General features: G+C 35.7%; 1 protein-coding gene across 1 annotated transcript; it reads left to right on the top strand.

Annotated features, from left to right (window-relative positions):
• The first annotated feature begins 30,340 nt into the window (after positions 1–30,340).
• LOC121725939 (nephrin-like) lies at positions 30,341–130,541 on the top strand. Its single transcript, XM_042113138.1, has 18 exons — positions 30,341–30,541; positions 43,746–43,915; positions 49,852–49,993; positions 62,276–62,484; positions 75,627–75,737; positions 91,170–91,376; positions 94,337–94,482; positions 95,672–95,822; positions 107,562–107,692; positions 113,759–113,918; positions 120,016–120,177; positions 122,275–122,409; positions 126,088–126,267; positions 127,233–127,391; positions 127,656–127,919; positions 128,851–128,919; positions 129,910–129,986; positions 130,062–130,541. The coding sequence occupies exons 2-18, from the start codon at positions 43,828–43,830 to the stop codon at positions 130,365–130,367; spliced, it is 2,697 nt and encodes an 898-aa protein (XP_041969072.1). The 5' UTR covers positions 30,341–30,541; positions 43,746–43,827; the 3' UTR covers positions 130,368–130,541.
• Positions 130,542–144,179: the final 13,638 nt, after the last annotated feature.

The raw sequence follows: 144,179 nt of genomic DNA, 5'->3' as shown, positions 1-144,179 counted from the left end.
GTGTCGAAAGCCTTTTGTGTGGAGGGTTAGGGACCGCCGGACGCAATAAATTTTCATCACATAATTAAAGTAAAGAAGAATGGATGTCCCTTGTGACAACATATTCTACTGTGTCTGGGCTACTTTTAATTGCTTTATGATTTAAATTAAACATAGAACTAGTATTTCAGCTTTTCTACGAAACATGTCGAATAAATAATGGTAAGTATATATTATTTAATTTTACGCATCATTTTTTGTTATCAAATATATATCACCAATGTTTATTTTGCTGTCCAATTTTTGTCAATACCTCAATAAACCTGTATTCGGAGTCCACAAACTAAATTTCACGTATCTGTGACCATTGTGTGTCTTGGTTATTGTTGATACGGTTACTTGTAGAGCTCGGCGGCAATCTGTAGGCGCTTCTGTGGAGACTCAATTTCGTCCTTTGTATTCATTGCAACTGGTGGACGGGGGATTGAAATAAGCTTCCTATACATGCGTCGCATATAATTGCCAGAATCGAATACCTATGTTAGCTTACTATTCCACGACATATTCTGCCTTTGTGAACCGATTTTCAAAATTTTTATTTTGTTGTAGTAGGTTTTACTCCAATTTGGTTCAAATGTTCACAAAAGTGATGACCTGATGATGGGATCCATGAGTAATTGAGGAAACTCCTCAAAATTTATATGGAAACATAATATGGTAATTTTGGTTTAATGAGAAGTATTCCAAGCATATGCTATCAAAAAGTAAGATTTTACACCAAGATTGCTATGCTATGGTTCCGAAGATACTAATAAGAGAACTCCGGATTCCTTACATATATAAGTTTGGGGGTTGGGGCGCTGTTTTAAGAACTGAGAGCATAATATGCTACGTAGTATGCTACTATGCAAATTACATTCATCATCATCATCATCATCACTACCACGTCAGGGTCAATAATGTCACATGTTGTGATACAAATATGTGTATACAAATATGGATACAATTATTATGTTCCCACAACACCATGTACCATCACGCTATTATTGGTACTTTTCATAGCGATTTTGAAAATATAATGTTTCAAAATAAATAATTCAATCTTGGGTCAATGTATACTAGCGTAGTCGAAGCGCATCTAAGCGACTTACCAAAATTGAACACAACAAATTCAACCTTAACTCCAAGGCGTTAGGCACACGTCTGCGGGCGACCAACGCTGATTGGTCTCGTGCAGAATCGCAGAAGTAATGTGTGCGTTACGCTCTGTAGAGGTTGAATATAGTTCGAAATAAATTAATTGATATTGTGTTTCAAGTACAGTATTAATGTGATTTTGAACAAGTATGTAAGTATACATATGAGTATGTAAGTTAAAGTGACGCCGCGTTAAAGTAAAAAACCATGTTGGATATGTTTTAGATTGCTTGTTTTCTGTGTTTGTAATGGAACAGCAAAAAATAGAAAGGGCGTAGCTACAAAATGGTTTTTGTCGCGTAATTTAAAAACCATAAATACATTTCATATACGTTATAAGAAAATTAAAGTGTATGCTTGAACCAATTTATGTACAAATTTTGGAAGCTTAAATCACTCTCCTCTGTTGGCAAAATAGGAATCCCTTTTTTTACAGAGGTCTTTTTGATTGATTATTCTATGTTATAAAAGTTGACCAATCGTGTGCTATGGGTAATTCAAAGACAAAGACATGATGAATACTGACAATGAACTTGAATTTCTTAGCTTTAGTTATTACTGAGAAAAATCGATATCGCTACAGCCAGATTATCAAAGCGTCGCCTTAAACAAATCGGTTTATAACATTGTAGAAATTAGATACTATTTAATACTCGTGGAGAATCCCACACGCGAGCGGTGCATGTATTTTGAAAGCGCTGTAATCCTAAGGCGGGTTTATATTAGTAGTATCTAAAGACCTCTGTACTAATTACTATAGTGTAACAGGATATACGTATATTTGACTGTTACTGTTAATATTACTATAGTTTAACACAAATTTGCTTCGAGGACTAGTAACGAAAAATGTTTTGTATGTGAGCTTATAAAAAGATGATTCTCCGTCTGATCTCTCACCAGTCAAAGGAAAGTGTGAATGAGTATTGTATTCCTGCTTAAATACTACATAAATTACTTCTGTGTAGCTGGTTTAATATCACGAAGCCACCAACATCGAATTCATTGTGAAAAATCTAACAACCTTCGATATATTTAGTTTTTATTTCTATTGTTAGGTGTTCCGTGGTTGGGTAAGAATAAAATTCATGCAGAAAGTTATTTGCAAAGAAAATATTCCAAGGTAGCAATAAAAGTATTTACGCAGGTCGTGGACTATTCCCCGTCATCAGCGTCGCAGTATTGGAAAAGTTTTTCGATCAACTCAATAGTGTTCTTACGTGCGACGCAAACGGGCAGATGGGCTCTTGTTATTCCGCGCAGGGCTTACACAAGCTAAACATTTTATTGTTTCGTCGCTGCTGCCAGCGTCTTCCAATTAAATACCCGACGCTCGAATTATTACTTTTTCCAACTTTTGACTAAAACGTGCGCTATAAAGTTGCGCCGCTTTCATTGAAACGATTTCTCTTTTGTTCGGTGCGTTTTCCTTTTAGAAATATCAGCTGTATTTCAATTAAGTTTTAAACTATACGCTGAATTTCATCTTAATTATAATTTTCTATTATATGAGCAACGATTTACATTCCACTACAGATCCGATGCTCCAAATTAAATCAAAAATACCCGTTACCGAATATTTGAAATAATTGATGTCGAGGGTCGAGACAGGTATGAAGTCAAAACCTTTAATCTGCGAACGATGTATCCGTCAACGCGGAGTATTAACCCGAGATTTGTACACTTTAAGGTGAAACGTCTTACAAAACGCCTCGTCGTTTCGGGACCCGTCGGCGTAAATAACATTAGCATAGTTATAGAACGCGGGATGAGACCTCCGTAAAGGTCCCGGCGGGCAGGGCCGGCTCTTAAACCCGCTTTTCCGATAATGACTATCGATGATTTCGGCCGAGGCGAGCCCGAGCACAATATTATTACGCAGTTCGGCCGTTGCGGGGAATTGCGGCATATACATGCGTGCCGCCGCGCTGTTATTCGCTGTACGGAATTCGTTGGCCGTGTCTGACGTGTAAAAATTGTATGGGAATAGTTATAAGCTTTAGAATTTTCCGATATAAAATGACCGCTTCCGAAATACCTTACTCTGTTTACGGGAAAGTAGGGCTTATGTTACAATATTTTGTTTTATACACTATTTATAATAATATAATAATAATATCTATGGACGCTTCACACCACGTCAGTCTGGCCCCGTGCTAAGTACCTGAAGGACTTGTGTTACGGGTACCAGACAACGGAAATATATTTAATACTTTTATACTATACATATATTTAAGATTTTTATTATATGATACACATATTTAATACACACCCATGACCCAGGAACTATGAAAACTTTTTTGTTCCGTCGTCGGGATTCGAACCCGCGACCCCCGGCTTGAGCTACCGACAGCCCACCCACTGAGCCACAGAGGTCGTCAAATTTTAGGGCGCAAATTCCAGGGCTTATTATGATTTTAATACAGCAATGAGCAAGACGTATTCCTTAACTAGCTGTTTTTGAAACTTTACTCCCATGAAATAGTACTCCTGGCGTTATTAACAGAAAATACTTATTATTATAACGAAACTCCATGTCTATAGTCCATTTATTACATCCATACTAATATTATAAATGCGAAAGTGTGTCTGTCTATCTGTCTGTCTGTTACCTCTTCACGCCCAAACCGCAGAACAGATTTTGCTTAAACTCAGTATGGGTATACTTTGAGTCCCGAGAAAGGATATAGGCTACTTTGTCTTGGAAAAATGTACGGTCCCGCGCGATTAACGCGTTTTAGCGCGACGAAGTTGCGGGCATTATCTAGTTTGAAATAATTACATGTCCATACTTCTGAATACCAGGTTTTTTATGAAATAAGGGGGCAAACGAGCAAACGGGTCACCTGATGGAAAGCAACTTCCGTCGCCCATGGACACTCGCAGCATCAGAAGACCTGCCAGTGCGTTGCCGACCTTTTAAGAGGGAATAGGGTAATAGGGGAGGGTAGGGAAGGGAAGGGAAGGGAATAGTTGAGGGTAGGGAAGGGAATAGGGTAGGGGTTAGGGGATTGGGCCTCCGGTAAACTCACTCACTCGGCGAAACACAGAGCAAGCGCTGTTTCACGCCGGTTTTCTGTGAGAACGTGGTTTTTATCCGGTCGAGCCGGCCCATTCGTGCCGAAGCATGGCACTCCCACGTATAAACGGTTTCATAGGTACCTGTGTCCTGTGCAATATTTCGACGAATACGACGAGTTTACGAGCTCAATTTCATTTTTTGTGAAACTGCACTGTTATCGTATGCAAGTGACGGTTTTTGGAGGTACCTGTACACTTTTCGTAGGGAACAGTATAGTTTTCGCAAACGCCTGTATAGTTCGCGTAGGCAACTGGCCCTTTAGCCGAGAACTTTTCTTTCTCGCTTCTTTATATAATCGCCGATCAAAAGGTATAGAATTGACATAAGTGTTTGTTAAAAGTTTGTTAAAATGACGTTCGACTCGCCTAATGTAATTCCATACATTTGATCGGTGATTCTATAAAGTAGTTATAAGGAAAACGTCTTTTCCTGTTGGCTACAGGATTTGTACTTTTTTCGTAAACACCTTTACAGTTAACGTAGGCAACTATACAGTTTTCGTAGACACCTGTACAGTTATCGTAGGCAACTACACAGTTTTCCTAGACTCCTGTACAGTTATCGTAGACAACTGAACAGTTTTCGTAGACACCTGTACAGTTATCGTAGACAACTGAACAGTTTTCGTAGACACCTGTACAGTTATCGTAGGCAACTGTACAGTTTTCGTAGACACCTGTACAGTTATCGTAGGCAACTACACAGTTTTCCTAGACTCCTGTACAGTTATCGTAGGCAACTACACAGTTTTCCTAGACTCCTGTACAGTTATCGTAGACAACTGAACAGTTTTCGTAGACACCTGTACAGTTATCGTAGACAACTGAACAGTTTTCGTAGACACCTGTACAGTTATCGTAGGCAACTGTACAGTTTTCTTAGACTCCTGTACAATCATCGTAGACAACTGTACAGTTTTCGTAGACACCTGTACAGTTATCGTAGGCAACTGTACATTTTTCTTAGACTCATGTACAGTCATCGTAAGCAACTGCACAGTTTTCCTAGACTCCTGTGCAGTTATCGTAGACAACTGTACAGTTTTCGTAGACACCTGTACAGTTATCGTAGGCAACTGTACAGTTTTCTTAGACTCCTGTACAGTAATCGTAGACAACTGTACAGTTATCGTAGACACCTGTACAGTTTTCGTAGACACCTGTACAGTTATCGTAGGCAACTGTACAGTTTTCGTAGACACCTGTACAGTTATCGTAGGCAACTGTACAGTTTTCGTAGACACCTGTACAGTTGACGTAGGCAACTGTACAGTTTTCGTAGACCTGTACAGGCAGTTATCGTAGGCAACTGTACAGTTTTTGTAGTTTTTTTTTTATGAAATAAGGGGGCAAACGAGCAAACGGGTCCCCTGATGGAAAGCAACTTCCGTCGCCCATGGACACTCGCAGCATCAGAAGAGCTGCAAGTGCGTTGCCGGCCTTTTAAGAGGGAATAGGGTAATAGGGGAGGGTAGGGAAGGGAAGGGAAGGGAATAGTTGAGGGTAGGGAAGGGAATAGGGTAGGGGTTAGGGGATTGGGCCTCCGGTAAACTCACTTACTCGGCGAAACACAGCGCAAGCGCTGTTTCACGCCGGTTTTCTGTGAGAACGTGGTATTTATCCGGTCGAGCCGGCCCATTCGTGCCGAAGCATGGCTCTCCCACGTAGATACCTGTACAGTTAACGTAGACAACTGTACAGTTTTCTTATACGCCTGTACAGTTATCGAAGGCAAGTGTACAGTTTTCTTAGACTCCTGTGCAGTCATCGTAGACAACTGTACAGTTTTCGTAGACACCTGTACAGTTATCGTAGGCAACTGTACAGTCTTCGTAGACATCTGTACAATTAACGTAGGCAACTGTACAGTTTTCGTAGGCACTTGCAAGGTTTTTGTAGACACTTTCTATTGACATTTTCATTGCAGTATAACTATTACAATAAAAGATTTAACGTATATAGATTGAGCTGACATAATAATACCTAGCTATGGATTAAGAATTTACACAATTTCCTATTTTAATGGGCATTTTATTCGCGAAATTAATTTTAAAATATTTAAATAAGAATTAGGTAATCTTTGAATTTGAATTGGGCGTTTATTCAGGGAATCAAAACAAGAGATCTTAATATTTCCGGGCGATGGGAGTTTTCGATTAATAATCTTTCGTCGCATTAAAGGCGCCGAAATAAAGGATTGAGTTGGCGCGAGATTCAATTTGTTAGTATCCTTAAGGAAACGCTTTCGAATGAAACATTTTGTTCTGAGAGGAAGTTAAATTGTATTTCTTACGATTCTGTTGGTCGGGCTTGTTTGTCGAAAATGAAACTCAATGCGACTGTTTGATGCCAAATTTGTCCCATTACGAATTATGGAATTGTTAATAATGGTTTTTGCGAATGTACTTATTTAATGTCGGGCAAAAATAAATTTTAAATATTGACTTCTCTGCTATAAAAATTAATTAAAATTAACAAGATACATAGCTTGATCTATCAGCATCAACTCATTTGATTTATTATCAGTTTTCACAAATTTTCAATTTGAGATTATTCATAACAGCAACATAAGCATGCATGTCAACTCAAGTATTATAGTGAAATCAAAAACTAAAGTCCAAATAGCTTACACTATGTCAATAATACATTAAATCGAATGAATCGACTGTACCGAGTAAATTACCGCTAGTCATGAATATCGCCAGTCATCACATTATCGAGACAGGCCTCCCAATAATTTGCCTCAAAACATAAGACGAGGGGAGAGCCTATTAAGGCGGCATTAGCGCAATGAAACATCTATTTAGGGGCTCTTCCCCTCCGACAAAAATATCGGCTGATGGCTATTGTATTGTTACAGAAATTCCCACAATGCGTTTGATTATTTCAACGATACAGATAAATGGTAACTGTTTTTGCCAAATTTATGGGTAAAATAATGCATCATTAAAGACGAATTCTTAACTGAAACTTGTTTAAATAAATATTTCTTTGCTATCAAACTAAATAAAAAAAAATATGGAATAAACTTACGATTACTATTTCGTATATAACATTATATTAAAGACAATTAACAACTTTTGCCGATGGAAACTACGGATTTTAATGGGTTTTAGGGATAGAAGCTGATAGAAGTCATTAATCATTATATTATTAACATTACATAGTAGCTGTCTATAGCGTACTTGTGCTTACGTCATATTACGGCTTTTATGACCAACAACGACACACGAAATAAACGCCTTTACAACCCGTTTGATTAAAATGCGAAACATTTGAGATTCCGTCTTTTTACAGATCATAAAGTATTCAAATGTACGTGTTAATATTTCCAGCGCGTAGAGAGCTTGTGTTGGATTTTTCGGCGCTGCGTTGAACGGAGAATGGCTTTTTGATACATTCAAAGTGCCCGTTATGTGAAAAGACGGAAAACAATTTCTGTAATTTCTATGGAGCACGTACTGTTATTACTTTATATTTTTTCCATCCCTAAATATCAAAAAGCTTTACTGCAATATAGCATTGAGTTTGAAGAATAATAAGTTATAATTCCTAACCTGTTGATGGTCTTCTGAATAAAGCAATAGTTATGATTTGCTGCTTTTCTTATATTTTATTCTCAATAATTTGCTTGGATAATGTTTAAGGAAGGAATATCAGATCATGTACATACACTATTAATATTATTATCATGCATTCTATAATACTTTTAAGAATTTTAGTACTGTTAAATTAAATATCATAACGAGAGATATATAAGTTTAAAGTTTATAATATATCATTGCATATTTGCATTAAAATGATATATTACATCCGCAACCCATACAGGTTGACGGAAAATAGCATTTTGCTACGGCAGCTCCTCACTCCTTAGGGACTTCTTACGTACGTTCCGAAGCCTTAATGGGAGTCATCAACAGATAATGAAGATCCTTCCCGCCAGGAAAATTTATTAAATAGAGACTAGAATATTCTATGCACGAAAATAGAACATGTTTTTGGTTCAGGTGATTCGTGGCAAAAATTGTAGCAGTACGAAATATTTTCAGGAGTTGGAATGTTATACGTGGGAGAGCCATGATTCGGCACGAATGGGCCGGCTCGACCGGAGAAATACCACGTTCTCACAGAAAACGGGCGTGAAACAGCGCTTGCGCTGTGTTTCGCCGAGTGAGTGAGTTTACCGGAGGCCCAATCCCCTACCCTTATTCCCTTCCCTACCCTCCCCTATTCCCTTCCCTTCCCTTCTCATCCCTACCCTCCCCTATTACCCTTTTCCCTCTTAAAAGGCCGGCAACGCACCTGCAGCTCTTCTGATGCTGCGAGTGTCCATGGGCGACGCAAGTTGCTTTCCATCAGGTGACCCGTTTGCTCGTTTGCCCCATTATATCATTAAAAAAAAAAAGTTTTTCTGCTGGTAAAGCAGATCGCCTCAGGCGATTCCAGCGGCCCAGCGACTCGCAGAGAAGAGGCACCGTTGGGTTTTAGTGGATAAACATGGGTGCTCCTCCTTACCGCAGCACCCGAGGAGTCCCACATATTATCCAGGCTACCCCCCAGGCTATCGGGAATGCGTCAAGCATTTCTCAACTTGGAAAGGGCTTGGAAAAATTCCAATATTTTTTTAAAATAGAAATATCAAAAATTGTATATTATATTATTATTACTGTTTTCAAATGCTTTGTAGAAATCATAACTTTCAAACATCAATTCGAGCAGCCGCATAATTGTATTACGGGTATTACTTGCTAGGCTAAAAGACTTATAATATTATAATTTATTTTTAATACACATGGATGGAACATTATTGAAAAATATGAGTAAAGAAAGTTCACCAAGATTGCTCTCTCTACCCTATGTTGCTGATAAATACGACCCGGAGGAAATGACGAGAGTGGTTCGCCATACCTATTTATGGTTAAGAAAGTATTTCGCTGAAATGATCCCATTATTTCAAACCACTCGTGACTTTAGTACCTTATGTGAAAACATTATTGTTTTTATGTCGTTTCAACACCATATTTTTATGTATCCCAGTAGCTTTGGTTACAACACTAACTAAAACGTCTTCAAATGTCTAAAATTAAATGTTTTAATTATAGAACGAACTTATAGTAAAAATATAAAATAACCTATTTATATTTTCCACTGTAACATGATATTAGGCAAAATTAAAAGGGTGCAAGTACCAAAATGTAAATATTTAGAGATATAAATAAATAGATTCTTTATTGAGAGATACTAAGGCCCAAATTGTTAGTAACAAATATCTTAAAAAACTAGGTTAGTGGATAAAGTTTTAATAAAGTTTTTTACCATTTTTTTCCATTAAAACTTACCCGCTACTCGCTACGGGCCCCGCCATCTAAGGATATACAAAAGAAGTTAAGTTTTTGTACAATTACATTAATAGGTAATTGAAACATTTAATATTATATATAATAAAATAAGATCGGTCAAGTGCGAGTCGGACTCGCGTACGAAGGGTTCCGTACAAATATAGAGCAAAAATAGACCAAAAAATGTGTTTTTGTATGGGAGCCCCCCTTGAATTTTTATTTTATTATAATATTATTATTAACTTTTAAAGCAGACATATAATTAAGGCCTTCGTGAAAATATCAAGTGCCTACCTGTTGCCATTATTGCTATGGAGCAAAAAAGGCCAAAAAAATCACGTTTGTTGTATGGGAACCCACCTTAAATATTAATTTTATCTTATTTTAAGTATCTGTTGTTATAGCGACAACAGATATACACAATCTTTGAAATTTTCAGAAGTCTAGCTATAGCAGTTCTTGAGATACAGTCTGGAGACACACAGACGGACGGACGGACGGACGAACAGATGGACAGACATCGAAGTCTCAGTAATAGGGTCCCGTTTTTACCCTTTTGGTACGGAGCCCTAAAAACAAAGACTGATTTTTTAAATTATGTTACTGAATGATAAACGATATTATAATTGGAACGAAGTTCCTTATCGCGCTTTTCGAAAGGGGACTAGACGAAAAAAGTTGTAACGACAATATGACACAAAAGTGTCGGTATATTAAAACTAGAGCAAAAATGCTATAGTTGTAAGCCGTGCGTATCTCTTTCTCTCTTTTTTGTCTTTTCTTTAACTTCGTTCCATCCGGGTGTCCCTTGACACCTTTCAATTTTTTTTTTTATTAATTCGTTTATCTTGCGGGAGCTCTTTGTTATCTTTTCCTGGAATTCAAAGTATACATATATATTAGTGGTATTGCAATTTAAGCTCTTTGGATTTTTTCAGTATGGATTTAAGACAAAACTTCTAATTCAATAATGTCTTGAATATCATTGGTATTAAACACGGTTCGTCGGTTTACAATAGTATTACGTTTATGGTATGGAGCCTGGGTATGATTGTATAACCAATAAGCTTTCAACTATTTACTAAATACATTGAAATGGCCAAGTTGGTGATAGTAAGCAAATATCGAGCGAGTTTGTATAGCACTATGTACTAGGAACACGTTGAATAGTTTGGCTAACATACATATTAATTCGCAGTAGACAAGGCGACTTAGGGTCACAACACACATATCAACTCGGAAAGGGATCGTTACCGTATCGCCTTTCGCCTCGTCGTCAACCAGGCGTCAACCAGGCGTCAACCTAACGTATGCACGTAACCAAAGCGTATCAGTAGCGCCTGTATGTCAACTCGGCTACGGCTAGGCGACGCCTCGCCTACGGCTCGGGGAAGGGGAAAGGGGCAAGGGTGGACGAAGAAACTTAAGCTTGAGTACGGAGAGACGTAAGCACAGAGACGACGAACCGTAAGCGGGTGGACGACGAGCCGTCCACGCGTCGTATCCCGGTTCGGAGCCTGTTCCGAGGCGAGGCGATTACGTTACGGAAGGCAGTTTCATACAAACAATATTGAACGGCTCGAGGCGATACGGTGCCGATCCCTTTCCGAGTTGATATGTGTGCTGTGACCTTTATAAGGATGAATATTAGTAAATTATTTTACAGTAATGAACGTAGTAAGAACTATTAAATGTTTATCACACCAATATTATTTATTAAATCAAAAGGCATGAGTAAGAGTAAAAAAAAAATGTTATGTCCTCACGCAAAAACTACTCATCTGACTTTAATAACATTCAGCGGTAAGAACGACCAGCAACTATGGAGTTTCGGTCGCGGGTACTTTAGGAGGTATCCATTTCTGATGGTCTACCTGACCTTCGAGAAGGAGTGAAGCTCAATTACATAGCTTATATGCTTCGCGGTAAGTGGAGGAATCTCGTCTTCCAGTGCCGGACATTTTTGACAGTTGCTTCCCACTGCTAGACCCCCTCAAAGTCTAATATTAAAAGACAGTTTGACCGTGGGAAGCAACTGTCAAAAATGTCCGACACTGAAAACAAGATTCCTCCACTTACCGTGAAGAATATAAGCTATAAAATTGAGCTTTACTCCATCTCGAAGGTCAGGTAGACCTTCAGAACTGGATACCTCCTAAAGTAACCGCGACCGCAACTCCATAGTTGCTGGTCGTTTTTACAAATCGGTACACAACTTACAACTTACAAAAGTCGTTGGTAAAGGTCACAAACACGTAAACTTTCAGCTTTACGCAACGAAGGAAGGTCTGGCACTCGCGGGCTCTTGGTCCATTGGTTTAAGCTAAATAAGCCAGCTTTACTTTGGAACACTTTACCAAAAAGTGTCTTTCATGCTAATTTTACGTGGGAGAGCCATGCTCCGGCACGAATGGGCCGGCTTGACCGGAGAAACACCACGGGCTCACAGAAAACCAACGTGAAACAGCGCTTGCGCTGTATTTCGGTAAGTGAGTGAGTTTACAGGAGGCGCAATCCCTTTTTACCTTCCCTACCCTCCCCATGCTGCGAGTAGGGTTGCCAGGCTTCCGGATAAAGCCGGACACAGTCAGGCTTTTTGGTTGCGTGTGTCCGGCCAAAATTAAAAGTCCGGCTTTTGTAGAGCTTTGAACCAATAATTTTATATGAAAATCTACTAATTTTAGAAGGTTTTACACAATGTTGAAAAACTTAAAGCAGATATGTTACTACCGCGCGCGTTGTGAAGATTCAAATACGGCCCAATTGGGCCGTCTGTTGTTTAGTCTGCATCGAGCGCAGTCACAAACGTGCTGCGTCTTGTTTTACCTAAATAAATTGAAAATAACGTCGTGCGTGTATCAAAAATGTACCAATTATGACTCGAAAGTAAACAAAATACATGGAATCTCTTACCACATGTCTTGATTGCAATAAATACCTCGATTATGTACATTTTTAATTAATTTTTCGAAAAATCTGGAAAAAGTCGAATTTTCGTAATAGCTCAGGCGAAGAAAGAGACAGCGATAAGATTCGACGTTTAAAAATAGAACTGTATCTTTTATGTAAATGGTTTTTCGTATCTTTTGTTTCACTTATCTGTCAAATTTGTCAATGTTTGCAATTTTGAATTTGAAAATTGTTCGGAAGAGATTTAAGCTGGAAAATAGTATGGACGTAACATATCTGTATAAGTAGAATATCATTGGTTTTACACCAAATTAAATGTAAAATTGTATGTTAAATTGTTTTAATAAAACAGAAAATTACGAACGTATTTCTACAGAGTTCAGGTTCTAAGTATTCGATAGCAAGACCTTTTAGTACAAATGTCTTTACTGCTTTGTCCGGCTTTTCGGTTTAGCGACCTGGCAACCCTAGCTGCGAGTGTCCATGGGCGACAGAGGTTGCTTTCCATCAGGTGACCCGTTTGCTCGTTTGCTCCCTTATTTCATAAAAAAAATGCCTAGCTAGTTTATTGGCACCTAATATTATTGTAACAAATTCACATCAAGTGTTATTTTTATCTATAAAAAAATGCACAGCAGAACCGATTCCACTTACTATTGATCCATTCGAGCTAATATTACGTGCTATCTAAGCCGAAGCACAACAAAGCTATAGCTTTAGACTAATAACGTCAAGTTTCAAAGCAATATATAGAGATGCTATCAAATTAGTTATTAGCTAAGACTTGCAGCTGTAATTAAACGCTGCACCCCGTACAGCGCGGCATCGCTTCGTTTGTTTCGCCCCATAATAAAAGCAGTTGTTTAAACGAACGTACGCACGCATAAAATTGTATGTTTGTTAATAAAATTTTATTTTATCAGTTAACGTATAGCTCTCTGCAACTTTTAATGAACTCGTAATGCATTCGATGCTGATTTTGTCCTTTTTTTGTTATTTTGGCAACTTTAAACAGTCTTTCCTATTACTCTAAAACTTCCCCTGTGGTCTGTGGAATAATAAATAATTATTTTAATTACCTAAATAAAAGAGAGAGGTTACTAAAGTTACAATCAGTTCACGTCGCAAGTCACAAAATCATTTCAAATTGCCATAAATTCAATGTGTATATAATTACTTAACCAATCAAGCCCCAAGCGGCCACATGCGGCCGCGAAACGATTGAATATCTATTGTGTCTCGTTCCCCAAGATTAAGGGATAACGTAGTGAAGTTTCAGTTTTGAATGACTCATTCAAAAATACATTACCTCGTAAACCTTTACGGTCTTACCACAAAAGATCTAAACATGTATTGAACACTACGATCACATAATATATACGATCACGTATATATGTGATCGAAGATTGAACAGTTATTTTGAGACCATCATGTACAGATTTTTTTTGCTTTTTTTTTCTCATTTGCGCAGATCCAGGTTAAAGTAAATACCGGATTAAATAGTGTTTATCTCTTACATTCTTCATATTATATTTTACGAAAGAGATAACGTTTTATCCGGGGCTAACTTTAACCCAGATCTGCGCAAGTGGGTCTTAGACTCGATTTGTATGCTTCCAATGGAACACCCGGTTTGGACTACATCACGAGATCACAAGCAATAATTATTGTATGTAGGCAAATGGCAGGGCAATCGCGGCGCTATCTATCTAATATATTAATACGTGAGCCAAAAACTTTGTATCCCTTTTGACGAAAAATGGGGAAACGTAGGTGAATGAAATTTTGAACAGTTATAGTTTATATGATGAAGGAGTGCATCGAGCTAATATTATTTTGAAATTTTGCTTTTATCATACCTTTTTTTAACAAATAAAACATTACACACACTACAACACACACACTAGGAAAAATAACAGATTTTTGTGTGACAAGCCTATACGTACGAATTATACTCTTTTATTTATGATTGAAGTCTGTTGACAACAAGAAAATGGATTATAATTTTTCTTTATTGAATCTTAGATACTAGACAAAGCTTACACGGCCAATCTGATATCAGCTGAGTCCCAGAGACAAGAGTTAAACAAAATATGATAAAGTCAATATTTTTTACGAAATTTAGGTGGTAGTCTTAATGTCGTTGAAACCAAGGTCGAATTTCGACAATTGGGCGATCTCTAGTTTAAATAAATCGTTAGATACTGCTTGTGATGCCGCGGTATAGCGGCCGAGCCGCTCGTTCGTGCGGACGTATATAAATCCAGCCTAAGATGACCAAAGATATTTCGGTAATGTAGCATGTAAGTCATAGTTAATGATGCTGGCATTCATGAATCTCATTACGGGGCTGGGTGGGAGCTAATGGGGTATCGGTAACGCGATCACACGCGCGCCCGACCGGAACTGACTACACTCCACTGACGTTTGACGACCACGTCGTTCTGACGTATGTTACCCCTGATAGAATCTTACGTAGATGACACAAAGTTCAGTTTCATAGGAAATCGGAAGTAAAATGGCTCCTTACGAAGTGTGAATTCAAGGCTACATGTTGCAGTAAAAATTATATTTTCATGGAAAACTAGCAGATGTGATACCCGGGTAAAAAAATTTAACACACAGAAGATTTTATCATTATCATATTATATTTAATACGCGAGCGAAAAACTTTGGATCCCTTTTGACGAAAAATGCGGAAACGTGGGTGAATAAAATTTTGCACAGTTATAGTTTACGTGGTGAAGGAGTGCATCGAGCTAATATTATTTTGAAATTATGCTTTTGTCATACATTTTTTAACAAATAAAACATTACTTACCATCTTTTTGAATGACAAGCCTATACATACGAAATACGAATTATACTCTTTTGTTTGTGGTTGAAGTCAAATTAAAAATGGATTGTTGTTTTTTATTAAATCCGAAATAGTTAATAAGTACTTTAAACGTGGAGGCAAAAGAAGAAGATAATTAAATTTAAGGTCGAATTTCGACCATTGGGCGATCTCTAGTAATGTCACGTAATGTTAAAATGGTAAAAAACGTATTTAAAGATTATACATTTTTTGCAATATTGTCATGAATTCATTATTATTAAATATAAAGTAATTATTAAATAGTTAAAACATCAATAAAACATTTGAATTAGAATTTAGGTCATCACAAGTAAAATAAATTGATGATGATGAAAACCTATTTTTAAACTTTCACCAAAGTAATTTTTGAATTAAGAGAAAATGTTTCGCGGTCCTGAATTACCGTAGAATAGAATCACGTAAAATATGATTTTATCGAACGTGTCTCGACACACAGTCGGTACAACGTAGAACGTACACCTGCCGTAGTGCATTACGGCGTCACGTCGATGCAGCTCGTAAAAATCACGTGACAGCTACAACGTAATAATTGGAACATTGTTATTGTTACAATAAAACTGTTACTATAAAATTTACAATGTAACGGTAACAAAATGTGGTTCGGTTTGTGTTACAATACTTTCCTAACCATGTGCTTGTAATTATGTAATGTAATTGTCATTGGTAATGTAACGTAAAACCGAAATATTCGTTACGTATACGTATATTAGAAGTAGGCCGTTTAAACGATAACATGACTTGTACTATTGATAACTACAAAAATATAATTTTGAACTAATATATTATGTTTTCACAATAAAAAGTAGACTTTTTCTTTCGTAGTCTACTCTATATCTATATCTATATATATAAAAATCAATTGCTGTTCGTTAGTCTCGCTAAAACTCGAGAACGGCTGAACGGATTTATCTTATCTTGGTCTTGAATTATTCGTGGAGGTCTAGGGAAGGTTTAAAAGGTGAGAAAAATTTTGGGTGTGTGGCGGTAACTACAAATCGCCTAATATTCCTGCATCGCGCTATCGAAGTTTTCTGAGCGCGTCGGTATATATACGACAGCTGAAATGTATCACGTGGGCTTCGGCCTGACCGAGCATAACACCTCGCTCGGTCGGAAGATCTTCCTTTAGCGTCGCCACGCATTATCCCACAGATGTATAGATGCATGGATGTATATGTAGATGTATGGATGTTTGTTACTCTTTCACGCAAAAACTACTGAACGGATTTTAATGAAACTTTACAATAATATAGCTTAAACATCATAATAACACATAGGCTACAATTTTAACCGACTTTCAAAATGGGGGAGGTGTTATGTTCGTTTTCTTATGTTCAACGATTACTCCGTCGTTTGTTAACCGATTTTCAAAATTTTTCTTTTGGGTATCATCATAAATATAGGGTATCATCCCAATTCGGTATTATATTCACAAAAGTGGTGATCTGATGAAGGATCCATAAGTAAACGAGGGAACTCCTCAAAAATTATAGGGAAATATGTGGTGACTTCGGTTTCGTGAGAAGTATTCTAAGCATATGCTACCAACAAGTAAGATTTTGAACCGAGGTATACCTGGTATACCGTGGTTCGGAAGGTGCTGAGAGAACTCCTGATTCTTTATAGATACAAGTTTGGGAGTTTCGGCGTTGTTTTAAGAACGGAAAGCATATGCTTCTATGCAAATTACATTCATCATCAACATCGTCATCATCATCACTACCATATTATACCATGTTATTGGTAAGTACTTTTCATAGTCTTTTAGATCGAGACTCGAGTTTGTCAAGCGATAATTTAAAAAAATCTATACCTACCTAATATTATAAACCTGAAGAGTATGTTTGCTTGAACGGAATCGGAGGAACTACAGATCCGATTTAAAAACTTATTTCAGTGTTAGATAGCTCATTTATCGTGTAAGAACTAAGACTATAGGCTAAGACTAATACGACCGAAGAAACTCAGGAAAATGTGGGAAAAACGGGGGAAATATTAGAAATTACGAACTACTGGAGCAATTTTTATGGCAATATTTGGCACAGATATAGAGTAGACCAAGTGAAGGGAGTAGGGACATAAGAGCTATTTTTATGGGAAAATGTACGGTTTCCGTAAAATTCCTAATTTACGCGGGCGAAGCCGCGCGGGACATCTAGTATTTTATAAATGTCGGTCTAGTAGTTTCAGATTCCATATCTCATGCAAATAAGCTGGTTTCAGACTACGCTATAATATAATAGCATATAGTATATAGCTCATATCGCGCACCATACATTGTTATACAGTACAGTGTGAGCGTGTCCATACATAATATAACAATGTATGGTGCGCGATATTCTTGTGCTATGAGCTATATACTATTGTAGCGACCCGCCCCGGCTTCGCACGGGTATAAAATATATAGCCACTGAAAAAATGATTAAAATCGATTCAGCAGTTTTAATTTATATTTATTACTAGTTGTCCCGCGCGGCTTCGCCCGCGTAAATTAGGAATTTTATGGAAACCGTACATTTTCCCATAAAAAATAGCTCTTATGTCCCTACTCCCTTCACTTGGTTTACTCTATATCTGTGCCAAATATTGCCATAAAAATTGCTCCAGTAGTTCGTAATTTCTAATATTTCCCCCGTTTTTCCAACATTTTCCTGAGTTTTTTCGGTCGTATTATTCTTAGCGTGATAATATTATATAGCCTATAGTCTTACTCGATAAATAAGCTATCTAACACTGAAATAAGTTTTTAAATCGGACCAGTAGTTCCTGAAATTAGCGCGTTTAAGCAAACATACTCTCAAGCAATATTAAGTATAGATTTTTTTCAATTATCGCTTGACAAACTCGAGTCTCGATCTAAAAGACTATGAAAAATACCAATAACAGGGTCATTATAGGCTCATAAGTCATAAGTCATAACCATGGGACGATGTATTCTAAGTATAAAATGGTAGTGATGATGATGATGAATGTAATTTGCATAGTAGCATATGCTTTCCGTTCTTAAAACAACGCCGAAACTCCCAAACTTGTATCTATAAAGAATCAGGAGTTCTCTCAGCACCTTCCGAACCACGGTATACCAGGTATACCTCGGTGCAAAATCTTACTTGTTGGTAGCATATGCTTAGAATACTTCTCACGAAACCGAAGTCACCACATGTTTCCATATAAATTTTGAGGAGTTCCCTCGATTACTTATGCATCCTTCATCAGATCACCACTTTTGTGAATATAATACCAAATTGGGATGATACCCTATATACCAAAAGAAAAAATTTGAAAATCGGTTAACAAACGGCGGAGTAATCGTTGAACATAAGAAAACGAACATAACACCTCCCCCATTTTGAAAGTCGGTTAAAATTGTAGCCTATGTGTTATTCTGATGTATAAGCTATATTATTGTAAAGTTTCATTAAAATCCGTTCAGTAGTTTTTGCGTGAAAGAGTAACAAACATCCATACATCCACACATCCATACATCCAAACAAACTTTCGCCTTTATAATATTAGTAGGATGTGAATTACACATGAGGCAGAATGCAAATTGAGTACCAAATTATTTCGCACATAACATCTGTGAACTAAATCATTTATATGGTACTCTTATGGTATGGTATGGTTTCTCAAAGATTTAATGATTATTATTTATTAACGTTCGCGATTCACTTTCACTTTTGTTGAGTTTCAGAACGCGATATTAGGTCCTCCAACGCGCACGCGAATTTGAACTTTATGCAGCGGTAATAAATTACAAATTGACTCTCCATTTTATTTAGAAAACGTTTGTATGGGAAATAGAAAAATGCTGTTTTGAGGATTTTCCCGGCAATTATTCGAATTTTTCTCACCTTTTAAACCTTCCCTAGACCTCCACGAATAATTCAAGACCAAGATAAGATAAATCCGTTCAGCCGTTCTCGAGTTTTAGCGAGACTAACGAACAGCAATTGATTTTTATATATATAGATTACTACCCGACACCAAAGTCAGTACCGCCGCAAAAGCTACGTCTCGCAATTTTTAAATATGTAATATCTTCGAAAATATTAATTTAAATCATATTATGCTGTAAAAAGCCATATAGATCTATATTAAATCAACAATGTATTTAAAGTGTTTAATTGAATAAGGATTAATGCCGTATTGTATTGATTAAAATCGCTTCGAAAATTAGCCATTATTTGTCGTTAAAAGTAAATGACAAAAAACTGTTATTGTGGGATATCCATAAGAGATAGACATATACCATCGCAGAGTTTTCTGTAGACCTTTTCATTGTGTACAATACTTAGCACATTATTTTGATAAATCTCGTAGGGTTCAGCTTGCGTTTGCAATGTAAGCGGAAAAAATGAAATTATTTACGACATCACATTAGAAATCGCAACAATAACAGTATTTCTTCACTATTAAATGATTGTTATTATACTTAAAAATCTTTCTCTTAAATCAATCTATCTATTAAAGAAAACCGCGTCAAAATCCGTTGCGTAGTTTTAAAGATTAAAGGGAACAAAGGGGACGTGAGGGAAAAAAAGCGACTTTGTTTTATAATATGTAGTGATGGTATCATAAATTATTATAACGTAGTCTGAAACCAGCTATACACTTTACACTCTTTATTTTAAAACGTTTTATCTAGACAACCTTGTAAAAGAAATACAATAAATAAATAAATAAATAAAATAAAACGTACGTAGAGGAATATAAAAATCGGAGAAAAAACAGAAGTCCCCTGATTGAATTGTACAGCTGTTGGAAGTCTTTGACGAAATTATTTCTATTGGAACATTTTGTGCGGGACAAAGTTAAATTGGATTTGTTATGGTGGAAGACTCGTGAAGACTGCGGCTGACTTTATTCATCCGGTAATGTTCTATATTACGATTATGGACGCCTCCCGCCGCCGCCGGACCGCGAGATTACAACTTTCATTTATTATGTTATCTTGATTTATCTCGCCCGGTGAAATTGACTTTCGGAGATACCGGAGTTTACTGATCTACATCGCTGTAAAATTGCCGGAGTCTTATACGACTATCGCTGCTTTCATTACCAGTAAAAATAACTATAGCGTAACGTTTATTGTAGAGAGCTTCGTGTTATTTACACAAACATATTAAATACCAATGCGAGTTTAATATATCTATATTAATACGTCAGCGAAAAATTTTGGAATCCTTTTTACGAAAAATGCGGAAACGTAGGCATGAAATTTTGCACGGTTGTAGTTTATATGGAGAAGGTGTGCATGTGGAGTGCATCAAGATATTGTTTTAAAATTATGCTTTTATCATACACGAGCTTTTGCCCGCGGCTTCGCTCGCGTTAAGAAGCATTATTATATACAAACTTTCATCCCCTATTTGAACCCCTTGGGGTTGGAATTTATCAAAGTCCTTTCTTAGCGGATGCCTACGTTATAACATCTACCTGCATGCCAAATTTCAGTCCAATCCGTGCAGTGGTTCGGCTGTGCGTTGATAGATTACTATGTCAATCAGTCAGTCAGCTTTGAGTTTTATATATATAGATTATTTTAACAAATAAAACATTACACACACTACAACGCGCACACTACCATGTATTAACTGACAAGCCTATACACGCGAATTATAAACGTACTCCTTTGTTTATGGTTGAAGTCTGTTGTCAAATTAAAAATGGATTGTTGTTTTTTATTAAATCTGAGATAGTTAATACTTTAAACGGGGAGCCAGCCAGAAGCCAGGAGCCAGAAGAAGACAATTAAATTTAAGGTCGAATTTCGACCATTGGACGATCTCCTGTCAGTGTAAATACGCTAAAATTTCTTACCTGAATTTGATGAATTTGAGTCCCAAGAAAGGGCATAGGATATTTTTGTCCCCTGGGATAAAAATATCAACAATTTGCTAACAATGTTTTGCATACAACATCACGCATTTTTTTTGTACAATTTATCTTTCGAAAAGAATATTGCCATTCGAGATACTACGGAACTTTCTTCGTTCACTAGGCTGATTGATCGCCTCATATATTTTAAAATCAATAGGAACAATAAGTTTCAAATTAACGACGAAGCTTCCTTCGCACCTGGTGCATTCACTAAGCGAAATAATATATTTTATTTCAGCGTACGCTTCTTAGGAATCACGTAAAGTATGAGTACAGCAGTGCATAGTGCTAGACGTTTTTCCGTTATATGACTTCAATTTTCTCTGCACCTTCTGTTACACCTAGCCCAAATTTCTGTTCAGAAATCAAAGTTTGTTTATTTGTGAAAAATAAAACGTACAGAATACATATTTTCATGAATATTATGCATATTTCAAGCGAAAATTGAAATTTTTATTTTTATCCCACTAATTGTATCACAGAGTCAGAGTTTTTTATATTTTTGCGCGCGTCTAGTTGTCCGCTCTAGCGGCTTAGCCCTGGAGAGGCGAGATCCGCCCGCGATACGGCACGATCCGACCTCCGCTCCTGACATGGAGCTTAAACGAAGATGAATATTAAGAGGATACCACAGCGGCTAGAGAAATTAAAAAAAAGTACGTGTAATATCTATAGCTGTCTCCCTTACCTCAAGCCTATACCGCAGAACGCGATAGAGACAACTGCAGAAAATCCAGAAAATCGACGATTCGTTGTCCCCTGATTCCTTCTCCAAAACTTAACCGATTTAAGTACTTTTTTCATTAAAGGTTAAAAAAAGGCTTGAGCTGTGTTCCTATGTTTTGCTTTTTTTGTATAATCTATCCAAATCTGTTTTCTGGACGTTTGAACACAGTGGAAAATCTGGCCATTTTTTTGGGTTTTTGAACGTTCATATCTTATTTAATAATTAAATTATGAAAAAAAAGAAAACATAGGGACATTGTATTAGTGGCCGTAGATATTCAGGAAAAAAATTATAACTCTACTAGCATTATCCAGGGAGGAAACAGGGGACAACGTTTGTATGGAAAAAATGGCGGTGTGGAATCCTCTTAATGCTAAGACGCAACCGGATTATATTTTATCTCGGCCATACAATCAACCGTTAAATAAACACTATAAATAAGCGAAATCAATTAACACCAGAAAATTAACAACGTGTCAGCCCTCGAAGTTTCGGGGAGTGGATATTGGGTATCTTTGCGTATTGCTTAAACAGTTCATTCTGTTATATGCGTAATTTGTAGAAGTTTCGTAACTTTAGTATAAAGGCGCTTTTCCTGTCAAGCGTGCCATCGCCCGCATGCGGATACTGTGTAGAAAGTTGCCTGCATGAGTTGCGTCATGCGGGCAACACGCGCGTGACCAGGGGCTTGTTGTCACCATCATGCGGACCAGTAGCCCTAGCATGCCCACAGTAGAAATACGAAAGTATAGGTAAAATATGGAGATAAACTGAAGGTGCCATTCCAATCTTTACGGTGGCTAAAAAATCAAATATAATGCCACTTTATGACATATGCTATAGTCCTAAAAATTCAAATAAAATAGGTCTTCTTTATGAGTTATGACATACATAGTCTATGTCGTGAATTGGCATGGTAAAGTGGCGCCTTCAGTTTATCTCCACAGCTTACCTATAATTTCGTATTTCTACTGTGGCCACGCCAGGGCTACAGATACATGCACGGATGACAAAGGCTTGACTTATTTTTGGAACATGCTTTGCACTATTGCGAATTTAGTGTAACGTAGTGTTAGCCGGCAATATTTACAAGGCTTATTTGCCTACTCTTTTGAAGATTTAATAAATAATTCTGACACCGTCAATAATAGCAACCATAGAAACTCGATACAATCAGAAAATAAAAAAAAAGGTAAATTGGCGCGCAAAAGCCCAATAATTATGAAATAATATCACCAAATCCGCCTCCACCATAATCTCGGTCAATCAACCTGAAAAATAAAACACTGAACATCTATTGAAGTGGAACATAAAGAGAAATTTAAGCAATTGATTTACTGACGAGAATTTTCGAGAGAAAAAGAAGCCCTAGTACTTTTGTAGAAACAAATTGTGTAAAGGAGGCCGACAAATGGGCCCCGTGAAAAGCCTCCACGGGTCACCGCGCTCATTGCGGTTTTCATTTCTGCTCACTTTTACGATACTCCAGATGAAATTAGTTAATTACTGTCACAAATTGCCGGAAAAAAATATTCTCCCGCTAATTAATTAGACGGAAAGTAATTTTTAGGGTTCCGTAGCCAAATGGCAAAAAACGGAACCCTTATAGATTCGTCATGTCTGTCTGTCTGTCCGTCCGTATGTCACAGCCACTTTCCTCCGAAACTATAAGAGCTATACTATTTAAAATTGGTAAGTAGATGTAGTCTGTAAACCGCATTAAGATTTTGACACAAAAAATGGAAAAAATATTTAAAATTTTAGGGGTAAATTTTTTTTTGTTTCAGTTGTACCTATGTACAACTGAAACAAAAAAAAATTTTTTTCATCTAACCTATACGTGTGGGGTATCTATGGATAGGTCTTCAAAAATCATATTGAGGTTTCTCATGTCATTTTTTTCTAACTTGAATAGCTTGCGAGAGAGACTCTTCCAAAGTGCTAAAATGTGTCTCCCCCCTCCCCCTCTAACTTCTAAAGTAGGGACATGATAAGTCTAAAAATAATATATGATGTACATTACTATAAAAACTACCAACGAAAATTGGTTTGAACGATATCTAGCAAGTAGTTTTTTTTTTATTTTATGAAATAAGGGGGCAAACGAGCAAACGGGTCACCTGATGGAAAGCAACTTCCGTCGCCCATGGACACTTACAGCATCAGAAGAGCTGCAAGTGCGTTGCCGGCCTTTAAGAGGGAATAGGGTAATAGGGGAGGGTAGGGAAGGGAAGAGAATAGAGAAGGGTAGGGAAGGGAAGGGAAAAGGGGAGAGTAGGGAAGGGAATAGGATAGGGGATTGGGCCTCCGGTAAACTCACTCACTCGGCGAAACACAGTGCAAGCGCTGTTTCACGCCAGTTTTCTGTGAGAACGTGGTATTTCTCCGGTCGAGCCGGCCCATTCGTGCCGAAGCATGGCTCTCCCACGTATAGAGATATACGGTTGTATATTCTAAAACATAATATTATTATTATAATTTGCTCCCAAAAAGTCGCAGCCTCTTAGGCACGTGATTCAGCAGCCGGTCGATAAAAGTCGATTCGGTGCGATCACAAACAAAAGTAAAAATAAGTAAATCTAAAAGCGGTGAGCGAATTAACTTCTTTGCCATTGCAAAAAGCGGAAAAAACGGCCCCTCTGATTGAGCTGCGGGGCTAATCCGAAAAGAAAACGACCAGGAGAGTGGAAAAATAGGTTTGAGCTGGCCTCCGTCGATTTAAATTCAAGAATATACGAAATGAAGATACCGAGTCAGTCGTCGGAAATTCTGTAAAAGCCGAGCGAGCTCGCATTAATATGTATAATGAAGTATTGTTTCAGCTTCTGAATCGATACCATTAAACCTCTTAAATGGAGAATCATTGATTGCTAAGGCTGCATTTGGTCGGAATAGTTTGAGGTATGAGGTACATTTAGCAGACCTTAGCTCCAATCGAAATTATAAAGCTAGTCTATATCATACACTAAGAAAAAGCGAGTATGAAGGGATACATCACGTATAGACCCATGTAAATATAGATAAAAATATGTAAGAGAAGTATTTATATAAAAAAAGTTGATCCATCCACTTGACTGCCTGTAATTTAATACATTGCTACAAAGATAATAATTAATTATTATTGTTAGGTATAAAGGTGTCTACACACCAAAACCGCTCTCCGACCGGCGGCTACCTAAATACTTCTTTTATATAAGGCCGGGTTCTCACCGGGTTCATGCATGAAGGCATGAACCCGGTGAGCCTTCGGTTTGCAGACAGCCTTAGATATATTAAAGGCCAAGATATAATTAAAAGACCGAGATACCTTTGGACCTAATAACGTAGCCACAGCTAATTAGGAGGACATATATCTGGGGAACGCTAACGCAGCTTCTTATCGGGCCCCGGGAGATAAACGCGCGTATCTCTGGAGAAAAATTGCTGGTCCCGTCGCTATGCCCCGGGGAGTCATACCTCGCGCGCGTGGAAACATGTGGACACGACACTTGATTAGTTGGCGGGTTTATTGTTATAACACGCGTGTTGAAGTTGGTGTTGAATAAACGCTCGTTATACGGAAGTAAAGGAGACAGTTCGCACTAAAATTACATTTCCTAAGGATACAGTTAATATACCTAGCGGAATAGAGAAATAAAGGCCTGAGCAAGAGAGATGTCACTATCAGTAACACTGCGTGGTAAAAAGAGACGTGTGACACATGACAGCAGCACTCTTTTTTTGACGTCAAATCGGCACGTGCCGCACGTTGACAATTTAATCTCATAGAAATCATGTTCAATCATGCTTGTAGGTGTTAAGACGTAGGCATCCGCTAAGAAAGGATTTTGATAAATTCCAACCCCAAGGCGTTCAAATAGGGGATGAAAGTTTGTATATAATAATACTTCTTAATGCGAGCGAAGCCGCGGGCAAAAGCTCGTGATATATAAAACTCAAATGTAACTGACTGACATGGTGATCTATCAACGCACAGCCCAAACCACTGGACCGATCGAGCTGAAATTTGACATGCAGGTAGATATTATGACGTAGGCATCCGCTAAGAAAGGATTTTGATCAATTCCACCTCCAAGGGGTTAAATACGGGAGGAAAGTTTGTATACAATAATACTTCTTAACTCGTAGTAGCATAAAAAGGTTAGTGTATATATTATTGTTACAGTAAAATGTGAAATGTTTTTCACATTTTAAATCACGAAATTTCGTAAAAAAACAAACACATGCATTTTGCCACTTGATTTCCCGCAAAAAGTTAAAAGCAATTAAAATCTAAAACGATGTAGGTCCATTAGAATGCTAAATTCGGATAGTGTTTGCTTCACACAGCTCGAGCAAACCCGGGCCAAACAAATTTAATTAGCGCCGGGCCTGTCGAGGTATGTATCGAGCGCAGGCCGGAATAACTCACCACCACCATCGCACTATAGCGGTATTCTTGATCTTTGAGGCTTTGATAATATTACTATTTATGCAATACCCCTTGACCCGGAAAACGCTGTTTTGCCATAAGGCAAAGTAAGGCATAAGTAAGACGAGAGGAAGTAAAGGTAGCAGTTTACATATAAATGTAAACTGCTACATTTACTTCCTCTCGTCTTACTCAGTCTACTAAAAATAACACCAAAATACATTGCATTGTTTTAAATAAAACAAATAAAATATCTTTTTATTCAAAATAGGTATCATGATACACTTTTTGAAAGTCGAACGAAGAATCTACGTTGCTTACTACCGGTTTTAAACATCTAAGCATAATCCATACTTCCATACTAATATTATAAATGGAAAAGTGTGTTTGTCTGTATGTGTCTGCTTATCTGTGTGTGAGCTCCTTAACCGCTGAATGCTATTTTTTCTGAAATTCGGTATGGAGATACTTTGAGTCCCGGAAAAGGATATAGGATACTTTTTTCCCCGAAAAATGTGCATTTCCCACGCGATAAACAAGTTTTGGCGCAACGAAGTTGCGGGCGTCATGCGGTATTATAGCAGTAATCTAATATATATAAATTCTCATGTCACGGTGTGCGTGGTTGAACTCCTCTAAAACAGCTCGACCGATTTTCGTGAATCTTAGCGAGCATATCGGCTAGGGTGTAGAATCGGACAACATCTACTACTTATATTGACAAGTGCATTTGTTGAATAAATAATAATAGTAAATTATTATAACTCAAGACTGACGGCCATTGTTTGTGCGACGGGATAGCGATAGACGTTGCCATGATGCCAAACTTATTTAGTCGCTTCAATAAAATAATATAGGTGAAATACTTTATATGGCAAAACAACATTTGTCGGGACAGCCAGTATATAATTCCAAGAATTATTTAACGATGGGATCCGTTTATTTCATGGCATAACTTTTAATTACTTCTCGGAGCATCTGATCCCACATTTATGTCTCTTCATTGAAATTGAACGTTATCTTATACATAACAAACATTAGCGGAGGTAGGGGGGAGGGGGGCGTGAAGTACGGATTAAGTTCCGCGATAACTCCATCTACGTCTCGTGTTGTATAGCATTTGTATAATGTGAACTACAGTATATGACCTTCAGGTTCTCTCTAAACTATTAAGGAAAGACTTTAAATGCAAAATAACATAATTGTTTAAAAGACTATGAGTTGTTATGAGTACTATGAGACAATATAAGGGTGACCCTCATAAAAGATTTACTCCGTTTATGCATACATTTGATTTTTTTCTTGTGGTTTTCCGATAAGTTAAAAAATGTGACAGAGAAGGCCAAAGTATATCTGTAACGTATACGTGGTACTAGAAATATAATATTATTACTAGACGGCACCCGGGACAAAAAAAAAGTATATCCATGCCAAATTTGACCAAATCGGTTCAGCGGTCTGGGCGTGAAGAGGTAGGTAACTGACAGACAGACGGACTGACAGACAGACTGACACACTTTCAATTTTATTTCAATAATATTAGTATGGCAGTATAGTAATGGATATGGATTATTATTATAAAAAAAATTATTCATTATAATATATATTAAACATAACATAACATATATTAAACACTCTCAGAGAAATCGTCGGGTTAGATTATGTCAATGTCAGCATTGATCTTTCATATAGGTTTAGCGAAACCCGACTAAATTACGTACGTCCGCCATCTTCCTATGAATCAATTTCTCTGGTATATTGAACATGCATGTAGATGCCGTAGTTTGGTTTAAGTGCTTTATGTGACTCGTGAAGTTGTGACTTATCATACAACAAACTTCGACTTCCATGCGAGTACATTGTAAAATTTGTCTCTGTATTATTAGTACATCTAAAGGTTACATACGCCTACACATATTATGCATTGCATTGTTTGCCTGATAGGCTCATGCTACGTGTGGGCGCCATGTTGCGTGTTGGTCTACGGATATGCTACGTATTGTCGACACAAGGCTACGCGCCTACTACGTGCTGTCTACGCCAATGCTACGCGCCTACGCATATACAACGTACTGTCTACGTCAACGCTACGAGCCTACGCGTATGCTACATACTGTCTACGCCAAGGCTACGCACCAACACGTATACTACATACTGTCTACGCCAAGGTTACGAGCATACGTGTATGTTACGTACTGTAAAGGCTATGGTTCTATGTGTATGCTTCGTACTGTCTACGCCAAGGCTACGCGCCTACGCGTATGCTACGTACTATCTACGCAAAGGCTACGCGCTAACGCGTATACTACGTACTGTCTACGCCAAGGCTACGCGCCTACGCGTATGTTACGTAATGTCTGCGCAAAGGCTACGATCCTACGTGTTTGCTACGTACTGTCTACACAAATGCTACGAACCTACGTGTTTGCTACGTACTGTCTACACAAATGCTACGAACCTACGTGTTTGCTACGTACTGTCTACACAAATGCTACGAACCTACGTGTTTGCTACGTACTGTCTACACAAATGCTACGAACCTACGTGTTTGCTACGTACTGTCTACACAAATGCTACGAACCTACGTGTTTGCTACGTACTGTCTACACAAATGCTACGGATCTACGGGTATACTACACACTGCCTATTCAAATGTTTACAAGCACTACTGTTTTTAAACAAACCTTTGGAAAACTATTTAATTTATTTATACAAGTAACTTACTTTTTAATATCTTTATTTAGTTGGAGCCACAAAAATGTAAAGGCAATGATAACATCAATTTAAAAATACAAAAATACACTATCATATTTCCATATTTTCATTTTAGTAAACGTAAAAACCTTTTAGCCTTATAAATGCTGAGGTATAAAAGCTAGGGCACGTTTGGATTCCCCAGAGGTAGGTCAATATGAATAGTAAACAAATGTTGTTTAAATATACTGCTGAACGGATTTGTAAACAGACCTTCGTTTAAATTAGGTATATTTCTTCTGTGGAGTTTTGTTTTTGTTCATAAGTTTTATATATTTTATACTTTAAATTATTTTGTAGAATTTTAAAATGTACTATTAATTTATTTTACTTCATTAAATCGTGTCAGTAATACTTGTAAGTAAGTAAGCAACCATAGTCCATATATTAGAATTTTTTTCATAATTAAGATAAAAAAAAACGCCGGGTCTGAATTTGACCGCAATGATAATAATGACCTTAAATATATATTTTTGTTAGTATGTTTGTGTAATGTATACATAAGATTTTCCCGAATTTACGTGTTACTTAGCATTTGTCCGAAAAGTAAAAGAAAACAATACGGCTGCTTAAAAGTAATCTAAGCACTAAACAGAGACATCGGAGGGTCTTATTGTCGGGATTTTAAAGAAGTATACCCATAAAGCTGCTAAGCTCGCGAAGCATCTATAAAGACTGTCAGGCTTTTAGTCCGCTACGTGAAACTCCTCCTAAGTGTTATGACGATAGATAAGTGTTATGGATGTTGATTGAATAATACATTCAAATATTTAAAAAATGTTTAAAAGAAGAATAAAATTGTATTAAATTACAATAATACTATTTAGTTGTACTCAATTGTCAAACTTATCAAAGACGTAAAACAAAAATTTTGTTAATAATGTTATTGTTTTTCATAAACAATATTATATTACTAAAAAGTATCCGTGCAATTATTTTTTATCGAAAATTAAATGTAAAGTCCGGCCGTTATAGCTTTAGCCGGACATCAATATAAAGTAACGGTATTCGTATGAAAAATGCTTTTCAATGAAATATCATGTACTTAGTCGTGAAAAATGAAATTCTTCAACAATCGAATGAGATGAGCGAAGATAGCCGAAACCCTGGCGGGGACTCACGAAATCCTCACCTTTGAAAACCGGCGGCCAATACCGAATCAGTGCTCGCTAGAAGTTCGCCGGGTAAGGCTGCGGCCCGCGCTATCGGCTTCCCGCTCTCGCGATTTCAAACGGATTTTATGTGAATTGTGACATGTAAACAAATGTTCGTAATAATATTGCTTCGTAAATGTAATGCCGTGAAAATATGAATGGACAATACTGAAAGAGTTAGCCAGTAGAATGATTTCGAATTGAATTTCGAAAATATTGTTGTGGTATTTTGTAAGTACATATTAAACTACTATCAAAAAGATGCAACTAATTTTTTTGTTGTCTAAAAAGTGGCAAAGCAGATAAAGTCAATGTTATTAAAAGTAAAACTTGTGACGGATATAAGATAAGATGAACTCGATCATACTTGGTTGTTAATAATAATTTATTATTAACAAATTTTACAATGTAATATAATATATTTACATGAGAGTTACATGCATTAATGTATTTAAATAAAGCAGGGATAACCTTATTTTATATCAATAAATACTATTTTATAATTTTAAACAACTTAAATTAGAATATATATATTATTATACTTATGTAAAAAGTGTTTAAACTGGAACACTGACTTCAATGAATTTTAATTACAGTTTTCCTTTGAAACTATTTTAGCCGCAGGCAGCTGCTTAAACAGCAGAATATATTTGCATATATCGGGTGTACTATATAATATATTCGTGTGTACTATACACTATACGGTATACTACATTTACTATGATTAAACATAAAAAACGGCTTTTTTATAGATATTCAGGTTAAATTATAAAATTGTATGTAATACTACCAACTAGAAGCTTCCAGCGTTTTTGGATAAGGGAATCCTTCATAAAAGTATATTTCGCGACGATAAAGGCATTTGATTTTACCGTCTTTTTCCTTTTTTATGTTTAATCAAATCGTTGAGATGTAAAATACATTTTGGAGCAAACACTTCGTTAGACAGACATTTTCCTCTTCATTACACATTCACATTTACACATTCATAAATATGAAAGTGTGTCTGTCTGTATGTTACCTTTTCACGTCCAAAGCGATGTACCGATTACGCTGAAATTTGGTATAGAGATACTATACGTTCCGGGAAAGGACATAGAATAATTTTTATCTCAAATAAATTGTACGATTCCCGCGGGATAAATGTATTTTGGTGCAACGAAGTTGCAAGCATCAACTAATTACAATTACGAATTTGTGTCTGTCTGTTTGTGTATTACCTCTTCACGTCCCAACCGCTGAACAGATTTTGCTGAAATTTGTTAAAGGGATACTTTGAGTCCCGGGATTATTACCCTTATAGGATACCTCTTATCCCGGTAAAATTTTTCGGTTTGTGTAAGATACACTCTTGCAACATTCTTAACTTACTACATCTAGTAATTCATAACTTTTTTGACAGATTCTCCATACTTGATCTGTCAAATTAATTGGCACTTATCAGGAAGTGGTGAAATATGCTCTTAGACACACAAACATCTTAAGTAGACTTATTCAAATTGTTTTGAGGATAATACCTATTGACTGAAATCGTTACCTGCGTCATTACCTTCTTAAATACCCACGCTCAATTAATTTTCTTGAATAGACTGTTAATTGTCTTTCGTTCCTTACCTTGCTAAACGAAATTATCATTACTAGATGGGAAAATTTTAGGGATTTTGTATGAATCCGAATATTTTTTCTTAATAAATTTAATAAAAAACAATAATATTTATTAACTGTTATGAAATATCATATTGCTGTTATACCAGATATATGATGTAAAATATTTGATAGCACTATTGAATCGAGCGCACACATTCTTTCATATAATTTCACAATAAATTCAAGCACATTTGGCGTTTTTAGGGAGTCCTGGCGCAACAAAGAAGTATTTTTAATTCTTCAAGCCCCATAAGAGCACCAGTGATCGCGACAACAATAGAATTTCCTGGAAACTGTGATCGAAGTAATTTAAATTAAAAAAATATAAACAGATTAAAAAAAGGAAAATAAGAACAGATTGAAAAAAGACGATGTTGCACATGCCGAAAATACCTACATATTCACATAACGTTGACTATTTAAACCTTAATGTTTGTGTACAGAATTAAGCAAGACGTGAATTAATATGCAATAAGTATGTGCAATATTTAAGGGCTTCCACACAAAAATGTGAATTCGCATCGCATCGCAATTTCATTTTTAGTACCAGTTTTGTCACAGATTTTTGCGATGCGATGCGAATTCTTAGTTTTGTGTGGGGCCTTAAATACAAAATATACATATTTATTTGTTGATAAAATATCATAATATTAATACGCAAACGAAAAACTTTGTAACCCTTTTTACGAAAAATGGGGAAACGTAGGTGAATGAAATTTTGCACAGTTATAGTTTATATGGTAAAGGAGTGCATCGAACTAATATTATTTTGAAATTATGCTTTTATCATACATTTTTTTAACAAATAAAACATTACACACACTACAACACACACATGAGAAATGACAGGTTTTTGATTGGCAAGCCTATACATACGCATGATACTCTTTTATTTATGATTAAAGTCTGTTGACAACAAGTTGACAAATTGAAAATGGATTATAGTTTTTTTTATTGAATCTTAGATACTATGAGACAATGCTGACACGGCCAGTCTGAGATCAGCTAAGTCCCAGAGACAAAAGTTGAAAAAAAAAAGATAAAGTCAATATTTTTTACAAAATTATGGGTAGTAGTCCTAATGTCGTTGAAACTAAGGTCGAATTTCGACCATTGGGCGATCTCTAGTTATTTTTAATGAATAAACGATGTCATATGATCATTTGTATACAATTGTTTTAAGTCGAACTACAAGTTGGCTTTGTCTTTCTTGGAGATAATAGGCTTATACCTTTTTGAGGATCTTGGAGGTAATCTAAATTAATCTTGTGTAGTTCAGAGATCATCATTGTTTCTTCGCTGTTGTACATAGTCAAACAGATGTTCATACTACGAATAATAAAGTTTTTATTATTCGTAGGGTTCATACGATAACACGATACAATGATATTTAACTAGATGACACCCGCAATTCCCTTGCGCCAAAATTTGTTTATCGCGCGGGAATCGTACATTTAAAGTATTTTTATAGTTTATACCAAATTTCAGCAGCGGTTTGGGCGTCAAGAGGTAAGAGACAGACAGACAGACAGATAGATGGACAGACAGACCCACTTTCGCATTTATAATATTAGTACAAATTCAGAACCATAATATTATTATACTTAAATGAATATACTTTCTGCTTACGGATACACGGTATTTTTCCTTTGACGATAGTCGATAACGTCTAAAGACAGCAATAGCGCAGAACTTATTATGTATCATTATTTTATAATGACTTATAAATAGTATATGGTTCACAGTTCGTATAAAAACAAGATAAGATGTGGCGCGATGCATAATACAGTAACACAAAATTTATATTATTAGGCGTCATGCTTTTGTCATAATATAACGCCCTAAAAATGTATAATTGTGAGCCTCCTTATTATGAACCCATTCGAAACTCAGATGTTTATACTAAAGATAAAACAAGAACTTCTTTGATGAAAGTGATCTTATCTTCATATTACTACTTTGTGTAACGACTAGGCGTCCACATTTATCCACTTTTCGCATTTACAATATTAGTTAGGATCACTGACCTCCATTATACAAGTACGCCGGATTTATGATACCCTTTGAAATGACAGCTATTTTTTGTGTCTATTTGAAGCGGAATCAGCGCCCCCAATGCGGGGGAAGAGAACTAAATCTGACGTAAAAATGATGTTTGAAAACCGCCATATTGGCGCTGATAACAATAGTGAGATTACTTGGAACTAATACTAGTGATCACAACCAATAATGATTAAGCGGCCATTTGCAATTTACGTCAAATTTAGTTCTCTTCCCCCGCATTGGGGGCGCTGATTCCGCTTCAAATAGGCAGAAAAGCAGGTGGGTATCATAAGTCCAGCGTACTTGTATAATGGAGGTCAGTGGATAGGATACATTAGGCACTTTATAGGTCACACGACACTGATGATGTCCGTTCGATTAACAAAGCACACACGCGTTTAGACGGCTAACAAAGGCAGCGTTCTCAAAGACAATTACCCATTGACCAGATCATTGTTTGCTCGCATTTGAACGTTACCAAAGGGAATTTCTTTTGGGCGAATTCTCCTACGGGCTTCGTGACTGTACAAGAGCGTGTTGACTTACCACCGCCGACAACGGACGTGATACTATACTTTATGGGCCGAACTCACGTTAGCTAAGGATTCACCGTACGAAATCATAAATGAATTTTGAACGGATTAAAATCTCTGCGAGCGTGTACAACTTTTACCTTTTTTTATGAAATAAGGGGGCAAACGAGCAAATGGGTCACGTGATGGAAAGTAACTTCCGTCGCCCATGGACACTCGCAGCATCAGAAGAGCTGCAGGTGCGTTGCCGGCCTTTTAAGAGGGAATAGGGTAATAGGGGAGGGTAGGGAAGGGAATAGGGGAGGGTAGGGAAGGAAATAGGAGAGGGAAGAGAAGGGAAAAGGGTAGGGTAGGGAAGGGAAAATAGTAGGGGATTGGGCCTCCGGTAAATTCACTCACTCGGCGAAACACAGCGCAAGCGCTTTGCGCTGTTTTCACGCCGGTTTTCTGTGAGCCCGTGGTATTTCTCCGGTCGAGCCGGTCCATTCGTGCCGAAGCATGGCTCTCCCAAGTTAAAAAAAAAATACCTCCCACTTTCAATAACGAAGACTCATATTACAATATGTGATATATTACTATATTTTATTGAACGGATCAAAATATTTGCGAGCGTGTACAACTTTTTACTATAACGAAAAATCAAATTACAATATTATGTGATATATTATTATTTCAGCAAAAGAAATTATTAATGTAGGAGCTACAATGTTTCAAGAGCCGAATAACATTTTAATTGTTTTAATATTGTTTTTCTCGTTAAAATAAATAATAATAATTCCTAATTTTATTATAGCTTAGAATAATTATAATGAATTTCAACGAAGTTTGTTATTTGCTGTAAGAATCTTCGGCAATGAATCCATTGCTCTAACGATAAGTATATTTTAAACGTATTCGTTAACATAATATTAAAATAATAATAATATCTATGGACGCTTCACACCACGTCAATCTGGCCTCGTACCTGTAACACAAGTACTTCAGGTACTTAGACCTGAAGTACTTGTGTTACAGGTACCAGACAACGGAAATATATTTAATACTGTTATACTATACATATATTTAAGATTTTTATTATATCATACACATATTTAATACACATCCAGACCCGGGAACATTGAAAATTTTTTGTTCCGTCGGCGGGATTCGAACCCGCGACCCCCGGCTTGAGCTGCCACACACTCAACGAATTGACCCACAGAGGTCGTCAATATCATTGAACTGTTCCAATTGTATTCTGCTAATACAATGCACCTTTTATCGATTCGTACCTACGTATACCTACGTCCCCGTTGCTGAAGTAATTTTCTTGTTTGAACACAACTTGAAAGATTTATTTCTCGATTCAATTTCGCCTTTTTGTCGTATTTCTCGTTTCTACGGGAAGAGAAAAATATAAAACAAACGTCGGGCACGATTTATAATTTCAAAAATGGGCCATTCCGATGAAAAATCACTCAACTCGAACGATCGCTTTCATTTTATCGGTCTAAATAATTATCCGAATAGTCTTAATGAGCCGGGGTTTTAAAATAAATCCGGACTTTTTCAAAATGAAATTAGCCGAAAAGGCGGCACCATTAAAATTACATTAGCATAAATAAGAGGATTGCTAATCTAAGGAGAATAAATCTTCCTGCAGGAAATAAAAAATAATCCGCAGCACATTCAATGAACTCTTAATACTTCGTTTTATACGTTTATCTCGGTTTTGGCTAAATCAAATAAAAAATTAGATGATTGTTTATTTTTGGATACAAGTGCTAATTATGCTCATAGAAGAGTATGAGTGTTTATATTATGTGCATTTTGAATATGTTTAAATTGTGACTGAATTGTTTAGTGTGTTGATTTACACAATAAAATAAAAAACTATAGTTATTACAGAATATAGTTAATTATTATTTTCCGGACAAGCCTGAATGATGAATTTTTCAATATTTTCATGAAAATTTAAAAACTAAAATGTATTAATTAATGAAGTTTATTGAAGATAATATGCAAACTAATTATTGATGTTATGTAAACTAAATAATATAATTTATTGAAATTATTAAAACTAAATTGTATAAATTAATAGGCAGGTACAAGAAACGAGCTACTTTCTAAAACGAAACCGCGGAACGAATTATATTATTTTACTTTCAGGCGAGCAATATCTAAGAGAAGTACTATTTCACTAGTACAGATAAGTTATTTTTACACAAAAAATCCGACTTTAAATAGTATTATTACCTCATCTTGGGATCATAATATGTAAAGTATCCTATTTCCAACAAAATAATAATCAATATAATAAAATCAGTTTACAAACGACGAAGTTATCCGCAAACAAACATAAAAACACATAATTATACGGTGATTGAAAAACCTCCCACTTTTTTGAAGTCGTCTAATAAAATAGCCAATTTAAATGTTCCGTTGTGGAAGTGTATTGTTTACATCTGCATCAACCGGAAATCACAGGAGATTCGTCTGTCGTGCACAACTTTATCACTCCTACCTTAATTAATGTTCAGGGAAAACTCCCAAAATCTCGACCAATCAAAATAATGTTAGAAAGTAATTTAGATGTAATTTTGTTCCCGTTCAATACTTAATTAATGTTTAATTGGCCTCGCTACGCAACTCCTTAATTAGTACTTTTTTTCGTTTCTAAAGATAAAAAACAATTTCTTTCAATGACATTTATTTAAATAATTTTCAGAACAATTCAAGTTTTTGTTTTAAGTTAAGCGTAATTGTTGTAAGATTGGCAGTATTTTATTAAAATTTTGGCCGTATCTTTGAAGCCATTACTTTTGTGGACATAATGGATAAAAAAGTAAAATTTTCAATGTTTTCTCCATTCAAAAACCTACCGAAGCTAAATCGTTCGAGAGAGACTATGAAGCTGTTTCCACAAATAATCTCTCGTTGAAAAATGATTTGAAAATCCAATTTAGCACTTAATTTTGTGGAAAAATATATTATGGAGGCGGAAAACATTGTATTTTTTCCTTTAGGGACAATCGTATCAGAATTTTAAGTGCTTTGTTTAGCATAAAGTGTACATGTTAGATGACACGCTTACTTTTAGGCGTGTCATCTAACATGTACCGATGTTGTTATTGCACACACAACTAAATTAATATTAAATGGCTATGAGCGACCTGTCTACTGCCGCACGGGAAGTGAGGAATGACTGGTACAAGTATTTTATAATATTATCACCTTACTCAGTTTAGACTGATAAGTTATATTTTCAGTAGAGATTATTTCTCTTAACACAAAATATTTCTACTGACAACGTAGGTAGGCTGATAAATCTGGGTGCACGGTAGTGCCCCCGCCAAGGCGAGCCATCACCTTTTACTCAGTTTAAACTAATAAATCATATTTTCAGTAGAGATTATTTCTCTTAACACAAAATATTTCTATTGACAACGTAGGTATGCTGATAAATCTGGGTGCACGGTAGTGCTCCCGCCAAGGCGAGCCATCACCTTTTACTCAGTTTAGACTAATAAATCATATTTTCAGTAGAGATTATTTATCTTAACACAAAATATTTCTATTGACAACGTAGGTATGCTGATAAATCTGGGTGCACGGTAGTGCTCCCGCCAAGGCGAGCCATCACCTTTTACTCAGTTCAGACTAATAAATCATATTTTCAGTAGAGATTATTTCTCTTAACACAAAATATTTCTACTGACAACGTAGGCCGATAAATGTTCACATTTCGAATAAAATGAAGCATTTATCGAGACAAAAATATTCACAGTCTTCAATCTTCACGTTAAATAATGTAACATTCATAACATTCGGTTTACTCGTTGCGCCCTTTTGTATAAATTCGTGATGACGCGAAATTTTCACATTCACCGCTTCAGCGATTGTTTCCCTACCGACGTAACGATGATTCGAATACGCACTTCTACATGTAGAAAAATCGATAGAGAGCCTAAAGGACGGCGATACGGCAGATGTCGACGACGGTTATGTCGGCGGGCATTCATAAAACTAATAAAAGATTCAGTGTCGTCGCTCACCCGAAAGGGTCCTTCCGAAGCATCGGAGCCCATCCCGGGATCGTCCGGGGCCGCCGGACCACCGCGTCATTACCGACCGCGCTTCGCAGAATTCCTAAAATGATTCATAATTTACTACTGTTATCCTTTGAATCAATTTGCATTATTCGGCCGTTGGTTTGCTTTGAATTAATTTAAATTCGTATTTAAACTTTAAATATTCGTATGTCTAAATGTAATAGTAATTGAATTCATCTTTAATTTTTTTATTCTATTATTTAAACAGAAATTTAAATGTATAGTATCAATAGATATTGATACTATATTAAGTAGTTTAAGTGTGTAAGAGTAGCTTTAAGTATATTATATAAATAATATTATGTATGTTAGTAATTAAGGTGTAATATATTTTATGGGCCTATGTAGCCTGAAATAAATTAATAAATATAAAACCGGCCAAGTGCGAGTTGGACTCGCCCATGAAGGATACCGCAGCAGCAATAAGGTTTATTTTTATGAAATTAATACTTCGATCACAGTTTCCAGGAAATGCTATTGTATTCTATTGTTGTCGCGATCACCGGTGCTCATAAGGGGCTTGAAGAATTACTAGGTTTTTGATTAATTTTAATATTTCAGTTGATTTAATGAAAGTTAATTTAAGGTTTACCATTTACGTATAAAAAAACTACTAGCTAGATCTCGTTTAAACCAATTTTCTTTGGTACTTTTTATAGTAATGTACATTATATCTTTTTTTTAGACTTATCATGCCTACTTTAGAAGTTAGAGGATTCCAGGAGACACACATTTTACCACTTTAGAAGAGTACCTCTCGCAAACTATTCAGGTTAGAAAAAAATTATATTAGGAACCTCAGTATGATTTTTGAAGACCTATACCACCTAAGTACCCAAAACGCATAGGTTAGATAAAAAAAAAATTTGTTTCAGTTGTACCTATGGGGACCCCAAATTTTTTAATAATTTTTCCATTTTTGTATCAAAATCTAAATGCGGTTCACAGACTACATCTACTTACCAAGTTTTAATAGTATAGCTCTTATAGTTTCGGAAAAAAGTAGCTGTGACATACGGACATGACGAATCTATAAGGGTTCCGTTTTTTGCCTAAAAAAAAAAAAATATTTTTTGTCGTGCTGTACATAATCACTGATGAAAGACTAGATTAAGCAAGTACTTCTTTCTTCCTAGATATTTTTCAGCTTTTGTTTTTAAATAATGCTGCGCCATGTAAAAAATTTCACCAAGTGATCTAAAAAACTGATTACGTATACTTTTATTGTTATTGTTTGGTTTTATCGGTGCTGTTTATGGGACTATGGCCCTTTAGGGATGTTACAATGCTATAAAGGGCCGGTTAATTCCTTCATACATTGGCCAAGAAACTCATGAGCAAAACACAGTAATTTACCGTATTTTGCGTTACATCTAATAATTTAATGCTTTGGCGTTACCAATAAAGTGATAATTTGATTTAAAAAAAGATTTTAGGTCACATAAAATAAAACAACAATCCTGGGGGAGTTTTGCCGGAAATGTGAATTTGTAATATTGGTAGAATATTAACCATTAGATATTCGTTATCGTGCACAAGTGTCTAGGCAAATGCTGCAACTTCCAGAAACGTGTTTTTTTGTGTTCCCTCCAAAACTCCGTCGAAAGTTTCAGTAAAGCGTCTACCACTTTACTGAATTGACTGACATGACTCCTTCACAGTTTCGACTTTTACTTTGACTAGACTTTAGACTTGACGATATAGTAAAACGATGATGAAAAATATTGTAAGAAGAACATAACCCTTGTATGTGGAAAAGCCCTGGCGTCAGTGCCAAAAGCCAACAAAAAAAAAAAACAATCCTGGGCATCATACAAAACATTACTTTTTTTTCTTTTATAATATTGGTACTTGTATGAAATTGTACAGTATTTTGCAAAACTCTAAACTTTAATTTTACTTAAATTTAATAATTTTGGCACAAAATAATATTTAATTGCTTTTCATTTTACTTAAATTTAATAATTTTGGCACAAAATATTTAATAATGGGGAATTACATATGATTAGGTTAGTTAAGCAAAAAATCATACAGATCCTGCCGGATTTCATACTGCGTTCCAACAAAACAACAAAATCCTGTACATACGTCGCGAGAAATACTTATATATAATATGAAATAAAATATAATGCAGAAAGTCCATCTCATTTATATTTCATTCACGATCGCGATTGTATTCTATTCGTAAATACATAAAATATGTAATGAATATCTTAGAAACGAATAAAGGGAAGTACGCATAGGTCGGTTTCTCGGTAGAATATATCAAGGCGGGATACCGATCTGAATCGGTGAGGTTCACCCAATAAAATACGTGAGACGGTCAAACACAAAGTTGCGCAATAAATAACTCGGATAAAAGAAACGAAGAATCAGCCTTTATATTCAATAAAAGATAAACCATGTCATGCCGCTTGGCTGGGCGAGTCAGCATCTTGGTTATATTGTGACGATTACAAATGGTGTCAACTTGTAAGCCTGTTTAAAACATTATGTTATAAAAATAATATCTTAAATGCAAACTTATAATCTTCAGGAACATTATAGGTATTCATATTATACGGTTTGCACCCTGCGTAGGCTTGTTGGTGACTCGTTTTTTAAATGTTTCAGTTTCAATAATTGCTGTCACATATAACGCATCCTTAATACACATCTGAGAAACTTTATATATTTTGACCAGTGTATTTTACAAGAAGTTAGTAATAATACACTATACACCTACACCAATTCGGTATGTTGCGCAACAAAAATATAAATAGCAAGGATTGCTCTTAGCGTTGATCGTTGCAATTTTTCAGCGCGTCAAAAATTTGATTGATTAAAATATTCTTTGCGAAAACATTTTTATAACAGCCCCAATATATCTCTCCTAAATTTTATATGGAATATAAATTGGAAGTCCAGTGTTCTCTCCTTTGCCAGGCTTTGCGCAATTTTATAAAAAAAACACTGGGAAATACCCACAACAGTCAAAACTGTACGATTTAAAATTGTTGCAAACAGTATTTTTTCACGTCCATCGTCGTTTGTTTGGTCTGAAAAGAGAAGGAAATAATTTCTTCTATTCTAGGCTGAAAACGTTAAAAAGTTTATGATCATCAAGTTTCAACTGACATCTCTTACGGCCGTTCCCAATATTTGATCTATCTCTGATTTTGCCCTACTAGAGATAGGAATAGCTCATAATTGACATAAAATATATGTCTCTAATGTCTAATGTGAGCTATTCCTATCTCTAGAAGGGCAAGACCAGAGATAGATCAAATATTGGGAACCGGCGTTAATAATTAATCTTACTGACATCTATAATTAACTTAAGTGTTGATTCAGACCGCAACGCGACGAGTAGATATGCATTTCTAAATTTGTACTGAATTGACAGATTGACATGTCGCCTCACGCAATTGAAATCTGTCAAATCCATACAAATTTATACTGCACCGCGCCTCGCCTCGTCTCGTCACGTTGCGGTCTGAATTGACCCGAACTGTCACCACCATGATAACATATTTACTTTATATTTTGTGTAACGTATAATAATCGTATTCACAGAAAAAGAGATAAGATAAATCTCAAATAAGTTGGGGTCGACCTTTTTCAATGGAACAAAAGTTAAAGCGTAATTAAGTAGGGGAAAGTCGTTTTATTTAATTTCGCCACTTAAAGCCACAAGTCACGTGTCCGTGGTAAATTTACTGCGCGAATCTAATGTGGACTGCCGGACCGGGACTACACGGAACTCGCCCTCCGCCCTTTCCGTTTGACCGAGCGTCGGGCGACATAATCGAAAAATAAATTTTTCGGTTCTGTTCCTAACCTCCTTGTAACTCCTCCGAAAGGGTCTTTTATGTATTAAAAGACATTATTTACCCGCGCGCGCCGAACGTAACCGAGCGTCAAAGTTTTATATTTGTGACGGGGGGCGACGTTTGACCCTTTACATGTTTAACTCGGTAGTCGCCGTTTAAATGTGTTTATGACCGGAACGATCCGCTAAGGTCGTCCCGCCTAATTAATTCAATCCGCCCGTGAACGTGTTATCAAATAAAATGTTGAATACGAGATTAAGGGCCTGTTTCACCACTTCTTGATAAGGCAATCCACCAATTAACTTGACAGATCAAGTATGGAGAATCTGTCAAAAAAGTTGTGAATAGCCTATTAGGCACTTTATCAGAAAGTGGTGAAACAGGCCCTTATTATGTATTTGTAAGGACGATTTTCGCCCGACGCTTTATTAAAATTCTGCCACTTTTAGTAGCCGATTACGAAATCAATACTCTTATTTTCTATATGCGGATGACTCATTAATTCAATTTTCGTTTACTATTAATAGACGCAGACGCCGTATTAATTAAAGTCGGGCTTCAGAGGAACGAGAATTTACATACAATAACGAACCGGTCTTAAACGTATTACCGGAGAAAGTTTACAAATCAAAGATAATATTGGTTCAGGAGTGTCTCTGGGGTCGTGAGAATCTAATAATCTAATGAAAGTCAATTTCCTATAGCGGGCCTCCTGGAGGAAATCGACAACATTACGACGGCGCCTGGTTCCGATAACTATTAGATTGAAATGACAGTTCAAACGCAGTTACCTGGTCTGCCGAGTGCCGGGCTGCCTCACGAGTCACGCTCACCACGCCTGTCTGCCGAGACCGCAATTATATAAGACGGATTCGGCTACAGCTTTTAGTCAAATTATAGTAGATCTCGTTAAAAAGTATAATATTAAGGGCCTGTTTCACCACTTTATGATAAGGTGTCGGATAGGCTTATTTGACAGATTCTCCATTCTCTATCTGTCAAGTTAAGTGGGGGATAGCCTTATCAAGAAGTAGTGAAACGGGCCCTTAGTGATTGATTTTCATTTTATCTTGAATATTCGTGGTAAAAAATTAATGCCTGTTTCACCACTTCCTGATAAGTTTATCCACCAATTAACTTGATAGAACAAGTATGGAGAATCTGTCAAAAAAGTTGTGAATAGCCTATTAGGCACTTTATCAGAAAGTGGTGAAACAAGCCCTTAGTCTACTCTTTTTTTTTTGGTTACCAAAATATCCTCATTTACCTACAAAATACCACATATTTATGTACTAAATACTCTTATCAGGAAGCAAGTTTTTCTAATGCACCAATTGGCATGACAAACGAGGGTAAATTGACGTTATAGTTCATGATGTAAAGTGGTGGCCATGCGTGTGAAGTGGGCGACGGTGCTCGTGATGCTGGCGGCCTGCTGCGCGCAGGAGGGCGAGTGGAGCGAGGACGCCGAGGACCTGGGTGAGTTAGCCGAAACATGCGACTATCCAGTTTAAGAGCGAACCTCGCAGCATACTTTTGATAGGCTACGAGGGTCGCGCTTAAATTGGTCATACTATAAGTTTGGAGAAGTTTTTTTTTCGTCTTAAGCGGCCTCTTTACTTTAATTCTTATTATTATTCCTCAATTGTGATGGGCGTTGATTGTAGATGCAGTAGACAGCTTCGTAATCAAGGTTTTCTATAAAATTAATTAAATAAAATTAGGGATGTTGCGAAAATATTTTAAAGGGTTGCCATTATTTCCTTACGAGTAAAAAAGGCCAAAAAATAACATTCGTTGTATGGGACTCCTCCCATAAATAATAATTTTATTCTGTTTTTAGTAGAACTTGTTGTTATGGCGGCAACAGAAATATACTATCTGTGAAAATTTCAGATCTTCATCTATAGCGGTTCTTGAGGTACAGCCTGGAGACAGACAAACAGACGGACGGACATCGAAGTCTCATTTATAGGGTCCCGTTTTTACCCTTTCGGTACGTGACCCTAAATAAGAAAAAATATTTTGATGATAGAATATATTGATACAATATGTAATGTTTACCGCCTGGTGAATTTATCCGGAACTGCCTTTCAATACGAGAACAAAATACGTAATCAAACATCTATAACAATTTGGGACGCAAATTAACAGTAATTGTGATTGCTTTTTGGAAAATATTTTGGTTGTGTATATTCATTTACATAACATTCAGTCTTAGATGATTTTAAATATTATGTATTATTTTTATCTACAGCCGAACAAAGAATACCTTCTTTGGAAGTCGGTTAAAAATGGCTGAGTTAGCTATTGGATAGTTTTTGATCTACCAAAAGTTTTAAGCCTATCTAGGCAACAAATATACATTTTATAAAAAAAGAACAAAATGATTATAAATTATAATGTATACTAAAGTAAGCAAAAGGTAATAAAATGCTATTTCAGGTTTTTCAAACCGCATATGATTACATCGATCATGACCTACCAAAATATTAATGGCACAATTACACACAGGTACTATAAATAGGTTAATAGCTAATAAACATGTCATTTACGCTAATTTATTTAACAAATGAACTTTTTGATTACTCGTACCTACAATTTGCTGGATCTGTAAAATAATTTTAATGATACAAATAGACTTCAATACTTATTATTCTTATTGTGCTCAATAATTGTACAATAATTATACTTAATATTTATAAAGTTTTAGTTCCGTATAAACATAACTAGCTATTTGACCGAGCTTTGCTCCATATTCGATAAAACACGAATAAAATGACATTTTCTAAAAACGATTCCTAACTATTCGATCGATTTATTGGCCCCGAAACCCTCTACGTATAGTATTTACATATACTAAATTTCATGAAAATCGTTAGAGCCGATTCCGAGATACCAATTATATATTTATATATTATATACAAGAATTGCTCGTTTAAAGATATAAGATATTATTACAATAGTTCAATTTATAAAAATCACGTCAAAAAGGTTTTACCCTTTTTTTTCAACAGTAAAAATGCTTCGATGATTGAATCAAAATCGTACATACTCAAGTGGGATATGAACGAGTCGTTAAATTCGATGGCTCGTCGAAAATTAAAACAATGAATATTTCCGTTCATTTATCGCTCACATTTCGTGTTCTTTTTGCGTTACATCACTATTTCATGTTTTTTATTATGCAATCCGGCGGGAGCTGCGTTTACACGCAACGAATCGCTCACTGTGATTTAGGGCCTGCAGCTTTATAAATGGACCACGCGCCACCGTCGGGACTCAGTTTCAATTCCATTATTTTTAGCATTAATACCGTTATGACTGTTACTAACTATACAATCGTGTTAGGTTCGAGTTGCAACATGAAAATAATTTTATTTTCATGTTGCAACTCAATTTTATTAATTTTACCACAAAAATAATTGAAGAAAATGTAATAAAGAAAAACAATTTATATTTCGCTGCTAAGCATCGAAAAGAAGACCGTGACTCGCTCATATTTTCCGCTTTAAATATTTTCTCAGAGAAAAGAATACGAAAAATAATTAATGAATTTTTAAACGAGAGCCTATTTTTAAAACTCAAAGGCAAAAACAAAAGATCTATTAGGGACGTTTTGAATGAAAACGAGTAGTTGAGAGTGAAAATTACAGACGTAGGTTTTGAAAATCTTTGATCCTTCAAGAAAGTCATTAGCAATTCCCCGGAGAGTATAATTAAAGACCATTCAGAAATATAAAACCACTCGGCATTCATAAAGATTTGTCCCTCCCCGAGACGGAGTCGTTCAAGTTTGATATCTCGTTCGGGCGGCTGCGAAAGGAGCAAAACGACCGACCCAATTAAAAAGTGTTCACGCATGGGCGGCTCTATTCGGCTTCAATTTTATTGGGACGATTAATTTTATTGCAAAAATTTCTGGACAGCGGAACGAATGGAAAACGAGAGTCGTCGCGCCAACCTTTTGTGGTCGCAGATGGATGTTTGTTCGGCGTCGGATCTAATCAACGGCCGCCGGAACACATCCATCGCGCCGCCCGCCGATTAATGACACTAAAACTTGCGTAATTGGAACATTCATAATAAAATGTCCAATATCCTCCGATACTGGACCGACCGTGGAATCACATTGATTTAGCATTTTTAATATCACACACGAAAAGCCAAATTGTTACGTGGACTTTGCACTTTTTAGTATTTTTTTATTTATTTTCAAATAATTGTATAATGATTTGTTTAAAAGAGTAATTTAGTTAGCTTCCCCACTGACATAAAAAGGATAGCATTCATTATTTACAAGATCACGTATAATGAGTGAAAAGAGTTGTTTGTTCACGTCGCACTCGGCGGCCACATGAACAATAATGTTGCCAGCTGTTCCCCACTGACTGTGGGAGCGAGCACGTGACGAGTAGGTCAGGTCCAGGGCTACCACCCGCGCCACCCTCCCGCCGCGCTGCGAGACGCGGTACGACCGACCGCGCCGCCCGGCCCGCCAGCCCTGGTCAGGTCCGACCCTCTACGTGTCTTTACAATAATTTTATTAATATAGCTCCCGGAAGCATGTCACGCGCGAAACCGCTCGTATATCTTAAGACTCGAGAAAAAATATGATATATTGAGAGAACGAAGACGTAAGAGCTTCTCTGAGCCCCTCTTCACGTAGTTTAGCGTCTTTTTAGTGCCATATTGTGTTTTATGTACAAGCGCTAAATAAACTTCTAGGGAATTTCTTCTAGCAAAAAATGTAAAGAGACTCGCGGGGAATCTTACGTCAAATAATAACGTTTTCTATGACTTTTTACTGCGCGACCTAAGAATAATGCGCGACGTTATACGTTTGACAGCTCTGCTTTTAAATGACATGAGTTGGTATAAAATTTTAATACTTCAGTATGTGTTTTCTCATATTATAATAATTATTATGTTGATTTCATAATATGACGTAGCTCAACAGTTATTTTGATTTGAGGCGGAAGGCAGTACTTGTTGCAGTATCGAGTTACTTGAGCCTATTCAGATACACTCATGTAATGAAAATCCTCGAAACCAGTAGCAAATCATACAATTACAATGATTTTGTAATACAAGTGTAACACGTGTATCGCATGTCATGAAGGCGTCTTCCACGTTTAGTAAATTTTAAGTGGCACGGCTTTAGTGCGCCGCAGCACGACAGCCATGACTAAGCGCCCATTACTCCGGCAAACCTTTAATCTAATATAATTTATATTTCCGATCGTTCCTGCCATTCGGACAGTGATGTTTTATTTTAAACGACCAGTATGAGGTAACTGGGGCTAAGACTCAAGTCCAATTAGTGGTAAAAAGTTATTTGAAGGATAGCGTAAACAAAAAGCGTAAACTTTGACTATTTATAAAATAATTACGAAAACAAAACAAACGGTACCAATAGCTACAAATAAAGCAAGGAAACGTCAGAATAACAAAATTAATTTCAGTCGGTTTCCATCACAAAATAAAAGTACAATATTTGGCCGCGGCCGCGCGGGGCTAAAAAAGATAACTTCCCAGGCTAAGTAATTCATCTTTATTCTCACCTAGTAAATTGAAAACTCCAACTAAGTATGACTGATGGTGCATATTACTTGTCCCCAGTATTGTGACAGGTCTCCGCGAAGAAAAGGGGATTATTTTGTGCGGTGCGAAAGCGCGATCTTTTAATATTACGACTATTTATATTCATGTCCCTTTTATCGCCGAGGGGTGAAGCCAGGAATCATAGCCGGTGGAATGGTACAGTGATATTCACTTAGTCATTCTTTGTATTCCGATTATGCGGGCCGGGGTGGAAACAACACAATACAATTATTACGAGAACTGCCTACTTCGGCCCTATTATGCTGTAGTTTTATTAGTTTGTGTAATAGAATTAGATCGTCGTATTGTATTCGAAATTGTTTTGACTTTGTGTGCACGTCGTGTCCCTATTTTGACTAAACTACTGGTTTGATTATAATGTAAGCTATTGACCTACTTAATTATTGTATTCAAGTTATCACGTAAGTATCAATAATTATAGAAATAGATGGATTAGTTAGAGTAATAAAGCTAGCTATTTGACCGAGCTTTGCTCAATATTCGATAAAACACGAATAAAATGACATTTTCTATAAACCTACACTTTGACCTACTTAATTATTGTATTCAAGTAATCACGTATCAACAATTATAGAAATAGATGGATTAGTTAGAGTAATAAATATTACAATAACTTATGTCTACAATGATAATGTAACAGAAATGTTTATTAAACTGATATCGCGGGAAAAAACTTTCTATTGCTGAATATTTTTTTATTAAAAAATGTAGGAATGTTTTAGTATTATAAGACACAATAGGCATCAGACGCAGGTGAAAATAATTTCTGTTATATTATATTATGCTGTCACTGAAAGCCTTTAAGTGAAATATATTTTATTTAAGCAAGATATTCACTAAGTATATTTTGTTCGTAACATCACAAAGCGAAATATGTCTAGATTGCAACGTAAACACAGCATTCAAAGAGATAATTTGCTCATAGAATGATTAATTTAATAAGAAGCATATTAAGCAAAATATGTATAATATTGATTTCTTTCGACTTATTAACTCAGTAGACAAGTGAATCAACGTAAAGATAAATAAAAATTAAGAGGAACAGATTGCTAAAAAATAAAACTTATGTCACAGACTTCGGACCTCAGTCCATCTTGTACTTTTTGTTAGTAACGATTAAAAAATAATGTTTTTATATAATTGTCTAGTTCAAATTTTGATTATTCATTATTATACGAACCTTAAGGGTAATAATAGTATTTTGAAAAGATAAAAGCGATTTCAAAATTGTACGCAATTGAGAAATAAAATTGCCTTAACTCCAAAGCTAATGAACCGACGTTGATGGGCAGTTTTGGAAATATTACTGTATACGCATCGAATTGATAACCTCGACTTTTTTGAAGTCGGAAAAAAAAGGGTAGGGTCTCGCCCTATTACTAAGACTTCACTGTCTGTCCTTCCGTCTGTATGTTCCGTGTGTAAGCTGTATCTCGAGAACCGCAATAGCAGTTGAATTTTTTACTAGTTATGTATTTCTAAAAAATATATTTTTGAGGGGCGAGCGTGTTTTTTTTCTGGCTATTTAGTAATGGCAAGAGGTAGGTACCTACTTAAAATATTCACAAAAACATTGTTGTTGTATTTTTATTAAATAATAATTAATAAAAACATTAAAACAAAATACATATTTAAAAGAGGCTCCTATACGAAAAGCTCCATATTTTGCCTATTTTAGGTCGATATCAATTATTGTTTAGTCAATAGTACGGAACTGTTCGTGCGCGAGTTCAACTCAATTAGCCAATTTTTCTTATTCCGCATTGTTCAATAGCATATTCTATTTCCAGTGTCGACGGTGGACGTGGACGCGGTGCTGGGGCGCACGGCGTCGCTGCCGTGTGACGTCACGCCCGACGCCGCCGAGGACCGCGTCTACATGGTGCTCTGGTTTAGAGCGGGGAAGATCACTGGCGGGAAACCCATATACAGGTAGGCCTTTTTAACTCATTGCATTCTCTTCAGTTTATTGTCTTAGAGAGTTTACAGACGAACGGCATTTTTCGACGGCACGCGTCGACGGCAGTCGACGGTAGCCGTCGACAAGTGGCTTTGTCTATAAGAAGCCTGAATTGCAATAATTATTATCACTCTTTTAACAACGAAAAAGTTGGTCAAGGACTGTCCAGTCCATGAATGGCTCGAATGTTACCCACATTCGAGCCATTCATGGACTGGATAGTCTTTGACCAATTTTAGGGTATAAACGATGCCTAATTTACGATGACCCAATAAAGTAAACTTGTGATACTATAGTAGTATATTACACAAACATACAAAAATGCTATATTGTACAACTCGACCTGATAATAAGGCCATTAAAATATCGGCATAAAACGTTGTTACACGTCTTTCGCCATTTCAAATTAACTAAAAACATATACAAAGTAATATAACATGTTGTAAACAATCGCAAAGATAATTCACAACGTATTAAAACCCATGGTATCTGCCGCAAAGTAATAACCCAGCTTAATGAACACAAGGACTCCGTAACATTCCACCGTCTGCAATGGTACATTGTAATATCAAGGGCCTAATTACTCCACGAGTCCACTAGGGCTAGCTCACACTGGATGTTGCATTTCTAAGGCAAAGTATAGTTGAACTATGTTTAGTATACAAAAAGAAAACTTCATTGTACAAAAATCACAATGCAGCATGAAATTCGAAAAAAAAACAATTCCAGTAGGATACTAAAATTAATTTAAAAAGCTGTCTTACATAGGTTTGCAAATGCTACAAGGAGTAAAACTATTATAACACTTCAATATTTTTGCAGTTTTTTTTTTTGCTTGACTGTCGTACTTTTCCGCTCTTCAATCTGAGCGCAATAAATAGTGCGTATAGAATCTAGTCATTTTTTAGAGGGCAAACAATCAAACGGGCCACCTGATGGAAAGAAACTTCCATCGCCCATGGACACTCGCAGCATCAGAAGAGCTGCAGGTGCGTTGCCGACCTTTTAAGAGGGAATGGGGTAATAGGGGAGGGTAGGGATGGGAAGGGAAGAGAATAGAGTAGGGAAGGGAACAGGGTGGGGGATTGGGTCATGACTCATCTTATTCATAATAGTACTGTTATAGTAGTAGCTACAAACCTACAACTATTTAGAAAAATGTTCTTTATTGGTCATATCAGTTTCCTTGTCTTTGTTATCGACTTCATAAAGAATAATATTTAATGTTTTTGATTTTGCTAAATAAAAAAATTATTTTGTTCCAAAAACATACTTGCACAAAATCGAGCACGATAAAATATTTTATATTTTTAATTTTACGTAATTAAAATATAAACTTAAAACCATCAAATTCTTGTTGTTACCAAGAGATTCTACAAAATAAAGTACCCACTTAGAGAGATGTAGCAATTTCGTAGAGGCTCGTAGCAGGTGCGTAGCACGTGATCGAGCACTACGAATATTAACCTTTCATGAATGTAGGGCCTACGAGAATTTACTGAGGGTGACTTTACAAAATATACACATCACAGCCTTATTATAATTGTATTACAATTTTAGTTTTATACAATTCGGGCAATATATAGCACAATTACAACAATATAATTTCATTGTTACTACAGCCGTTTTAATATTAATTTAGCTACAAATAATAAAAACTAAGGAAACATAACTCCCATACTTCAACCGTTTTAAAGGTTTCTTTTCTCACACTAAAATATGACAAAAACAATGAAACACCAACACGCTATTTTACGAAATAAAGCCGTTGACAATAATAATTATTGACACTTCTATAAATACACAAAATTGTATACCAAATACATGGGGCATGGGGCACATTAAAAGTTTTGCTCTTCTATCTAATCGGAACTATTTGAGTTTTGAATGTTATATTTTTTTAAACCTTGCAACCTTCCTAGCATCATAAAAAAAAACTGTCGGGAAATCATTTGTCAATTGTTTTTTATCACGCATCAAAGTTCTACGTACGCAACGAAATTTGAATTAGGTCGAAAAGATTTTAGAGCGATGATTTTTTATGATTTTAAAAGTTCTCTCTCTCCGCAAGACTGTGCTGCTCGTCTTCAAAATGCTTTTGGGAGGGAAGTACCTTGTTTGAGCACCGTGAGGAGATGGTATACTGAATTTGAGAGAGGTCGAGTTTCTTTACATGACGAATTTCGTGAAGGGCGGCCTTCAACTGCCGTCAACGAAATTAATGTGGCTACCCCAAAATAACCCAGTGGGACGGAAGACCGACACGACCGGCGAGAGATCAGGCGCAGGACCGACTTTTTACATGCCCATCCGACGCATGGATCATCTTACTTATCAGACAATCAAGTGATCAGCCTGCATTGTCCTAACCAAACTTGGAAATAACAATATGTTTCCAACGCAGGGATCGAACACACGACCTCCGAGTCAGGAGCCGCGCTCTATACCACTAGACCACGGAGTCGTTACATATAATATGCTATATATTTGGGTCTCATTGTGAAGCCTCTTGCCTCTTGGCGTATTTTTTTGACGGAGTTACTCTTCCTCAGTTTTTATTATTTCGTAGTAATTTAGCATTTTGCCAGTTCTTTTTCTGGGAGACGTACGATATTAATAACACGCGCAGGTACTCGTATCTAATACGATGATATACGTCATCATTCACGGGAAGAGTGCAAAGTAAGATAAGCGGCAGAAAATATAAATCAGGCGTATGATTAATTTATATGACCCCGTTGACTTGGTCGAGTTTACAGATAAAATGGAAGCCATTTTTATTTCAATCTTATTCCCGCGAGCATCATTAGCTTGAGTTTTTTTATAACCTGGATATTAAAAGTGGAAAATTTAATTAAAAACCATAAAATTCTTTTTCGCTTTATTTTACTGAGCGCTGTGTAGTTATACATTTTGTTAGCACTGTTAATCGACTAGAGGATATAATAGAATTGTTGTGAAATAGTTACTTATAAATTTTCTGGTAGCGCAGAAAACGATGTTGACTTTCTATCGAATCAATAAAAGTGAATAGGCTCTCTTTTCATATTTTTCAAATGTACGAAACTGGTAGAATATTTTACAGTTGAAATTCCCCAAATATAATAAAATGTCACACATCAATTCTTACTTTATATTGTCAAACAAAAATATACAAAATTTGGTGGATAATATGTTATTCTTTATATTTTGTGTACTACTAGCGACCCGCCCCTGCGTCGCACGGGTGTAAAATATATAGCCACTGAAAAAATGATTAAAATCGATAGCCTATGTACCTTCACGTCGCGAGATAAGCCCTTTCAAATAATTTCCCCCGTTTTTCCCCATTCTCCTTTTATTCTTTGCGTGATAAAATATAGCCTATAGCCTTCCTTAATAAATGGGCTATATAACACTGAAAGAATTTTTCAAATCGGACCGGTAGTTCCTGAATCCTGAGATTAGCGCGTTAAAGTTAGCCCTTTCAAATAATTATCCCCATTTTTTCCACATTTTCCTCTATTTCTTCGCTCCTATTAGTCTTAGCGTGATAAAATATAGCCTATAGACTTCCTCGATAAATGGGCTATCTAACACTGAAATAATCATCAAAATCATCGTTGCGTAGTTTTAAAGATTAAAGGGAACAGAGGGACGTGAGGGAAAAAAGCAACTTTGTTTTATAATATGTATAGATTAATTCGTTAGATTAATTCGTTACGCAATATGTCCTAAGTAAAACTTGCCATTTTCATAACCATTACAGACCAAGATAAAGAGCTTTTATTTTACATGTCCTGGAGCGATACTACATTTTGAATAAAATAAAGAAAAATTACCTATATTCGACAACTCGTGAATGAAATTTAAGAGCAACAAAAAAAAGGTGCTTTACAAAAACATGAATTTAAAGGTAATCAAAATGAGGACAACGTTTAATCAAATCAAAAGCGATATCGATCAATACGAGTCCGGAGTATTTGGTGAAAAATATATGCCATTCGGACGCTCCGCGGCCGACATTTTATATTGTATCAAATTTTTAACTGACTTTCCACTGATTTATTTCTGCCTTTTCCATGTGAAATGTAAATTGTCGGATTGGATTTGATTATGGTTGCAAATTGGGTTTTTCGATAATATCACACACAATTTGTAGTCTTTTTGTCATGAGATGAAAATATATCGATTTGGGTAGAAATTCTTAAAAAAATGAAAGTTTGATGAGGCTATGCACATTGAAAATTAAATTTTAATCAGGTATGAACGGCATGATTTTTATGGTGGTTCACGTGCGAAAGGTAGTTCCGATTTGTTGTATACTACCGACGTTTGGTTTCACGTTCTGGGTCAATTCAGACAGCAACGTGACAGGTCACTGATTTATTTCTTAAGTATGGATTTGACAGATTTGCAAGACGCCTCACGCAAAATATGAAATCTGTCAATTTAGTACAAAAGTTTAGAAATGCATCTACGCGTCGTGTTCCGGTCTGTATTGACCCTTAGGATACTTGTTTAAAGCAGTTAATTTGCAAAATATCGACACGATCAACAAATGAGTTGCCATTATTGCGCTGTATTATTGTACGTCTGCCCCCGATGCACGATCGTCGGAAAGATCTCACGTGAAAAGATCTCATTATTCTATATGTCTCTGATCGTACTTAAGAGGGTGACTATCCCCAAAAATCAAACATCATCCTTCTCTCTTCACACACACGCCCGTCTTTGATATGCCAGGTGAAAAAGAACGACGCAGATTCATCGCCAAATTAGTTTTTTCTCAATAACTCGATAAATACACAACATTTTAAAAATCCGCTAGGTCGATCTCTCAATGATAGAATTTTATACAATGTGTTAAAATATTAACTTAGTTGAATCCACGGTTATGGCAATAAATGAAAAATTCGTGAAAATTAGATGCATCTTTGTGATTTTTTTCTATCGAGACAATTTTAAGATATCGTGTTTTTGTTCAGATCGAATTCTCGGAAATATAATGTAGTATCTAATTTAGAAGATGAAACAATTCGGGGCTTATTTTCAAGTATAAAAATGAATTATAAAATCGACACTTTAGGGTTAGTCGCTCCCTTAATCGAGTTATTTATTTGTTTTTTTTTTTGTAACCTTTCCCTCAAAAGTAAAGTAAATCTGTAGCAGCAAACATGGAACACCTTGTAATAAATTCAAATAGCGATTTGAAGGGTCGGCCGAGATCGTCAAGTGTAGTCGATAAGAATCAAAGGCGTATTAAAATTGGCTGTAAGTGGCTGGAAACGCTGACTCACTCGGGGGTTATATTGAAAGTGCTTTTTTAGAAAAATAAAACTCGATATTATGGATTATCCCAACTAATATTTGAGTCGACTTGACGCGTATAAGGTAAAAGCACTAATGGCAGACGCTTTAAGGAAACATAAAACATTTGAATGTTGTAAAATATATATTTATGAAAATAAAGGATTGATAACTTCTTCCATGTCTTCAGTAACTCTTACAAAATAAAACTATTATAATTATTCGCTGACAAATCAATAAAAAAATATATTATTGGTCTTTTTGTAAACTTAGTCATTACAACTAATAGATGACATCACAGAAAACGAACATCACTAATAGTAGACACCAATATGAACTAATAGTTGACATAGAACATTACATTATATTTAACATTTTTCCTAATATCTTTATTTGCCGTTTTTCAAAAGATTTCGTTACTTCATCATAGTAACTACATGCATATGAAATATTATCCACGTTGTCTCCGGATTCCATCCATTCTTCTTCCATGCTAAAACTATCTTTCCTTTTATTTTTATTTTTCATATATTTTTTCCTAGCAAATTTATTTTCAGTCTTTAGTCTCCATGCTTCTCTTGCCTCTTCTTTTTTCTTCTTTCTTTTCTCAGCTCTCCTTTTTCTTCTTTTTACTGCTAAAAAACTAAAGCAATCGATTTTTAGATCAGTACAAAGTCTAATATGTCCATTTTTAGGTACAGTAGTTCTAATTTGTTAGTTTGTTATTATAATTATATTTTCAGAGAATAGTGATGATATTTGCAGTAGAATAAACTACAAAATAACTTTAGTATGTATTGCAAAATGATATGAGTTCCATGTCATCTATTAGGTTTTTTACATTTTCAAGAACTAACAGTAGACACCCTTTATATTGTTAGGGAAAATGGATAAAAAATCATAAAAAAACATTAATTAGTGTAAACAACATGACCATTAACCCAATGAAATCAATAGAATTTACAAAAAAACAAATAAATATATTCAAAACTTACGTGCAAAATTTCGAATTCCTTAACCTATTTGCTAAGAAACTGCCGAGCGCGTGTTGACGCGGTCACATTATTTACGAAAACTGATCCCATTTTAAAATTTTGTTCCCGAAGGCGTCCCTAATATATTTTTTCTCGTCAACAGATAGCTTGAGAAGCTTAATAAATTTACAGTGTTGAGAAAAAATTAGAGTAATTCTTATTTTTATGGTATTTTTGTCGTAAGTGTCATCTATTAGTTCCGAGTCTACTATTAGTGCTTTTACCTTATTTAAAATCAATTGTGTTATACACCTTTATTCATATTACGCTTTATATTCACTTATTGATTAATTGATAAAATCAGTGATGAGTGAAGTAAAATTAAATTAATATTATTTGACGTATTTTGTTAGCATGAATTCCAAGTGTTTCACTAAAACAAAAAAAATATTAAAAAACAATTAACAATAATACATAACAATATTATAGTGACGCGTATTCAAAAGGTAAGTTAATTAAAAATATAGTACTGCCAAGCGTTTTTTTAAACAACGTTTTGCATCAATTATTGTATGATATCATATTAAAAGATTGTAAGGCCTGTAATGTATGTAGTATACAATTTGTATAGTACAGCTAAGGCTTATCTAGAAACGGAGTTTATAATATTAGCTCGTACCGAATCTAGGCTGGCACCGTCATTCTATTTTGTGTTGTAAAGAGGTAATCCTAACACGTAGAATGTAGATATCGTATAAAGTTTGTATCGACACCGGGTTATGTGTTACATAACGTTCAGTTACTAGACTGTAGATTGTAATTGAACTAGCGAATAAAATAAACATTATTTGATATTAGCTAGTCGCGGACCGTGTTATAAATGGTACAAAAATTTATAAACTAAATATTCTGCGATAATTATTTGTAGATCGGCTAACATTTAATATATTATTTTTATTCCATATAAATATATTTTTTTTTCATTTCATCATATTTTTATTTAAATAAAAATATTTTGCATATCTACTACATCATAAATACGTTTGTATTAAATGTGACAATATATTTTGTATTTTTTTTATTTTCATTTTTATTAATGTACAAAATATAATATTTTATATTGTTTATTGTTGGAATATACTTACTAGAGTACAAATATTCAAGTATAATAAGTAAACCCCAAATCAAGTTTTCTTAATTTTTTAATTCCTACGATGTTCACAATTATTGTCTGTAAAATTATATGTATTGTAATGGCCGGTCGATTTTTTTTCTCTAAGCCTACTCCCATTTTCCATCATTTATAATAATTATAACTACACAACTATCAACCTATGATTAAAGTCTTGGACGATTTTTCAAAAAGTACTGTTCCATGGAACATTATGCACTGGAAGTGACCATATATTCATAATAAGGGACGTTGATTAAAGGACTTTCGTCCCCAAATATTGCGGTATAGACACCAGTTAATCACCTAAACAAAACTATATTTGTGCTATCACAGAGCTAGAATTCAGCAAGCGAGCCGCATGGCGAATTCCAAATTGAACTTTTCTGCTGCGAGGATAAGGTCTAACTTGGGAAAACCGCTACCCCGCTCAAATTTGCTAGTTTAAATCACGCACGTCGTAAAACAAGATCTGATATCGGGAATACGATGAAATTGTTAGTGCACTATAAATCGACCCGCTCATATTTGTTAGACAATACATTTTACCGGCTTGTTACCGGCCCGATATCATTTGACGCTGCTTTTATTAACCACCACACCATATAATATAAGATAGGTAGATATAACGTTTCTCTAGTACATCCTCCACCTGATTGGAGTTTGGAATTTCATTTGCAGGCAGGAATAGTTGACACCAAACTAAGACCAAGTATTGCACGACTTGACGATGCATTAAAGGAATTCGAAATTAAAATCTTAAAATATAGCCAGACGCCTCATTTCGTCGCGCTTACTCAATCTTTTCAGTGTAAAATGGCCCTACAGTGTTGTGCATGTCAAAGTGTTTTACTGCCGCACTCAGGGTCGAATAATAATTCTGTAATTAAATAAAGATTTTGACAAAAAAGAGGGGTGTTATAAGTTTGACGTGCCTGTCTATCTGTTTATCTGTCCGTGCTGGCTGTGTGTGTGTCTGTCCTTGGCATCGTAGCATCCAAACGAGTGGACCGATTTTGATCTAGTTTTTTTTTTTGTTTGATAGCTGACATGATCGAGAGTGTCCTTAGTTATAATTCATCATTATCAACCTGCTCAGTGCATGAAAATCAGGATTTATCTGGTTCATAAAAGGCCGTTGGCAACTTGCAGTCGTTTGATGGGTTTAATATTTTGCATTCTAGTTCGTGATATTTGCGAATATACATATACACGTTAATGGAAAGTTGACCTTAGTAATCAATAGGATATCCAACTCCTCACCAACTTAGAGCAGAAGTTTCGTGTTTGGGCTCATATTAACGGCATCATCGAAAAGGACATTCATAGATGGTATTCAGGGGGATATAATATGATCCTGTTGATAGGAACTATTCTGCACTATAACCAACACAAGTTTAAAAAGCATGAAATAAAATTAAATTAAGTTTAAAAAACCCCTCGTCAAACAACTTTAAAAAGTAATGAAATAATATTTAGTGACTTTCAGTTTAAATAATTCCTAAGTGTAAAGTTATAATTTTTGTCCATAATAATTAATGTCAAGGTGTGACGGGGGACCGCTAATATTATAGATGTTTGATTTCACATAACGTTATAGTTTAAGGGTCAGTTCACAGCGCACCGAATCGAGACAATCAGCGACTTGGCGATACGAAACGCAAAAGTCACTGTTGTCGTTATTTACTTGGCGGTGTCCCGACACACCATGACAACAATTATTATAGACTAAAACATTATTTTACACCAAGGAATAATTCAAGCTGAAAGTCACTAACTAATAAGAAGTATCTAATTGCATAAAACGTGACTGTATTTTGGGTTCATAATATAAACTTCCGATAAAAATTTAAAACAAATAAGCCTATCATAATGTTTGGTAGATTTGGGTCCGATCATGTCACTGTTTGTTAAAACTCTGACCCTAAACAATTATAACGTTGTTATTCGCTTCTTATCGATGCTATAGTCTTGTTTTGTAACGAAAAAACGTGGACCAAAAATACTTAATAGAGAATGTAGAGCAAATTGATAGAGATGATCAATAAAATTAATTAATGGTCAATAATGTTATTTTGTGTCGATTTTTGTTGTCAACCATTAGCTATGTCCACACTATGCGCCTTCGTCTTCAATTTTCGTCATCTTCTTTCATTCAACTTTCGTTTTGGAACATTCAATAACTGAATGCGTCAACGAACGCAACGCCAACATTATCATTTTTGTTTTTGGATACGGTCAGAGGGCATGGGTTGGCTGTTGACTTCGCTATAATGCATGCCCTTGACGAACAGAAAAAGGCACAGTGTGGACCAAGCTATTAAACATTTCACCAGAAAACATTACGTGAATATTTTGCCTGCAGCTTCCTAGCGCCGATTTTCGATTTCATTTGTTTATATCTAAAAATCTTAACATTGCGATCGTGAAATTCGTAAATAGTTGGATAGATAATATACATAATTTTATAAACATGTTCGTTGTTCATGTTACATGCCATGAATTAAAACAATTATTACCATAGTTAGATGAGCAATAAATCTGATAGTTATTGTTGAAATTAACCGCTACAGACCTAAGTCAATGATTGAGCAAGTATAATATTATTTGATACTATTATCTTATCTTCTCTTATATATAAAAATGGATTTCCAAATGTGTTAGTCGCGCTAAAACTCGAAAACGGCTGAACGGATTGGGCTAATTTTAGTCTTAAAATATTCGTAGAAGTACAGGGAAGGTTTTAAAGTGACATGAAGTTCACCGGGACAGCTAGTAAGTATATAAAATTCTCATGTCACAATGTCCTCCGAAACGGCTTTACTGATTTTTACCACATTTTATATGCATGTTCAGTAGGTCTGAGAATCGGCTATATTGATAAGTGCATTTATGGAATAAATAATAGTAAATTATTATAACTCGAGACTGACGGCGACCATTGTTTGTGCGACGGGATAGCGATGGACGTTGCCATGGTGCCATACTTATTTAGTCACTTCAATAAAATAATATGGGCGAAATAATTTATATATTATGGCAAAGCAACGTTTGCCGGGACAGCTAGTATATATACAAAAATTTAACAAAAATTTAGTCTCGCTAGAATTCGAGAACAGCTGAACCGATTTGGCTAAATTTAGTGGAAGTCCAGGAAAGGTATTAAAAGTAAATATTAGGAGGAGGTGACACAAAGTTCACCGGGTCATCTAGTGGGTGATAATTATTTTAAATGAAATATAATTGTATTATTTAGTTGCCTGGATTAATCTCAAACACGATCTCGAGGCGGAGTTACGAACAAAACTTTAACGGTCCTCTATAAATCTTAACTAATGCCGGTATATGAGGATAAGTTAATAAAATTATACCTCAAGGTTTACCATACATTACGCTTAAGTGAGATACTTTTGTTCACCTCCAAACCCTCCCCCGGGGGCTATTCCACTATCCACTTTATACCGTGTAAGCCTTAATCTGAAATATAAAACTGTTCTTGTATGAAAATCTCCGGTACTTATATAATAATGGCTTGTACGCGCTACACAAATATCCAAGGATTTTAATAGCATTTAGTACTTACACATCTTAAAGAAAACAAAATTCAGCAAAACTAAATTCTTGTAATTTAAGAATGAAATGAAATGTGCTGTTTATAAACTTCAACTGTCTCGTTTTATTTCCATACAAAACATCGCCATCTCATTCACTTATATGGAAACTTAAGAAACTTGGCCTACGAGATTTTATGACGTCATCCGCGGCCAACTCGATTCATAGCATGTTCTAAAAGGAAACAAAAGAACTCGTAGAAAACGCTTCATAAGAAAATATTATTCGGCACAATGATGAAAAACTCAAAGCAGATATGTTACTACCGCGCGCGTTGTGAAGATTCAAATACGGCCCAATTGGGCCGTCTGTTGTTTAGTCTGCATCGAGCGCAGTCACAAACGTGCCGCGTCTTGTCTTACCTAAATAAATTGAAAATGACGTCGTGCGCGTTTCGAAAATGTACCAATTATGATTCAAAAGAAAACAAAACACATGTTATCTCTTACCACATGTCTTGATTGCAATAAATACCTCGATTATTTACATTTTCAATTATTTTTTCGAACAATCTGGAAAGAATCGAATTTTCGCCATAGCTCAGGCGAAGAAAGAGACAGCGATACGATTCAACGTTTAAAAATAGAACTGTCTCTTTTATGTAAATGGTTTTTCGTATCTTTTGTCTCACGTATCTGTCAAATTTGTCAATGTTTGCAATTTTGAATTTGAAAATTGTTTGGAAGAGATTTACGCTAGAAAATAGTATGGACGTAACAGATCTGTATAAGTAGAATATCATTGATTTGGCATCAATATTCGAACAACACGTTTTTATGAAGTATTGTAAAATTGTTGTAGAAATCGAAAAATATACTTAACTATTGCTGTAATCTGCATTTTTATTCGAAGAGAACATTTAACAAGTGCTGACTGTAATAACTGTCTAAAATATTAATTAGTAATAAAGGTACATTACACACATACATATTTAGACTAGGGTTATACGGTCAGTCTGGCGTCAGGACTGAACTGACATCAGACTGACCGTACGATACTGACGTATACGGTACCGACGATGTCTGATCAAGACCGATGTCTGATCAAGATTGACGGAAGAATGATCGTGTAACCGTGTGATTGACAGACTGATAATTTTTTTATCATTTACTTTCCGGCCATCATTCTGGCGTCAGTCTGAGACTTATGGACTGAACTGATGCCAGACTGACCGTGTAACCTTAGCCTTACAAGTATAAACTTTTCAGTTTCGACGTGCGCGGGCGGTCGTTCAACAAGGCGCTGCAGTGGTCGGACCCCAACGTCTTCGGTCCGCGCGCGTACTTCGCGACCGTCGCGCGCCCCGCGTCGCTCACGCTCGACACCGTGCAACTCGACGACGAGGGAGTGTACCGCTGTCGAGTCGACTTCAAGAACTCCCCGACGAGGAACTTCCAGATACGCCTCTCTGTTATAGGTGAGTGCTAAAGTTAATTTCAGTAGCGAAAAAGTTCGGTTCAACTTTGTATTTGAATAAATAAGTAGGTAATCGGACGAATTCTCCCGCTAATCTATTTGACAGCTCAATACTCTTTAGCGTTTAATGTAAAGAAAGGCAAATGAGCTTATTTTATTTGTAAATGATTTACTCGCAATGCATATAATATTGCGAAATCCCTTTTAGGCTTAAGTGTATAAAATACTAGCTGTTGCCCGCGGCTTCGCTCGCGTTAAGAAGTATTATTATTAATTAGGTATCAAAATACCTTACTCCAATTATTAGAATATTATCTATCCCGTACGTGCACCCCCGCCTTGGTGATGTCCACTTCGCAAGGGGTTACGGGCCATGCATCAGAAATCGTAATATTTTAATTTCGCCGTAACTTCAAAACCAAACGTCCAATTTTAATCATTCAAAGACAAAATATTATCTTCATAAACCGTACTTAGTGATGAAGAAATTTATTTTGATTAGGATTAATAACATGAGTAAAATAAACGAAAAGAGATGGTGTGCACAGAGCTGAAGGACCAAAATTATTATAAGGAGGAGGAAAAATCAGGAAAGTACTTAATTAATGCGATCGCTGTGATTTAATATGTAAAATAAATAATTCATACTTAAATATAAAATAATAAGGAAGGGATGTAATGTATGTGATTTATCCTTAAATAAATAATGTTAAGTAAGTATATAATATTATGTCAGTATATTATTATTTACATAAATCTGTCATCAGTCTGCTGATATTTATATTAGCTAGACGATTTTATTTTTATTATCATTATAACAACAACAAAGTAAATAGTTTAAAATAAATTCGTTGTTTTTAGACATTTGCAGCAAATCCTTTTGCACGAAAAACTGACGCACACTGTCCACAGTTTTTCAAATGTTTCTAAAAATATTCGACCGTTCAATGTTTGAAATGTTTTTAAACAGCTCCATTCATAGAAAATACGTCAATGTATTAGATCTATTTCCTCGGTAGGTACAGAAAGATTTACTGGATCCTTATTTAAATATTTTCGTACAATACTGAGGATACAATAGTAACCTTGGTACCTAGATTATCGAAAAAGGTAGAAAAAATACCCACTCATAAAGCGATATCTAGGTATTCGCTCTATTTATAATAAAGTAGATTTTGTATTCGAAAAAGCCAAAAGCTTTTATGAAATAGGATGACGTCTTGATATTATAATTGACTTGGTTCAATATATTTCATCGATGTCACTGCATAGGCTATAATGGTTTTAAGTGTATTCAGTCCTAATTTGGCAAATAAAAATGAAATTTTTAATAATGGACGGCTTAATAGAAGTAATATGTTTACATCTTTTTAATAGGGATGACGACAAGGTCAAAGATTAGCTGATTTTTTTTTAAATAAAATAAAGACATAGCGATAAAATATTTAATTTTTATAATAAAAAAATTAATGAGTATTTCCAAAATTTCAGCTTCTTAACTTATGTATTTTTTTGTTATGAGCCTTCAAAGTCGGGTAGTCAAGTCGATTTTTTTATAAAATGCCTTAATTTTTGTATGCCATTCGATAAATTATGCAATTTATTAAAAAAAATCTTATGAAACCACTTTCATAAACGCAATATTTAGCATAGCCATCGAACAAACAACCTAAGCGTGACGTCACAGTTACGTAACATTATGTATGGATTTCTTGGAGAGTTTTTAAGCTATCAAAGTCATTTTTTCACCGATGTCCTTCACTTACCAAAAAGAAAAAAAAATTCGTCATGCCTATTATCATTGAATGTAAGTTTGTTACGCTCGATGTTCACTACTGCGTTGGTATTGAGTCGTCCCTGTTTAGCCTCAAGGTATATAAACGAGGAGGAATGCGGTGGGGACAGAATTTCTCCCGGCTGGAGCTAACTGACTAGCGGACCGCGGACGTGCTCTTGTAGTTCTCCAATTATTGTTTTATTCTGTCAAACACGATCGTGTTGTTTTCAGCCTTCATCAGTTTAGATCTGAATTTTACACAACATAGAGTTATTTTATTACTAGAATAACTATATTTATACGCCAGCCGAATATTTATAATCGTAATTTTAGCATCGTTAATAGTATGCGATACCACAACGTATGTATAAACGATGCGTCCAATGACAAAGTAAGCAAGATAAATCATGGTCTCTAGTGTTATTTGCGTTAGCTATAAAAGGTAAAACGTCAACTACTCTTAGACTATAAAATTAAAACTGTATTATAAACCGAGTTTATTACTTTTTTAGCTTCGAAAATGCCGTAGCATACTTTACTTTAAATAAAATAATTGACGTCAAAAATTAATATTTTAAAGTTAATTGAAAGGGCTGAAATGTTGTATGACGCCGGAAGGAAATCACTGGGGGGTTACGTCATGCGTGCCTGACCTGAAAATTTTTCGGACAACCGTTAAAACTGTATAAAATGTTCACCAAATATAGTCACGGATTAAAGGGTTCGCTTTGTTTATACTGAACAACATTTTTTTAAGCCATGGTTGATGTTAAATCTAACTAATCTTTAAAACTATATAAAATGATACATTTTCAAATATTTCTCATCAGATAAAAATTCAAAGAAATCTTCGATTACGAAAATTTGTGTCTCAAGCTCATAAGAATGACAGGTACACCTATTATTAATTTCTTTTACAAGCTTCTCATATGCGACGAAAATTTATCTTAAACCTCTAAACCTAGCTTCTACTAACCGATGCAAAACAAAGCTTTGTTTAAACTCCTTTGAATTTGGGAAAATGAGAGGCTCCAGCCGAGCCGCCGCTGAAAGCCGCTGAATTTTTACTCACATTCTTTCAATGATGATATTGCTTTTATATTTAGAGTTTTACCTACAAACACTTTTCTATTTTTTTTATCTATGGACGCTTCATACCAAGTCAGTCTGGCCCCGTGCTAACCTGAAGGACTTTGGTTACGGGTAGGTACCAGACAACGGAAATAAGTAAGTATAAATAATACTTTTATATTATACATATATTTAAGATTTTTATTATATCATACATAATATAATAATACACATCCGAGACCCAGGAACATTGAAAACTTTTTGTTCCGTCAGCGGGATTCGAACCCGCGACCACCGGCTTGCGCGCAACGGGCCACCAACTGAGCCACAGAGGTCGTCTATTGCATAATATTTACTTGAAGGTTTAAATAGCTTAGGTATGAGTCACTGATCTCCAGTACTTGTATAATGGAGGTCGGTGGTATGAGTTATAAAAATCGATAAAGAAATTAAAAATATAAACAAAATCTAGAACGTAAAGAACCCTCGCCAGTTATTTTAATGAGTTCTTTAAAAAACTGTTACAGTTAGAAAGTTCTGGTGAATTTATAACGTTCTCCATCTACATACTGTTTACAAAATTTTAAATTGTAAAGGAGCCACTTGAATTACAAATATGTTTAAACTGCTTTGGCCGATATTTGTTTAGATAACATTAACCGCCTTACATAAGCTCATTCGCTGGCTATTTCATGCCGGGCCATTTGTGAAATCGGTCTAAATACGGTTTGATTCAGAAAAACAAAGCAATCACTTTAATCTAACACAATATTTTATCAATTCGGCAAATTAACTGACGAGTACAACGCGACGTGTGCCTGCAGTACTTAAATACTCGACATTTAATTTTTGCTGATTCATGAGATGTCCGTTAACAACATGTTTAATCATGTTGTCAACAGACTTCTATAATAAGTATGTAAGTATATAATAATTATTAAAAATGTGTACTTAGCTTTAAAGCCACACATTTTTAGGGTTTCGTAGCCAAATGGCAAAAATGGAACCCTTATAGATTCGTCATGACTCATGACGTCTGTCTGTCTGTCCGTCCGTATGTCACAGCCTCTTTTCTCTGAAACTATAAGAGCTATACTATTGAAACTTGGTAAGTAGATGTAGTAAGTATGTAAACCGCATTAAGATTTTGATACAAAAATGGAAAAATTATTAAAAATTTTAGAGGTCCCCATAGGTACAACTGAAACAAAAGCAATGTTTACAAGTACTAACCTATGCGTGTGGGGTATTTATGGATAGGTCTTCAAAAATCATATTGAGGTTTCTAATAAGTATCCTTTTTTTAACCTGAATAGTTTGCGAGAGAGACTCTTCCAAAGTGGTAAAATGTCCCCCTCTCCCCCCTCTAACTTCTAAAGAATATATATATATATATATATATATATATATATATATATATATATATATATATATATATATATATATATATATATATATATATATATATATATATATATATATATATATATATATATATATATATATATATATATATATATATATATATATATATATATATATATATATATATATATATATATATATATATATATATATATATATATATATATATATATATATATATATATAATAAGTCTAAAATATATAAAAGATGTACATTACTATTAAAAAATCGGACAAGTGCGATTTGGACTCGCTCACGAAGGATTCCGTACCATTATAGAGCAAAAATAGGTAAAAAATGTGGCTTTTTGTATGGCAGCCCCCCTTAATTCTTTATTTAATTTAAATTTTATTATAAATTATTAAAGTATAAATACAACCGAGAGTTTTGTGAACAATTCAAATGACAACAACAATTCAAATAGGTAGGCTATTACCATTATTGATATCGAGCAAAAACGGCCAATAAATCACGTTTGTTGTATGGGAGCCTAATATTAATTTAATTTAATTTTTAGTATTTGTTGTTATAGTGGCAACAGATAAACACAATCTTAGACAATTTCAGAAGTCTAGCTATAGAGGTTCTTGAGATACAGCCTGCTGACAGACAGACGGACAAACAGACATCGAAATCTTAGTAATAGGGTCCCGTTTTTACCCTTTGAAAGAAAGAAAGAAAGAAAATAAAATAATCTTTATTTGGTAAAACAGTAGATGGACATTAAAATAATCAAGAACATTTTGTACGGTTATTTTGTACATTTTGGGTACGGAACCCTAAAAACTACCAACGAAAATTGGTTTGATCGAAATCTAGCAAGTAGTTTTTTATACGTCATAAATTATGGTAAGCCTTAATTTAACTTTCATTAAATCAACTGAAATATAAAAATAAGTAATTCGAAAACCTTTTCATTTCATTAAAATAAACTCTATTGCTGCTGTGGAATCCTTCATGGGCGAGTCCAACTCGCACTTGATCGATTTTTTAATTATTGTTAATGTATGAATAAATATCATAAAAAATAATATAGAGCCATATTAATTTCCCACATTTTTTGAATCAAAGAGCCTGAGGCTGACCGCTGAAATCGGAGTGTCCGCCATCCCAAGTAACCTAAGCCACGTGTTAACGAGATTTTAAAAAACTCCGTAATTATAAACAAACCTTAACGAGGTATTCTGATGCTTTCCGAAATAATGATACACATTTTTTCACGTCACCCGATGTTTAAAAATACCCATCAATTAATATAAGTTCAAAGTCTGTTATAAATTTTCGACTTATCACATTTCAAGCGTCTCACATCGAGATGGAAGTTTTCACTTTGTAAAACGACATTATAAATGGCACGTTAAGTGGATTGTTTAACGCGAACTCACTAACTCATTTTATAAGCGACTTACCCAAACTTCGCTTTATACTATAATGCAAGGGAGACTTCATTTTCACTTTAAAGTTATAACTTCTAGTGCAATTATCTAAACGTAGTTTGAAGATAAAAGGCATCGAGATGGGTTGATGACTTATGACAGAAAATTATATCGTGATTCATGCTGTTAATAGTTTACAAGTGGAGCACTTTATGTTTCGAATAACAGTTTATCTCAAATAATTACTACTATCAAAATTATTATATTCAGACACAAAAGCTTAAATAACGTTGCCACAATATATTATTATACTTATTTAAATAATCAGTTTGTTTTGTATGAAACATATAAATCATCACCTAATTAACGCTAAAGACCGAAGCGAACGCATCAATCGGAGCCAAGTGTCCCAAGAAATTCCGATACAATTTCAAAGTGCTTTGGAAATTCTCGAAAACTTTCCTCTTTAGATCGGGAATACGGCGGGAATATAAAAAGCAGCAGCTCACGACGTGCGAAGAAAACGCTCGCCTGAATTAATAAGTACAACACGAAATTTGAATTTAATGAAACAAGTTGGCAAAGCAGCTGAGCGGTATCGATCTTTCTTATTAGGTGTAAGCCGATCCGAAACGATTGTACACATGAATGAGTACGGAGTAATGAAAATGCAAAAGGTTATTCAAATAAAATATTTTAATTTGCACGGCAATTTAGTCGTGACGATTGTATAAATTCGTTCTCTAGAATATTATTTTATTACTGAGTAATTAGAAGGTATATAAAATCCGAATGTTCTCGCTGTGTTGGTTGCCGAATGCCGAATCAGCGGTGGGTTCAAAAAATATTTTGTATAAAACTCTTTCTTTATATTATGTATGTTATAGTGACTGCGGCAAAGCGCGCCACCCAGGCAAGTGTGCCATATAGCTATAACTAATAGCCTTAGCTATAACTGCAGCTGATTGGAAATCTCCAATCACCAGCTGGTATGGAATTTGCTCTATATGGCGCACTTGTCGGGGTGGCGCGCTTTGCCACACTCACTATATTTCATTTTGAATACTGAATAATAAAAAAATACAAACATTTTTTACAATTATAATTATATTGTAGAGCAATACTCAGATCCGTTATCAAAATCGTTAAAAATATATTGCACAAAATAACAGGCGTGTTTTGCAGGCAAGAAAACCGGAAAACCCGTAAATGGTCAGTATTAGCATATGCTGACCGCCATATTGGCACTATAAGCGCGGGAAACTTAACCGATCTATTGTGGCCGCTCTACAACCCTGCTCCCTCATTGCCCGCCATAAAAGAAGTGTTCCTTTCACGTTATGACTTCGAGGAAAAAAGGACAAGGATAAAACAAGCTATGATTAAGTTAGAGTCATAAAAGTATTGCAAAATTAAAACGTTTTAATAAAAAGGATATCTGGAAAACTGTGCACTACTGATAATACAATAATGATTATGTTTTCATGATACTTTAATTACCTACTAACAGATTACTAGGTATTTGCCATAATTTTGTAGAATTATCTTATCTTATATCTTATATCTTATCTTATCTTATCTTATCTTATCTTATCTTATCTTATCTTATCTTATATCTTCTTATCTTATCTTATCTTATATATATATAAAAGAAAGTCGTGTATGTTATAACAACACTTATAACTCGAGAACGGCTGGACCAATTGCCATGGTTTTTGATTTGTTGGATTTGTTTTCGTCCCGAATAGCAGAATACATCTAAAAACAATGAAAACCTGATATGTGTAATGATTAATGAATACTTTATCATTTCCATAGATGCTGATTTGTTTATTACATGTCAAACATTTGTTGTCCAATCCTGTCAAATAGTGTAACAACTATTTTTTTTGGAGCTTATGGCCTGGTTGCTGAGACCTTTAGTCCGGCCGCACATTGTCCGAAATTTCTGATACGAAACATTTGAACGTCGGCCGGACCGCCACACCGCACACTACGTCGGAAGCTGGCTGAACCGGCAAGACTAGACGATAAAGTACGAGACGTCATCTTGCAGGAGTCAAAGGGCGAAGAAGGTCATGACAAATTTACCGGCGAAAATTACCAGCAGAGTCACCGGGAATTTTTATAATTTTGTAGGTAATTTAGAAGACAAGACTTATTTTATTACTTATTGATTATGTTTATTTTTATAAAGCATTTTTAAAATAGGTTTTGATGATTATTGCGCACATGTTGCCTCCCCCGGGAGTGTATTTATTTTTTGTAAAATGTCTACAAAGTTGTACTGTTATATTTGTTTGTTTTAGACATTAATTTTCGATTTTTTTTTTATTAACCGAAAATAATACCTAAGATTGCCATTATTGGTTCCGCAACCAGAGCCATTGTGCTCCCTGCTTTATGGCGAAACACTAGAATCACGACATTTTCCTTCGGTTTTCCTTCCTGGCGCTATAACTCCAGAACGCACGAACCGATTTCCACGGTTTTGCATTCGTTGGAAAGGTCTCGGGCTCCGTGAGGTCTATAGAAAAAAATCAGAAAAACCTTCAAGAGGAAAGCAGGAAAATAGGGAAAATAATTTTATGGCAAAACAATGTTTGCCGGGACAGCTAGTTGCATATAAAGCAGACATTTTAAATCGTTACGATATCGTTTGGCGGCTACGGTGTGTAATTTAATCCGCGATATCGCCTGCAATAACGCTGTGTAATCCTACAATTATCTTCAATTGCATATTTCATGGCGAAAAATGATCGTACATGCATAAATATAAACTTGCTTAGTGGAATTTATGTTTCGATAGAACAAGCATTCCACGGCGCCGCATAGAAGTCGCTTTTACAACCACTATCGTGAAAATGTTAATGCATTATTCAAACGCTATAATTTCAGACTTTGCCTCGGCTGTACGATTTATTATCATATCACATGTGGATCTCGGGTCGGAGATTCAATATAAGGTTTTCTGTTGTATATGAATGTAAACAAAGAGGCTCGTTTCGTAAAATCCTACCTTCTTTTTTTTGGGTTCTTTTTTCAAGTCTTGTTTTAATGAACACGATTTTGCGAACAATCATGTGAACAGCGTAAGAGTTTTTTAGTCGATTGAGACCGTAAAGAAGAATCCACCTATACATTAAAATAGCCCTCTCTTTTTAAATTAGATTTAACAAAAGAAGACGTCATATTATTATATCATTTCTGCGAAAATTGCGCGTATGGCGTTTGATATATTTGCGAAACCATTAATTAGTACTACCAATAAATCAAACTGGTAATGGGCACTACGTTCTAAAACAAAACGTCAGTGCCGAATGGAAGCCATTTAATTGACACTGTCAACTATGAAATTCCCTAAAATTGCTTGTTTCATTTGCTACTTGCAGCCGCCAACGCGCGCTCTAATGACTGCCAACTGGCCCAATCCTGATTCTGCTATTTTAATCCAACATTAGCACACCCAACTAGCTCACATGCTCACGTGGACCTGAGATTAGCGCGTTCAAACAAACTCTTCCGCTTTATAATATTAGTATAGATATATTAAAATTATTATACAATTATAATATTATATTATTATTTATTAAGTTTATTTATTATAATAATAGCTGTCCCGGTGAACTTCGTGTCACTTAAAAACCTTCCCAGGACTTCTACGAATATTTTAAGACCAAAATCAGCCTAATCCGTTCAGCCGTTTGCGAGTTTTAGCGCGACTAACACATTTGAAAATCCATTTATATATATATATAGATTTATTATTATTATTATAATATTATAAATGCGAAAGTGTGTCTGTCTATCTGCCTGTCTGTCTATTACATCTTCAGGCCCCAACCGCTGAACCGATTTAGCTGAAATTTCGTACGGAGATGCTTTGTGTCCTGGGAAAGGACATAAGATACTTTTTATCCCGTAAAAATGTACGGTTCCCGCGCGATAAACGAATTTTGGCGCAACGGAGTTGCGGGCGTCATCTATTAAAATATAATTTTGTAGTGACATTAAAGCTACACTGCATCGAAAACATAATATTATCGGAACTGTTATTGAAAGATTGTTTGTTTCGATTGTTCAGAATCGTCGACCTACTCATACTAGGTAACCCAACAGCCCGATACAATAGTAGGCCGCATACTTTCATAATAGCGAGCAAGGGTTAAACCTCGTAATTTGGTTTGTGGCCGACCTTCATTGTTCGTTACCTGATATTTATCTTTTGTTATTAAATAACTTCCAATCGATGTTTTGTTTTCAAACCGAATGTTTTATCAGAGATTGAATTTCGACTTCAGTAAGTTAAATTTTTTCGGACTAATTAATATTAATGATCAGTTATTTAAATTAGCATTCTAAAACGTTTAGCTTAACGTGTTAATTACAATTAAAAATTATCGTGCGAAATTAAATTTAAACTAGTTCGTTAGGCTTCAAATAATATTTTTTGTGTTGGATAGATAGAAAACATTTTTCATATCTACATAATATTGTTTTGTCTTACATAAAATTTCAGGGATACCGATTTAAACACATACTGAATTGAAGTATTATTGTCGAAACTATTGGTAAGCAATAAGGCGACCGCCATAAACCATTATATAGCTTTTATTGGAAAGGGTTTCTTCTTATTATTTATACATCGGCCCTTTTAAAAGTTCTTGTTATTACAATAGAGAGTAGTCGTTTTGCCCTACTCGATATCATATTCAAGGAAAACGTGGTTAAAAACAGTATTGTGATTTAATAGGTCAAAGTGATCAAACATGCTTTTCAACTTTTCTAATACCATGTAAGTGTGTACGTAGGAAATATATACCTAGGTATTTCGTTTTAATAAGCTATACCTATAAAATATTGGAAAGCTCCGAAAACCTTCTAAAATTAGACAATTAGAATTAGAAAAAAAAAAAGAAAAAGACAACAATTATTACTTAGATACTATTAAACAAGGAGACTTACATTTATAGTTTTATATAGAATTTTAATTTTTGTCACTTTATTCGACATCAGTAATGACAGCGTTATTTGTATATTTTATAAATGCAAATTTAAACATTACTTATGCATTCATTTCTAGAATGCGGGTTGCATATCTTCAAAATTACGTAAATCAAGTTAATAGGGATTTAAACGGAGGAGGATATTACTATTTTCATTTATTTAAATTAGCATACTGCGAATTCACATTTCTGAATTGAATTGTAGATTCAGGATGTCTTCTAATTGTGCTTACGCCATACGTGTAGTAGCTCCTTCACGTTGGACACGATGGACCATGATTTCGAAGCAGCTATGCTATGTCGATCAAGGCCATTCATACAGGCATATTATGTTGTGGTTCATCGGGTGCCAATGTGATATGTTTTTAATCATTTCTGTAGGGACTAGTCCATGCTTGCACTTTTAATTCCAACTTCCAAGCATTTCGCTTCAGTACTGTAGCATCTGTTGTAGCACTCTATACTATACTAATAAAGATATACTATACTTAAGACAGACTGACATACTCTATACTATACTATACTAGACAATATAATATAGTTATATCCGGGACTCGACCCAAAGTCTATTTATCTCTCTATCACGAACTTTAGTGAAACATCTTATCTTATACAGTGTGTAACAAAAATAAGTGATAATACTTTAGGGTGTGTACGTGTTCCTTGTAGAGAGTTCACTGTGAAAGTAGCAGCTCTGAAAGACGAAAAAATTTTTTCACTTTTGTATGGGCAAAGGCCCGAGCGTCACGAGTTTCCCCATACCAAAGTGAAAAAATTTTTTGGTCTTTCAGCGCTGCCACTTTCACAGTGAACTCTCTACAAGGAACACATACACACCCTAAAGTATTATCACTTATTTTTGTTACACCCTGTATATAAAATTCTCGTGTCACAAATTTAGGCCGCATACTCGTATCTACTCCTCCGAAACGGCTTTACTGATTTTAACCAAATGTTATAATATGCATATTCAGTGGGTCTGAGAATCGGCTCCTGGGTACTTATTATATTGATAAGTGCATTTGTTGAATAAATAATAGTAAATTATTACAACACGAGACTGAAAGCGACCATTGTTTGTGAGACGGGATAGCGATGGACGTTGCCATGGTGACATACTTATTTAGTCACTTCAATAAAATAATACGGGCGAAATACTTTATATTATGGCAAAGAAACGTTTGCCGGGACAGCTAGTAATAATATAATTATTTTTATAGTCGAAACTCATAAGGTAGCAAAGTAGTGCACCGGATATGCTAACTATAATTTTGACATTAAGTTGATGATCACATTCTAAACGTACATAAATCTTATATGGATCTAATGAAAGCTTTTATCTCGTCTTGTGCTCAAATTTTGTTTTCGTCTGTGTAAAAGGAGCATTTGACCCGAGCCCGACCGTGTTTCAGGTTTACTCACCGTCGGGGCCGTTTTTCTTTATACAACCCTTATTTTTCATTATAAAACCTTTACCCAAAGTATTTTTCATCATAAAAATAATCTGAGAATCGCCTTAAATTACACCGCTTATGAACGTTTATACATAAACAGACAAAAAGCCTGGCAGAAAAATAATTTAAGATGGTTAAGGTTTAAGGTGGTAAAGCTAGGACCTGTTACTTTAAAAACGCTTAAAACTAGTAAATGCATTTGCTTAAAACATCTTTTAAAACTGTAAGATAATCTTAAAAAAAAACGATCCGCACAATTTTTATAGTGACCTTATTTTGTAGACAACAAAAATGAAACCTGACTGAATTCAACTTTTAAGTGAAAGATAAAACTTAAATTGTGTTCGTTTTTCGACGAGCGTTCTCTCTGAATTGTATTAAAGAAATAAAATCAAAACACTTGTATTTGAATATTATTTTCAACGAACAACTACTTTATTCCTTAAGAAGTGGAGAGCACTCAGAAACTTAAAATATTTTGTTCTGAGTTAGTTTTTACTTTTAACCTAATTAATAAAGTATTAACTAAGGTATGAACGAAAGAAGCGAACAGATAATTTTAAACCTATTTTGCCCTTCATCATAGATATATATAAAACTCAAAGGTGACTGACTGACATGGTGATCTATCAACGCACAGCCCAAACCACTGGACCGATCGGGCTGAAATTTGGCATGCAGGTAGATGATATAACGTAGGCATCTGCTAAGAAAGGATTTTGATCAATTCTACCCCCAAGTGGTCAAAATAGGGGATGAAAATTTGTATATAATAATACTTGCTAACGCGAGCGAAGCCGCGGGCAAAAGCTCGTATAATATAAAGTTGTGTGTCTCGATCCTTCGTTTGAACTTTTATGTCTGTTGAGTGAATTCGATTTGAAAGACATGGCTGAGTTACTCTATGATATTATTATGTATATTGTGCCCTTGCAAAGTAGAAGGAAACAGTAGGAACAAAAAAGACATATTCACGCAGGACTTTTTTGAAGTCGATAAATAAACGTGCTAAATGTATATTATTTTGTTCCAGTGCCACCGCACCAGCTGATCCTGTACGACAAGTCGGGGAGGGACATCTCGGGCGTGGTGGGGCCGCTGGAGGAAGGGAACGAGCTCGTCCTCATCTGCGAGGTCCGGGGAGGTGAGAACTCAAACGCCACTCAACAAAACTACGCTCAACTCAGTTCAACTTAGGACTCCCACACAAAACTGCCAATTCGCATCGCATCGCATCGTAATGTCATTTTTAGAGTTCCGTACCCAAAGGGTAAAAACGGGACCCTATTACTAAGACTTCGATGTCTGTTCGTCTGTCCGTCTGTCTGTCTCCAGAGTCCAGACTGTGACCCAAAAACGGTAAAAGTAGAGTTGATATTTACATAGATTATGTATTTCAGTTGCCGCTATAACAACAAATACTAAAAACATAACCTCCTCCTTTTTGGAAGTCGGTTAAAAATAAATTAACAATTTAAGTGGGGCTCCCATACAACGTGATTTTTCAATCATTTTTTGCTTGGTATCAATGATGACAACAGTTAGGCACCTGAAATGTTCACAAAATACTCAGCTACATTTATTATTTAATGATTGAAAATAACATTTTAATAAAATAAATTACCTATTAAGTTAGGCTCCCATACAAAAACACATTTTTTTACTATTTTTGCTCTATAATGGTACGGTACCGTTCATGTGCGAATGCAAATCGCACTCTGCCGGTTTATTATAAATTGAAAAGAAAAAATGTACGATTCCCGCACGATAAATGAATTTTGGCGCAACGGAGTTGCGGGCGATATCTAGTGTTTAATATTTTTAAGGTAAGAATAATGCAGGATAATTATTAAATTAATATTCTTAATATTTCTCACTCAACAGCTTTAAGTCAGTCAGTTCCTGTAAGGTAAGAATAATGCGGGATACGAGTAGTTATTAAAAGGCTAAAAGTAAGGTGGATTTAAAAAGAAAAATGCGGGTGTATCCGGAGGGTAGTTATAAATGATGAAGCATCAATCTGCTAGTGAGCCGTGACGTCACCGATATTCACGTAACCCGTTATCGCCGCAGGTTATCTCGCTAAAACTGTCTTGTCATTAAAGTTTCAGTAACGGGTTAGGTGGGGTAACGTTTTTATTAAAATAGCTGTATCCTAAAATGACCTTTGAAATCTTGTTTAGATGCACTGTACATAATATTATTGGGGAGGATAGAAATGATAAACTCGTGGACACGTGATCTGATAAAAAATTCGTAGGACGGAGGGAAAACAGACCACCGGCATGGCGTCGGAGAGAATGTAATATTCCCACTCTCTTTCTACCGTGCGGTTCCAATGTATGCGAGCTGTATCTTCTGCCAGCACTCTCGGAGCAACCCGTTGTTGTTGTGTGTAATTTTGTGCTTATGGTATTGCTAATGGTAAAATGTTGAATAATATTTCTGCTTGGAGACTTTGAAGCGTGATATTACGCGAAGAGAGATATTGAAGCGTGTAAGCAACAAAACATTCAAACAAACTTTATTATAGCTGTTTATTCAAAAGGTTGTGACGCGTTATTATCGTCAGACTAATCCACAGTTTAGTAGGAGCCTTGAACCGTTTTGCACAACTCAGTGGTCTCCGACGGCGTCACAAATCAAGACGTTATCATACAAGGAATAAGCGTTAGTTCCCTCAAGTGGGAGATGAGAAATTAAACCGATTACTTTGATATATTGCTTCTGAACTCGCCGATAAGTCACTGGGAGATAGGCTCCAAATGGTACCCGTGTAAACTTCCCCCGCAGCCCGCGCTGCCCCCCGCCCCGAGGACGAGGGGATATCCCCAATCCCAGATCAAACGTAAAATTTCACTTAGCTTAAGTAAATTATTGACATTTGCAGGCGCCATTTGCATCGAACAAATATTTTTTGACTATACGGCTAATGGCTAAAGTGAATCTTTTGTGATTTTTTACGGAAGCCGTGAAAATGTCAGTCCTGAATTAACTTTAGGATACATTTATCATTCTAACAAAAGTTATTTTGATCAAGGTACTTATTATCTTTTTTTATGAACTAAGGGGGCAAACGAGCAAACGGGTCACCTGATGGAAAGCAACTTCCGTCGCCACACGCAACATCAGAAGAGCTACAGGTGCGTTGCCGGCCTTTTAAGAGGGAATATGACTACAGGGTAGGGGAGGAAAGGAAGGGAATAGGGAAGGGTAGGGAAGGGAAGGGTAGGGAAGGGAAGGGTAGGGAATCTGGCCTCCGGTAAACTCACGCACTCGGCGAAACACAGCGCAAGCGCTGTTTCACGCCGGTTTTCTGTGAGCCCGTGGTATTTGTTCAGTCAAGCCGGCTCATTCGTGCCGAAGCATGACTCTACTACATAAAAAATCTTAGTAGTTATTCGTAGTGGTTATCTTAGTGGCTTTCTAAAAGCAAAATAAAATCAGTACTATCTGTAACAGAAGTTTTCTTAAGTTTTAAAGTAGGTTTTAAGACATTGTACGTACTTAAATATCATAATAGTTAATATAATTATATGAATTTGTACAAAAATAACACTAATCCTTTAGCAAATTCCACGTATTCTCTTACCCAATTTATTTGCCACTTGTTGGATTCTATAGGAAATCAAATATTAGTCGGAGCGCGGTGGCTATTGACCACATCCGATTGCCGAACTTGGGATTATTTCCTTTGTCGCGAATACTCGTGTCTCACAAGTGTGCGTACATCTGCACGCAGTACATACACTTTTGACTTGTGAGTCGTGACTGTGACCGGCAGTGACGGATTAACCCTTAATCAAATTAAGCAATTGCCTAGGGCATCACGTCGGAGGGGGCACCAGAAGAAGGACAAAAAACATCCGTCCTTAGGGCATCACGTCTCACCACTCTCACTTCACCAAAAACCTCAGCAAAAAAAGTTTTAGTTGACATCCGTATGTCAACTAAAACTTTTACACATAGTCATGGATTGCTTAGGGCATCAAGTAGTCTTAATCCGTCACTGGTGACCGGACATAGTGCGGAAATGATCGTTCGGAAATTGTGTGACGTGTCATATTATGATATCTGTAATATCTACAGTACATCTTATCTTATATCCTTAAACGAGCAATTCTTGTATATATATATATATATATATATATATATATATATATATATATATATATATATATATATATATATATATATATATATTGGAATCTCAGATCGGCCCCAACGATTTTTATGAAATGTAGTTTCGATAAATCGATCTAGCTAAGATTCATTTTTAGAAAATGTCTTTTTATTCGTGTTTTATCGATAATCGATAAACTGAAATATATGACTCTTCCTCACATATATTGGCGAATAATAATACTATTTTGTGAGCAACTAATTGCTTTAACGACACAACAACAGCTAAAGCTATTCCAGCAGATGGCGTTGTTAAGTAACACGAAGTCAATGAGTGTTTACTATACCGAGCAAAGCTCGGTCATCCAGGTACTACACTTCTTATATGTCACGGTCATACTGTCATAGTCGTGTCTTGTCTGAAGGCACTACAAAAAAAAAACTACTATGCATCGCACACGCTCTTTTGTTTAACTCCCAATATAATAAATAATTCAATTTAATTATAAATTGTTACCAAAGAGCAGCGGGGCTAAAATGGTCGCTTTGGAGAATCATATATTGAATCATAATATGATTCATTTTTCTTAAATCGCAAAATGCAAGTCTGCTTGCAATTCATGTCTAGTAAATCGTACTAATTTGACATTTGTCAGTTTGGCAGTTTTGACAATTCATTTGCTGAATTGATTGAGAGGAATTGCTAAATGTTACCGTTTTAGCCCCGCAGATTTCAGTCCATTTCCCCGATCATTTTTCTTACATACAAAGTATCAGAATAATATATTACATGCGTCCGTCGTTAATTTCGCTTAATTTAATTATAAAGTTTGAAATGTTGCCGTGACATCAATTAACTAACGAGAAAACGTAATAACGTTACTGTGACGGTAACGTCACAAAGGAAAACAGACAACGGCTTCATCTTGTATTAACTTGACATGGTAATTGCTTCAATCACTTGTTAAAAATATAATATTGTTGCGAAAAAATATTATATTAACCGTTAACAATACGAGTATGAGAGGGTCTTTAATATTTATTAATAAATGGTTATCTTATAAATATTATGTTTATAAAGTGCTGTAGATGAGTCTGTTAAAAGACAATCGGTTTTTGTTTTGTCTTCTTATATCAATGCCATAAAGTTAATATACCTAGCGGAATAGAGAAACAAACGCCTGAGCAAGAGAGATGTCACTATCAGTAACACTGCGTGGTAAAAAGAGATGTGTGATACATGACAGCAGCATTCTTTTTTTGACGTCCAGTCGGCACGTGCCGCACGTTGATAATTTAATCGCATAGAATTCATGTTCAATCATGCTTGTGTAAGTGTATACGTACATATATCGATGGCCCCAACGAATAAACGTGCAAGAGCTCTTACCCAAAAAATTTTTTTTAGATTTTTCGTTTGCATAGCCTATGATACACCTATGTAATTTTTTTTTTTTTTTTGACTTAAAATAACGATCTTATAGCAATGTAGACCTTTATTGTACGGAAAAAATAATAACTTAAATCACATCAATAATAAAACATGCGCTTATTGCAGATTATTTGTTTATTCGAGTTTACCAGAATAAACGTGTTAAAATAATCTGGCGCACGTGTCTATCATTTCCTTTGGGTTATAACTCTTGCATGATTATTCGTGTAAAAATGCAAGCGACTTCTATTAGTAATGCCTCATTGCAGATGGCGAAACTTTGAATATAATAATCACAGCTATTCTATTTTCTTTTACTAATTTCTCTTGTCTTTTCTGTTTTCTTAAAGGTTATTCGAAGAGCTGTTGTAAAGTTTATCAGAAGAGCTGCTGGTGAGTTGCCGGTCTTTTTAAGAGGGAATATGCTCTCTTCTTGAAGGTTTGCAGGTCGTATAGGTCCGGAAATACTAGTGGTGACAGTTCATTCCAAATTTTACTGCGTGCGGCAGAAAGTTAGGCAAAAAAAGCACGGTGGAAGACTGCCACTCATCAAGGTCATGAGGATGGTATATTTTTCACGTGGAACGTTGGCGAAAAGTTGCAGGAGGTATGATTCCGAACAATTTCTCAGAGCACTCCCCGTGATACAACCGATTGAGGATGCAGAGTGAAGCTATTTACATCTCGGCGTAATTCGAAGGGGTTCAGCCTGTTTGAAACATTATGGTAGTCAAAAATTCGAGCAGCCCTTCGTTGGATACGATCTAAAGGGATTAGTTGGTATTTTGGGGTCCCTTTGGGGGCCCAGAAATGAGAACAGTGAGGCTGAACCTGCATCTTGTAGAGTTGCATGCATTGGTCCAGACTGAAATACTGTCTCGTCCTGTTAAGAACACCAAGTTTTTTTGAGGCTAACTTGGCATCATCCTCTAGATGACATCGGAACTGAACTTCGCTTGATATGCTTACGCCAAGTATTTCAATGCTGGGAGGGGATTATTAAAGAGGTGCCCTGAAAACGAGGATATACGACCATTGGTTACTTTTAGTTTTGAACGCGCAGACTTGGCGGGGTTGGATTGGACTAAGTACTATCTACCCCATTCAGATACTTTATAGAAATAGGTTAGGAGATTGGGCCTCCGGTAAACTCACTCACTCGGCGAAACACAGCGCAAGTGCTGTTTTACGCCGGTTTTCTGTGAGAACGTGGTATTTCTCCGGTCGAGCCGGCCCATTCGTGCCGAAGCATGGCTCTCCCACGTATATCATAGCATAGCAATAAATGCCGTTGGTCTGTAACATGTCATTGATGTGCCAAAAAACTTGTGACCTATTTGCATAAATTCTCCGGAATCCCATATTATGACGGAAGCTTTGATAGCAGCGCTTTAGCCAAACTCGATCAAAAGCCTTCACAATGTCCAAACTAACAGCCAATGCCTTTCCTTTCCACACAATCACCTGAGCCCAACGATGAGTTTGGTACGCCAAGAGATGACCAGCCAAGCGACCCTTTTGGAACCCGTACTGTTTGACGTGTTTGTCGCTTAGTAATGTTTGGCCACCCAAGTATCGAAATAGCTGATAATGGATTCCATTATCTTCGAGAAGACGGAGGTTTTAGCAATTGGTCTGTAGTTGAAAGGATTTGAGCGGTCACCTTTTTGGGGATCGGATATACTAAGGCTCTCTCTTTTCTAAGAAGCCGGGAGAATGCCACAAGAGTGGGAAAAATGAAAACGACGCGTTAAGACCGGAGCCACCTCTAAAGCACACTTTTTCAACACAATAGGAGGGATTCCGTCAGGCCCACTCGACTTTTGGATATCAAGGGTACGCAGGGCTATTCACCTTGAGCGCTGATGTAACCCAATATCCGACATGATGCCTCTGCATCATGGTATGGTCGGCGGTTTTTATTCCAAGGTCATCAAGGTCCGAGTTTGACGCAAAAAGATTACCCAAAAGATCGTCTTTGTATTTTGCGTCGTGTGCCAACGATCCATTTCCTACTTGTAGGGATGGTAGGATGGCTTTCAGAAATATTCTTCAATAGCTTAGACCAGAGACCAGAATTCACGGGTTCCCAAAAAAGGCACTCTCTCACCAATACTATTGACGTGCTGTTTCTTTGCCCGAGTGATCTCTCTCTTGAAGGATCTATAGGCAAGGTTGTTCTTCATTTTATATGTATGTGTCCTCGTATAGGCGCGAGGGAGGTCAATATTTGTCAACAACAACAAAAGGTCAACAATATTTTTTTACTGAACCGTCAACAAGAAAATATAAGCTAACTAGACGTTCCACGCAGCCCCGCCCGCATAAATGAGAAATTTAACGGAAACCGTACATTTTCTCGCAAAAAAATAGCCTATTTTTCTTCATGTCATGGTCTACTCTACATCTGTGCCAAATAACTTAAAAATTGATCTAGTAGTTGGCGAGATAAGCGCCTTCAAATAATTTTCCTGGTTTTTTCCACGTTTTCCTACGTTTCTTCACATCTTTTAGTCTTAGAGTGACAATTTATAGTCTATAGACTTCCTCAATAAATGAACCATGTCACAACGAAAAAATTTTTCAAATCGGACCAGTAGTTCCTGAGATTAGCGCATTCAAATAAACAAACTCTTCCACTTCATAATATTAGTATAAATTTACATTTTATACCATGCACTAATAAGGTCGTATTACATAAATAATGAGTCGATCTTCTTAACACTAATATACGGGCTTTTATCTTTACAAACATGTAAAAGCAACAAAATATACAAGAATAAGCGTGTAAATGACCAGAGCATAGCTCAGGGGGAAAAGAAATATACGCGGAATAACCATGCAACATTTCACTGCACTTGTTAAAATTTAATTTATGACACGAATAAACGTGCATTGATACAATAGTGTTAACAAGTCACATATTATTCACTAGAATAATAATTTAATATGGTTTTTCTTAAATATGTGGTACACCGTCAATATTTGATTTTTAATAAATATATGAGCTGAAAGATATTTCTTTACCTTTAATTTGATTATACATTATATTTGTCTATTTTTTATGTAGTCAAAGTTATGTGGTTCCAAACGTTTTTTTTGGCTTCCTGAAAAGTTGTCTTTTTCGATTGCACGTTTATTCGTTGGGGCCATCGATAATTTTCACACAGATGAAAACCAATTTTGGTTGGTTAACAAAACTTTATGATCAATGCACACACATATTGTGTCATAATCTTCTTTTTATATCAATGTAAATACGTAAGAGCAAAGTTTAATCGATTAACTATTAATTTTAATCCATGTTAAACAGGCTAAGTCCCAAGTCCCAACTAAGCTAAGTTAGAATCTCAATTATTTCGTGAATATTCGACGCGACCGACGTAATAACTCTGCAGCGGATAACTTCTCATATCAAAGCCACACGACGTAAAACAAACAGGTACAAACATTTTGATGAAAAAATCTCCCGCGAATACCGAGTCTATTTCGGAAGCAAAATCCAGACGTGAAATTAATGAGTTTTAGTTGAGATCTGATAAATTCACGAGATCGCTACACGTGGATCGAATACTCCGTAAAATATGCAGGCGGCGGCTCTAGGGTTAATTAACGATGCTTTTATTTCATAATAGTTTGGTATTTAAATAGCTATTACTGCATTCTCTTATGCTTTATTTAAAGTGTCCTTTTATTATTCGTAGTATCTGCTTGTGCATACCGGTATTAGTTTATAGAAGTTGAACCAGCACAGAATATTTATGTGGTACCTAAACAATCATAAGTACATGGCGGTTCGGTAATATGAATAATTGTATGGATTTTAAATGGACTGTAAATTTATTTTTAATTTATTTACGGATTTTGTCGCGGAGCACTTTTTATATTCCCGACGTTTCGGCTGCTTCCCAGCGGCCGTGGTCACGGATGGACTGAGGTTACAGACGTTCAACTCACTGAAGTTGTTCCAGTACACGAAATTTCATCAATTATTATTATTTGTGTTCTCTACGCAGAACGTAGTCACAGTGTCTTGAAGCCGCGGAGTTTTTGGGTTGTTCTTTAGTTTATCACTTTAGTTGGCAGCACCCAGCCATATTCGGTTGAATCATGAATGGATGCCTTTTAATTTCTATAGCCTGGCGTATCATTCGTGGGCGATATCTCTGTTCTTTAGGCAGTACTTGTGGCTTATCAAATATTATGTAGTGGCGAGGTTGATCCAGTGTGTGTTCACAAATTGCAGACTTGATGTTTAAAATGTGTTTCACATATTATTATGCAATGTGGACCTTTATACGGGTCCGTTTTTTTTTTTTGCAATGCATATTTTTGCAAACTCTTTCAGCGCGGGTGGCGTCTCTTAAATTCTTCCTCCAATCGGAAGTGTATCTGATGAATGATGATAGTTAGAAAGGGAGTGAAATAATATTATCTCGCTCGTATTCGAAAATTTTGATGCGTTGTTAAGTTGAATAAAATAAATGGCGATATTAAATGCGGCTATTTAGTATTTACTTATTTTATCCGGAAAATGTAGATGGCACGTTTAACCATAATTATGCATGATCGAGACTATGCTGAAAAATAATATTTACTCATATTTCAATTATTTCCTACAAAAGAACAAGTGATGTAGAATACTTGAGTAACAGTGAATGCAATAATTGGATAAAGGGCAGCAAATCGCTGGGTCACATTCCGTGAAGGCCAATACAACGCAAGTTGAAACCTCCTTGTATAAACAGTTGTTAATCCGAAGGAGCGCTTCGGGTTTAGTCGGAATTATGCATAGCCTTAGGGATTTGAGGGTTGTCATCCCAAACCGTTCCGCGGTTGAATTTGTCGGATCATTTTCATTATTTAATTAAATCGACATCGCTCACGCCAAATTGATTATTTTGTAAGTCAAATTTAATTTGCGACACTCGAAATAATGGACGTAGAGTCAAAAATGTTATGCGTACCTACCACTCAAGTTTATGTGGCTACCAAAAATCTCAGATACTTACGTATAGCCTTATTGCGAAATAAGAATAGTGTGTGTAATGTAGTGTGACGTAGTGATCAATAGTCAAGTTAGAGCCGACCACTATAACGCAATTACCGAGCCGCGCCCGCACTGAAACTTCGGCCTGCTTCACTTATTATGTTACAACTTCATACAAAGTAAATATACTTAATGGAGCAAACACGCGAAGATGTATTATGTACGTCGAAGTTATTAACCTTTGTTTATGATTTTCCTAGTTGTGATGTGTATTCTAGTTAGACGTGATACGCGAGCACTAGAGCTTAGCTCGATCCTGCCTCATTGTTCTAATCTCACCTTAAAAAACGTTGTTATTTTTTAAACTACTATTATAAAATACCTAAACTTTCGCATTAAAAAGTCACCAACTCTGAAATAAAAAAATGTTCCGTGGAAAGTAAAAACGCTAACCCGTGCACGTTTAACAAAAATAAAATTCTATTCTCTCGAGTGGAATGTGAACATAAGGATCGCACCGAGTCGTTATTAAGAGAAAATCTAAAATGGAACCTGAAAGTAACAAATTAAAAGTAAATAGGGTCAAGTGCCATAGAGTCGTGCGAGCTCGCAGGCGGCGGGCGGCAGGAGGCGGGAAAATGGAGCAAGTCCCTTACATGGAATTAGAATCGCGGGAATATTGAATACATAAGCTCACATTGTTATACTGCAGGCAGCTTTTCAATTATTACAAGCTAGAAACATCTATTTCATATTTTCATTGTGGTTTTAACGAACGGACAGGCTAGTGTCAATAAAAATATACTTGAAATGCAGATGAAACCACTCCGTGGTTCAGTGGTTTAGAGCGTGGCTCTTGACTCGGGGGTCGTGGGTTTGATTCCCGCGTTGGAAATATATTATTTCCAAGTTTGGTTAGGACAATGCAGGCTGATCACCTGATTGTTTGACAAGTAAGATGATCCATGCGCCGGGTGGGCATGTAAAAAGTCGGTCCTGCGCCTGATCTCTCGCCAGTCGTGTCGGTCTTCCGTCCCACTGGGTTATGAGAGTAAAAGGAATAGAGAGTGCTCTTGTATACTGCGTACACACTTGGGCACTATAAAATTACTCCTGCTTAACTGACCTGGTTTCAATGAAACTGACCACCGTCACCGAAACCAGTCATGTGGGAGTGTTATTACTTGAAATGCAAAATAATTAACATAAAATACTAACGTTATGCTATAAATTACAATCAAGAGCGTTTAATCAGTCAACACTTTGAATCAATGAGTCAGAATAGCATTCTTGTCTAGTCAAACAAATGAGCATCATACATTAAACACCGCGACAAATTTATCGTGGTTGCCATAAATTTTAAATCAAAAATTTAAAAGTGGAATGTTTTTCATCCAGTATCACTGTCGTTGTTTATCTCTCCACGAACCTATTATTATCTACCTCAAATTGGCCGGCCGCCAAATGTTTGAGCTGACTCCTGTTGCCCCAACATTATTGTCATACCAATTAACGATTCGAAAGAAACGAGCCCTCTTAATGAACCAAATAAGTCGTCATTTTTGTCCTTCTAATTAACTAGGGAGAAGTACCTACGTATATAACGTTGGGGCCTAATTACTACATTTTTCGGCCAAAGGAATCCGCTTAACGACTCATGAAAGGAGATGTTTTTGACGTTTATTAAGATCCACATGATTACGACGATTTTTTCATTTTCTTTTCTCTGGACTCATAAAGACTGGTATAAATACGACGGTAATCAATTGAACGACTACCTACATAAAGTTTTAAATAGCTAAACAAAATACGAAATATTATATTGTAGGACTTGTCGTTGGTACTTATCTGATACGATAGGATAATAGCTGTTATGATGATAATGTAGTCATTTTGCTGTAAAATTTGACTACTCATTTAAAATAAAATTTTCGCTTTTACAACAAAAAGTTAAAAGTTGAAGTCTAAACGTACCTCGGAATACAGTGTGATTTAAAAAAAAACTAAGAAGCTCGCGATTTTCATCATAATATCTTAAATTAATTTTGCTTTTAAAATGGCACTGAATGGACTTTTCACATTTATTTACTCTTTGAATAACTGTATAGAATACAAATAAAAGAATTAAGTGTTGTACAGCTCGGCAACAACTACTGCGAATGTTTTTTGCTTCGGTTCCCGTAAAATTCAACAGTTCTAGCGTCCTATAAAACGCTTCGGGCTCTTTTTGCTTTCAATTTTATTCCTGGACCACGATGTCCGATGATGCGAAATAAAGCAGTTAATAGTTAATAGTCTCATCCAATTAGGATCGTTTTAGCACGGAGAGTGCTATAAGAATTTCAAGCCTCAACTAATTCTGTACTCAATTTTCATTCTTTTGAAGTCGGTACCGGCTAAATTCTATGTCAAGTATCTCAGTTCTGTATTTGTACCGACAAACGAATGAAGATTGAGTACAGAATTAGTTAAGGTTTATTCAAATTTTGAAAAAGGAAACCAATAAAGAATAAGAATTATTTCATATTTTTAGTTAGATAATTTTAATAATATTATATTAATTATTTCATGTTAAGAATAGAATATAATAATCTGTTTAGGATTATTTAACCTCCGACAGGTCACACGACCTTTATGCCCATGAGTCAGGACATAAGGATCTCTTATAAACTGCGATGTAAAATAACTCTAAACAGACGGTACGGAGGAGCATATTTGCCAAGTGCCCTTACAGCGAGTCGTTACGCGAGAATTAGCTACTAAATTAAATTGTAGCCTCCTTGTTTGCTTCAAACTTTTTAATTGGCCTTTTTGTTGCTTCGTCATGTTATTCTTCTCTCTGCAGTCCTTAAAATTTAAGTTGTTTTGTGCTTAAGAATACTACAGTCAAATATAAAACTTACATTTATCTAACTTACATTATAATATTATACTAAGTACCAAACATTATGTTGATGACTGAATATTTATTGCACTATTCTCAAATTGCCGCATTCAGTCCGTAGCGGTCATTCACCCCCCATCAAAAAACTTATCAATTATCCTACGAATAATAAAAACTAAGGAAACGTAACTCCCATACTATTACCGTTTTGGTTCCTTTCGAACTGTCATGTAACGTCAGCCTAATACCGCTTAAGGCCACCTAAATATTGCAAATATTGTTTTGAAAGTACCTAAAGTACATATTTTTGAGAAGTATTACAGCATGTTTTTTGACGGAGTTACTTTTTCTTAGTTTTTATTATTCGTAGCAATTCTCATAATATTATTTGATATTTCATTGTTTTCTATACAAACCACGATTGACAATGAATTGACAGATGTGTCAATGTCAAAGGGCGTTATGGTATTTTGCACAGATTTTAGAAGTATTTTGCATACTCGATGTGAACTGAGTATGAAGTATATTATAACTTCGAACTCATAAATAGTTGGAGATTATCATTCTAAATTATTCTCATCAAGAGTTACCAATAGGTTTTCTGACGAATCTATAATAGTCTGTGTTTTTATAAGACTTCAATTTTTAACCGACTTCCAAAAAGGAGGAGGTTATATGTTCGGCTGTGGATATTTTTTTTTATTTGTGTATGTTCAACGATTACTCCGCCGTTTGTGAACCGATTTTCAAAATTTTTGTTTTGTTGTATGAGGTTTCACTCCAATTTGGTCCCATTTTCTCAAAAGTGGTGACTTGATGATGAAAACCATGAGTAATCGAGCGAAATTTATATGGAAACATATGGTGATTTTGGTTTTATGAAAAGCATCCTAAGCATATGCTACCAAAACGCAAGATTTTGCACCGAGGTATACTATGGTTCCGAAGATACTAAGAGAACTCCGGATTCCTTATAGATACAAGTTTGGGGGTTTAGGCGCTGTTATAAGAATTGAACAAATTCAACCTTAACTCCAGAGCGTAAGGCACACATTTGATATTACTTCTGAGAAGTAAGTTGCTTCGATAATACAAGTAACAATATGCCTGTCTCACTTCCATACAAACGGAGCGAAATCGCCGAGATATTATTTAGCAGCTAAATAATATCTCGGCGATTTCGCGCCGTGTTTTCCAGAATAGTAGCTAAATTTTAGCTACTATTCTGAAAAACAACCTAATTTCAACCTTTTGCATTGCGTTTAGCGTTCATAGTACAATAACTGTCTGCCGTCTTGCTTCAATCTGCCAGCTTACTTTTGTTTCTTTTACCACGTGTTCACTTCGATTTTTTTTTATGTAAGCACTTATTGTTTCAAAATTATCTGCAGCTGATATTTTGTATGTGTGACTGTTAACAAATTGTAATAACTAATAAGATACGTAGAATAATATGCGGGTGTGTTATTCTACGTAAGTATAGAACGTGATGGTTTACTAGGTAAGTAACTAAAAAGAGTGAAATTATTATTTTTAACAAATAATTAAAACCGACTTCCAAGGTAAAAACAATAATAACATGCATATTATATGAACAAAATATTAAATAATTTTTCCTATCTTAAAGTGCCTTTTTCCGAATTCGGCTAAACATCAACTAGGTATTTCTGAACTCAATCTTCATAATTTTGAAGTCGGTGCCAGTTCCAAAAGTTTCAAATATTCTGGCAGATTGAAGATTCAGCTATATTATCTGGTACCGACTTCAAAATTATGAAGATCGAGTACAGAAATAGTTGATTTTTAGCCGTATATGTATACAAGAATTGCTCGTTTAAAGAGAAATGTGCGAAAGTGTCTGTCGGTTAATTCTTCACGCTTAAACTGCTAAACGGATTTTGTTGAAATTTCATATTATATAAATACTTGAAATCCCGGGAAAGGACGTTACATAGGATAGTTTTTTTTTTTTTTTTTTGCAGAAGAAACGGTACATGGTTCCCGCGCAATAAACGGCTTTTGGCGCAACGGAGTTGCGCGGGTTATCTAGAAGTTAATAAAGACGGATGTCTGTTATTTCATTCCATATTTAGAGCGAAGATGTTCATGATAAATATTGCATTCCTTTGAGAGTTGCTTCTACATTTTAATCAAATTTAATCCGACTTCTTAGCTCCTATTTTAACTCGCGGTTATATCATATTTTATTTATAGAACTGCAAACCATTTACATAATAAAATCTACTCCGGTTATTAAAATTTGTAACTTGTATATAACTAACAAATGTCCTATTATTTTTTATATTATTATGAGAGTAAACTTACTTATCGAAGATTAGGATATAATACGTATGTTATGAAAATAAGAATTTGTATCTAAGGAACATAATGGAAATCTGAGATGAAAACCTGCCCTGCATAATATAGCTATTCGTCGCGCATCCTGCAATTTGCTTCGTCACGTTGCACTATGCGGCGCTAAAAGCTGAATTCCAGCTATCGAACGAGCCAAGCTGACGAGCCAAAGATATTTCAAGTTTTAATTTCATATTGATTTATAGCTAACGTTAAAGTTTAGGAAGCCATCTATCGTCCAAAATGGGAACACCACACCACAGGGAAAGTAGATGAAATATCAATAAGCTATAATATCCCCACAAATGTGTTGTTTCCATAGTGGGATATCAAAATATAACATCAAGTGTGGCCAAAAATGGGGCAACTGTGATAATGTTGATACTACTTCAGATCGAAGCTACTTAATTTTTTTTTAAATCTAATTAAAGGACTTTATTGTACGAGTAAACGATAATGCCGTTACTTAATTTTCTAGCAAGAATATATTTTCTGCCCACTATTATAGGTTATTCTACTTTAGGGTATGGTGGGTTTCCCATATACCGTGTACTGTGAAAGTAGCAGTGCTAAAAGAGCAAGAAAATTTTGTGGTTGGCATGGGCAAAGTAAAAAAAGTTACTTTTTAGCGCTGCCACTTTCACAGCGACCTTTTCACACCCTGAAGTATTATCAGATAGTTTTGTTACACCTTGTATAATATCACAAGTCTTTGGTAGTTTCATCAAAGGAGAATTTATACCGTTTTAGCAGTTTCTTCGTAAGAAAGTAATATTTTACTTTTTTGTCGCAGGTCGTCCAGCGCCAACGGTGATCTGGCTGATAGACGGCGCGCCCGCCCCGCAGTACATCGGCGAGAAGACCGACACGCACGTCGTCGTCAACCGCCTCGAGCTGTCCCACGTCAAGAGGACCCACCTCAACACCACCTTCAAATGCCGGGCCTCCAACACGAACCTCGTCAGCCCGCAGGAAAAGACCGTCCGACTGGAAATGAACCGTAAGTTCACCCGTATAAGTTTCAAATTGGGTTACGTTTCCAAATGAAACTAAACGATTTATTTAATCGCTATAACATTTTATTTATATAATTCGGTATTAATGTAAGTCCGAGGGAGCTGCTTCTGAATTAGTGCGCCATAATCTATTGCATTTAAATTACTTTCTAAACTTTTTTAACGCTTATATTATTGACTTTTCTAACATGTGTTAAAATAGCATACATGTGAATTTTATGTACGGTTGAATTGTATAAATAATGTCGATAAGATTCCTTACATTGAAAATAATTATAGCCGATTACTTCTTATGACCAAAATCTATATAGGTCTTTACTATGCAGCTAGCCAACAAAATATTATGTTAAAACGATTTTTTACTTTTTATATTATGAAGTTTTATGGCTCACCTTATTTTATTTTTAATAAAATAAGGGCGCAAACGAGCAAATGGGTCACCTGATGGAAAGCAACTTCCATCGCCCATGGACACTCGCAGCATCAGAAGAGCTGCAGGTGCGTTGCCAACCTTTTAAGAGGGAATAGGGTAATAGGGGAGTTTAGGGAAAGGAAGGGAATACCGAATAGGGTAGGGGATTGGGCCTCCGGTAAACTCACTCACTCTGCGAAACACAGCGCAAGCGCTGTTTCACGCCGGTTTTCTGTGAGAACGTGGTATCTCTCCGGTCGAGCCGGCCCATTCGTGCCGAAGCATGGCTCTCCCACGTTTATATGAAAAAATATTTTTCCGACCATAAGCATCACTCCACAAAAATTACAGTTGACCTTTATTTATGTTTAATAGCTTATATTCTGAGCGCGTTATAAATCAAAGGCGCGAACCGAGAAAAGCCATTTTCTGGAGCAGCTTCCCTTTTAAAATTTCACCCCAGCCCAATTCCCATGAGCGGGGATTATGCGGGACACACCAATCTCCGCAACTACTTATCTGATTCCCAAACTTCCCGCAAACACTGTGGACGATATTGCGAGTAAAGATAGCAAACTGGCTATAAATAAACAAATAAAATATTAAAATGGTGTTGTTTAGAGTTAAAACTTTTTACTCCCAGTTGGCAAAACTAGAGTTATTTTCAAAATGTGAAAACTAAATACAAATCAAGCATATTATGATAAGGTATATGCTCGATATACATACACTAGACAAGCGTATGCAATTGCATCACAATTCCAAACTCATAGTAAGCACCTTGTTTCGCTGTGAGTAAAATTCGTACCAAAACCAATCTGAATTTCGGTATCACGAGTCTCCGCCGTAATTCGTGTTAATAAAACGATATAGAAGATTGCAATCCAATCCCAATAACTCTGCAGTTCATGCCGGATAGTTGCAGCGGAAGCGACCAACTTTCCGCTGGGTATGACCTACATACATCCATAAACGTAATTTTATCCGAACGAGGTATTAACGTTTAGGTTTTGTTTAGGTATATTTCTGGTTAAAGATTTTGGAATGGGGTCATTACTAGCAATAATAATACTATGTTGTGGACATAATTATATTTTTATTAACTAAAGCAACAAAACTAATAATTATTACAACGTCAGATTTCATAATGTTAAGTACTACTACTTTCCGTTCATGATGTCCATTTATTAGGGTTTAATTTTACTTTGCCTTATTGATTAAGATCCTGACCTAATCATAAATTTACTCAAGACTAGTTCAAAGCGATGTGTCACTCGCTACGCCCATAGCAATAGATGTTAAGATAATAACGACGATAAGAAAATATGTCACAAGATAGACAAAAACAAACGGACAGCTAAGAAAAGTTTATTTCATGGTATATTGTGACGATTTCCTATGACTTATGCGGTGTGCGTATATAAGAAACCTATAATATGAAACAAATAAAATAAAAAATTTGTAGGTCTTAATTTTTTTTTTTATGCAATAAGGGGGCAAACGAGCAAACGGGTCACCTGATGGAAAGCAACTTCCGTCGCCCATGGACACTCGCAGCATCAGAAGAGCTGCAGGTGCGTTGCCGGCCTATTAAGAGGGAATAGGGTAATAGGGGAAGGTAGGGATGGAAAGGGAACGGAATAAGGGAGGGAAGGGAAGGGAATAGGGTAGGGGATTGGGCCTCCGGTAAACTCACTCACTCGGCGAAACACAGCGCAAGCGCTGTTTCACGCCGGTTTCCTGTGAGGACGTGGTATTTCTCCGGTCGAGCCGGCCCATTCGTGCCGAAGCATGGCTCTCCCACGTCTATCTATATATATAGGTCTTAAAACCTATTTACTAAAATAAAATATTGTACAAAATATTAAAATATTACAAAAGTAGCAAAAACACAAATAGCGTGACTTACTTTATTAGTTTTTTTAAATTATACTTGCATTTCTTGAAGTAATTAATAGTAACTTATTTCATGTAAACGTAGTGTGCACAATTAAAAAACGATTTTTATGGAAGTTACATTCGTGTTACATTTGTTGCTTTCTTATATTTTGTTTAGTTGTATAAAAGCAATTATTAGTTACCGTAAATTATTGTGCTTTACATTTACACAATTAAGTGAAATATTATAGTTTTGTATGCTTATGAACCGTCTTCAATTTTTATCCAGAGTTAAATCTATAAAAGTTTGATAAGACATGCCGCCAACTGGAACTCTATTCTCGTTCCTCGAATATCGGTTTCCCTTGCAACAACCGGATACGAGAATTTCATGTTGAAGTACCTTCAATAATTTATAATAACATTGATTCCCCATAAACCACAAAAAACCAATACATACTCAATATTTTACGATTAATTGGGACTCTTCAAAGTCACATCTAAGTACTAACTGCCCTACTCAGAGATATTTAATTATGATAAACTTCAATTGAATGAAGTGGTTGACATAATAATATAATGGCTTATGTCGAAATTTTGAATTAAATAAGTAACTGAGTACGGCATTAAGACTCAGTATTGTGTTTGTTTCAGTGAGACCAACATCAGTAGCGATAACGAACAAGCCAGCAACACTGTCGTCGGAGCGGTACGTCAGCCTGTCATGCGTGGCGGAGGGTAGCCGCCCGCCCGCCCAGCTCACATGGTTCAAGGACAACCGAAAATTCAAAAGGGCAAAGGTAACAAACCCACGCGGATTATGAGACTTCCGCCGCGAATGTAACATCGAGATCGTATGTTACATTTTTTTATTTCCCAACTTCGTGACAAAAATAAATGTAGATGTAAAAATAAGTAGCCGTAAAAAGTTATAAAAATTTACAATTTTACGGGCACTTTCGAAATCTAACACGCATTTTGTTCCGTACAAGGAGTTCATTGAATTTCCAATTTTAAAGTTAATGGAATATTTTGTGAGTTTTTTGAAGTTGCTACACGAAGTAATCAATGTTACGCTAGAAAAGTATGCGTGTTTCAATTCGCTTTGACTCGCAATGCATAGCTCAGAATTTCAGAACTTCCCACTTTTATTGCTAAAAATTTCATGTTTCGGTGTAATATCAAAGAACGCACCCTTTTGAAGGTGCTACTGCAATTTGATATCTGCGAATTGAGTTCCTTAACAAACCCCATTAACGATTGTTTAACTTGTTTTAACCTTAAATTGACTGTACTTGATACGTCCTTTTTAAGCTTTAACTAAAACTATGAAACTGTACATTCCCAAAAATGCGATTACGTGAAAAATTAAAATAAAAGACTTGAAAAATTAAGAAATATTCTAAAGTTCCTAATAAGTATTACTAAATTTTATACTGTTTTCACAAAAGCGGTAAAGATGGAATTTGTAAGGAATCGAGAAAATTAAAAAAAACGCCACTAAAAAGTAAACATGAGTAGTGAATCATTTATTGTCTGAATTCAGGCGATGTAGAAGGAGGCCAGTTGAAACCTTACTTAAGCTTATATTGGCAAAATGTATATTTAATACTCTTAACATCTTACACCGGTTTTGGTGACGGGGCGGTGGCCGGTTTTATTGAAACTAGGCCTGTTACGCAGGCTATATAGTGCCCAACCGTATACGCAGGAGGTACACAAGAGCAATCTCTATTCCTTAACTCTCATACCTAGTGGGACGGACGACCGACACGACTAGCGAGAGATCCAATGGTCGTGGTCCAGTGATTTAGGCTCTTAATTTGGAGGTGGTTGGTTCGATTCCTGCGTTGGAGACATTTTATTTCTAAGTTTGGTTAGAACAATGCAGGCTGATCACCTGATTGTCTGACAAGTAAGATGATCCATGCGTCGGATGTGCATGTAGAAAGTCAGTCCTGCGCCTGATATACCAAATATATGACACAGGTGACGGAGGCAATGAACGAGACGTGGGTGAGCAGCAGCATGCAGTTCATGCCGCTGCCGGAGGACGACGGCGCGCAGATCAAGTGCCAGGCCGACAACGCCGCGCTGCCCGGACAGAGCATCGACGACTCCTTCCGGCTTGACGTTGTGTGTACGTATTACATAATTATATACAACTAGCTGTTGCCCGCGACTTCGTCTGCTTTAGTATAGTAGATCACGTCCCAAGTATTATTAATTGTACAAAAATATTCAATGTACAGCATTGACTTTCCTACGATTTTATTATCTATAGATGTTCCGCGCGGCTTCGCTTGCGTAATTTGTGAATTTCACACGACCATACATTTTTCCGCAAAAAAAATAGCCTATGTCCCTTAACGTGGTCTATTCTTCATGTTTGCCAAATAACATAAAAATTGCTCCAGTAGTTCTTGAGAATCTTAAGATAATAAGCAATTTCATATAATTTCCCACATTTTCCTCTATTTCTTCGCTCCTATTAGTCGTAGAATAATAAAATATAGCCTATAGCCTTCCTCGATAAATAGGCTATCAAACACTGTAAGAATTTTTCAAATCGGACCAGTAGTTCCTGAGATTAGCGCGTTCAAATAAGCCCTTTCAAATAATTTTCCCCAGTTTTTTCCACTCTTTCCTCTATTTCTTCGCTTTTATTAGTCTTAGCGTGATAAAAATATAACCTTCCTCAATCAATGGGCTATCTAACACTGAAAGAATTTTTCAAATCGGACCAGTAGTTCTTGAGATTAGCGCGTTCAAATAAGCCCTTTCAAATAATTTCCCCCCGTTTTTTTCCACATTTTCCTCTATTTCTTCGTTTCTATTAGTCTTAGCGTGATAAAATATAGCCTATAGCCTTCCTCGATAAATGGGCTATCTAACACTGAAAGAATTTTTCAAATCGGACCAGTAGTTCCTGAGATTAGCGCGTTCAAACAAACAAACAAACTAACTAACTCTGCAGAATTATAATATTAAGTATAGATGTGTTCCAGGCGCCAGCATCGGTGTCCGATCCTTTAAGAGGGCGACTAACCCAAAAATCAAACATCGTCCTTCTCTCTTCACACTCACGCCCGTCTTTTATATGCCAGATGAAAAAGGACGGCGCGGAATCATCGCCAAGTTAGTTTTTTCTTAATAACTTGATAAATAAAAAACATTTTAAAAATCTGCCAGGTCAGTGTCTCAATAATAGAATTTTATACAATGTTTTAAAATATTAACTTAGTTTAATGCACAGTTATGGCAATATATGAAAAATTCGTGAAAATTAGATGCATATTTGTGATTTTTTTCCGTCGAGAAAATTTTAAGATAAGATAAAACATCTTATCTTAAAATTTTCTCGATCTCAGATCAAATTCTTGGAAATATAATGTAGTATATATATGTTTAGAAAATGAAAAAATTTCGGGCTTCCTTTCAAGTATAAGAATGAATTATAAAATCGTCAATTTTGGGTTAGTTGCCCTCTTAATGTTATCATGTATGGCATATTTTATTGACAAATTGCCTCTCAAATATTATTTTTTTATCTAACTGTTGCCCGCAACTGAACAACAGACTACTGATGCGCTCTGATTAATCTATGTGATGTTCCTCGTTAATGCAGAATGACAAATGCGTGGGCACTGGGCACTGATCAGCAGCACTTAAAAACGCGCGACATCCGGGCACAAAACGTGAATGTTCTTAGGCACACCAGATTAACCTAACCAAGCCGAGCTGTAGGGGTTGTAGCTACACATTTCATACCTAATACACACCTTCTTGATTTGGTAGTTTTATCATTTAATAATTTACTCACATTATATGCATTAGAACGTCAATTATGTAGCAAGAACTTTATCAGCTGCATGTTACAAAAATTTCAGTTTTCGGACTCATTTCAGATTAAACTACCGAAGCGAGCATCTGTGCTCTTGTAAAATAACGTAGATTAAAATATCACTTCAAATTCAAACACAATTTTCCCAGTAAAGAACATGTTAGTGCTCAAATTTTCTCTCAATTTGTTGCTAATCTGCCGCTCGAGCAAAATGCGTAACGCAATTCAAATATTTACCTCCTTACTTCTGGCAGACTCATCCTTGAAATGTAATATTATAACATTAGCAATAAAGAGCTTAGCTTAACCACCTTCTGCGTCTGGAAGATCATTAGGTTTAATTATTATTACTCCCTTACGTACGCGCGCAGAAAGATTTTCTATTTAATAAACCTTACACGTGAAGTCCATATTAGGAGAAAACTGCCTTTTTATGGTTAGGTGCGTAAAATATTATTTATTTCACTCTCTAGTTTAACAAAAATGATCATACTATTCATACCATAAGACATTAAGACAATGTTTATTCAGAAATGAATTGATTCTAGCGTGGATAGTGATTAAAGTGTAGCATATTTATGTTTTTAATACCGATATAAACGGACTTTCGGTCCTTAGCGTCAATAAGTATAGAGGTCTAAGTTTGCTTGGATATGAGTTGCCAGTAAAAAATTTCTATATTTCATTGCTATAGACTCAATCTCTAAAATAAAATATAAGTTCAAACAATAGTTCAAATAATAACATTTGCGATCCTTGGCACAGAGGTCTTAATGAACTTATTGATGACTTGCTGGTAGAGCATAATCATAAGTAATAAGTAGTAGTAAGCAATTATCAAGAGCCACCAAGCTTCTTTATAAGAAGTACATTTCTGTAGACATTGAATCAAATATCTGAACTCAAAATGAAATGTAGGAAATTTCCGGGCGTGTTTGGAAAACAACTTCAATATTGCCAAATAGCGTGAGCGTGAAATCTTATCCGTTTGTTTGTGTTACTTCTGACGAACGTTATGCTGTTTTAAATAAACAACCTTTGTGCCGTATTTATAAATACATTTTTGTGCTATGTCACGTGTGTTTAAAGTTGAAACTTCGTATTCCAATTGAAATGCTTTTAGGCTCAGTATAAGCTAGACTAACTCAGTATAATATTATATAACTTAATGAATCATAAGATTATGGAAGAAGACGTATGTTTCCTTCTTAACAGGCTAATCTAAAAAAATATGCTTTACTACGAATATCGTATTTAGTGTATTTATTCATAAAATCAAAAGAGATAAGTAGCTAAGATAGCATATTATATTTCCAAAATGTCCGCAAATGGAAAAACAATCAACGAGCTCTAAATGAATTTTTCCACTCCAATAATATAATGGAAGCAGGAATGTCCAATTGTACAAGAAATCTCTTTACCGCTCATTTGGGCACTGATAAAGGTACAATTCCGTGCATCGCGATCGATCGCGGCCGCGCGCGGCCTACGACTGTCGTCGGCCGCTCGCGACAATAGTCAGTGTATGAAAATGCATGGCACCGCTTCCGAGGCCCGCGACAGACGCGCGCGGCCGACGACAGTCGTAGGTCACGAAATTATACCATAACCAACTATAAATTCTCTTTGTTTAGGATTTAAAATAAAACTCGCTCTTGCTAGCGACTGACCTACACCGCATTAGATTTGGTTAATTCATTTCAACTTTTTGCTTGTGTAATGCCCAACTAGGTTTTGCCCAGTCACTAATAAGCGCCATTTAAGAGTCTCCAAATTACGAAGCAGGTCTAGCGACAAATCGTTCAAAGTTTAGCTTCTGTAGCGAGTGGGAAGTTTCGCGTGCAGTTAACTCCGTGCAAGGTACTTGTTGTGAACTAATTCTAATCTAGTAGGAGCGGGCACTGTTGGCTTACTCCGGCTCACTGCTAGGGACAGTTGCCTCTCAAGAATATAATTAGTCCTCGGCTTTATAGTGCCTTTATAATGGCGTATGTAACTACACAAGGGGTTTCAATTAAAGCGCTTCTCGTCTTATTTACTGTGATGAAGACGAGATAAGACGAATTAAATAAAATGTTGAATAACTTATTTAATATTGAATAACTAAAATGACAAGAAGGTTTTGCGAAACAATAAAACATTTATTATAAAAAAATTAAGCGACTTTAATTTATGTTCGTTGAATGATACGAGTTACGACGCATGTCGGGTTTTAATAAATAAGCAATTATATTTGAGAAAAAATAAATTTTACCTCAGTAATATAATATTATATAAAGCAGGCGAAGTAATTATTTCATATTATTATAACTTAGAAGCTTATTTACTAAAATTACTAAATTAATGTGTAATTGAGAAAAGCGGATGAATCAATTGTTATTTCTACCGAAAGACTTTATTTAATTATGAAGTTATTCTATCTATAATCGAAGTTTCAGATAGTTATGACAGCACCGGTAATTATGATAAATTATAAGGTAAAAACTGAGAAATTGGATAAAATATTTTCCTCCTGTTTATTACTATAATATTTTCTAAACACACAGACTACATAGAGGTTGTAGTTTGAAATAAGCGGTAAATAAAAAAAAAGAATTACATAATTGCAATGTGACAACATCGTAATGATTTAGTTAAAACTAATGTTTATTAATGATAATCGTAATTCGTAACAGACAGACCAAAAAAAATACTTTTGCATTTAAACGACTAATATTATGGATCTGGCCACTTAGCTTCTCTTACAAATTGAACATTTTATACACTGTCGGAACAGGATCGCAACAGTTTTCAATACAACATTGTGAAACAGTTCACTATCAGCTGTGCCAGTGTTTTTTTTTTAATGAAATAAGGGGGCAAACGAGCAAACGGGTCACCTGATGGAAAGCAACTTCCGTCGCCCATGGACACTCGCAGCATCAGAAGAGCTGCAAGTGTGTTGCTGGCCTTTTAAGAGGGAATAGGGTAATAGGGGAGGGTAGGGAAGGGAAGGGAATAGGGGACGATAGGGAAAGGAATAGGCTAGGGGATTGGGCCTCCGGTAACTTACTCACTCAGCGAAACACAGTGCAAGCGCAGTTTCACGCCGGCTTTCTATGAGAACGTGGTATTTCTCCGGTCGAGCCGGCCCATTCGTGCCAAAGCATGGCTCTCCCACGTATATGTGCCCCCTTAACCCATTATTCTCAGGTCTTTATACAGCTAGAAATCTCGGGTAATATATTTTCATAATAAGCGTTTAAGCCTCGAGTATTTCCTAGAAAATAAGACCTGTCTTGTCCCGGTAGTTGGTACGGTAATTATTCTGTCGCTAAACATGCAGGAGCTACGTGGGATAATTTATACTTTCGCCAGAAATAGGAGTACTACAATATTTATATATTGTCAACACTTCACAAACGCATAATATTTCTATTTTTACTGTAAAATTATATTATGTAGTCTCGAGTAAATATAATCTATATATATGTTACGCTCAAAGACCGAAATCGCTTAATGAGCGAAAAAATGGCTCACAACGCGTTGTGGTCACAGTGAAACAGCCACGACGCGAAATTCGCGTCGTGGCTGATATGCTATGCGTTTTTCTTGATTTGTTCTTGATTGATTAATGTCCATAGGTATGGAAGATTATATTTAAATTACCACGCGTACTACAAAATATTTTTTCTTTTACTAAATCACTGCATAACGTGTTTATCATTATTATTTATAAAATATCCATAACCGGCGCCAGACAGACAGACAGTACTAATATTAGCACGGATATTATGGAACTATGGATATTTTCAACAGCCACGACGCGAAATTCGCGTCGTGGCTGTTGCACTGTGAACACAACGCGTTGTGAGCCATTTTTTCGCTCATTGAACGATTTCGGTCTTTGAGCGTAACATATATAAAACTCAAAGGTGACTGACTGACATGGTAATCTATCAACGCACAGCCCAAACGACTGAACCGATCGGGCTGAAATTTGGTTTGCAGGTAGATGATAATATAACGTAGGCATCCGCTAAGAAAGGATTTTAATCAATTCTACCTCCTAAAAAAGGGGATGAAAGTTTGTATATATGTAATAATACTTCTTGCGAGCGAAGCCGCGGGTAAAAGCTCGTTAAAAATAAAAATAAAAACTTGCTCAAATCAAAATGCAGTATGCATGATCTCAATGTTATTCGTGGCTCATCGTTATTCATACAATATGTTATCTCACTTCCAAAAAACTATCACCGAGAACCGTAGTTCTACTGTGAGTTTAAACAAATAACTAACTTTATATAGAGGGCTAAGTGATAATACCATACCGAGTGATGGGCAAATTCATGACGCCGCGCTGGGGCGCTTGCCCATACAAATTACAAAAAAATTGCTCTTTCAGCGCTGCTATTTTCACATTACAACTCTATACAGTGAACACATACACAGTACACACCCTATGTTTTGTTGTGTATATAAAGTTACTAATTTGTTTAAACTCACAGCTGCAGTACGTAAACCTCGCTAATAAACTCCTCCGTAACAAGCTGAAAATAGAGTTCGGATGTTCTAACATAATAGAAAGCCGATAAACCGCTTTTACCTTCAATTCAATACGGAACATCTGCTTCAGGTGGGCCATCTGCGACACCCGGCCGTTGACACTTTATTGGCCATTAAAGACCTGTAACGACGCCGCCCATGGCGAGAGAAACGTCCTCAAAATAAACATTTATAGCTCCTCCATTTCGTTGGATTCCCGCCGAGTGTGGATTTTGAGTGTCGATGCCAGAAACTATATTCTAATTACTGATTTTGGGGGTTGACAATAAGCTAGGTTGCATTTGGCCCCTATGCGAAAACAGTTTTTCTGCAATATCTATCAGCATGCAAAAAGTTATGTTTCTAACTATCATAGAGAGGTAAAACAGCAGCTCGTTACAGTATGTTTCAAAATCTATTATTATGAAAAATACTGTAACGGCATCGCTCAGAGACATTTAAATACTTAACTTTTATGTAATGATAAGTTTGTCTAGTATCGAAATGTCGGGGGACCAACTTGTAAACAAATTTGATAGCCGTTTACTCGAAAACGATTTACATTATAAGAATCGTGTTCACACACTTGCCTTTTTTAAAGATTAGAATTCAACGATGCTAAACACGATGAAGTGTAATGAGAAAATAAATTTCATACCCACTTCCCATTTATGGGGATTGAAGATCCATCCTTATGATATCAAATTATAATATTTGTATAGTGCCAAAAATAAAGTCTATACATGCAGTATGCAACCTACTGCTGAACAAAATTTCGTCAATTTGTATTTATAACTACTGAAAATTTAACGATAGACGGACGGGCAGAGTGAAATTGTAAGGGTTCCTAGTAGTTACTACGTAACTCTATAAACCGTAAATTTCGGCTTTTGAACTGTGGAATAGAGACAAATCATAATATCCTGAACTCCAATTCTATTTTTAATGCAACAATAATGCAAGTTCCGTGTTCGATCCAGTCCATTTGATATCAAACTCATGTGGTATAATGGTATTCTCATGAAATGTTAATGTTGTTGGTTTGACATTTCATGAAGAGTCTATTTCCTAATTTCGTAGTTTGGGGTAAAGAAGGAGAGTTGGGGTACAAGATAGTATTTCTCTTCGTTTTTTTTTAATACCCCATACCAAAAAAAAATTTTTTTCGAACTAGGAAAAGATACTTTTCTTGGGGTCTATTACACTAAAACGAAATTAAATTCGCGACTTGATGCATAAAAGCAATACAAAATTGGAATGTTTGATTGCGTGGGTCTTTCGCTGGTTCGCACCACATAATTTCTAACCGCGGTTCGAAACAGCGAAGAACCGTTTTTGTAATATTTTGTATTCCCGACTCATACCGCGGTGATTGGAATTAATTATTTTTTGCTATGGGTGGATTCGGACCACGAATTTTAGCCAATAATTATTGTAACAAACTTTTTTAGTCTCATTTATTTATTTGTACAGACGTATAGAAAAGTGGTTTCAAAAAGGAATAAAAACACATTTTTAATAAAGAAATTAAGTACATAATTAAAAGTATAATATAATTGTATAAAATCACAGTAAAAAATTAAACAAATCAACAAAAATAATATTTAATGACAAAAAAAAAATTAAGTACATAACTGTATAAAATCTTAGTCGAAAATTTAAAATAATCAAAAATAATAAAAAAAAAACAAAGTAGTAAAACAATCAAAAAGAGTAAAATTATTATTATTATAAAGTTAATTTTAAACCTTTAATTTTTCCAGGCAGTGACCCATGGTACTTTCACCCACTAATAACTCTTTTATGATGTTACCTATTCTTTTAAGTCGGGAATTGTTTGCGCCCATCTCGCATATTTTTACTTTAGTTTGGTCTTAAGACTTATAAAATTAATATTTTTGATTTCTTAATTTGCCACGGACAGACATACACATAGATAATCAGGCACGTCACCAACCTTCTTTTTTGTCGGGGCTTAAACAGAAATAAAGTAGAATAAAATTGTATAAATGCAGACGCATCTTAATTGTTTATGTATGTAGAGAGTTTCCATTTTTATTCCATAGAGTTGATTTCGCTTTCAACTCTGTATTGTACCTGGTGACCTCCGTGGATCTAATTACACGGCCCCAACGGACTCACTACCGCATGAATAATTTATGTAGGTACAGAAACTTCATTTTTATAATCATAAAATACTATATATAGAAATCGGATTGGGTATATTTAATTCGGAGTAAGGGTTTATTGATTTGGACTCGATGAAAATAGTTATGAAAAACTACAACTACAAAGATCTTTTGGTGCGTGACTGATATGAAACTGATGCTGCAATTATGTAAAGTGTTACTTGAGACTTTGAGAGACAATAAGTTTAGTGTTACTCGGATGACACCACAGTTCATAATATTTGTATTCACTTGTTTTAACACTAAAATAAAATTCTTCCTAGCAACAATAGAAGAAAACGTACAAGTCCAAGACATTTAAGAATTACGGTCACTTTGCAAGTGTTTTTATTCCCTGCTGGAAGTTGTGTCACATCCGAGTCGCGAAGATGTGGCGGAGTTAACTCGTAAGCCCGGCTTTACCGCACTCCCCGGCTGTTCTAACTCGCCACTCGCCTTATCTGCGCTGCCACTAACTTTTTAAACAAGGGAAAATATTCTGTTCTAGCGGCCATTGTTACTGTGGCGTGCGGCCTTAGGGTCAATTCAGACCGCAACGTACGTGTAGTGTACGTTTTATATCAGAATCCATGAGCATGAGAACTGAGACGTCAAATCAATGACAAGAAATATGCATCGGTTGCGGTCTGAATTGGCTCGTAGATCCAACCCACACGTACCACATCCACACGACGTGGTCGGGCGTATATTTGTATTATTGTGAATGAACTGGACCATTCATACGTACCACATTTTGCAGTCGTTGTCGACCACTTGTGTGATATCGACCACATCGCAACCACGGCCGACCACATCGCAACCACGACTGACCACATCGCAACCACAATGCTGCGTCGATGCGATGACAGTGCCCGCGCTCTTCCCCCCCCCCCCCCCCCTCCCCCCATCTGCCCAATGTCTTTTATTTAAATAAATAAACAATAAAAAACCATAATATAATAATCGGCCAAGTGTGAGTCGGACTCGCGCATGAAGGGTTCCGTACAGTTATAGAGCGATTGTAGGGAAAAATTCTGTTTTTTGTATGGGAGCCCCCCTTATATTATAAAAATTTAAATTTTTATATTGTCTAAATATTATTATTAATTATTAACGTACATAATTATATATCTAAAACCTTTGTGAAAATTTCAAGTGCTTACCTGTTGCCCTTATTGATGTGTTATTGATATCGAGCAAAAAAGGCCAAAAAAATCACGCTTGTTGTATGGGAAAATAAATATTAATATTATTTAGTTTTTGGTATTTGTTCTTATACTGACTACCAAAATACACAACCTGTGAAAATTTCAGAAGTCTAGCTATAGCGGTTCTTGAGATACAGTCTGGCACAGACAGAGAGACAAACAGACAAACAGACAGACAGACAGACAGACAGACAGACAGACAGACAGACAGACAGACAGACAGACAGACAGACAGACAGACAGACAGACAGACAGACAGACAGACAGACAGACAGACAGACAGACAGACAGACAGACAGACAGACAGACAGACAGACAGACAGACAGACAGACATACAGACATACAGACAGACAGACAGACAGACAGACAGACAGACAGACAGACAGACAGACAGACAGACAGACAGACAGACAGACAGACAGACAGACAGACAGACAGACAGACAGACAGACAGACAGACAGACAGACAGACAGACAGACAGACAGACAGACAGACAGACAGACAGACAGACAGACAGACAGACAGACAGACAGACAGACAGACAGACAGACAGACAGACAGACAGACAGACAGACAGACAGACAGACAGACAGACAGACAGACAGACAGACAGACAGACAGACAGACAGACAGACAGACAGACAGACAGACAGACAGACAGACAGACAGACAGACAGACAGACAGACAGACAGACAGACAGACAGACAGACAGACAGACAGACAGACAGACAGACAGACAGACAGACAGACAGACAGACAGACAGACAGACAGACAGACAGACAGACAGACAGACAGACAGACAGACAGACAGACAGACAGACAGACAGACAGACAGACAGACAGACAGACAGACAGACAGACAGACAGACAGACAGACAGACAGACAGACAGACAGACAGACAGACAGACAGACAGACAGACAGACAGACAGACAGACAGACAGACAGACAGACAGACAGACAGACAGACAGACAGACAGACAGACAGACAGACAGACAGACAGACAGACAGACAGACAGACAGACAGACAGACAGACAGACAGACAGACAGACAGACAGACAGACAGACAGACAGACAGACAGACAGACAGACAGACAGACAGACAGACAGACAGACAGACAGACAGACAGACAGACAGACAGACAGACAGACAGACAGACAGACAGACAGACAGACAGACAGACAGACAGACAGACAGACAGACAGACAGACAGACAGACAGACAGACAGACAGACAGACAGACAGACAGACAGACAGACAGACAGACAGACAGACAGACAGACAGACAGACAGACAGACAGACAGACAGACAGACAGACAGACAGACAGACAGACAGACAGACAGACAGACAGACAGACAGACAGACAGACAGACAGACAGACAGACAGACAGACAGACAGACAGACAGACAGACAGACAGACAGACAGACAGACAGACAGACAGACAGACAGACAGACAGACAGACAGACAGACAGACAGACAGACAGACAGACAGACAGACAGACAGACAGACAGACAGACAGACAGACAGACAGACAGACAGACAGACAGACAGACAGACAGACAGACAGACAGACAGACAGACAGACAGACAGACAGACAGACAGACAGACAGACAGACAGACAGACAGACAGACAGACAGACAGACAGACAGACAGACAGACAGACAGACAGACAGACAGACAGACAGACAGACAGACAGACAGACAGACAGACAGACAGACAGACAGACAGACAGACAGACAGACAGACAGACAGACAGACAGACAGACAGACAGACAGACAGACAGACAGACAGACAGACAGACAGACAGACAGACAGACAGACAGACAGACAGACAGACAGACAGACAGACAGACAGACAGACAGACAGACAGACAGACAGACAGACAGACAGACAGACAGACAGACAGACAGACAGACAGACAGACAGACAGACAGACAGACAGACAGACAGACAGACAGACAGACAGACAGACAGATAGACAGACGGACCGACAGACAGACAACGAAGTCTTAGTAATAGGGTCCCGTTTTAACCCTTTGGGTACGGAACCCTAATAAAAACAAAGTAAAATAAAAATAATATTAATGTATTTTTTTTTATTTTATCTTTTTTTTGCAGATCCACCTGTGGTTACTCTGTCGCTAGGCAGCACCCTCAACCCTCACGATATTAAAGAAGGAGATGACGTGTACTTCGAATGTTCAGTCAAAGCCAACCCTAAGGAACATAGGATATCATGGTATCACAATGTACGTATATTTCCTTACTTGTCTATAAACAAGGTGTAATAAAACTAACTGATAATACTTTAGGATGTGTATAAGTCCCCTGTATTGAGTTCACTGTGAAAGTAGCAGCGCTGAAAGAGAACTTTTTTAAACTTTTGGGAAAATCCATGACACTCGGGCATACAAAACACAACAGAATATTTTAAAAAACTGACCAAGTACCACTAATTCTTGATTGGTCAATGACAGGACATTTATAACGTGTTTTACACTAACAATAACATCATTACAAAGGAACTTTTCGTTCAAAGGAATTTGAACGAAAAGTTCCTTTATACTTCGCCGAATACATTTTTTTTTAAGTATTTATTCCATTATTTTACAACATTATGTCCTTATCCTAAAAACCGCCAAACTGCATTTCAGTTTGTTGGCGATATTTGTAACACAAATAATATAATATTATATGTTATAAATCAACTTAATACTTAATAATAAACTTAAAAAACAATAATTATTAAATTTAATAACTAAATATTTTTCTTTCTTATTATAAGTATAAACACATATAAACTTTTTAATTATCTAGTAATTACAGTAGTTGATCGACTATTATTAAATAACTTATTAAGGCTGCAGTCTTGCAAAATTCACTCGCTGCGAATTATTTGCGCATTTTTGTATATTTTTTTCTTGATAAACTAACACTAACTAATAAAATAACACTAAATATTATTATTGCGTATAATATAAGTAATAGCTACTTATTTTTTTTAAGTTCATATATGTGGATAATGTTAGGTAAATCAAGCGTTAAAAACAGCTCTTCGTGCCCAATGTCGTGCGCTTAGTTTATGGCAATAAATAATATAATTTAAAAATCTGTTCAGCGCATAATGAGCTCAACATTCTCATCTTCAAAATGCGCAGATTAGTTTTTTCTAATTATCTTTCATTTTCTTAATTAAGAGGCCACAATTTCATCAAAATTCCCTGTTTTTATCTCGTAATAAACGGGTTATTACATAAAAACTATGCATCGTAAGTATGTAATAATTAGATTATACTGATGCCAAGAGTTTAATAAAGCAATTAATATAAAAAATTTACCTAAATCACCTTACTCCAACAATAATAATAATCTCAAAGACCTACACAAATTTCCCTTGCAATTCTTGTTTATAAGCCCTTTTTTTGCTGGTCTTTTGAGATTATTATTATTATGGAGTAAGGTGATTTAGGTGATTTTTTCTGTATTAATTGCTTTATTATACTCTTGGCATCAAAATAATCTAATTATTACATATGCTTTTATGAAATAACCCGTTTATTAAGAGATAAAAACAGAATTTTGACGAAACTGTGGTCGCTTAATTAAGAAAATGAAACATAATTAGAAAAAACTAATCTGCGCATTTTGAATATGAGAATGTTGAGCTCATTATGCGCTGAACAGATTTTTAAATTATATTATTTATTGCCATAAACTAAGCGTACAAACACAACTCGAAATGACGTTGGGCACGAAGAGCTGTTTTTAACGCTTGATTTACCTAACATTATCCACATATATGAACTTAAAAAAAATAACTAGCTATTACTTATATTATACGCAATAATAATATTTAGTGTTATTTCATTAGTTAGTGTTAGTATGTCCAAAAAAATTTATACAAAAATGCGCAAATAATTCGCAGCGAGTGAATTTTGCAAGACTGCAGCCTTAAGTCTTCTTAGCCGTGATAGTTTTCCTTTTAAATTCAGCATATTTCCTACTTTCGTAAATTTTTTCACAGTAGACTCTAACGATTTTTTCGACTTTAAAACGTAATATTTCACAAATACTCGTAGGTACCATCGGAAAATGATCTATGAATATTACTCGTAATATTTTTAAAAAAACCTATTCAACGACACCCCACACGATGGGGTGGGCGTGAAAAAAATCATCCCCGCTTGATGTGTAGGGGAGGTCCCATAAAAATATATTTTTTAAAGATTTTATATAACATTTTATCGGCATCATTAATGTGTGCATTCTTACCGAATTACAGCTTTGTAGGTCCTATAGTCTCTGAACAAAACCGCGGACAGACAGACAGACAGACGGACAAACGGACAGACGGACAGTCGGGCGGACAGACCTAAACTATAAGGGTTCCTTGTTGACTACGGAACCCTAATAATCAGATAACTACTTTTATGTAAACATAAAAAAATTAAGAATAGCACGTGCACCACAATTGAAATAAAAAATCCGCGTCATCGACTCAACATTCAACAAACAAACAGTAACAATCGCTTGAAACTGCCCTTTTCTCACGCCGCCGAGATGAAACGAGGTTGTTTCAGTGGCTCTATGACCAGCTGAGAGCTAGTTAAGGGCCCTCCGAGCTCAAATTGTCGTCTCACAATGATAAGGAAGGGCTTTCCGCGAGTTCTCAAAACCACTCCCGAATTATAACAGTCCCTTTGGTTCGCCAACAATTGCCCGAGGTAATTCGCAACTCCTCAAAGCCAACAATAATGAAACTACGTAAGCCGCTACCAAAGGCCGAGGAACACATTACACAATCCATACTAATATTATAAAAGCGAAAGTATCTCTGTCTGTCTGTCTGTCTGTCTGTCTGTCTGTCTGTCTTGCTTTCACGCCAAAACTACTGAACCGATTGCAATGAAATTTTGTATACAGTTATTCTAGAGTCTGAGAAAGGACATAGGCTACATTTTGATGTGGGAAAATATCTTATTTCCATGAAAATATCGATGAAAATGAATTCGCATTGCGCGTGGCCAGCGCTCATCCCGGGGGTCCTGGGTTCGAGTCCCGCAGGCGGAACAAAAAGTTTTCAATGTTCCTGGGTCTTGGATGTGTATTAAAATAAAATTTCAAAAATCTTAAACATATTTTATGTATAATATTATAAAAAATCCAGAAATATATCGATGGAATGAACATTTTAGTTCTAATACGATTCAACAGATGGCGTTTTATTTTTTACTTTATTGTAACACTAGCTGTTGCCCGCGACTTCGTCCGCGTGGACTTCAGTTTATAGCGCGCGATGTCAACAAAATTGGTGTCAAAAGCTTTTATAAAAAAACCCTGGTACCCCTTAAATCAATACAGCTGTGCAGTGTGCACACAATAAGTATTTCATTTTTTTATATTAAACTTTATATTTTATGCCAAATTTTAAAGCTTATTTAGCCCTCCAATTACACAACTTTACCCATAAACTATTTATCATTGATAGATTTAAGGTTACGTCACTGCACAGATAAAGTACTGACTTATTTAATACCGTAGAATAGATATAACAATCGAAAAAAATCGAAACTTAAATGTAAGATGATACCACGTCTTATAGAAAGACTTTTGAGCAAGCGTCAGCGCGATGTAGAAGACGTTGTAGAAGACGCACGGCGCCATCTATTATGAACTGTTGGAACTAACTTAATTTGAACAAATTTACGCATTTTCACCCCCTTACAACCCTTTTTTCCAGTAAAAAAGTAGCCTATGTCCTTTCTCAGGCTTTAGACTATCTGTATACAAAATTTTATTACAATCGATTCGGTAGTTTTGGCGTTTGGCGTGAAAGCGAGACTGACAGACAGACAGACAGACATACAGAGATACTTTTGGCGTTTGGCGTGAAAGCGAGACTGACAGACAGACAGACAGACAGAGATACTTTCGCATTTATAATGTTAGTATAGATTATGTGCACACTGCACAGCTGTTTTTGGGTATTTTGATTAATTAAGGGCCGCGCTACACCGGAATGGCAGCGGCGAGGCGAGCACTTTCAGCGCTGCCATTCCGGTGTAGCGCGGCCCTAAGAGGGGTACCACTTACCAGGGTTTTAAAAAGTTTTTAAATTTGACACACATTTTGTTGACACCGCGCGCTATAAACTAAAGTCCACGCGGACGAAGTCGCGGGCAACAGCTAGTATATTATAGAACCCGCACGCTGTTACTTTTCTATCACAACTAGCTGCCCCGGCAAATGTTGTTTTGCCATATAAAATATATTTTATTGAAGTAACTAAATAAGTATGGCACCATGGCAACGTCCATCGCTATCTCGTCGCACAAACAATGGTCGCCGTCAGTCTCGAGTTGTAATAATTTACTATTATTCTTTCAACAAAAGCAGTCATCAATATAAAAAGCAGCCAGTAGCCGATTCTCAGACCTACTTAATATGCATATAAAATTTGGTAAAAATCAGTAGTATATATATATATATATATATATATATATATATATATATATATATATATATATATATATATATATATATATATATATATATATATATATATATATATATATATATATATATATATATATATATATATATATATATATTTATTTATATATATATATATATATAAAAGAAGATGATCACTGAAGTTAGATGTAACTGGTGTTTTTGTAATTATTGTAAATTGTTCATAGTACTAATGAAATATTATACCAAGTTTAAGTTCTATGATTTTAAGTAACATTAACTTTTCTTATTAAAAAAGTTAATCTAGTAGGTATGTTTGTATTCGCTGTTGTGGTAAAGAAAATCACATAATTAGTATTAGTACGAGAACCCTAGAACATATTTTTTTTATTACTATCAAGCTAATTCTTTGTGAGTAGCTTCATTTTGATAATACAACATTTTTTATCTGCGAAAAATCTTGAAAGTTTATGGGACCATTAAGTCAAAGTATGAAATCCTTTCTATCTCTGTTAGCTACCACTTTCGAGATTTATCGCAAATAAAAATGTTGTTCGTCTTATCAAAATGAAACTACTCACAAAAAATAGCTTGATAGTAATCAAAAAAAATTGTTCTAGGGCTCCCGTACTATATTATATTGACTTCTTTGACAACAAAAAAACTCACTTCTAGATATTTTCTGACGGAAAACGACTAATAATCTATAAATTAATACGTGAGCCAAAAACTTTGTACTTATCCCTTTTGACGAAAAATGGGGAAATGTAGGTGAATGAAATTTTGCACAATTATAGTTTACTTTACATGTTGAATAAATGTTTATTATTATTATTATTACTTTAGAGATCGCCCAATGGTCGAAATTCGACCTTACTTGCAAGGACATTAGAATTACTACCTATATTTTGTAAAAAATATTGACTTCATCATAGTTTTTTTTCAATTCTTGTCTCTGGGACTCAGCTGATCTCAGACTGGCCGTTGAAGCATTGTCTAATCTAAAATTAAATAAAAAAAAACAATAATCCATTTTCAATTTGTCAACTTAATGTCAACAGACTTCAACCATAAATAAAAGAGTATAATTCGTACGTATAGGCTTGTCACTCAAAAATCTGTCATTTTTCCTAGTAGTAGTGTCGTAGTGTGTGTAACGTTTTATTTGTTAAAAAAATAATATATATATATATATATATATATATATATATATATATATATATATATATATACGTTTTTTAACAAATATAACATAATGTTATATTTGTTAAAAAACGTATGATAAAAGCATAATTTTAAAATAATATTAGCTCGATGCACTCCTTCACCATATAAACTATAACTGTGCCAAATTTCATGCACCTACGTTTCCCCATTTTTCGTAAAAAGGGTAACAAAGTTACGTCTCACGTATTAATATATAGATATGGTGAAGGAAAGCTAATAAATTATTTTGAAATTATGCTTTTATCATACATTTTTTTAACAAATAAAACATTACACACACTACAACACACACACTAGGATATATATTTTTGAGTGACAAGCCTATACATTATACGAATTTTACTCTTTTATTTATGGTTGAAGTCTGTTGACAACAAGGTGATAAATTGAAAATGGATTATAGTTTTTTTTTTATTAAATCTAAGATACTATGAGACAATGCTTACACGGCCAGTCTGAGATCAGCTGAGTCCCAGAGAAATATGATATGATAAAGTCAATATTTTTTTACAAAATATAGGTAGTAGTCCTAATTTCGTTGAAACTAAGGTCGAATTTCGATCATTGGGCGATCTTTAGTAATACTAGATGCCTAACTATTGTTTCACTATCAGGACAAGCCTGTTCTACACAACGTGGTATCTGGGATCATCGTCAGCACCAAGTCGCTGGTGCTGCAGCGAGTGACGCGCGACCAGAGTGGCGACTACTCGTGTCGCGCGAGCAACTCCCTCGGTGAAACCGCCAGTCAAGCCACCATACTGAGTATACAATGTGAGTTCTATTTTGTTTGTCACATTTGTTAGTACGAGACAAGGACATAAAATATGGGGATAGTGACTATTTTGTGTAATACCTAAAAATCTGTATAGATTTTTTTTAACTTTAAATAGAAGAATGATTTCTTTCTTTGCATAAAGTATCCCTACATCATTTTGATATATTGTGTACTGACTTATCTATACAAGCCTTTCTACACTTTGGGCCATGCTTGACAACCTAATTGCTGCCACAATCGACGTCCATTGGCTATAATAGACAAATATGGGGTATATTCGTCTACACCATAGTTTCTCAACCTTGTTTTGCTCACCGCCCACTTTGAGAATATGTTTTTTTCTAGAGCCCCCCATCTTAATTTTACTTACCATCTGTTGCGAATTTAAAACAGCTATTGCCACGATTATATTTAAACTTAAGATATTATATTATAGTCGTAAGATAGGAATATTACCCTTATCCTATTTCTGAGTTTAAAACGAAGAATGAAAGAAGAATGTTTCAATGGGAGTGATTAAAACGCATGCTTAGTTATATTGAGCAATATTTTGCATAATATATGATACGTGCACACAAGACAAAAATTAAACGATATTAATTTTTAATTCCCACTTTAGTAAGTGATTAGCGTATATTTTTTGCCTTTATTGACTATATTTTTTAATCTACCCACGCCCTATCTGCGCCATCTCAATGCACCCTAATTTTCTCTGGGTCTTCTACTGCCCCCCCCCCCCCCCCCCCGAAAGTCTCAAACGCCCACAGGGGGGCGTTATCGCCCACGTTGAGAACCTATGGTCTACACGGTGATAGCTCGTCTTTCACTGGCCTACATAGAGAGGCCGCATCTTTGAACAAAAAGGCGCCGTTTGAATCAGAGTCGTCTCTCACAACTTTTTAACGAAAACACGTTATCGACGCAATCGTATTATTGTCGACGGATGCACTTGCTAAAGTTTTCACTCAGCGCCATAAATTTAGAGCGCGATTGCCAATAAACTTAAAAATAAAAGTTTATATTGCGACACAATTAATCGAACTGAGCTTGCAACATTAACTAACTTAGTGCATTACTTCTGTTCAGCGCACCTACTTTTATTTGAAAAATGTATTTAATGTTGATGTTACTCACTTCACCATTACGTACAAACCGTACATTTTTCCGTGATAAAAATCTATGTTAGTATCTTAATCGGTTAGAGTTTTTAGAGTAAAAATGCTATCCCGATTAAGATCTAATTTGCCGATTAAGATACATTACACATTAATAGTAATTAAGCAATAGATATTAAAAAATATTAATTATGAATAATAATCGGCAAAGTGCGAGTCGGACTCGCGCATGAAGGGTTCCGTACCGTTATAGAGCGAAAATAAGGAAAAAATTGTGGTTTTTGTATGGGAGTCCCCCTTACTTATTTATTTTATTTTAATTTTATTATTTAATATTAATGTACACATATAATTGAGGATTCTGTGGAAATTTCAACTGCCTGCCTGTAGTCATTATTGATATCGAGCAAAAAAGGCCAAAAAAAATATGTTTGTTGTATGGGAGCCCCCCTTAAATATTAATATTATTTTGTTTTTAGTATATTTTGTTGTTATAGCGGCAACAGATATACACAATCTGTGAAAATTTCAGAACTCTAACTATAGCGGTTCTTGAAATACAGCCTGGAGACAGACAGACGGACAGACAGACATCGAAGTCTCATGAATAAGGTCCCGTTTTCACCGTTCGGATACGGAACCCTAAAAATGAACTTCAGTCTACCGTTTACTCGAGAACCAATTGTATTTTATAAAAGCACCAAATTGCGGCGTATACATTTGAGGCAACACGTATAATAAATCGTACGTGTTATACAGTATACACAGTATACACTGGAGCTATTTACAGGCATTGAAAGCAACAATAGCGAGGAAGCGCCTATTTTCCAGCGTCGTTGATTTAATTGAGTACAAACATAAGCCGGAAAATTGGCTTAATTGTGTGCTCTATGTATTAGCTCAACTCCGAAACAGAAGACATAAATGGCTGAAAGCTAAATTGAATTTTCATTGGATAAAAATTGACAAACAATTAGGGTTATCGTGTAGCAAATTGAGTTTAAATACGTTTTGGCTTTTACGCTGTAGGCAGTTTTAATTGTGTTGACGACTTTTTAGTTTTCAGTGAATCGAGCGAATAAATAATGTGACTTTATATGAACGCACAGTCTTTTTCTCACAGAAACCAGACGTGACCCGACGACACTACAATTTTGTATTACTTTTATTTATTGGCGTTTCGTTACGACTCGTTTCGGCGTGAACGTTAAATAGCGATAAAAATATAATATTAATTTAATTTATATTTTACTACTTCATCCTGCAAGAAGTGCTAGTTCCAGAATTAATCTTTCTTGAAATTGATTGCTAATTTAATCCATTAATTACACTTACTATAACATTGTTTTCGATAATCAATAAGGCAATAATGAGCCAAGTTCTATTAGAACTGAGAAATTAGAGTCACTGTTGACGCATCAATCATATTACAATGGGGAAAGCAAATGGTTCTGGTTCGATACCGAGTGCAAACTTGGAACTTATGTTAGGCGTGAATGGATGGCCTAATTGTCCGGAATTTCTGGTACACTGCCAGGTGATTGGTGGTGTTGAGGTGTTGGGAGTAACTAATGATGTTTGAAATGACCAGTTACGCAGATACACCTTATACTGCAAGATGTACACGAGCAAGTTCTAATAATAATATATTGGCACTTTTTTTTTTAATCGGACAAGTCGTTTAACTGCTTCAAAAGCACATAAATACAATACATAGACTGCCAAAATAATACAACCCTTCTTTTTGGCTTTTGCAAAGAAAATGCGTTTTTGATATTTATTTAGGAAAAACCTTTCCCTAATCTAATTTAAACTCTAGTATGCATACATTTCTTTCTACTTACATTTTCATTCCGCTCTGCGCGACGCTGCCCAAATCGATGGTCACCAGATTTGCCTCTCCGGCGAAGGCGTTGCATAACATTACCATTTTGCTCCATTTCAAATTGCAATTTGTTTACATTTTTAACCCCCGACAAAAAAGAGGGGTGTTATAAGTTTGACGTGTCTGTCTGTCGGTCTGTCTGTCTGTCTGTCTGTCTGTGGCATCGTAGCATCTAAACGGGTGGACCGATTTTGATCTAGTTTTTTTTGTTTGAAAGCTGACTTCATTGAGAGTGTTCTTAGCTATAGTTCATCATCATCAGCCTGCTCCGTGCTGAAAAATCGCGGTTCGTCTGGTTCGTGAAGGGCCGATTAGCAACTTGCAGTCGTTTGGTGGGCTTTATTGCATTCTAGTTCGTGACATTTATGAATATTTACACATTGATGGAAAGTTGACCTGGTGCTGCAGCATCACCTGGTAATCAATAGGATACCCAACTCCTCACCAACTTAGAGCAACTGTTTCGTGTTTGGGCTCATTTGAATTGCGACAACTAGTAAGACGTAGATAACCAATAAATTTTTGCATGCTGCTACTGCAGCATCACCTGGATTCTATAGGAGCCGAGCTCCATATGAACCCAAAGTGGAGGTTTCATGTTTGGACTCATATTGACGGCCTCATCCAAAAGGACATTCGTAGATGGTATTCATTGGGATATAATATGATCCTGTTGATAGGAATTATTCTGCACTATAACCAACACAAGTTTAAAGAGCATGAAATAAAATTAAATTAAGAAATTTAAAAACCCCCGCCAAACAACTATAAAAAGTAATGAAATAATATATTTTACTGACTTTAAGTTTAAATAATTCCTAAGTGTAAAGTGATATTTTAGTCCTTAATTGTTGTCAAGGTGTGTCGGGGGACCGCTAATGTAGATGTTTGATTTCACAAAACATTATATTTAGTATCGAGACAATCAGTGACATGGCGACACACCGTGACAACAATTATGGACTAAAATATCACTTTACACTTAGGAATTATTTGAACTTAATGTCAGTAAAATATATTATTTCATTACTTTTTAAAGTTGTTTGGCGGGGGTTTTTTTTAAATTTCTTAATTTAATTTTATATTGACTTTGAAACGCTTCTTAGCTTCTGCTTAACCAAGAGTTTCTGAAGATACTTTAAAACAATTCAGAAAATGTTATCTGCAGTTAGACTACAAATATAAGTATAATATCCTATGTTCTATATTTATATTTTAGTATAAATGTTGAAGTTTATAAGTAGAATATTAAAATATTATAAATAGAGAACTTAAGATATTTTCGGTATTTTAAGTCTTCACTTACAAAATGAGCCCATTCATAATAATATCGTCCTATAGTAAAATCGAACTGTTAGATTCGCTTTAGTTTGTCGACTATGCAACTTCGCGTTAAAATGAACTCTTAAATCATCCACTGTTTCCCACTCCGAGCACGAAACTCACTATCTGGCTGATTTTCCACATGAAAATCTGCATAAATTTTAATTAATTGCACTCAAGTTTTTAATTTAAGTTTTATGCATATCTGTGTAATGTAATTGACAATAATTGTGAACGAGTCTGCTAGGCGTCGTTCTAAATTTATGAGTCTGGGACTGCGGTTATGCATTTAATTGCTATGATTTAAAACTTTATTTCGTTGTATTATGAGTTATGACAATTAGCACAGCTCTTTTTCCCTTCTTAGTCACTTTTAACGAAAATAAATGACGATTGACGCCTACAGCTGAAAGTCTAAGTCGTAATTAAAAGTATAAATGGATAAAACACTTTTTTGCTTAATCGGCTCAATTTCTCTTTAGTGTATGAAATAATACTGTAATTTATGCTAAGCCTCGCAAGAAGGCTTATACTGTTTTAATTTTTATTGTAAAACAGTGTATTGTGTTCCTCATAATGGAGGCAGGAATTTCACATGACGGCGTAATAAAAAATAATGAACGTCTAGAAAAGTTTTTCTTTATTACAATGATACATAATTTGAAAAATGATTTTCATTCTCGTCACTTTGCCGTGATACATAGGTGAAACTAGACATGGTAAATAAATTCTTAGTTTATTTACAACTTCAAGTTTTTTCGCACCAATATTTCGTAATGGGAAATACATTATATTAACCCTTTTTTTTAATGAAAAAATAGCGATATGTATAAAATCGGAGACTGCTTAATAATTTCTTATTCAATACGTTGTTAATTGTCTATCTATGGTTATGTCAATTTATTTGTTCTGTCTGTCCTTGACCCTGAAATTCTTCCATCGGGTGTGATGTGACCCGCTCTGAGTACTGCTGAAATATTGAGGCGGTCGTAAGGACCGGAGGGCACCGTGGGATCCATTTCACTATTTTATGTGCATGGCGCCCTTTACTTGCATAAAATATACTAAGTACAGCCGAGAGCGGAAACATCGAGTGCGAGAGTTCCCTAACTATGTGCGGAAAAACATGTGTTTCTGTCGAGCACTTTTCAGCGCTATGAATATATTTTAAGAAAATATGTTTTTGTGCACATTTTTAACTATCTTATGTAAGGCTTCGTTAGGATTCCTAACGAAGCCTTTGCTGAGTATAATACTTACATACTTACTGTTAGTACTTATACTAATATTATAAAATATTCCAAAGTGTATTTCTGTTTGACTTAGACTTTGACGACCTCTGTGGCTTAGTTGGTGGGCGTTTTGGTTGCTCAAGCCGAGGGTCGCGGGTTCAAATCCCGCCGACGGAATAAAAAGTTTTCAAAGTTCCTGGGTCATGGATGTATATTAAATATGTGTATCATAATATAATAAAAATCTTAAATAAATAAGTATAGTAAGTATTAAATATTATATTTCCGTTGTCTGGTAACCTGTAACACAAGTCCTTCAGGTACTTACCACGGGGCCAGACTGACATGGTATGAAGCGTACATAAAATATATTATTATTATTTGAATCTTGGGACACGTTAAACGAGATCATTTTTACCCAGTCCCAATCACGTGATTATTATCGAATATTCCTACAACGAAGGCCCGTACCTTCGTTGTAGGGCGATTGTAATGTTTGTTACATCTAGTGCGATTGTAAAGTAATTATACCTTTCAGATGCGCCGGTCTGTCTGAGCGGTTCCCCGCAAGTGGTGGGAGCTCAACTGGACGAGACGCTGAGGGTGCGGTGCGCGGTCACCGCCAACCCGCCTGACGTCACCTTCTTCTGGCAGTTCAACAACAGCGGCGAGAGCTTAGACGTCTCTCCGACTAAATTCGGTAAGACTTACGTGTTTAGACGGACCTACGAAACACAATTTTAGGCCTAATTTTGCTCTATAATGGTACGGAACACTACGTGCGCGAGTCCGACTAGCACTTGGCCGATTATTTAATAATTAAATTTGAAATGATTTCTTAAAAGATCATTGAATTTGTTTCTTCAAATATAAGTTCTTAAACGAGAACCAAATGACAACTGTAAATGTTTCTAACATGAATTCTGTCGACTCATAAACGATTCCTAGATAATTCTCCGGCGAAATTCCGAGACAACCGACTATTCTGCAACGTATATTTACGAAGTCTTTTTATGTCCAGTAATAACAGCCTTTATGATATCGTGAAGAATAATACAGGAATGTATAGATGTTAGTAATGGAGAGCCTTTATATTATAATAATGTTATTACGGCATCCTTCAGAAATCTTTAGGACGTTTTTTCACATTGTGTACTTTTTCTTTGAGTTACTAATATTTCTTACTTCTAGATAAAAATGTTCACTATTTTTATGTTATTTAGAAGATACTTATAATCGCAGAATATATAATACATATGAGTAGTACCAAACCTAACAATATAATATTATACTGAGACAATATCTCAGTGAGTGTGAAATTGTGTCTGTTCTGTATTAATTTATTTTATATTAAATAAATGAAAACTTAGTTAACTAAATACTAGCTATTTGACCGAGCTTTGCTCGGTATTCGATAAAACACACATGAAATGACATTTTCTAAAAAATATTCCTAGCTAGATCGATTTATCGCTCCTGAAACCCCCTATATTCAAAATGTCATGAAAATAGTTGGAGCCGATTCCAAGATTCCAATTACATATATACAAGAATTGCTCGTTTAAAGATATAAGATTAGTTCACAAAAAATTGCCATTTATAGCCGTTTCCTTTATTGCTCGGTCAATACTTTATTTAAATCGGTAACAGTATAGTCTCAATATAACTGATTTTTGTATTTAAATGAAAATTATTTGTAACGGGATATAAGTTTCAAAATAAGTATTGTAGATACAATAAGTCTATACCAGCATCACCGCATGTTAAAAACAAACGACACCTACGAAAGCCTCCAACAAATTCCTCGACGGAGTACACATGAAACAACAACAAAATCAAGATGGCTCGGCTACAAACTTGAAGCAAATCAAATTGTTCCGAAGATAGCTCGTTGTGAATCGGCGCACGTGACGCGTGCTCAGAACTCGAACGAGGGAAAAGGTTTTCAAATTAATATGTTGCCATAGTTATGTCTTAACTCCCGATGTCTACGTTCGCTGAAGACTCGGACAGTTTTTTGAACGGATGCCAAAAGAAGCTCTTGTTTTAATATCTAGTGCTGAGCGTGCAGGGCTTAAGTGATTAAAATACTTTTAGACTTATTTTTGGCGTCTTGCGGTAAAATATAGACTTCTGGTTGTTATTCGAGATGTTTTTATGCACAAGTACTTTTTATAAGCGCAAGTTATTACTATTATACCATCGACTATTTGCCAAATGGAAATACATTCATCAATGAAGCCAGTCAAATTTCGCACGTCTTGCTGCCTTCAAAATGCAAAAAAAACTTTTAACTGTACTAACACTAATTTAAGTGGAACCACATACACACCACAAAATACACATGACGCACAGTGTAACCAACAGATTTTAGAAATATGAAACCATATGTTATGAGTGCTCAGGTACTCATAACTAACATATTGAGTCGCCATATTATACTGAGCTGTGTGTAAATTGAGATTATATAATATTATGTACTTATACCTATTGTTAATGTGAATAATTGTGCGTGAGTAGGTAATGACATCGGCTCACGTACGTAAACACCTCTTCACAAATTTCTTCTTGTGTTCTGTTTTCCTATATGGTCGCTGTTAAGCATTTGTGTTCTAACTCACAATTTTTTTTTTCGTTGAATTTTTGCAGTCCTGTTCTAAATGATCTAAAGAACATAACCGCATTCATAGCTTTACGTAATTTTTTGTGGGTTAGAACACGAATGCTTAACAGCGTCCATATATTATAATAAAGTACTCTGTGTGTTTTGTGGTGTAACCTCATCGAAATTCACCAGGCACGGCGAACGGCAGCACCAGCGAACTAATCTACCGGCCGCAGAGCGAGCGGGACTACGGGGCGCTCAGCTGTCGCGGCTCCAACGCCGTCGGCCGACAACTTGATCCCTGCGTCTTCCAGATCGTGCCCGCCGGTGAGACGACTATTTTTACACTACTATTTGGTAAAAAATATAATATTTCAGATGTTGTATAAAGGGTGTTTATTGTTGTGGTTGTTGATTTTAGTAATTGTTAAACACATTCATTAGTAGATAATAATAATCATGATTAGAGTGACCGAATATTCACTTAATAATAAATTACAATAAATTAATGAACAAAACAACAACATATATAACAATTTTAACGTGGATTAGTTAGTGCTGTCTTATTAATCGTTAAGAAGCGCTTACACGGACAATTATTACGGCAATAATTGATCGGCAACATGAATGGGGCGATCTGGAGTAATTAGTGGAGCAATATAGAGCAATTTATTTCATATCGCTCAAATATTCGATGGCCACATCACTCAATATTGTATTGCGCAATATTGCTGTTTGTTGCCGCAAATTGCTTGATGTAGTCGTAACGTCAAAATTGACGAGAATTTACTGGAGTTGAGCAATTTTAGTTGCCCGTATAAGCGCACCATTAATGAGGCCGGCTAATATAAATACCGACCTATCTTGAGCAGATTTTAATGTTTAGCATATTCCTGTGTTATGAATTTATCAAAATATACAAAACAATAATTTAAGTCTAAATAAGTTTAAAGTTCAAATAAAACCTTAGCTATCTGAGTCATAACTACTTTACAGAAGTCTGTTTCTGAAAGTTAGCAACAACTTTTCAATCTGTCTAAAATATTTTAGAGTTCATTTAACATTTAGCATACCTAAGCTTTTATTTTACATAAAATTAACAAATCTATTTTTTTTATTGTAATACGCTTTGTGTCGTATTTTCGAATAAATAAGAAAAATAAATTAAATTGAACATTATACAATCATTATTTTAGTAAGTATGAAATAGAGGTTCTGTTCTAATTTCAGTTAGGCCAAACATTTCGATGTAAGGTACATAATCGCTTAATCTACCGAAACGTGTCTAGTGGGCTGAAGACAAGACCTAAAATAATATTATGTAATCTGAAAGTAATTTCTCAATTATCCATTTCAATTACGAAAACTTCCCTACACAAACATACCGCCGTGCACGCGCTATCATAATTAATTCCCTCCGTATTATATTATGTGTAACATAAATCCAGCATACGAGCTAAGCTTATTTCCTTTTGCTCTGCGAACATTTTTGTTTTATGTCGGACTCAAAGTGGAGGCCACTCGAGCGATACACTCGGCGGAGGTCTCATTGTTCGGGGCTGAAATATTTAGGAAATGTCAATACGTTTTCCCGACTCTGTAGTGGTCCAATAAGCCGATTACGTGCCCGCTATTATGTACATAATGTACCTTTTCTCTTTGTCGTGTCCGTCGCAATGATCCGTTAGGTGCAGCGATATTTACTCTGCGAGAGACGGCGCGGCTCGCTCACTTTGTGCTCCTATCGAAATGCACACTATACTACACGAGCGACGGCGCTTTAAATCATAAACGCTAAACTGGGAATTTGCAGCGGTTAAATAATATTTAGTCTGCGCGAAATTACATTTCCTCGGGGTGAGGCAGGAGGGAATGCATTATGCGACAGGGCAAACGGTGGGCGCGAATGCACACACATAGAAAATATAGCTTCGACGCAGTTGTACGAAGAAATATGAGCCGGTGCTGGGTGCAGCGTAGCGCTAACCCGCAGCGTTTAATATCCCAACATTATAATATATACGGCTCGGCCGACCCTCCCGCCATAAGTCAGCTCCAAATTAGTGAGTTTAGCCGTGCACTTAATTTTCGTTTCAACGCATGTGACGCGTTCGTTCCCCAGGTGTAGGCCCCCGGATTACCATGATTAAATTTTAAGTATCAACAATTGCGGGGGCCCCGCAAAGTTAATTCGGAGCTGACGCTCTAAGCTGAAACGTAAAATTAGTTCGGTATCATAACTTCCAGGTAAAAAGGATCTAATCCGAACTTTGATTACTTCTTGAATAGGCATTCGTAAATTTTCCATGAAAACTTTTAATCGAGTAATTGTTTGATAAAACAAGATAATTATTTTCTCTTGTGAGTTTTAGATACAGTTCAAGTTTTTTAATAAAATTTATTAAATGAAGTTTATTCCCCTTTTTGTACAGAATAACGTTGTATATTGAATAACAGTCATGGTATTTCAAGGTTTAAAACGTGTCATGAGTCATGACTAATCGACATAATATGGCCCTTTGAGGATTGTTTTGAACGCAATTTATCTTTTTAGGTTAAAATTGACTGAATAACGAACGTTTTCTTGTAAGAAAAAAATCTTTTATTCTTAAAACTTCGTAGACTACCCTGAGTTTTGAAATGTTTATTTTATTCATAAATGTGATTATTATTATTCAACAAATAAGTGATCACAATGTATCGTTGAAGAGAAATAACGTGTAGTTAATTAGAAGGCAAATATTAAGTCACACTATGTCCATAAGGGTGGCGGGGTGTCGCCCTGCGGCCTTGGAGGAAATGCGGGCGTTAGACCCAATCTCAAATAGAAGTAGACCTCGACCGCTGAATACATTAATAATGCACAAACGATACACAAATAACCCGTCAAGTGGCTTAAGCTTGGCTTTTAATTACAAAGTCATATAAATAAACTAGGTTTGTTTGACACTCAATGTAAAAAAAATATATACAATGTGTCCCGACACCGGGATAAGGTTATGATGTAGGGTATATTTTATCGACAAATTGGCTATCAATTTTTTTCTGTAACTTTTGAAAAATATTTTTTTTCTCTGGCTCTCATAGTAATCTGACCAATACTTCATAAGAAAATTGTTATAATAAGAAAATTGTTAGAGCTTAATATAAGTAAAGGAATTTATTTGAGATGAAAACTTCATCTATCTTTTTAAAATAAAAAATAACCAGTTTAAGGGCCGGGACACAAAAACACGATACGACATCGTGTCGTAAAATCGTGGCACGTCACGATGTCGCGTCGTAGTTTTTTACGATACTCGTCGTGGATTCCCACGACACGACGTCGCATCGTGAAACGACGCCGCGTCTTGGTACGACGCGACGTCGTGTCGTGTTTTAGTGTCCCGGCCCTAATGCGCTAGATTTTTCACAAAAAGCAATTAATTAAAAAAATCACTTTTTTTCCTTAAAATTTGGTTTTTCAGTATTTAAGTCCACGAAATTTATAACATATTGTCTGTGTAAGCATAGTCTACAAGTTTAGCTATCAAATGAGACCTTTTTTATCTTCATAGGATATTTACATGAGAAGTATTGTTCAGATTAGTGTAAAGCCCGAGAAAAACTAAAACGGCTGCCATTTTACAACCGTGAGAGAAAGATAAAATTTGAGAGCCAATTTGTCGATGAAATATGCCATACATTATGACATTAAAGGATCAGACACCGGTGTGTCCCGACACATTGTATATTATGTAAAAAATGTAAATAATTTTAACTATTCTTTCTTCGCTGCAAAAATGATTTTCATGGGAGCGCATATTATTTTTGTTTTAAATCTAGACTACTATAATATAGATCTGTCTGTATTAAAGAAAAAATAATAACATTTTATATGGTACTTTCAAAACTTTTCTCTTCACTTCTCTATTTTTTTCCTTATATTTTCTACTTACTTTTTTCTACGTTTCTTTCATATTCGTCATAGACCATCTCGTCCCAACTTGTCTACATTATTCGCAGCTCGTCCCGCGCCGCCGCGCAACTGTTCGCTACAAACAGGGCCGAACAGCACGGAGGGGAGCTTGCTGTTCGTGCGCTGTGTCATCGGCTACGACGGCGGCCTGCCGCAGACTTTCATCCTGGAGGCACTCGATCCCATCACGGCCATCACCAGATTCAACACCAGCGTCAACGAAACTGGTAAATAACAAACCTAAAGGGGTAGGTAATAGGTATATTGAGTTTGTAGGTATTTAAATCAGTAGCGTAGGTCCTACTAGTTTACAGGTTTTCTATAGGATTGCGCTCTAAATATCAACCCTTTTTGCCCTCGCTGTGGCAAAAAGGGTACATGTTTATCTATTAAAGTTTAGGACAATTTTTCCTGATAAATGTATCATTTAAATTCAGCACTCGTACGTTCCTAATTTAAATATCTTCAGCACAGTCGAGTAAACATGAGATGAAAACATCAATTCAGAATAGAAATAGACAACACATGCTCGCCTATGCTTTGAATATAAAATACTTCCTCGAGAGCCACTTTAAATTTGTACAATATAGAGTGCATCCACACTAGCGATCTCGTAGCGCTCATTCGTCACAGATGCTGAAATCAGCTGTTTCTGATAACATTCGTATGCGGCGCACGGGCGCGGGGCGGCGCGGGGCGAGCGCGCCGCAGCAGCCGAGTCCCCGCTGCAACGCAAGCGGTTTAATTAATGACTTCCAACGAGGTTTTTAAGTTTATCTAGAAAAAGAATGACTCTTAGAACAAAGATTTTCACAATTAAAGTGAAATGAAACTAAATTCATTTACTCTCGTGTGAGTACTTTTAATGCAGCCTATATCTGAATTCGAACAAATTAGAACGACTAATTGGCGTTGAAATTACATGATTTACTAGGTGTCGGATATTCGATGTTACGGCCTGTGAATACTAAATTATGTTAGTGTAAAATATACGTCGGCTATATCATAATTTGCTTATTTGGCTGTTACGTTTTAATGTGTTCGGTAAACAAGTATCACTGTCAATACTTGAATCAAATAGCTATATTTTTACAGGTACTAATTACATAATATGTCTTAATTTACAAAATAACACGTACCTCTCACCGAAACACACTGAATATGAATATTATCATGTTCGTGTCTGTTTCAGATGGACTCGCCATTTTCAAACTAGATCTCTCGCAGCTATCGACTGGGGATGTGGAGAGAGCCACATTTAATCTTCTCATCTATGCGAGAAACCTCAAGGGAGAGTCGGAGAAAACTCTCCTTGAAAATATTGCTTTCAACGACGCCGCGAGGAGGACGGGTAACGCTTTTTTGCATATTAAGATAAATTTATTTTAAAATATACAGTTGCATAAAATATCACCTGTGGTTTTTGTACCATTTTAAGGGTACTTCCGCGTTGAAGTATCTCTTTGTCGAGTAAATGGTGATGTGCTCGTACCGTGGAGACTAAAAACGAGTTTTTACAACCGTTAAAATATGACGATCTCTAGATAAAAGGCGTTTATAATCTTGATAAAAATGCGAATAAGATAAACGTACTTTAAATTTCACCTTGTTACAGACGGCAAGAATGCTCTAGGAGGAGTGACTCTAGGAGTAGTTGTGGCGGCAGCATTAGGAGCTACATTGGCGGTAGTGGGGATCGCATTAGCAGCGTTCTGTGCTCACAGGAGAAGAGCCCAGCCTCCCCACAAGCACCCCCCGGGAGACATGTTGGAACTGAGTGACGACTGCCGGAGATACGTGGTGGCTTACACCATTAAACCGTCGCCGGATTCCAAAACGCCGGAGAACGGACCGCAACCTGACATACTGATTGCTCCAGGTAAGCATAACTATGTGGTTTAGCGACCCTAAATAAGTGTAGGCTACAAAAGCAAGCTATTTCGTCAAATCCTGTCCAATTTGCCATATAGGTTTTCTCCTGCAACGCCTTATCTCCACCCCATCCTTTCAACGATATCTGGGTGGTACTTTTTTCACTGGTCCCACATAATATGGGTTTTTCTGTTATAGTATTGATTAATATGTGAAAAATTTGAAAATGAAATGGAGACTTTTAATTCAGAGAAAGGACATACTAAGTTTCCCTTTCGACAAAGTGTTACAATAAATGATAATTCTAAAACCATCTTACTTACATCTATTAACATTGGAAGTGAATGTATAAAAAATAAAAACACTATAATGTGGTCTCCGAGTGAGTATAAAGCGCAGATGTCGGATTTGCCGAAAGGCCACTTTATCAAACCGATGCAGCTATTAGCCGCAGTGCAGCAGCGAGCGCGGCGGCCTCTCATTAGACAACCGAGCCTTTTACCGATGTTAGAAGTTTGCCCAATCTCTACGTAATCCCTATTTATAGTCCACGGAATTGGCATGGGATATCGTATCTTAATTTTCCTCTGAAACTCTCTTGTATAATTGACTTTTAGCTATTTTTAATCTGGGATCTTGGCTTGGCTTAAGTTCTATTCGTATTGTTGCTATTATATTTTATTTAAATACAAGTAAGTCTCAGCTCTCAGGTTGTGATATTGGTGATATTTAATGGATATTACATAATATTATATAAATATTGCTTAGCAAAAATAAGTCTGAACATCAGTATCTATACTTGTAATATTATAAAGCGGAAGAGTTTGTTTGTTTGTTTAAACGCGCTAATCTCAGAAAATACTGGTCCGATTTGAAAAATCCATCTAGTGTTCAAGTAAAAATTTAAATGTATTCCATGTAATTAATTTTATGTACAGAAAGCGACTGCCAAAATATGCAGTCCACAGCGGCACCCGAAGAGTGGAACAACGTTAAGGAAATGAGAGGTGTGTAGTTTGTAGTTTTTACTATAATATTATCTTTTACATGTGTGGACATTTTTCAGTTGTTACAAAATAAAATGTTAAAGTGTTTTTTAGAAAATGAGGTTATGACTCAAATCTTGAGACTTGCTCGAGTTACGTTATGAATAGCACAGTAAACTTTATATTACTATTATTACAGATTACTAAGTAGTTACTTCCTATTACAACCCGCTAGAGATGTAAACATAGAAAGACAATATGATTTTTTCAAATCATATTTTATTTTCTGGGAAGTGGCCTTTTGAACGGAATTCGCGGAAATGGCAATTAGTCTTCGGATCTCGTGTGCAAAGCCCTACTGAAATAGTAGTTAGTGACTATGTTCGATTGCAGTCCAGTAGGCACGTTGGATATTGAAACCGAAACATGTCAATATTAGTAACTGTACCTGGTATTCTACGTATATTTTGAATATTGACTCAATGTAAAATTTTGAAATACAACCGACACGTAATCGTTAAACAATGCGGTGCAATATACTAAATGAACAACTTATGAATGTGCGCGCCTTTCAAGAATTGTCGTGCACGAAGGACGATTCTCGTAAGAGATTAGCGACGTGGTTTAACTGTTAAAACTTTTATCAAATAATTGCGATTTGCAAATTACCGACTAATGATGTTGTTCAAACACTCCGTATTTGTATGGCATGGAAACGTGCACAATATGCACATTTCATTAACCGTATGAAACATTCAGTAAAAAGCGTTCAATCAGAGTTATTCATACATGTCGCAACTAATTAACTAGTAAATAACGATTCGATATTTAAATCCAATTTATAATGTGATGAATTATAAAGGATGGGACGATTTCATTATTAAATCGTCGTTCTGTTAATGCGCAAGTATTTTAAAACAATATTCGTGCGGAACGAAACCTTTCTGCCGTTTTGACTTCCTGCACGATCGCAACGAAAATTATAAAATTAACTGTTGAATGTTTTCGCAGAGGGCTGGTGTAAATCTACGCCCGTATTTTCCGCCGAGGACTTGGCCCTGCTGGACTCGGCGGGGCGCCCTCAGGAGGTCGGTATATTTATTTAAGCACGCTCGCGTGTTTCTATCGCATACCTTAATCTAATCGTAACTTATTTCTCGTAGCTCATGTCCGGGGGCGATCTGCTGAATCCGCAGGAGGACGCGATCAACCAGAATCTGGTCCAACCGATCTTGACGAGCAACTTTAGGCCCAACTACGTGGTGAACAGCCCAACGCTGGGCAGTCCGAACTTCGTCTGTCCGAACGGCAACGCGGGGTCGCCTTTCGGCAGCCAGACCCTCACGGGCCCTTCCCTGAGCTCCAGCAGCCTGGCCACCTCGACGCTGCACAGGAAAGGGAAAAGCAACGTGAGGAGAAGAGAGCACGTGCTAGCCGAGAACCTGCCCGGGCCGGAGAGCTGCGTGTGAGCGTCTCTAGTGGACTTAACGTTTATTCCTGCTGACGACAGCCTTTCGAAATTTAAAAGTTTTTCCCTCTATTTATACACTGCCGGTTTTTATTAAGGCCTTATTAAACTGATAGAAAATTATAAAATAGCGCGAACTACAAAGCTGTGTGAAAAAGCGAGGCTGTTTTAAATATTAAATTTAAGAATTGTCTTACGTTAAACTTGTTTTACGTTAAAGATAAAAATAAGCGTATTGACGCTTATTTTTATCTTTAACGTAAAACAAGTTTATGAAATTACAAACTACTCCAAGCTACTCGCAGGATGTAGCGAGGCCGATCAGCAAATTTTTATCATCTTGAGGCCTAAAATAATATGTAGGTAGTGTACTATAAATATTCTAGTTTTTATGTTGAAGTGTAATAAATGGGATGTTTTGACACTCAAGTTTCTTATTTGCTCAAGTATAATCTTTATAACTTTATATTTTTTAAAACCATTACTTTTACGAAGCATGTAAATTTGTAAATAACTATTAAAATTCCTACTTATACGAAAAGATGGGTCTTCTGGATGTTATAGAATAAGATATACTTATCATAAAACATTATATTGTATTTTAATAATTCTTGGTTTAAAAAGTGGTAATTTTGCTGTAGTAAACAAAACTTAATAACCGATTTTTTCTAGGGTTAATTGTTGTAAATTATGAAAAACAAATCTCTTACAAACTTTTTTATTGTATTGCCAACGTAGAAAAATATGTATTGGTGTAAGTATAATTATTATTAATAGTGTACTCTTTTAGAGTTAACTCCCTAGTAGACGAGAGAGAAGACAAAGTATGTCTTGTAAATAATATGAGAATTATATTTTTATTGTTAAGTTGTTAGTAAACTGTTAGGATAAGGTTTTAGAAGGATATTTCCTACTATATATTAATTTTTATGAAAAGTGTGCATAAGAACTTAGTGCGATATGCTTCTTGTTTTACTACTAATAGTATAATACGTGTAGATACTTGGTCTAGTAAACTGATGATATATTGGAATGTGGTAATGTGATATTGAGCTTCTTATTACTTTTTTCTTTGAACGGGTTGCTACATATATAATATAGATTTAACTTTAGTAACAAAGGTATAATTTAAATATTTACTGCACCGTGTGGTACAGTAAATATTTAAATTAAAAACTTATGTCTTTAAAAGACGCGAAAACATAAAGGCCTCCACATACAAGGAGGAAGATCGATTCCGGTTGAACTAATCACACCGTTTTGTGCATTCCTGTTTGAGTAGACCTTTCGGCCTGAGATCAGTCCAACCAGATACGATCTGCCTTTATTAAGCCTAAAATATTATGCATATTTTTTATATTTTAACTTGGACTTTGTTTAATATTTCTGTCATACAAACCGGTGGTAGGCAACACGTAGGACGTTCTGAAAACATTTGCAATTCCAATTTATACAGAAATTTTAAAAAATATTTTTTATTCATTTCTTTTATTATTATTATCTAGAGGGTGTTTGTACCGTAGCCGCGACAATTTTGTAAGATAAGTGTAAAAATAGTTACGCTTTCATTGTGAATTTCATTACTGAAATGTAAATACTTGTTACCTAAATTAGGTAGTGCCATTTTGTAAAATTAATAGCCTAAAAGCGTAAATAATATAAACGAGATAAAAACTCCATACGACTGGAATTATAAGAACGTACATTTAAATGTTACTATACGAGTTAACATTATTTTATATGTAAGACGCTCTAGAGTCTAAAGTCTAGGCATTATCGTCGATGTTAAATTACAAATGTATAATGAACCCCCGATTCAAAACTGTAATAATAATCAGAGATAAAAATTTAACCGGTCATATTACCTGAAGTCGCTTAAAATCTTTTAGAAACATATAAATTTAAAATTTTCAGCACTAGATGGTGATGATAACTTATGGGTGGATACCTAAGAACACTCTCGATAATATTACCTTAAAAAACCGGAACAAAATTGGTCCAGCCGTTTGGACGCTACAATCTACGGACAAACAGACACATCAAACTTATAACACGAGGGGTGAAACTTATAAAAAATGGTGTTACAATCTTACCGTTACAAAATTGGATACAACTCGGCAGCGTGAACCCGATCGTGGACCGGCCAGAAGGGTGACAAATTGGCATCACGAAATGAAGTGGCTCTTGTACGCGTCGAGTGTACGGTGTAGCTCCTGATTGTCCATTTGCCCCGCTCCGATGAATCGCCGAGAGGAATTTCGTAAAGTATTTAAAGTGGCAATATATTTCGCTCGGGCTCCGATACGCCGCTTTCTTGTGATTTCTTCAAAAGAATAAAACGTTAAATAAAATATCATATGCGAACTCACTTTACCTTAAACATAATAATATTTCGAAAGCTTTCGTACCTCGTTTTACATCACGATCGTTTACTTTATCTCGTTTATATTGAACGCAATGTTTCAATTTTTCGTTGATTTTATGATAGAGTCTAATGCCTAAGTTTCGTATTTCATAATATTGTTGTAGTCGATATCTATTTCTCGCAATCCTAAAGATCTTATATGGTAATTTTATATTTAATAAAATACTAAGGATTTATAAACGAATGTTTCATTTTTATTCCAGAATATTATGGGGAGGTGGTTTTAGCCGAGCGGGTTTATAAGGAGATGATATCAGATTATGGGCGATGTTACAAGCTGTATGTCCGAGGTTTGCAGTGAAAATTATTTTTTCGTCCGCACAGCGTTAAACTGTTAAAAAGTGTAAGCCGGCATAAGCCGGGCTACATATTAATTAAAACTTCTGCCGGTGCAACTATGTGTAACGTGTATTATAGTTGAAAATCTGATTGCCCTCGCCTACCTAATACTTTTCTGTACAACGAGGTATTTACATTTTACAAGGCCTATTTGGAGAAAGACGTGTGTCGTTTAATCGTCTAACTGAGCGAGAACGATGTCGAGGAAAATAGGATTGTGAGCTCGAATACAAAATGACAGAGTGACTTCTATGAAATCGTGGTCTATCACCAGATATACTAAGTAGGTAGAAAATAAACGCTAATTACAAATGAAGTGGCAAACTGTGCAACACGACTGTACACTTGGAGCTCTTAATACGAGCGGGAGTCGGGCCCCGGTCGGTCATTATTGAGCAGTTTCCTTCTCAGCCGTTAAAATAGATTTATTACCCTATTCTATTTTATTTTCCTTTTATTTCGCCCTCTACAATTTAAGGTATTTATAACGACCGCGGTGGAAAACATTGTTAGCAGAATCGTTAATACTACATTACTTCTGTGTGTTTCCAGAATTTACTTTCCTTTTACCTAGACACAACATAAGCCTTCCAACAGATTGCTTGATATTTTACTAAACAATATTTACCTAAAAAGACATTTTTCTTTCAAATCTCACTAAGCTCGTTTCATAACACTCATATACCACAAGATCCTTACTGTATATACAATAGTTGGAAAGGCAATAGCGTGTAAATAGCTGAATTGCCTGCGGGATAATACAAAGTTCTCAAAAAAACACTCCGGAATCCGTATCATGCCCGACTAACCTGTTCCATAGTCAGCAGGGGTGCTCCTCAGGCAATTGTAGTAGCAGCAAGCCCGTTGGATCTTGTAGGAGCAAGATGATTGTCTTCTGTAGCGCGTGGTCCGCTCCGGAGCGTAGCTGAAGTACTCTTGAATTTTAATGCACTTTGGTCGGCCGACCACACAAAAAGTTCACAGCGATTATATTGAAAAACCAAAAGGGAAAGAAACTTGAAATTCCAGCTGGATTACGCCTTTTCAAGGAAAAATTATCAGAACCAAATTTTCTCGTATGCCGTCAAGCCCGGTCCGCTGCAAAAGGGGCCAGCAAACACTTGTCATCTGTCAAGTGTCAAAGATATGTATTCTTCGTCTTCTTCCGACAGTGGTGAATTGCCATATTATGTTAAAGGTTCATCCAACGGTTGATGAACAGAAACTCCCAAACTGAGCTACATCCTAACAGTGGAAATCAAACACAACACAAATCCTGAGTGTAATTTGAGAACTTATTATTTAATTATTAAGCAAATTAAGGAAATATAATATATTAAATTATAACAAAATTAAGTGCACAACCAATAGTGTATGTAAAAGTTTGTCTATCTCTTATATATTCACGCTTAAACCGCTGAACTGGTTGAGTTAAAATTTGATATGAAAAAAATGTTGTATTTCGGAAAATGACGACCTAGTTTTTCGGCGAAAAAATATATCGTTCCCACACTAAAGATGAATTTTTGTGTTATGAAATTGTGGGTATAGCATCATCATCATATCAGCCTATAGCCGTCCACTGCTGGACATAGGCCTCTCTCAATGAACGCCAAGATGACCGATCTCCTGCTACTCGCATCCAACATGGGCCTGCAACTAAGCGGAGATCGTCGTCCCACCTAGTTGGAGGTCGACCTACACCCCAATTTCCCAGCTTTGGTCTCCATTCCAGAGTAAGTTTACTCCAGCGATCGTCTGTTCTTCGAGCTACGTGACCAGCCCAGTTCCACTTCAGCGTACTGATTCTCTGCACTATGTCGGTATAGCATAATGTAGCATAATTAAATAAGATCATCTAATTAATTATTAACCTCATAGAATAATAATAAAGACAAAAAAGTTTAATTTGTAAACTCTTCAACATTACATCAAAGTTTCAGAGCAAATGATTAAATAATGCAACCGATATGTAATTATCGAAAATGAAAATCATTGAATCGTTGGTAATATTATTTAATCAATTTAATATAATTAAAAACTTAATCAAACTTGCAAACATCGGCTTTATTAATAATATGAGAGCATATTTCCGTGAGGTTGTTTTTAAATATTTTATTAAGTACTTATATAAAATTATTATTTGGGTCTGCTTTAATCCATATTATACTACATTTCATACGTCATTCTTCATTAGTAGATTATTATGAATCTTTAAAATATACGTATGGCCTACGAATAATACAAGGAAACGTAACTCCCATACTTCAACCGTTTTGAATTTGGTTCCTTTTCGCATACTAAAATATGGCAATAGCAACGAAACACTATCACTCAAATTAACTAAATAAAGCCGCTGAATTAATTGTCATTTCTTTATTTACACAAAATTTTGTACTGAATACATGCACGTATTCGAGTCACATTTTGTAGACTCGCGTGGACAAATTTTTGACACAGTTACTTTTACTTAGTTTTTATTATTCGTTGCATAATATAATAAAATATGTCAGACCCTGTTTTGTCTTTACAACTCGATATCAAGTACCTAAACGCAAACTTAAAAATAAGCTATTCGATACATACAACATTATTAATGCTCAACTATGAAAAGACTACCATTTCTTTTTGTTGGTAATCAATAGATGCAGTTTTTCATCAATTAAAGTAAGTACCTAACTATTTTTATTTTTACATGTAATCTCAAACATTATGAATTAGGAATCGCATTTAACATTGCGTGGTCTTGGCTACTTTAAAACTTAGAAGCGAAATTATCTTCCTATACTAATTAATATTATAGTGTATTTGCAAGAATGACGCAAATATTAATTACTTACGTTCTTTTTTTTTCCTTAAAGCGACTGATTATATGTCTGAAACATGCAAATTTAACAATTTATCCAATGATCAAGGATGTTTTTGATCATAATGTCCTAATATGTGTTCATAGTTATGTTTATTATATCAGTATTAATTCTACCGCGTTCGTCGTTAGGATGGAGGAATGTTTGTTATTCATTTATACAAAAAGAACTACACAAATTACAATGAAATTCAATATGGCAATAGCTTAAAATCTGTATAAGAATTCAGATATTGCGGAAAAAATATCTATTTAGATGAAGCCGCGAACGAAAGTCAGGTAACAATAAAAGTTAATATCTCAATCTTTGCTCAATAAACTATTGCGGTTACATGGTAGTTCAACTTTGCTCGAATACACCTTGAAGCCGTTACGTTTCGCTGGCGCCGACTAAAAGTTAAATTTAGAGGTAAAGTTACCCAAAATTATATTAGGAAGGTACCATCAATAGGTTGAATCCACAACCGAAACTGTAATCCTCGATGGTTTATCTACCTAATACCCGAGCAATTACTATTAAGATGTATGTATAAAAAGACTTTATTGACTCTGATTTCAATATTTTAATGTTACTTTTACTCATACTAAACTTTATAAAATGTATAGAAGCTAAATATTTATTCCTCTTATATATCTTCCATTTAATACATTGTTTTCGAGGAGATTGGACAGAAAACCTTGCTTTAACAGGATAAAATGAAGTAAAAACACGTTCCCAAATACAAATCGGTTGATATAAAAACATAATATCGTACACAAAAGACAACCGTCGTCTCGATAAGCGGAAGTCGACTTACAAATTATGTGAACTCTAAAAGAGTCTTGTATAACGAACAAAAATAGGCTTACCTTTCTGATACCCACTTTACGGCGGATTTTAAAAACAGAAAAATGAAATACGGTATACTTGTAGAAGCTGCGATAAAATCGGTAGCCGGTAAAACAAAATATACAAGTGTAGCGTTTGAGTTTGTTTTGTTGGTTGATTTTTTAACTTCTTTCTTTGATTCCTACATCTGTATCCACTTCGATAACGACTAGTCAGTATAGTCGCTGTTAGACTTTAATATCTGTAAAGTAGCTTTGCCAAAGTATTAGATAAAGACGGCAACATGTGTTTACGTAAGAGTGTACTACTTTTATATTTTAACGAGTTTTTCCCGTGGCTTCGCTCGCGTTAAGAAGTATTGTTATATGCAAACTTTCATCCCCTATTTTAACCCCTTGGAGTTAGAATTGATCAAAATCCTTTCTTAGCGGATGCCTACGTCATATCATCTACCAGCACGCCAAATTTCATCCCAATCGGTCCAGTGGTTTGGGCTGTGCGTTGATAGATCACCATGTCAGTCAGTCAACTTTGAGTTTTATATATATAGATTTCATATTATATTTTTATTTGTAAGTGCTTCTAGGTAAAAAAAAAATAAACACTGCTGTAATATAACGCCTTGAAATCATAAAAATTACATATTTTCATCAAATCGAGATTGGTAACAGCCTAAACTTTTTACAAAGAACAAAGGTGAACTAAAGAACAATTTCTCATTTCTTCAGTAAAAATATTTCATGATTGAGATGGAATAATAAAATTACACACAATAACATCGGAACTTTTCCTCGACGAATGAATTTCCCGACCTTCAATCTACACCTCGGTAAAGTAAACTCGGAATACAAATTCTACTTAAAACCGACTTCAATCAAAACTTCCCCCGTACCTGTTGACAATTTATAACGAACGCCCAACTTATACCTTGAAAATATATTGAACTCATAGTTTGTTTAAGCCGATATAGTTCTAGTGCACGTCTCGCTAATTTGTTCTGTCTGCGCTCTTCAAATACACAAGTAAGTTCTAAGTTCTCATAATATACCCTATATTATGAGCGCGATCTAAGAATTAATTAATCTGAATGATAAGACGATTAATAGGTAGATGCAGATAGTGAACCTATGTAATTTGGTAGCGTAATGTCAAAACCAGCTGACAGATCACAACTCATATCAAATTGATATAACCTGACCAAGAGACGAAGGTCCGCCATCAGTTTATGAATCAACTTCTTCGATGGTACATTATAGAAACCATACGAAATACCATCCACAAAATGAAAAATAAACGAAAAACAAAAACGTACATTTCTGATGCACTATCAAAACCGTAATCACATAACGCTTAAGCACTTGAAAAAACAGAGAGCCAGTATCAATTCGTATAGAGCGAAGTATGCACAGGTCGAGATTGTTTTCACATGAGCTCGGGAGCACCAACAAAACCGCAGCCGAGACAAAGGCGGTTCATTGTCACGCACTTGACGCTCCCCTGCATCACGATGCCGGCTCCTGGCGATAAACGTGACCTTAATATACAAAGATACGTGAAATTCGCTTGTACCTTTTATGCTTTAATCCATACTAATATTATAAATGTGAAAGTGTGTCTGTCTGTCTGTCTGTTTGTTACCTCTTCACGCCCGAACCGCTGAACCGATTTGGCTGAAATTTGGCATGGAGATACTTTGAGTCCCGGGAAAAGACATAGGATACTTTTATTCCGCAAAAATGTACGGTTCCCGCGCGATAAACGAATTTTAGCGCAACGGAGTTGCGGGCATCATCTGATGCTTAATAAACTACTAGGTTATGACTTTGTGCTGTTTTGAAAATGTGTGCTCCAAAACCATAGTTTTACACCTGTAAAATCATAATTTTACAGGTGTTATTATACAAACATTGTATATTATACAATATAGGTACATAACACCTTCCTTTACTCCACACATATAACTATCTTAACTTAAAAGATGCAACAAGGCAACATCACACATATAGATATCGAAAAGATTGTTTAAAACTAAAGTAATAAACGTTAACATTATAACTAAAATAACTATATACATTGGTCTGTATCGTATTATAGCAATAAAGGGGGTAAGCCCTCCAAAGTATCAATATGTCATTGTCCAATGTCCAGGACACAATAGAACTCCGAACACTTGTTAGAGTCGACCGCGATCGTCGACCGGACACAGCCCTCGAAGCCTCTTACCCCTAATTAAGCGATCGATACCAAACGTTTGATTTTATTTATATTAAACACGACACAGCTCTGACTAAACGTTTCAATTAGATTTTAGTGGCGTGCTCCAACGTTATTCGTTAAAAACGTGCGATATTAAAGCGATTCCTAATAATTTCTTAATGAGTTTCCCTCGGATAGGATGGTAAAAATATTGTTTTAATTTATCAGGAGTTGATCTAAGTATGTCCGTTTTAATTTATAATACAGAGGGTTTGAACGGATACCATATTTTTATAGTTTTCTTAAGGTCTATACAAACGGACCGCATTTCAACTACAATCCAACCGCAAAATGCAGTTCAAGTGCAGTTTGAATGCAGTTGATAATGGTTTGCAGTTCTATTACAGTCATATCAACTGCATTAAAACTGCACTTGAACTGCAATTTGCGGTTGGATTGCAGTTCGTCTGTATAGACCCTAACCTGTAGCAGCGCGTAGAACGTTCGTAGCAAGGTGCTACGTGCTACGCGATATATAAAATTATGGTTAGTCTTGAAAACTGTACAACAATATGGGCATTATTAATTTTATAATTCTCTTATTTTCTTAATACAATATGTAATATTTTTTTGTGTATTTATTTTGTACAAATAAATTATTATAAGGAAACCTTAAGTATAAACAAACTTAAATCTAGTATGTTTTAAGTTCGCTACTAGATCTTAATTAAACCTTCCCTGACGTGAGCTGAGCTTAAGTCAATTAGCTAATTGCGAGATGTTCTGTCCAACCCTTTCGAGTGTATCTTAATTAGCGCTTAAATATAATTAACTATATAAATCCAAAAAACTTATGATACAGGTGTAACTTCACAACCGAAACTGTAATCCTCGATGGTTTATCTACCTAATACCCGAGCAATTACTATTAAGATGTATGTATAAAAAGATTTTATTGACTCTGATTTCAATATTTTAATGTTACTTTTACTCATACTAAACTTTATAAAATGTATAGAAGCTAAATATTTATTCCTCTTATATATCTTCCATTTAATACATTGTTTTCGAGGAGATTGGACAGAAAACCTTGCTTTAACAGGATAAAATGAAGTAAAAACACGCTCCCAAATACAAATCGGTTGATATAAAAACATAATATCGTACACAAAAGATAACCGTCGTCTCGATAAGCGGAAGTCGACTTACAAATTATGTGAACTCTAAAAGAGTCTTGTATAACGAACAAAAATAGGCTTACCTTTCTGATACCCACTTTACGGCGGATTTTAAAAACAGAAAAATGAAATACGGTATACTTGTAGAAGCTGCGATAAAATCGGTAGCCGGTAAAACAAAATATACAAGTGTAGCGTTTGAGTTTGTTTTGTTGGTTGATTTTTTAACTTCTTTCTTTGATTCCTACATCTGCCGTGGTATAACAAAAATGCCGTTAAGTGACATTTGGTCGATTTTCAGGTTTTGAGTGTACATGAATAAGAAAAAAATTCTCTATCGACCTATATAAGCGGTTTTCTGATAAGTTGAATAGTTTCCGAAATAATAATAATGAAAATGCCGTTATATTACCCTTTTTTGTGCATGTAATACGCTTAAATGACGTTAAGTCATATTGGGAGTCAATATAGCCGCTAATGTTCATTAACTTGTATTTTTATTATACTTTTTTCTTGTGATTGTTTCACTAGATTGCCGTTATACGGTATTTTGTACACTGTAAAGTGATTAAAGTACTTTAACTATTTTATTGTAACTCTTTTTTAATGCAGGACTTTATGTTTGCTAAACAATAATGCCGTAAAGTGAAAAAATTAGACTTAAATGTGACTAACGAGTCTTAACGGCATTATAGCTTAGCATTTAGTACATTTATATTTTTACTCAATGAACGCTACGGGCCAGTAACGGCATTTATAAAGTGAAATAAAACATATTTTAAATTAAATATTAGATTTAAATGTCGCTATCTCACAATAATACGCTATAATGCCGTTAAATAATCTCACCCGGTGACATCCTAGTTTCGCGGTCAGAGGTCAGGAGTATTCAGTGCGTCGCAGGCGCTTACCGAATGCGCTTACGTAATTAAGAATTAAAATTCCCTATCTCAAAAAACAAACTTGCAGTATTCCTAATAATAATAATAAACTAAGTTGAACAATACCTACTACAATAAAAAATAATCACTAAAATCGGACTTGTGGTTCCGGAGATATGCGTGCACAAAACATACATACATATACATACATACACTTTTGAAATTTGCCACATTTGTTCAGAAGCTGTCATATATTGATATAATATTATACAACAGTTCTGGAAATATTACATACATGTACACGTCAAATTGATAATTTTGACTTGATTTGTATTTTGTAGTTTCAGTAAGTTTTATTTTATTTAGTTGTGTTGTTTTTATTTGAGACAGAAAGACTTAAAAACGGCCGTCTTAAGAGCATGCTATAATTATAATATTATTATGTAGAAATGTTATCGTGCCTCTTAGCCACCCAATTAATGTGATATTTGTATTAAGTAAAGAGCTAAGCGTCCATACAAATTAGTTGTAAGTATAATCCCACCAAAACATTAAATGTAAAAAAGAGCCAAGCAAAATATTGCATAGCCATGCAATATATCTATCGTAAAAAGTTTTCAGATCACATTCAAGCCAAGCCTTCATCTTATTTTGTAATTTAAATCAACATTAAGTGAATTTATCAATAGTTTTCTTTATTTTATATATTATTATAGTGGCTCGGCAACGAGCACAATAAAAACAAATATAAAACTTCATATTTAGGGTAGTTCATACTTACACAAACGGCAAGCGTAAAGTGTTTTTTAGTACCGTATGTAATGACGCATGTCGACGATTGTACCCAATAAATACCCAATCAGTCGCTGATTATTTCTCTAGTGCTCATTGCCAAGCCACTATAATAATTATAAAATAAAGAAAACTATATATATAAATTCACTGAATGTTGATTTAAATTACAAAATAATAATTATAATAAAACTCTTTATTGCACACCAAAATACATACACAATATGAATTATAAATTAATTAAGCTGAAGGCTTGGCTTGAATGTGATCTGAAAACTTTTTACGATAGATATATTGCATTTTTTTTTTAAAACGGGCAAAAGGCCCACCACACATTCCCACCACTGCAACTCCTGTGTCGCCAGGATCAACAGTGGTAACCAACCACGAAAACCCTTTGATATGATCTCAGGGATGCCCGAGGGACAAGCTAAATCTGTCTTGGGACCCGCAACGAAATTAATCAGAAGAAATGTAGGAGGAGTAGGAGATACCAATTTCCCTCCCCAAGCAAAGCGGGAGACAGCCAAATTGTAATGACATTGATGTCCGAACAAAGGGGGAAGCACCACGGGAAAAAATTTGGTTATACTTAATACAATATGCCTACTTCATAAAAAAAAAAATGACATTTATTTATAATGGCAAACTTGTGTTCGGTTGTTTCCAATAGTATTTATGACAAAAACGTTTGAAAGCACGGAAATTCCTTGCGCTGCCTACGAGGTCATCGTGATATACGACTCCAGAGACACATTGGAGGCTGTTTAACAGATCGGTTCTTTCCTCATGCCAGAGACCGCACTCCCAGAGTACGTGATGAGCAGTTTGTACTTGCGGGCTGTCTTCGGTCGAGGACTCGCAAAAAGGAGATGGAACTAACTTAAATCCATGAAGTTTAGCTTTAAAATTACCGTGACCAGTTAGGAATTGTGCCACGCAATGATCTATATCTATCCAATGCATGGCGAGTCGTTCACGAACCGAAGGAAAGAAATTGTACAGGTGACGACCTTTGCATATATTGCATGGCATTATGCAATATTTTGCTTGGCTCCTTTTAACATTTAATGTTTTGGTGGGATTTTATTTCTTTTTTTAAGGTTTCCTTTCTTTTCAGGTCACGTTAAAACGTTTCTGTACTTAGCTTAGCACACATTCTCTATCTCTAGGTATATATTCTATGTCGTAAAATTAATTGATAATAACAGGTAGGTACTTCTACAAAGTACAAATTCTATGACGATAGCCTAGAATTTCAGGATAACTTTTGAACTATCAAGAGGTTATTCGTGCATCGATGTTACTTTCGATTAAGTATTACGACCTATTCCGGATTTTTTTCAAACCATAATAATTATACTCCGCAAACAAGCGATACCGCGATATAAAGGGAGTGCTACACCATCTATCGAGCGAGTATGGAGTGTACATCGTAATTCGCAGTTCTGATTTGAGATTTAATCTAATTTAATTATCACAGTTTCATTGTTAACTTTGTTCACTATTTTTCCTTTTGTACGTAAAATAATTATTATGAAGTCAAAACTCATTTTTAATGTTCTTGCAAAGCCACAAACAATAAAATTCTTTTCTTTTATTTAATAAAGTTATATTATACTTTTCAGTTTTTAGGCTTCCTTGCCCAAAGGATGAAAACGGGAGCCTATTCCTAATGAGTCTAGATTTCGCTGTCTGTCTGTCGTCCGTCAGTGTGTCACGAGGCTAGATCTCGAGAACCGCAATAGCTAGATATTTTATTTTTTTTACAAATTATGTACTTTTATTGTCGCTATAAAAGCTAATAGTCCAACTAAAATAAAATGAATGATTAATGGGGGGTCTCATACAACAAACACGTTTTTTTGCCCTTTTTTGCCCTATATCCATAATGGTAAAAGTGAGGTTTTTGAAAATTTCAGAAAATACTTAATTGTATTTCCACTTTAATAATAAGTAATAAAAAGTACATAAACTTGTGATTTAAGGGGGGCTCCCATACAAATTTACGGTACGGAACCCTATGTACGCCAGTTCGACTCGCACTTGGCCAGTTTCATAATATTTCCTTTCATTGTGGATAACGACCTACCTTGTTGGCAAATTTCAAGGTTCTAAGTCTGCTAGAAGTACCTTAGAATTTTGATGATCTGTCAGTGAGTGACAAAATGTAGTTACTTTGATCATCCGTAACTATTAAACTATTTATCGAAATGTTATGTAATTTTGAGGTTATGCTAGTTTTAATACTTACTCCTAGTCACCGAAATTCTAAATTCCTAGCTTTGTAAACATCGAAGATAAATG

Source organism: Aricia agestis, chromosome 4 (assembly GCF_905147365.1).
Source record: "Aricia agestis chromosome 4, ilAriAges1.1, whole genome shotgun sequence".
NCBI classification, from domain to species: domain Eukaryota; kingdom Metazoa; phylum Arthropoda; class Insecta; order Lepidoptera; family Lycaenidae; genus Aricia; species Aricia agestis.
This window is presented reverse-complemented; position numbering and strand designations above follow the sequence as displayed.

What these genes read in the sequence shown, in the direction of transcription:
- LOC121725939 (XM_042113138.1), top strand. Translation starts at nt 43,828, where the DNA reads ATGCGTGTGAAGTGGGCGACGGTGCTCGTGATGCTGGCGGCCTGCTGC. An exon ending in CGTCCGACTGGAAATGAACC is followed by an intron (nt 91,377 to 94,336) that starts GTAAGTTCACCC and finishes TGTTTGTTTCAG; the next exon opens with TGAGACCAACATCAGTAGCG. An exon ending in CAACGTTAAGGAAATGAGAG is followed by an intron (nt 128,920 to 129,909) that starts GTGTGTAGTTTG and finishes ATGTTTTCGCAG; the next exon opens with AGGGCTGGTGTAAATCTACG.